Source organism: Triturus cristatus, chromosome 7 (assembly GCF_964204655.1).
Source record: "Triturus cristatus chromosome 7, aTriCri1.1, whole genome shotgun sequence".
Taxonomy (NCBI): domain Eukaryota; kingdom Metazoa; phylum Chordata; class Amphibia; order Caudata; family Salamandridae; genus Triturus; species Triturus cristatus.
This window is the reverse complement of record NC_140590.1, coordinates 320830316-320974494: the sequence shown is the minus strand read 5'-3', so window position 1 is coordinate 320974494 and position 144179 is coordinate 320830316. Positions and strand designations below refer to the sequence as shown.

General features: G+C 44.5%; 1 protein-coding gene and 1 long non-coding RNA gene across 2 annotated transcripts; both read right to left on the bottom strand.

Annotated features, from left to right (window-relative positions):
• Positions 1–46385: 46385 nt before the first annotated feature.
• TNNT1 (troponin T1, slow skeletal type) lies at positions 46386–95585 on the bottom strand. The gene is made up of 13 exons (XM_085614875.1): positions 95420–95585; positions 92261–92275; positions 91083–91115; positions 86051–86077; positions 74319–74340; positions 73182–73242; positions 71237–71353; positions 68608–68685; positions 68312–68425; positions 64771–64880; positions 52642–52732; positions 49731–49771; positions 46386–46944 (listed from the first exon to the last, which is right to left on the bottom strand). The coding sequence occupies exons 1-13, from the start codon at positions 95583–95585 to the stop codon at positions 46899–46901; spliced, it is 921 nt and encodes a 306-aa protein (XP_085471001.1). The 3' UTR covers positions 46386–46898.
• A 16530-nt stretch (positions 95586–112115) lies between these two features.
• On the bottom strand, positions 112116–136552 carry LOC146809566 (uncharacterized). The gene is made up of 3 exons (XR_014966458.1): positions 136452–136552; positions 122008–122054; positions 112116–115792 (listed from the first exon to the last, which is right to left on the bottom strand). It is a non-coding gene; the product is annotated as an uncharacterized LOC146809566 (long non-coding RNA).
• Positions 136553–144179: the final 7627 nt, after the last annotated feature.

Sequence of the window (144179 nt, the reverse complement as noted above, 5' to 3'; positions counted from 1 at the left end):
AATTGACTATGATCACACAATTTGGTTAAGGTGAAAAGCCGAGATTATTCCCAAGATTCTGGTATCACATTGTGCAGTTCAGACACTAGGGGCCTGTTTATGAGTTTCAGCGGTTCAGGAGCGGGTGGTATCCCACCGATGTGCCCTTGCACCGCCAAGACTCGCCGCTGCCCGCACGCCAGATTACAACTTTAAAATGGTCTGGTAGGCAGGCGGTGTGGCGATCCTGTGGGGGTGCCTCTTTCGAAGGCGGCGGTGCCTTTGAAAAACGCACTGCAATTGGACCGCACAACAAGGTTCCTGCATGGCATGGACTCAAAAGTCCATGCCGTGCAGGAACTGGTGTGCATGCACATAGGGTGGCACAGGTTATGCCCCCCTGTGTGCATCCACATGCGGAGGAGACATAGGGGGCCCTCTAGGGCCCCCTTTGTTTCCTCTCCGCTACAGTGCACATGGAGGAGGAACCTCAATGATACCGCTGACGGAGAGGAAATTTGTAATATGCCGCTCGCAGGCGCGGACCTTGCCGATTTGCTCTCTTCAACTCTTCCTGCACCGAGGAGCCTTGGGACATTCTATTGGGGGTGCTTGCATCTGGAGGCTGCCTGTTTGCTGGGACTGCGAGGTCCAGGGTGTGTAGCTGCCAGATTCATTCAGCGCACCTGGTCACTCTTCCCGGCCCCTCCTTCAGCTCCTCCGCCTACATAACGCCTCGCGGCCCCCGTTTCGCGGGAGCCGCTCGCAGGCGCGGACCTTGCCGATTTGCTCTCTTCAACTCTTCCTGCACCGAGGAGCCTTGGGACATTCTTTTGGGGGTGCTTGCATCTGGAGGCTGCCTGTTTGCTGGGACTGCGAGGTCCAGGGTGCGTAGCTGCAAGATTCATTCAGCGCACCTGGTCACTCTTCCCGGCCCCTCCTTCAGCTCCTCCGCCTACATACCGCCTCGCGGCCCCCGCTTCGCGGGGGCCGCTCGCAGGCGTGGACCTTGCCGATTTGCTCTCTTCAACTCTTCCTGCACCGAGGAGCCTTGGGACATTCTATTGGGGGTGCTTGCATCTGGAGGCTGCCTGTTTGCTGGGACTGCGAGGTCCAGGGTGCGTAGCTGCCAGATTCATTCAGCGCACCTGGTCACTCTTCCCGGCCCCTTCTTCAGCTCCTCCGCCTACATAACGCCTCGCGGCCCCCGCTTCGCTGGTGCCGCTCGCAGGTGCGGACCTTTCCGATTTGCTCTCTTCAACTCTTCCTGCACCGAGGAGCCTTGGGACATTCTATTGGGGGTGCTTGCATCTGGAGGCTGCCTGTTTGCTGGGACTGCGAGGTCCAGGGTGCGTAGCTGCCAGATTCATTCAGCGCACCTGGTCACTCTTCCCGGCCCCTCCTTTAGCTCCTCCCCCTCTTACTATATAATCCCTTGATCACCTACGCGTTAGCTGGGCGCAGCCCGGGGCGAAGCCCGGGCAAAGGGCGGGCCGTTTGAGGCCGTTAGAGGACAGGAGAGGTTGGGCCTGGGCCACCCCCCTTGGTCCATCCCGGGAATTCATTTGGATTTTGAGGGTTACTGTTGGTGTTTGCCAGTAGAGATGACGACAAGGGAAACAAGGAGTAAAAGTGCATCGGCTGTTGCAGCTGTAACAAAGGGAACATTGGATAATTACTTCGTGAAAGCTGGGTCCCTATTAATAGAGGACATTACGCTCCTTGAGAGGCGAATATCCCAGGAATTGGACTGGGTGAGGAGATCGTCTATGGGCACCCTGGCTCAGGCAAAGTCTCCTGAGGTAAGCCCAGAACTTATTGTGTTGGACACGGGGGTAGCCGGTACAAGTGATCCCTCCGGGACTTTGGATATATCAAATTGTACCTCCCAGTTAAGCATGAAGGACCCTAGTGATTCTGTAGACCTTAGCATGCTAACTCTTCCACCTGCCCAACCCCACCCCATACCTACTACAAACCCCATCCCAGACCCCGATAATGTTAACCCCGCAGGCCCAAAAGCGAACAAGCGAAAGGGGATTAGAGAAGGAGCAATCCCGAAAAAGAGAGGAGGGCCCAAGAACAAGGGCGCTCGAAAGCTGAATACCTCAAAACTCTCCCCGTATCCGCTATTAAACAGTTCTTGTTTAAACATTAGGGAAAAAACGCAAATAGATAGAGCTGAGGCCATGCGCTTCAATTCACCGGGGGAGACAAGCACCCACGCTGATTTGAATTTACTAGAGCCCACTGAGGAGGATGTTACCCTTGCGGATATAGGTGCCCTCATAAGAAACCTCTTAAGCCCCCTGGAAGAAAGGCTAATAACAATGGAAGCTAGGTTAGTGGCCATAGAAAAGTCGACAGTCCAACTAGCTGACAGTTTCAAAGTAATTAACAATGGTGGGACCAAGGTTCCCGACAGAGTGACAAAAAAGGGACCCTCTCAGGCTACAAATCAGGTTAAAAGTGTCACATATATAGCGCAGCAGGCAAAACCTACCCCGTCTATAAGTAACAACACACACTTGAAGGCAAATGCTCCAAAAAATCATGTAGAACAGTATAATCATCCATCTTCCCCTCCAACTAGTGCAAAGCAAGTTGGGGAAAGTGATCCTGCTCCTATCAACATACCGAATACTGGAGAACTAACGACCGAGGGTGTGAGCAAGAGGATAAAGCCTAGACCAGTACACCTTCCCCCAGAGGCAGCCCCATATACTGTTGTCCTAGTAGGGGTACCAGAATTGAACGCTACCTCTAAAGAATCCACCGCCTCCCTTAAGAATAAGGTGATAAATTGGCTATGCACATACAGACCGCTCCCGGAAGGTATATTGAGCGCAGTCCTTATGGTACGAAGGGTCCCTTGGTTGGGTAGTTCAATTAAATCCATAAATGGTGACTGTGTTATAGTCAGTTTTAAAGACCATAGGACCGTCCTGCATATATGCGGATGGATCCCAGAGGATGAGGGGACTACCATTCAATCCCTACCCCTCTTTTTTTTTTTTTTTTACCCTCCTCTAGTATATGATAGAGAGGATGAGACCTGGGGGGCTCGGATACAAAGACCGGCCGGGTGGGGAGATATCAAAAGAAGGGGAGTTTTTCATCGCCCCGGAAGCCAATACCAAGGGTACCCTGAAATTAATGTACAAGGCACACATCCGGAGAGATTGGGTGGGGGGTTGGCAAGAGGATGGAGAGAATTGCCCAACTCTAGAAGACAGGAGCTAGCCCACTACACCACCAATATGGTCGACGAGGGATGGGAAATTTGCCATAGGAGGGGCGGTAACTGGGGCGTTAGCGAGCAAGACTACCATCCCCGGAGATCCCTTCAGCAATTTTACCTTCCAACGCAGAATAGGTACAGTCAGCTTGACATGGTAGATTGACTGCCCATATACAGAAGCAGGAAGTGTAACTCTGTATTATGGGAGGCTGTGGACGGAATTAGTCTAGAGATAGAGTTGCCCAACGCCCTAGAACACCATGGGGATCTGAGTAATTCCATTGGCAAGCCACGTCACAATGTGGGGGAAGAAATAAGCCTCCCCCCAATATATCCAGAGATCATGGCCAGCGATAAAGGGAATGTTTCCACCCACACTATTATTTCGAACGATAGGCCCCTGCCATTAAAAATATTGTCATGGAATGTGGCAGGTTTGGGAAATAAGTCCGACTGTCAGGAATGGATTGAATATACTGATTCCAAAGATTTATGCATGTTCCAGGAAACTTGGGAGAGAGAGGATCATGCGAGGCAGGGTTTTGCAGTATTCTCCATTCCTGCGAAATGGGGGGGGAAGGGGGCGTCCATCGGGAGGCCTTGAAACCTGGGTCGCAGTTCACCTGGGATGCCAGGCCACGCATTTTCCAGTGGCATCAGAAGACATACTTGTGGTTCTACTGGAATGGTCCCATTGCTGCAGATTAGCGGTGGTAAATGTATACTCAAGGCCGGTTACCATCTCACAGGAGTCCCCCACCATTGACGAACTGTCGGATCTTCTCGCTGAACTCCCTAAGGGGTTCCCTTTTGTAGTGGGTGGGGATTTGAACTCACATTTTGAGCCCTTAGCAGGTCTCTTAGATGGGGCTTTCTTAGAGGAAGACGCAAGATGGCGAGTACCATTGACAGTATCTATATCGCCCAAAGATTGGAGCCCACTAGCACTCCAGATTACTGCCCTAACTTTGAGACATGGGGTGAGGGCCTGTAACGAGCGTGTTAAATCTGATATCCCGAGTAAACCCACATTCAATCGGAAAGGTAGGGAATCAAGATTAGACTATATCTTAGTGCAACTATCCTCGTGGTCGCATGCCATTGATTTTAGGGTTATTGATAGAGAAGACAGCGACCACAATGCCCTGGAATTGGACTTTCTCCTTCCTGGACGGGACCATGGGGAAGTAGAATCGCCTAAGACAAACCCTGACCTAGTCCTCGAAAGTAATAGGAGGAGAATTAAGTGGGAAAAAATAGTAGCAAGTACAGTCAAGCTCCCCCGGTTTTATAATAATCTCATTCCCATATTGGAGAACATGGCCACTTTAAGTGATGAACCTAGTTCAGGGGAAAAAAACAAACAAATTTGGCTGAACCATGAAGAAGTCGTAAAGACTCTGACTGCAGATCTATTCAATAATGGACCAAGGAGGGGGGGGTGGAAGGAACCAGTGCACATGGTATAATGCGGTGTGCCGCAGAGCAAGGAGGGACCTTTTGTCGAGCATTAAGAATCGCAAAAGTAGGCCTGAGATTCAAGCCAGGAGACGCGAATACAAGAAGCTGATTGCTAATGCTAAGATTGAGTGGGACCAGAATAAATGGGAAGAACTTGCCAGCTCTCTAGCCTCTATGGACTCACGGAAGTTTTGGCGAATTGTCAACACAGGCTCCGGGGAACTTGTTTCGGCAATAGAGCCAAATATTTCTTCCAAGATTTGGCAGGAGCATTACCAGTCTCTGTACACAGTGGAACCAGGGTATGGAGGCTGTATTATTCCATCTGTACATAATTGTCTGGAAGGGGACCCATTCACCGAAAAAGAGGTCCGGGTTGCCATATAAGGCTTGTCAACTGGCAAGGCACCTGGCCTGGATGGTCTCCCGGGTGATCTTTTTAAACAGGAGCCAGACATATGGGCCCCTTATTTCCTGGTACTATTCAATGCGATTCTGAAGGGTATGGAGGTGCCCTGTACTTGGCTGGGCGCAGAGGTGGTTCCGATTTTTAAGAAAGGCTCGCCCCTGCTCCCATCCAACTACAGGCCCATCAGCCTGATAGATGTGTCGCAAAAACTTTTCGGAAGGCTTATTTTAGATCGTTTACAGAACTGGATCGAGGAGACCGCCACCATGAGCCCTTACCAGGCCGGGTTCAGAAAGGGGGTATCCACCATGGACCAAATTTTTCGTCTTAATCTTATTTACTGGAGGATGGCACTTGTCGAGGGGGGCAGCTTGTACACGGTGTTCGTGGACTTGCGTGCCGCCTTCGACTTGGTGCCAAGATCCAAACTCTGGAGTGTCCTGGATGACTTGGGAGTCCCGCCAGATATCCTGGCCATTTTGATTAAATTACATCAGGACAACATTGCGCGGGTCAGGTGTGGCAGGATGGGGGGCTTAACAGAAAGATTCCCCGTTGACAGGGGGGTGAGGCAGGGATGTGTGCTTGCACCCACCCTGTTTTGCCTCTTTGTCAACGGGGTAATCGCCCACCTGTCCAGGATAGAAGACATTGACGCTCCTAAACTGAATGGCAGCAGGGTGCCCGCCATAATGTTTGCAGATGACACCCTGCTGCTGTCTAAATCCCCCATGGGAATCCAACGGATAGTGGACGGGTTCCTGAAATTTTATACTGAGAGGGGCCTCGAAATTAACGCCTCCAAGACAAAATTTATGATTCTGAACCCTACCCCCTCAACACGTCCTAACCCTTTGCTAGGTACAGTGTGATTGGAGAGGGTTTCCACATTCGAATATTTGGGGGTAACCCTGAATGAGAAAATGACATGGGGGACACATACGATTAAGGCAAATTTGAAACTATCACAGAAAGTGGGGGTAATACTAGAATGGCGGGTAAATCTATATATCGCCCTCTGGGCCCCATGATACAGATCTATAAATCCCAAGCTCGGGGCTCAGTTACATACGGGGCGGAACTCTGGGGCCATGCTCCTGCTAAAAACCTAACAATCACAGAGAACAAATTTCTCAGGCAGCTAGTGGCCCTCCCCTCGAGTACCTCATTGTTTCCCCTGAGATTGGACCTAGGTCTCAGGCCAATCGCTGTGGAACTTGGTTTAAAACCCCTAGCCTTTTGGCAATGAATATGAAGCAGCCAGGATCTTAGTGATTACAGAAGCGAGCTGCAGGAGTTCCTGGCTTTACCGAACACCAGTAACATCCCCTGGTTAAGATACATAAAGAGACTATGTGAAAGTTTAGGCCTACCGGAATTATGGACCGACCCTGTTAACTCAAGCAGGAGGACCTCTCGAAAGGCACTCTCACAACTTTACTATCAGTCAAAGCTGACTACCGCTTTAGACAGTACACGGGTGGGCTCATTGACTCATACATTTATACAATTGAAAGACTCTTACCTAATGGAAAGTGTATTAGATGGCATGGGTCCTGTGATGGCAAGAAAGCTATACCTACAGTGGAGATATGGTTCTCTACCCCTGAGGGCCTTCACCAGCTCTTGGTCCCAGCCTTCAACAATAGAGCAGTGCCCAGCCTGTGCATATCCCCAGGAAAGTGACTTACATGTGGTCCTTTTTTGCAAAGCCTACCAAAGAGTGAGGAAGTACTGGCTTCTACCCATTCTCAAAAATATGGGATTTAGGAAATATCTGCCTGCGTTCAGAATCCTAAAAACTGATTTGTCACCTCCGATTGTTTTTGCTGTGGCAAAGTATTTAATGGCCATGTGGTATGTTCGATCTCGTCTTTTAAAAGAGGGGGGGGTTGTATAATGTTATAAGATATTGGATTATCTCTTTTTATGTTTTTTAACGCTCGCATTATGAAATTTTCGAAAGTCATTGTTTACATGGAACTGTTTAAAATATCGAAAACTTCAAAATTTTAAAAACTGCTATGTATTTATATCTTTGATGATCTAAATGATCGAAAATAAAGATTATTTGATTGATTGGTAATATGCTTGGCGGGAATGCGGCAGTCCCGCCAAGCATATTGTGGCCTCTGACGCTGCAAAACCACCAGGGAACGGTGATTCCCTGGTGGAGGCGGCGTCCCAGGGCGGTCTGACTTCCCAACTCATAATAGGGTGGTTGGACAGCTGGTGCAGTGGTCGCTGGACAACCACCGTCGTGCCCTCGCTAGTCTTGTGGCCCTTTGATCACCAGACTCATAATCAGTCCATAGATGTCTATGCTTCACTTTCCCTACACCCACATTACTGCCAACCCCCTGCCTCGCCCCCACCCTCGACCGCCACCCTGCTGGCATCAATACAGTCCTCAGACACATCACAGACCAAACTGTGCGGCCCTCTGGGAAAAGGTTTGCAAGTACCCATGATATAGTTGAATGTCCACATTTAGTTTAGTTCTGTAATATTAAAATCTTCTTTCGGCATGCTGTTTGTCACAGAAACTACCATTAAGCCTGGTATACTAGTGACTGGGACATAATGATAAGCTTTCTGTGACTTTCAGCCATCTGGCTTGATACTTTATTTTGTCAAGTTTTCTGGATGCTGTCCTGATTCGCTTCATCCCCAGAGCAGAAGAGGAGCAATACCGACCTGCTGTCTTGTCATATTTACATGTGTTTTGGAAATTGTCTTTAGGCCACACAAATGGCACTGATGGCGTAATGCAGCACCCTCATCCTCGTGCAGGAATTAAAATCCATAGCATTATAACTTTATGCTATGCAGTTGCCTGGGCCAAGATAATTATTTGAAGCAGCAGGATAGTGTCACCCTGAAGTGGTCCTTAAATGAATTTTCCTTTATGTCCACTGTCTCAGTGTCAGCAGTGTGCGCTTTAGTTGACACTGACATGATGACATACAGTTTTCGTGGTATTTGCAGAAGTTTGAGAAGGAAGGAGGATTATTCACAGCCCACAATGACCTGAGAGTTGAGTGTCACATCGTGTGTGTGTGAAACTATCAGTCTTTCATGCACAATGTAAGGCAAGTGGTCAAAGCATTCTTGATTTTTCCTGGGTTTTACTATGTGGAATCAAAAATATATTCTTCATACTTTGTCTGAGGCATGGACCATTGGTTTGTATGGTCCTTAGATTTACAAGAGTCTCAGGTTCATGTTTGGCAAATTCAATGAATGATTATCCGAAATGGCCTTAGATTTGATTGTATTTATTGCTGTGTGTGTCAAATTCACATTCTTTCATGCACACCTTCAAACAAATGACAAAGGCTCACATGGTTCGTCCTGGACTTTACTGTGTGGAATTGAAACTATATTGTTCATAGTCCACATTTTTCCGAGGTATGGAATATTGATATAGACTGGTCTTCAGTTGTACATAAGTTTCACATCTTCGACAACTTCAAACATACCAGCGCTTGGTTCAGAACCCATATAGAGTATGATATGTCTTTTTTGTACTCCTCAATTTTTACACTTAAAAATGCAATAAAAATGTTGAATTCCTTGATCTATCTGAGCCCCATCTTTACTCTGATGGATAAAAAATTAGGGCCAGAATCTCACTGGATGTGCTGAATTCCATGTCATTGCTCCCTGGTGAGACCATTTCTAATTGTTGATGTCCTAGAATCTTGTAATCGTCTTGTTGTGTTGTTATGGCACTGTAGACTCTGCAATACCTAATACTTACACTTTTAGTAAACACACCAAGTCTAGTGACATCCTCTAAGCAATTCTCTGGAGGGGCGGCTTGCCTCATAGCCAATGTATAAAAGGAACCAAGGCTCAGAAACGCATAAGTGTAACTTAACGTTTTACTTTTCTTCACCTTTACACACTTCCAGCAATTAAATGAGATGATAAAATAGAAGAGGTCTCTGGAGCTCATTCTGCTCCATTCTAGTCTTTCCACAGGTCTCCAATCCATTTCTTCTTTCTTCTATTGTGTGGCACATGCATGCCTCCTGTTCCAGAGTTGAACCTGTGCACTTCAATGTACCCAAATACCTTCACTGTGTCGGTATTTGTCTGCCGAGCCATTTTAGCATCCACATCTTACCTAGGATTATCCACTCGTGAGATGGCTCCGTGGACCCCACCCCAAAGTTTCATGTGCAACCAGCAGTCCTAAGCATCAAGTACCAGAAAAATATTTGAACACGTTAATTTTTCATGTAAATTGCACTGTATCTACTCTGCATGTCACAGGTAATAAGGTGAATCAGAAGGTGCACCCGTGCCCAGATTTGTATTGTCCCATGGCGTGGACGCCCCTGGAGCGCTTCCAAACAGTCTCTTTTCTGCAGGGGCGGCGCCTCCGCTATAACGAAGCAGTGTCGCCCCACTGCTGAAACACAGCAGACATGAGAAAAATAAAATGACAATAAAAATGTTATTGTCATTTCATTTTTGACTTCTAATCTGCAAGACTAGAGCGGGGCGGGCCATATAGTGTCAGCGGCAGGGGGGGGAGTGGTGGTATGCACTGAAAGTGCGCATGCCCCACTTGGATATCTCCAGGCTGTTCCCTTGGAGATATCCCCAGTGCTCAGGGCACAGGCTCCCAAACCCTGCTGGAGCATAACACCGGCCCGCTCCACCCAATCCCAGCGCTGCTCTCATGCTGGGAGTAATAGCATGAGAGCAGCGTTGGGATTGCATGGGGAATCTGGGAGCCTGTGCTCCTTGGTATTGGGGCGCCAGGAGCAGAGGAGCAGCGCAGAAGCAGAAGATCGCGGTGGCCGGCCGCAAAAGGTAAGTGTATTAAAAACAAGCATTTACAATGCAATGGTCTCGGCAATATTATAGGTAGAGCTATTAGTATTGCTCATTATTTTTTTTGTATCCCTAAATAAATGCCATTGTCATTTCTATTGGCATTAGCTTTTTTTTGCATATGTGATACCTATTGCATTAGCAGAGAGAGAGTGAGGTAGTGAGATAGAGAGAGAGAGTGAGGTATTTAAATAGAGAGAGAGTGAGGTAGTGAGAGAGAGTGAGGTAGATAGAGAGTGAGGTAGTGAGATAGAGAGTGAGGTAGTGAGAGAGTGAGGTAGTGAGAGAGTGAGTTAGTGAGGGAGAGGGATGTTGTGAGGTAGTGATATATAAGCATAGAGTGATGTAGTGAGATAGAGAGAGGTAGTGAAAGAGAGTGAAAGTGAGTTAGTGAGATAGAAAGAGTGAGGTAGTGAGATAGAGAGTGATTGAGGTAGTGAGTGAGAGAGAGTGAAGTTGTGAGGTTGTGAGCTAGAGAGTGAGGTAGTGATGTTTTGAGAGAGAGAAATTGTGAGGTAGTGAGATAGAGTGGAGTAGTGAGTTAGAGAGAGTTATGTAGTGAGAAAGAGTGAGGTAGTGAAACAGTGATGTAGTGAGGGAGAGGGATGTTGTGAGGTAGTGAGATGTAAGCAGAGTGGTGTTGTGATGTAGTGAGATAGAGAGAGGTAGTGAAAGAGACAGTGAAAGTGAGTTAGTGAGATGTTGCAGAGTTCTGATCCCGTGATGAGGAGCACACACGCTGCTGAACTTGGCTCCGGTGGGAGTATAACTTTTGCTTGTTTTCGTGTGCAGTATTTGTGCAAGGTAAGTTTGCACATTCACGCTGGAGCAGTTTAAGGCAGCAGGCATGAACCTTGTATACTTTGTGTTTCTGACACTTTAAGCTTCACATTTCGAGCCAGGTGGAGAGGATTGTTCAAATTTAGAAGGACACCTAAAAATTCAAAAATGTACAGACCTGCAAGAGCTGGTATCCATTTGCAAGAGAGGAGAAAAGTCGAGCAATGGCCTACGATTGGATTTTCGCAAAAAACTGAAGTATCATAAACGAAAATAATAAAAAGTAAAAGCAATGTGGTCAGCAGAGAGGAGCTGGAATGGCATACGTCAGTATGATAGCTGAGCTCTTGAATACCATTGATTTAGGTTTTAGAGCAATATGAATCGAAAATACAAGCCTGATAAATGACACAACGATTCTGAAAGTTTAAATGTCCGCACTCCAATTAAACTGAAGGGCAATCTTGGAAAAGAAGATATCGGTGTAAGTTATTTTTAAAACTACATTGATTTACTCGCTCGAAACTGACACGCTGCCAACATAACGTGGATGGCACACTGGGTTAAGTTCGCTGCTAAAACACAAGTTTCTTTGGGTCACAAGTTCCAGCCACATCAAGGACCACCCATCCGTCTTAGTTTGGTAAATGGGAGAACAAAGCCCCGAACACTATGGGACCTGCAATCTCGTTCTGTGTTCAAACCCAAATTTGTGCCCAAAACGGGATTACAATCTGGGTGCAAACCCTGGAGGTTTGTGGCCACTATTTGCTGTAAATCGTAGAAGTAAATAGTACACACATTTGAAACTAATAGGACATAAGTTCTGTTTGCACATGTCAGAACGGGCGATAACTTGTGCAATTAGCATTTTATTATCCTTTCGAGGGTGTCAAACTCGGAATGGGGTAAAATGCACAGCTGCAAAACTGCACCAAGCGCTCATGCAGGTTAGGAAGTGAAAAAATGTTACCTACATTTTGCAGACACAGTATGACCCAGAACTAAACGGATCTGTAATCTGCTTCCATATTCCCCACCATGACCATACATATTTTTGTCGAAACGACTGAAGGGTTCTGTACAATGCAATTTGACTTGATAGGGCAACAGTAGCATTGAGTCAATGACCTCTCACACTTGTACTTAGCAGCAAATAACACAAGCATTTAGTAGCTAAAGTGGACCGCAAACATGCGGTATTTATTACAAGTGATAAACAGCACTTTTTTAAAACACATTATCATATATAAGTCAGTAAATTAATGCTCTATTTACCCTGACATGTAGTATATACCACTACATAATAACTCATTTCAGAGCTCTGACTACATCTAGATAAGTGCATCGGGAGAGACGTGAATGCTCTGCCAAGGGAGTGGGGGAGAGTGTAGATCAGTTAGACTCGCAGGGCTAAGGTTGTGGAATTTGAACATATAATAAGCGAGCGAACAGCACGAGTCAGCTGCCAGCTTTACAATTACTATATGGAAAGTTTGATACTGTGAGCTGCAAGCAAGGCACGTTGGCAACCCAAACCGATTTCATAAAGCAATGCACGCGGTATTAAAAGCAACAAGTAAGGAGTTTGCCACATTGCTTGTGGTGGAAAGCACCACGCATCAAGCCTGTGTTTTCTAAATGCACTCTATGCGTGCGTCTTAAGTAGTGATGCCTAAACTGTACAATTGAGTAGTTTTTTAAAGTCTGTTTGCAACTAACCTTAAAAGAAACTAGGCGAGGTACTTCTATCTAAGAATGTTTTTCTTAAATGTGACATCTAGCATTGTCACTACAAAAAGTAGCATAGTTACTGGGAAACTCTGTGTCCATGCTGCTGCATAAATAAACACATGGAGTGTATCTGGAGCTTTTCTATTCAAACTAAAGCAGGGGTAAGGACAAAAGCTAATACGTTATGCCAACACAACATTAAAGCAAACTCTAATCACATAACCACTGTCAGACGGGAATGTCCCAACTCGCCAATACTTTCCTCCAGGTGCCAACTTTCAGATCTGTTATTCTTTTTTCATCTGGGAAGATAGATTAGAGAATTTCTACAGGAGAACAAAAGATTAGCTTTTCATTGATTGCCTTAGTAGCAGGGGGTACCCGATGGGCACATTAAGATTTGTAAAATTGTAGTAATGCACTGCCCAACATTTTTACTGACTTTACTTTCTTTTTCTTCTAAATCCCTCTTCATTTTGCTATATAATATTTCCAAGTACTTGTAGCTCGTTATGCCACAAACGTATTCCCTCAATGCCTACGTACTTCTGTATCTTTTAGCATAACAACACTTTGAGTCTTCTCTAGATTGATGACTAGGCTGTTAGTTGCAGCAAGCTGGGACCAAAAATCCTTTTCCCAAGCACCTGAGGGAGAAACTGCATTAGCCAGACGGACAAGCTTTCCCAAAGTTTACTAATATCAGGGCCATAGGTTATGATACTGTGAATACCAGCATGCTGGTCAGGGACTCGGGACAATGTAAACTAACGATAGGATTTGAGTTGATAAGGACTCCCTTTACATTCCTCCGGTGCAAATTGATGTTTATTTATGTCGAGGTCGCAATAAAGATGCATGTGTAGGCCATGTGCAGCGAGCTCCTGTTGGCTTAGTCTTGGAAAGAAAGCTTAGTCTTTACTCCCCGGACATCAGCCCGGTGCAATCTGCTTTTGATACACTCGGTTTGAACTTGCAATAATCAGGGTTTAGTGATGTACTATGGCCTCTAGGCCCCGGTGACACTGCACCTGCTGTACCATCTGAAGTTACGCCCCTTCGCTTGCGAAGAGGTGTGGCGCAGCGACCAGGCGGCTGAATCCAGAGCACGGGGCTCACGGTTGGATCCCGACGGCAGCTCAGCCAGCACCAAGTGACTCTGGGTAGTAGCTCGTTTAGTCTTCTCGACGGCCCCCAGTGCCTTGGGGGAGATTAGTTCGCGCTTTAAAAATACAGGGTTTTAACTCGTGTTTTTTATTCTTCTTGGAACTGGGTGGGGTCAAAGCAGCGTCATGGTATGGCAGTCCATGTGCTCCCTGTCTCTGGGGCTGACAGAAACACAGAGCAGAATTATTTCACGATTCGCTGAGTCAAGCTGAGCAGTTGGGGTCCTCCCCTGCTTCAAAACCAGGGCTCATGACACCACTCTGCGGACTGCATCAGCCGTAGCATATAGGACAAATGCCGCTCGTTTTAAGACTGCTGTGCATCGCTTCGTCGCACAACGTGCACGCCAAGGGGCATAGTAGAGGGCGGAGTTAGGGAATTACAACACTGAGTTATGTCGTTCTGTAATAATAAGCATCGGGCGTATGTCTCATGGTCTCAAGTGGAGCTGTATGGGGACTACTGCGCTCACTTCAAGGTTTTTCCAATGTCGACTGTTTGCAGCCAAAGTTCTAACACCCTGCCTGCTGCAGCACTCCTCACTGCGCCACTCACATTTTCACCTCTCTTTGCAGGACACAAGTCCTAATGCAATTGCAGCCTGCTGGCAGCGTGTGCCAGGCTTAATGTAAATGCGCCTTCTCCCTGGCGTGGGAGCCGCGTGCAGGCTGCGCCGGGATCGGAGGGACGTGGAATGCTGACGGGCCGGGATTCGCGCGCTGCCTGAAGTTACATCACACAGCCCCATTAATGAGTAACCCGGAGAGGTGGAGGGCCAAAGGGCTGCGGCAGGTACACCGCATCCTGCTCCGGCGACGAGCACACGGGCCCTGTGCCGCACGGAAAGAACAGCGCTTCCCTCTCGCCAACTGTGTAATCTCGTGACCGCTGAAAGCAAACTGGGAACTCAGGAGCTCCCTCCCGGATTCACAAACCCGATCCGGTGGCAAAAGGGGGAAAGGCGTCCAAAACACAGTGCGGATCCCTGCTTGTGGAACTGGAGCCTGCCCCAGCAGCGCCGCCACCAGCACAACAACACGGCGCCGGAGGGATGGATCCTCACGGGCAGAGGACAGCAAAAAAATGGCGGATGGAAGAATCGTAACTTTTTCGGATTCGGGGGCGTGTTCCTGCTGTTCTAAAAGGGCGTGGCTAAAAAGTGGAAAGAACAGCAAGGAACACGCCCCCGAATCTGAAAAAGACGGAGCCTATTTGGAGGGACGGCTCTCTCCTCCAATGGCTGGCCTCCGTTTAGGAATCCAGCCAATGGAGGAGAAGCAAAAAGAGAGGCGGGCTAAATAGCCACTCTAGAAAACATTAAATCTTCCGACTTCCGGTTCTGCCTTCGGCAGACCGGTAGTCCTCGACCTAAAAACATTCTATGCGCTGCCCCCTCAGGTCGGATTGGCAGCAGCCGCCGCTGCTTTTCTCGGCGGTGATGTGTGCAGAGGCCTCTGTACTTGAACTGGCTCTGGTCTCTAATATGCCAAGATATGCAACCCAGTAGCATTGGACATGTGAGGGTATTAGATGCCCCACAGGGCCCTCATACAATCTACCTCAATTAGCGGATGTATGATTGAACAACTACTGCCTAAATCACGAATTCCTTAACCACGAAGGCTAAACAACGAGGAATGCAAAACAACTACATTGTTTACGAGTTCCTAAACCTCTAAATATATTTAAATTGCTCTTTACCCATTTTCACCACTATGTTCTTTTTATTCCGCATATTATTAACATTTTAAGGATAAAACGTCATTCACTGTCCTAGATGACGCCTTCATTTCCATACGATCCATTTACTGCCTTAGTGCCCACTCATGGGCGTAGGAAGTGTGGGGGATGAGGGGGATATATCCCCCCCAGATTTTGGAGTGGGGGGGACACGGGGGACAAGGGTGGGGGGGGGGGCGAGGGGACAAAGGAATTTCCCCTCTCCCTTCTGTTATCGCAGGGCCGTTAGCACGCGAAAGCGCTACCTAATGGCCCTGCACTTGACCTGCCTGGAGTCAGAGGCCACCCGCCCTCTGCCTTTTGTTATGCTGCAGGAAGGCTCAGCCGTTCTGGGAAGAGCAGAGAACGGAGAAAAAATAAACGCTGTCTCTTTTCCTTCATGGCAAGGACCGTGTCCACTACTCCTGATCTGCCTCTGGCGGCTGCCCTCCTCTCTTTATTCCTCCATCTCTTTCTGTCTCTGTCTCGCTCCTGCTTACGTGCTGATTTCAAGAGGCAGCTCAGGTACTCTCTCTTGCCTCTCCTTTTCTTTATTTGTTCCCCTGTGAAATTGATCCAAAAAAGGCTGAACACTTTGGCTGTAAATGTCATTTTCTGACCGTTTTCTATTGAAAAGAAAAACCTCGGAATGGAGAGAAAAAATTGTTAAATACCTAAATAAAGCAATACAGAGTGGACAGCAGACAGGCCAGACTGTTATTTACACCCACACACATTAGCGCCACTTTACAGAGTTTGCCAGTGAAAGCGCTACTTTCTTTTTATCTTCTTTCTTTGAACAACATCGTTTTCCCAGGGTGGGTAAGTGCGCCATTCCTAAAGGGACTGCAATACCTGGTTGATGGGTAGAGCGGAAACGTTTAATATGATCGTTTTCAACTTTTTAATTATTTTAGCTTATAAAATGCAGCTCTGTGTTTGGGGATGTGGTCTTTTTTAAGCGAAACTGCATACATTTTGAAAGGATATAAGCAATGGACATTGAAAGGGGTCCCTTCCTGGTCCTGTAGCCATGTCTTGAACTTTTCAGGCAAAATCACTTACTGATTTCTGAATAATGAGTTTAAAACCGTTAAGGTAACCATGTTTTTTTCTGATTACAGGTCACATGCTTTGCTTATTCTTGCATTTCCTATGAGTGTTTGCTTTTTACAGGGTGTTATTCATTTTTTTCAGGCAGCATTTTCCTGTGTGTCTAGTGCATAATTTGAATTTAGTCACAGCACAATTGAGTTGTGCTGAAGGCAGTGCGAGTTTCTCTCAGTGGGGCAGTATGGTGTTCAGTGTGGGAGAGAATGTGGCACTCTGGCCAGAGCTGCTGAATTTGGAAATGGAGAACCATGTTCAGACCTTCATGACAAGTTCACCATAACACACTCCTGACAGAGCTTATTCCGATGCTACATCTTAGAAGGCCCGATAGACCTTAGAAGCCCAGGTGTCTTGGCACCCGCAGGTGGACCTGTCCACCACAATCCATACTGCAGTTCACTTCCAGTCTTACGGGCAGGCATATGAAGAAGCACATCCTAGATCGACAGTGAATCTGTCACTGAGGTCACAAGACCCTTGAGGCCAGTCCACCTCACCCATTGGTACCTCCATTGGCCTTTTTCCAGCACTAGCAATGCAACTTGCCAGGGGTTGGCAATGTAGGATTTGAATGCACACCAAACTTAGGGGGTGATTATAATGGCAGTGGCACCGCCACGTCACCCCGTCGGTGGCGGTCCCACCGCCATTGGTGACTGCATCAGAGCCCGCCATATTACAATGGCGGGTGGTTACCTGGCGGTCGGAAAGACCAACCACCACGCACCCGACGGGCTTCTTGAGCCCGCCGGTGTGGTGGAGGGGCTCGTGGTTCCTACAATGCTGGTGGTGCCTACCATGCACCGCAGCAGGGATTACGAAGTCCCTTACCCGCCAGCTTATCAATGGCGGTTCACCTGCCATGGAAATGCTGGCGAAAGGGACATTGGGGGCCCGTAGCAGGCCCCTTTACCCCTGGCCCCCAGACATGGGTCCTGGGGGCCATCTATGATGCCCCACAACATATCACTGCACCATGTGGCAGGCACCGATATATTTAACATGTTCCTTTTTTTTTTACTTTCCGGCGGATGATGCAGCCAGCAGCACCTGCTGCAATGTAAAAGATGGGTACTGCGAACACCGTAGTGGCAGTCGCATTGTAATGCCTATCGTGGGGCCTCCACCTTGAAGGCCAGCGGTCCCATTCCCCGATTCGATGGCGGTGGTACTGAAGTCCGCCTGCCATCGCAGTCAGCCCCTAAGTTTGCATTTTATGAATATGATTCAACGGGAAATAAATTGATGTTTGCAATTTAATTGACTTTGGTTGGCCTCTTTTCTATGAGATTTCCCTGTTGAATGTGCCTTTACATTATACATTTTCGGTTGTATGAATTGATTGCATACTACACTCTCCTACAGGTATTAATTTGAGTGTCATTAGGAGTGTCTGGGACCAATTGTTTTCTTAGGAATTGTTTTCTTTACTAACCTTTGCAAAGGGCCCTAAACTTCACAGCAACACAAGTCACATTTCTTTTAGTAATTTGGGATCCGTTTGAGCTACAAAATTGTTTTGGAGGAAATCGTTAGATTATGCAGCAGATGATGTATTATGTGGCTAATATGATACAGCCATAGTTAAGTGGAAAACATTTTTCCACTTAATTTTGCCCCAACATTGTAGTTGATCAATTTGTAAGTTCCCCAAACCCAAAAGTCGAGTTTGGGCACAATTTGCATTTTAAAAGCAGCCCTATAACACAGGGCTACTTTTAAACTGACCTCAGGCTTCAGCAGTGCACACATGCAAGCGCAGAAAGGGCTGCTGGCCTCTAAACTGCCATGCCTTATTATATTCTAGGGACTTAAAAGTAGTTCTAATCCCCCTGCCCTATTATGTACTAGGGCCTTATAGGATAGGTCATGCCAATCATAGGGGTACCCTAACCCATAGTGCACCCTAGTGTATGTAGGTGTTTTCACTGTATTTGTAAGTGCCTCTTTCAGAATAGCACTAGCTGTTTAGGCAGAGGCCAGGGTCAGTCAGTCAGGTACCACCAGTACCAGTCAGCAAAAAGTTGGGGAGTGCCCAGGGCGGCTTTGCAACACTAGAGAAACACAAACTCAGAATGTAAAACAGAACACCATGGTTGGGGGGTTCTCTTCAATAATCAGAATTGATTTCTATCCTAATGAACCCATTTTCCAACATTAGGATGGGGAAAGCCTGGGGAAAAATCATAACGTTCTAATCTATACATTGAAGTTTTTATGCAGCTCTTTGATGACGGTTAATAGCTCACTGTTCAATGTTAGGATTTTAACTTATAAACTTCAAATACCAAAAGAATATCTCAGACAAAAGCAGTAACTCACTGACCTTTTGAATTAAAACTTTCACTAGACAAGCCTTCGATCTCTCTCAAAAAAAGAACATTAATCACCAAAGTTATCTTCACATTTTTATTTTTGCCTGAAAATTGCTGGAGACCAGGAATGCAGCAGCAAGTACTTTTCAAACTATAATGCACTTGCAAACACGACGCCCCCACCCTAAGTCAGCGGCCTTTGTTTGCTTTGTGCATTAAGATGCAAGATTCATATATATGTTTTTTTTAAACATTTGGTCTCATTACTATATGAATGTAAATAACAATAAAGCATACATGCAAACTGTGACTACATGCCTGCTTTTCTCAATATTTCACTTCGTAAGTATGCAATTGTATTTGTTTAACGGGCGGTGATTTGTATAGGGTCACTGGAAAGTGCACAAGGTTGTCCCTGTCCCCCCCAGAATTTTAGTGTCTCCTACGCCCCTGTGCCCACTTATTCACTGCCCCAAAAACCCTATCAAGAAACCCGTCTGTAACAGTCCAGAGAGACCACGTGTCCTGTCCGAAACACATAATTGTTCACTTTAGGACACCCAGTCGCTTCAATAACCCGATACCAACTATTCACAGCCGATATCCGGTGCCCCGATATCTGACCCCTCTTCATTGATGTCTTGAGCCATACATTACCTATCTGATGCATGTTCGGCCGCAAACGGCCTCATTCAGGGCAAGTCACACCCTCCCTGCCCCAGGTCCACTCCCACTCACATGAAGCGACTCCAAATGCTCTTCCCCCTTCTAACTGCATTCCCTGCCCCTTATTCCGCAGCCCTTTACTTCACTGCCAGTAACCTCTCGCTCACTGCCCCACTACTTTGTTTCTCACCTTCCTCAATTCCTAAGCAGTGGCTGGCGAGGGGGCAAAATCATGCAGACGAGGGAGGGCAGTGGTGAAATGTGGGGTAATGGTGGGGAACGGAAAAAAGTGTTGATCTGGCAAGGTAATAGGTGCAGCCTGTCTCCATATGACCCCCGGGTCCACACTACACACTAAGGGGGGGGTGGGGGGGACAATTGCATGCGGTCCAGTCCCTACCTGTCTCCGCCGCTCCTCCACCCTCTGAAGCCAGCCTCGTGCGTGGGGCTAGGAGGGCTGGGGAAGCGTCAAAAGATGGGGTGGAGGGTGCTCATTGGGGGGGGGGGGAGGAGTTGAGATAAAAGAAGCTCTGAGGAGTAGACATCTGAGGGACTTAGGGTGTCTCTGCATGTGTGGGGAGGGGCAGAGAGACCGGGGCTGGGGTGGCGTTGCCTTGTGTCCAAACAGAGCATGCTTAGGAGGGAAGGAGACATTTGTATACCCTGGTCGGGAGGGAGAGTCTTGTTGCATTAAGATTACTCCAGCCCCGCATGCTCCATTTACATAAATTACTGGAATTTTTTAACTGGCAGGATGTAATCAGAACATATTAGATATATATATTGTGGAGTCTGTGGTACCCATCGAGTACGAAGGACTGAGAGGAGACGTGAGCACGGTGATTGGCCAGTAGATGGCGTAGTCGCTAAATAAAGCATCTTTAGAATGACGAATGTAGACTCGTGGATGAAGATGCATGCCTATTGCCAAATGACTCATGTCAGAGGAGCTGCAGACGTGGTTTCGTGGTTTATGTAAGTCGTTGTAAAGGAAGTCATGATTAAATGGTTGGTCATTGTTCGGGATTCGTGATTCAGGCCATTCGTTGTTCAAACTTCGTTGTTTAGGAGGTTTTCCCATTTAGCAGTGCCCAAGAGCATAGCTTGCCTAGTACGACTGGGAAGGTGTGTGCTTCAGATTTTTCAACAATCACACTGGCATGTAATGTTAAAATGCATTATACGACACGTAACCAGTTCCCGGAGGGACTCTTCCAGAAGTAGAGTGCAGCTGGTAGGGAATAGCTATAAAACCGTGGTGTAGAACAGTAGGATCTGCTTCTTATGGTTACCCCCACTTTTTGCTTGATGTTACACTGTTTTGACTAGTCTGACTGGGTTGTTGCTAATCAGGACCCCAGTCTATCTGCTTTCTCCTTAAAAGGTTATGACATGTACTTAGGTACACTCCAGATTGGATACTGGGGTACCCTCGCCAGTCCCTAGTATATGGTACACATGTACCCAGGACATAGGTACCCCAGAGGCCTCCCCTGGGTCAAAGCATGTATTATGCCACCCAGGAAAGGCCATGCAAAATGGAACTACAGGCCTGCCATTGCAGCCTGTGTAAGATGGTGCATTCCCCACTTACTTTAGATATAGGTTTACTATATCAATAGGTCACTACACTTAAAACTTTTAAGTCACCCCTCTAGCAGGCCTTTACAATCCTGAAGGCAGGGTGCTGAGTTTTATGTGAGAGGGTGCCCCTGCATGAGCAGATCACCCCGCAGCCTTTGGAGACCATTCTCCCGGGTTGTTTCGGTGACACAGCCAGACCAATAGGTAGAGGTGCGTTATATGCTCGCATAAAATGCTATCTCGAAAACGGCTGCAACAAACCATGTTGTGTTTGGCATCAAACACCTTCATACCTGCCCACTGGTAACCGGTGTGGGAGGTATGATTCCACTCTTCTGAAGTAAGCTTAGGGGGTCCCTGGTCTTCCCGGTGCCAGCCTTCTCGACGCTGACAGCACAAATGGTTGCTACCGACCAGAGACATATTTCTGCCCTCCTGCTGCTGAGCCAAATTCGAGCAGAGGAGGGCAGCACAATAAGCATCCTGTCACAGGGAGGTGTGACCACCTCCTAGACAGGATTTAGTGTATTGGGGCTGGGTGGGTGCACTTCCAAAGTGCCTGAAAGTGTGCATCTGGGGCAAATTTGGGGTCGCCTGAATCTGTCCAACCCTCTCCTGTGGGTACAAAAGGGCTTACCTGGCTGTAGGACCCTAGATGTGACGTGGGCAAGATTCTGAACAAGAAACCACTGACCTTCTACCTTCTGGATACTCTAGACTTCGCTTAACTTCGACTGGGCCTGACTTTGTCTCCCTCTCCGTCCAAAGCATCGTCTGTGCCCGTGCACCATACAGGCTCCATGCAGGACCTGTGAAGCATCAAGGACAACTGAAGTATCTCCCTTGGGGTGAAGGAGTCACGCCCCTGCATTCGTAGGCACCGTAACGCACCTGACTGGTCTGCTGATCCTAAGCTCCTGCAGATTCCAAAGGCTCCAGCAACACAGGAGGTGGGTTCATACGTTCCTTGAAGTTGAGCTGCCCTCTCACCAAGTTTGAGGCCAGTATCCCTTGTGGGAACTGCATAACCCAAATCCCTGTCCACTGCATACTTTTGCAAGTGCATATGCTTGTTGGCGTTCTCCATCTAAATTAATTGGGCTATCAATAGCCCTAACCTTTGCGCACATTTCGTACCAAGGACTTTAGCCTCCTTGCACTCTGTGACCTGCAAGCTGTTACTTTGTGAAACTGCTAGAGGCCCCCTTGCGACTCCTGAACCTTTGGCCTGTGGGCCCATTTTAGGGACAACACTGCTTTCCTTGGGCTCCCCTAGTTTCTCCAGGACTGCTCTGACTCCCCTTGCTGTGGTGAGTCCCTTGGTCCTTGCGGGGCCATACCGTAACCTTCTTTGTCCTTCTTCATGGGTTGCCGGTGCCAAGGCTTGTTGGTGCTCCTGCCGTACACCTACCCCTCAGCACTCGACATCCTTCATGGGACAGCTTGTATCCGGCTCCTGGTTGTCCTCAATGTCTCCTGGTCCCTACAGCTGTAGAGTCAAGGTCTCCATCTTCACACCTGAAGCACCCAACATCGGTGGGCATTCGTCTACCGAGCCACTGGTCACTCCTGAGGGACCCAGACTCTGTACCCTCTGCTTTCGGGTTCCTTCCATCAAGAATCCACCTTTGGGTTCCATCTGCCACTTTTCTTCTTTCCAGCAGTGGCATTTCTTTGAAGACTCCCATTAAGAACGTCAGCGGTTTCCGACGCAACTTCAACCCTATGCCCCCGGCTTCCCTGGGATAGGTAACTCTGGTACTTTGGTATCCACAGGTGGGTTGGCTCTCCAACCTTCTATGTTCTAAATGGTTTCTTCGTAATCCACTGGGAAGGGTCCTTAAACTTTATAACTGCAACCGCAACTCTCCCATAGAATTGTACATAGCACGCGGTCGTGTTCTCACACTGCACTCGTCCTCCGTGGGGTCCCTACTTACTCACCTTGGATGGTTCCTTGGGGTCCCAGCGATTCTACATCCTCTAGACATTGTCTTGACTCGAGTCGTGGTTCTTATACCACTATTTTAGTATATGGTTTGGTCTCCCCCTGGAGCCCACTGTGTATTAGTGCTACTTACGATTGTTTCTGTGCTACAGTATTGTGTACTGTGTGTTTATCTGCGTCTAGCAGATACTGTGAGGTATTTCAGGTGTGTTATAATAATAAATACATCTTTTTATAACTACTGTGTGGTTCTCCTTTTTATTTGACCAATACAATAAGATTGCATTCTGGTAAAACAAGCTGCTTAACATTCCTTCAAGACTAAGCCTGAAGGCTGTTCTCCACAGCTACCACTTGGATAGCTTTCTAAGGTTATCTTTGACCTCTTAAATAACCAAATGGGTTGTTTGGACTGGTGCAAGGTGCCCACTGTAATTAGTGAACATCATATACCATGCCAACTTCTCACAAGTGGTGTACAAACTAGGTAAGTTTTAACTTCTTGTTGTGGAAGCCACTTGCCTTCCAAATTATTTGTGAACCTGTTCTTTGGGACTGATGTTATTATGAAGAAAATGTGCTACACCACCTGCTTTCTTTAGTGCACACACAATCTAAAACAGAAGTAGAAAGCTTGGTGCAGGGCTTTTACCAATTACCTACTAATTGTTGATGGAAGGAAAGTTGATGTAGAGACTAAAAACTATTGTTTTATTCATTGAGAGCAGATGGCCAGAAAACATTTGACAATTTTCCTGTTGTGGCAACCTCAAGCGCTTGTGATTGGAATAAATAGGAGAAAGCTGTAGAAAGACTAAGCCAGTTTGGGGACCTGACCAGCATAGTTGTGGAAAGGCACAAGAGGCAATCAAGGATTTTGTCGTTGTAATAATAATTTTAGTCACTTCTGATTTCGATGGCCAAACTGACAGACAACACGTGAGGCCAATAGACGTAGCATTGTTATAGCACACGGATTCAGGAAAGACCTTCATGTTGTAATGGCTCATAAAGGGCAAACTAGTCTATGTTACTGAGGTCCATAAGCAAGCACATCTAAGTTGATTGACACCCTTCACCTAAAATTAAGGAGTTTGGCATATTTGGTAGTATGAAGCATTTTCCTACCTTAGATTAATGGGCTCTCATTCTTTCAGGGCTATTGTAACCCTTGATCAAGAGTACAGGTATTCGAAGTTCTATTTAAGTTTAGTTTTGGCGGCCTCTGGTTCCCAGAAGGTAATGCACATGCTGTTCCTGGAGGATTTTCAGGTAGGTCAAGATGTTATGTTGAATAATGCATCTAAAAAATAGGAATCCAATTAAGTGTTAGGAAATGTATTCTGTATAGTTATGGATAGTCAAACAACCGCGAGAAAGTAGAAATGCCTATTATTTGCTACTAATATATATTATTTTGTTCATATGTTGAACTGACTAATCAAGGCTATTAGGGATGTTTCACAATTCCCATCAAAAGATCAGCGGAGGTAACGTTTAGGCCCCTCTGAGTATTATTCTATAGTTATGTCTGGATGATTTATTACCCATGAACTTTAGAAAATTCTTTTGAAGCAAGGGACTAAGTGTATGTGGGGACAAAGCTTGGAACTGACTTTTGAAGCTGTCAGAATTGAAACTGTATCATTTAATTGGTGGGCTGTTCTATCTCAGTTTGTATGACTCAAAGAGAATCAATTCAGTTGTACTTGCTTCTCAGAAATTATGACCAGCAGAGAAACATTATTCATAATTTCAGTTACATTTTAGGGAATTGCAAATTCCTACTATGCAGCGATAATAAACATCATGAACATCTGTTAAATAGAGAGACCACAGTAAAGCGGCTTCAATACTATTTAGATCCACCTCTAAATCACAGGAAATTGGTTTTTTTTACATTTATAATATTGCATGTGGTAGGAATTAGTGCTCTGGTTTCTTTTCCTGCATGTTTCTCCCAGAAAGTGATAGTTTACATAGATGTATATGGTGATCATGAGTATCCTTAGTGAGGAAGAAAATAGGCAGTTGGAAACCAAGACTAGACATGTGGGAACCCATGAAGTTTCTGAGGAAGCAGCCCTTTCGAATGGTGACTCTCCAGGAAGTGCTCTTTTTGCTGCAGGAAGGAGAACACCCCACCTCTCTCTGGACTTTCAGGATTCTTGTTTTTATATTCCTATTCACCAAAATCACAGGCAATGTGTGAGATTTTCAGTGGTAGCACTACAATGTAAATTATAGACACTTCCCTTTGACTTGAAAACTGCCACTCAGAGTTTCCCAAAATGTCTAGCATCAGTGGTGGCCTTCCTCCAACATCAAGGTCCCTGGGTATTTGTATCACCGGCGGACTGGCTGGTTAGGGCCTCTTCTGGCAAGGAATCGTAGGCAGCCTGAATAAACCTATTCTATCAGCTCTGTCCTGCCAAGGGCTCACCCGCAGGTCCTGGGGGAACGGTGTATACACGCTCTGGCCAGGTCTTTCCACCAGAAGACTATATTTCAAAGCCAAGGAAATGGCCGCAACCTTCTGCAAACGCAGCTCAGTTATGGTCTTGTGATACATTTCCCCTTTGTCCGATGAACCAGTGTACGTGAATAAACATCTGCCATCCCTCCAGAGAGTGTGTTTTACAGTTTCGCTCCCCGTGAAATATTAACAGGCCTTTTCTCGTCAAATCTAGCCTCCCTCAATCTCCGTTCTTACGCAAATGCCCATTGGGTCTTATCCTGTCACCATGCCGTGACCGTGGAAACGAACAAGATATTGTTAAACAATTCATGCAATGACTATTCCGATCCTTACCACCAATTCGAGCCCCCCCCCAGTTCAATGTGGGATCTGAAAACAGTGCTCAGCCAACTGATGTTGCCCCTTGTGGGCCCCATACATAGATCAGAACTCAAATGTCTTTCTTTGAAAGCAGTTCTCCTTGTGGCCCTGACATCAGCCAAGAGAAAGGGGGGACTGGCGTTCACAGTCACTGGGCCTTCACTTTGCCAGGAACAATCGTGCAATGCGAACCAATCCTAACATCCTGCCAAAAGCACAGTCGGGCTTCAGCCTGGACGACCCCGTTGAGCGTTGTTCTTTATTTGCCTCAAAATCTGCAGGAAAAGCACGAAACTCCTGGATGTGTGCAGATGTTTACATTGTATCTGGGTAAGACCTAACACTGAGGACTTCTGACCAGCTCATTTTCCTTAGCACAACCAGGATTAGACTGTCCCATATCAAAGCCAGGCACTGCACATTAGCTATCCGCCTGCACAACTTACTGTCGTATCAACATAAAGCACCCTATAGACAGTCTGATGACTGTGCACTCTGTACAGTAATGCCTCTCCCGGATGTTTGGTATGCAACTACATGGAAGAAGAGACACACATTCACTAAACACTCCTGCCTGGATTTGAATACAGCAGGAGACTCTCCAGTTATGGAAGCAGTCCTGCAGAATATTTTTCATTAAAGGTGAGCGAACTTATCTCTGATTTACAAATGTGTTTGACTGCTCGCTATTTTAATTCAGTCATGTGAATCTATGAAAGATCCAATGCTGGACAAGAAATTAGTTATTTACCTGCAAGGTTAGTTCTCCAGTGTTGGTTTTTCTCTGAGATTTACATGTGACCCACTCTACTCTGTTATCAGAGGCCTACTACCTTAATTATTATAAAATTTACACCTCTGTTATGAAATCTAAGCTATAATGACCTCTAGAGGGAGTAGAGTGCTGAGGGCATTCACCTCATTGGCTGGTGTTTCAACTGAGGTAAATGTGCAACCAAACAAATACGATTGTTTAGGGCTCTGACCATTTTAATAATGTTTGATAATATTTAAAATCACTGAAGAGACTCAGCCTGATAGTAGGGAATGATTCAAGCATGCACATCTAGGAAGCATACCAATGCTGGAGAACTGGATTTACGTATAAGTAACCAATTTTCTACAATATATAAAGTCACATAGCCAGTCTTCAAGAAACTGTGGAAAGCTCCAGAACAAATACATTGCTACCGTTCTGTTTGCAAGCAAGAAAGATATGGCCACAAATATCCTACAGGAAGAGCATCTGCCACATATCCCAGCAGAATGACAAGTGTGCAAAGCAGCAGTGTAGAAGAAGTCATTTTATGTACCGCAGCGAATACCTGTGATAAAAATCCTATAATGCTGGGCACTGCCAGGTCAAATGCAGGACGTTTGCAGGGGCGCCTCCTCCGTTGGACCAGAGGAGCGTTGCCCCCACTTAAGTTACCCCCCCAAAGACTGAAAAATAAAATATAACACATTACCATTCTATCTTTCATCCTCCTGTTCTGACGCTCATTTCAGGACGGGGGCGGGGCTGCTGCTGAATGACAGCAGCAAGGAGGAGGTTAGGCTGTTTTTAGCACATTTCAAAGGGCACACGTCTTTTTGGCCGGCCATCTTGCAATGGCCAGCATCAAATGCGCACTTTGAAACCTCTAACCCAGCTGTCTTCAGAGTAAGTGCAGCGCTCCAGTGTCCTTGGGAGTGGCGAGTGAGGCCACTCCCTCCAATCAGGGAATGCTCCCACAGCGTGAGAGCAGTGCAAGAATTAGTGCCTGCACTACAGCATCCAGCTGCAGTTGAGAAGAGGTCCGGAGCTGAAGAAGTCGGAGGACGTTGATTTAGGTAAGTTTATATTCCTATATATAGCAGTAGGTGCAGTACAACTTTGGTGCAGCTTCTTCTTTGACAGTTCCAGAGCAAGCAGGGCAGTCCTTTTTCAGTCCTCTTCTTCCAGCCAGGTGATATCTTAGTTTTGGGTGCCAGCGGCAGTTCATGGTTACTAGCCAATGGGATACTAGGTTCCCTCCTGCCTGATGACAATTTCCTGTGAAGTGTGGCATCTAGCTATCACAGAGTGCTCTATACTGCCCACACTCAAGATGTTGGGACCCCTCTCTTGGTGTGTGGAGCTCAGTAGCCCACCATAGATATGTGGCTACCTGTGACCTACACACCCAACTGGTTTGACCAGTGTTTTTCCTCTCTCTGGCTCTGATGCCAACCTATCTACTCGAACAAAAGAGCAGCCCCTCTATAGTGGATTCACCATTTGCCCTAGAAAGGCGGTTTCCCCTTTGAAGTTTTTTGTGCCAACACCCACGTGGCTTCCTGCCAAGATGAGGCAACACCTCCTCCAGTGGCAGGCCCCTATTATTACCTGTTCTGGGATATATTGACACGTCTCATCAGGTGGGCAAAAGGCTGTCTCGTGGCCAGCCTCAGCAAATGGCTACTGGAAAACTGGGCAACAGAGTTGAAACTTTCTGACATTGATTTCGACTTGGGCATCAAGTCGGGCTTAATGTAACAAATTGCTTGATATCTCAAAGTACCAATGTTGGTAGTCTCATTTAGAAGTTAGCACAGAGGTTCAGCATGTAACTCGGTACTCGCCATTGGGGCTATTAGTTTCTTTCCCAGTAAAAATGACAATGTTGGGTTTTTACTGCTAGAACATGTTAAACAAATGTTCTATTTTCCTAAAATGTTGTTCCCTGCCTTAGGACTCGATAGGCCTGCTGTAGTGGTGACTTACACATATTAAAAAGCGAATTTGGACTTTGCAATTGAGTAAAATAGCAACGATCAGCTAGCAGTTTGAACTTCTATTCCAGTGTGCAGTATCAGACTGGGAGCCAAGTTTTGCTTTGTCCCACTCAGGGTGGCACAATAAGTGCTGCAGTCCCTGAGCAGACCTTGGGCACCCCGGTATTATATACTAGGGACTTAGGAAGGTAGCGTGTGACAATTGGGTATAAGCAAATCAAACAGACATGTTTAAGTGTCTGGGCACTGGCACAGAGGTCTGGTTATCAGACCTCAGTGCACTCTCAGAGTAAAAAACCCTGCTGCATCTGTCTGAAACGTTGAGGGTGTCCATACAAAAAGAGGCATCTCCTTAAATGGCCCCCTCCAGCCAAAAGATGATAAGCCAATCACCTTATCCTGGTAGTTTTCATCATCTTAGTGGAAGAATCTGGAAAAGCATTACCATGGTCAGTCCCAGGCCCGAGCTTCACTGTAAAGTCCATGCCCTGTAGGGAAATGTACCACCTGAACAGTTTGGTTCTCTCCTCTCATCTGCATCAGCCCCCTGAGAGGTCTGTGGTTGGGTTGAACTCTGAAGTGAGTCTCAAACAGGTTGGGTCTTATCTTCTTCATGGACAAGACCACAGCAAAGCTTTTCCTCTCAATGGCACTCCAAAACTTCTCTCGGGGGAGGAGCCACCTGCTGATGAAAGCAACTCATTGAAAGCCCCAAATCATTCACTTGTGAAAACACTGCTCCAATCCTATGTTCAGAAGCATCTGTCCGGACAATGAACTCCTTACTAAAATCAGGTGCTTTCAGGACATGTGTTGAGCACAGAGCTTTCTTGAGTGTGTCCAAAGCTTTTTGACACTGATCCATCCAGGTAACTTTTCTGGGTTGCTTCTCGGAGGTGAGGTCTGTTAGTGGTGCGAGTATGGTACCATAACCCTTAACAAACCTGTAATACCAAGTTAGGCCAAGAAACGCTCAGACTTGGGTCTGAGACTTAGGAGCTTCCCAGGCCAGACTTGTCTGGAGTTTGGACTGGAAAAGATGTACATGGCCTCCACTCACATTATGGTCTAAGTACACAACAGAGCCTTGCCCTATATTGCACTTCATTGATAGTCAGGCCTGCCTACTGCAGGGCCTGAAGCCCTTCCTTGAAGTGGACCAGGTGATCCTCCCAGGTGGAACTGAATACAGCAATATTATCCAAATTTGCTGCAGTGAAACTTTTCGAGCCTGAATTACTCTGTTCACCAATCTCTGGAAGGTGAAAGGTGCATTTTTCAACCCAAAGGGCATCACTTGAATTGAAAGTGGCCTTCAGGTGTAGAAAAAGCAGACCTCTCCTTGTCTCCTGGTGTGAGGGTTATCTATCTGCCTATAACCTTATGTCAAGTCAAAGGTACTTAGATATTTTGCAGCCCCCAAGTTATCAATGTGCTTACCAGTTCTTTGTATGGAGTGTGCATTAGTCTTAGGGACTGCATTTCAGCCTCTGTAGTCCACAAAGAACTTAATTTCGGACTTCCCTCCTCTGGTATTCTGTTTGGGCACTAGTACTACTGGACTGGCCCAAGGACTACAGGAGGGCTCTATCATCCCCCAACTCTAGCATCTTAGAAACCTCAGTCTTAATGCTAGCCGTGACCTGGTCTGACAATCTGCCAGGTTGACTCTTCACAGCCAAGCTGTCACCTGTGCCCGCATCAAATTGTCGAACCTAGGGTCAGTGAGAACAACCCAGCAAACTACTTCAGTAACTGATAGCAGTATCTTTGTTGCTGCTCTGTGAGGCTTGCGAAACTTGACATAACCCCCTGCCCCTACAGTGTATCCTAATGGATCCAAGAAGGCTACTGAAGCCGAAGCTGCTCAGCGACAGCTCCTGAGCTTGGGATCCAATTTTTGGGAACATCTCTGCTTATGCTCGGCTACCCAGCCTCGCAAGTGGCATCATTTTGTTGAAGAGGATGCGGGGATTGTTAGATTGAAAACGGCATACTTACTGCGATCCGGTGGTGGTTCCCATTGATGTAGTGGTTCCTGGGAGACGCGTCCTGTTGCACCGTCATGGCACAGAGGTGGCTGCTAGGAGGAAATCGCTGGTTTCTGGCTGTACTGCCTCTGTGCTGCTTGCTGACCACAGCTGGCCTGATGGTGTAACCCATCAAGGTGGCTGATCGGTCCGCTGCTGCCCTGCTTCACCTCCTGGCGTGGAGCTGACTGTGGACCGAGGTCATTTTGGCTTTGATGGGTTGCTGATCTGTGCTGTCTGGATACCATTTCCTTTGCCCTTGGCTATCGTCATTGGTACCAGTGCCTCCATGGCCCCAAGGGAATGGCGCTGACCTATGTCAGACGTTTTGGCGACCTGAGAGAACTTGGGAACGGGTGTGCGGGCCTACAGCGGTCTCTTGCTTGCACTACACACAAGGCGCTGAAGGAAGACACCCGCTTCACTGCTTGCCACTGCTCACTCGAGCCCCATGTTGGCTGCTTGTTTGGCTCGTACAATTATTGGCATGAGGCCCTGAACTGGGAGCTCTCTGGAGTCTGGAGAGCGTTCTCGTTTCCAAGTGAGTTGGTACTGTTGATGGTGCTGGGAGGTGCCGTGTTAGAGATTGAATTGCTGGGGGCTTGGGAGAGCCATTCCCTCCCTTGCACTGAAGTTAGACTTTTGGGATAGGGCTTTTGGAGCTAACTGCCATCCATCTTGTAGATCCCTTCTCCCCTGTGCTACATTAGTACCCATCTTCAAAAAGGAGCCTCCTGTTCCAGCCTTAAAATTTACAAACAAACTGCTATGACCCTCCACATTAATAGAGCTAATAGGGCGGCCATCTTGTAACTGCTATTGAGTGCTCTTTGTCCCTGTCATTTCTACTCCTCTGGTGGTCAATAGAATCTCTTTATTTACATATTAAGTAGGGTCTTTGTGCTAATTTGTCTCCTCTCTTAAAATAGTCCCAACTGTGTGTCCCAATACCTCTTAACTTGAAAGAGGTTCTCACCTGGCCTTTTATGGAAGTGATTAGTACTGGGTGGCTTGGTTACCTCTAAGATCCTTATCTCTGCAGTAGGGGTCCAATACAGCAGCATAGGTGCTCCATGAGTATCTTGAACAGGAGGCTAACCTCTACCCTCATCTCCCCTCCCACATCTCTATTTTAGTTCCATTGTCACACACAGTCATGGATCCTAACACACAGGGATTACTTGACGACCATTGCATGTCCTATTAAAAACCCGCCGAACCTATCTAAAAATGCATTGAAACGCCTCAAACATAGAATTCTTAAATCTTATCCAGAAACCCTAATTTCAGGTCCTTATTGCTCCTCTAATAAAGCATCTACAATTTGTGATCTCATCTTCTACTCGAAAAGAAGAGCTAAATGGAGGAATGCACTTCACTCACTATACCTGATTACTTCCTCCCACAAATTTGCACATGGAACTGGGCTGTTGGTAGCCCCCTCAACCACTTTCAAAGCTGATGCTACCATCACCATATATAACAACGGGATAATACTCATTCAAGCTGCAGACTGTCATCTAGGTATCTTTTGAGGAAATTTCTCACATTATCAAGAACTCCATAACTAACAGTGATCCTGACACTTCGAAGAGTGGGCTTAGCTCCTCATCCTCCCCAGTGGTCCACCAAACGATCGCGTCTTGTAGTTCCACACACCCAGCCACTCTTCCCCACTCCCCCTTAACTCCTCAAGTTTCTACAATGAGATGAAGTGGTCTTTAGTCCCACTCTGTACCAAAATAGTAAATGCCTCTCTAAGACAAGGTATGATCCCGGATTGTCTAAAGTTGGGGCATGTCATGCCCATTCTTAAAAAAAACACTGCAGATCAAGGTGACCTTAATAACTTCTGACTTATCACTAGCATTCCAACTCTGTCGAAGCTCCTAGAGAAATGTGTTCATGTTCAAGTATGTAACCATATTAATCAATTTCAGTTTCTAGATTAATTCCAATCAGGTTTTCGTCAAGGCCATAGTACTGAAACATTCATTACTCACATTGTGGCTGACGCTCTTAGAATGCTGGATCGGAATGAAGCCTGTCTTCTAATCCTCCTTGACCTCTCGTCTGCTTTTGATATGGCCAAACATGACTACCTCCTGGACTTACTGGAACGCAGGATGGATCTATCAGGTTCAGTGTTAAACAGGTTTGCCTCCATTATTAACAACAGAACGCAAAAATGTCAATGAAACCCTCTCTACCTACGCTGTCCACACTTGGGGTCCCTCATGGGTCTGCACTCTCACCCATGCTCTTGAACTTGTTCATGGGGCACCTAATGGAAATGCTCAAATCATCCAACATTCACTTTCACATGTATGCGAACGACACCCAACTGTACCTGAAAATCTCCTCTGAAAGACACTCAACTCAACCCTACTCAAAACATAACACTGGCTAACTTCCCAACATCTCAAGCTAAACTCCTTCAAACGGAATTCCTCCTTATCTCCCCACCTAACAGGCTCCCGTCATTGTTGAATACATGAAACACCCAACTGTACACAACACATCATTGACTCCACAAGGTCTCTTGGAATAATACTTTATAAGACCTTGAGTATACAGGGGCACATCAGCTCAGCCACCAAAAGAGCACATTTCCAAATGAGTATTCTAAGAAAGATAAAACCCTTCCTACCACCCGGATGACTTCAAGTCTGCTGTTCAAGCGCTAATAATTTCCAGGTTGGACGTTGGTAGTGCAACGCTCTGTGGGCTACCCAGCTACAAGTTGCACTGCTCAGGGCCTCCCTGAATTCAGCTGCTAGGCTTATCACGGGATCTACTAGAAATAACCACATCACACCGGATCTGTTATCCCTAAACTGGCTGCCTTTTTTCGGTTATGACACATCTTAAAATTGCTTCCATGTCACATAAAGCCCTTCACCTTAACACCCCTTTGTACCTTGCTCAAAAACTTTAAACTCTCTGGTGGTAGCAGATCCTTTAGGAGTTCTAGTACCCTGCTGCTAAAACCTCAACAATTCAAAAGAAAGAAAACCTATAATCGAGCCACCTTGGGTATTGCCCCAAGAATCTGGAACTCCTTGCTTCCGGAAATCAGACTGAATCCCTCAACGGCATTTTAAAAAAAAGAAGTGAAAGTGATGATTACTCTCTGATCTGCAATGTACCTACTCCCACTCGGTACCATTTGATGTTGGTTCCTCAACCAGCTTGTTTTTCTCCTCCTGTTCATACTGCCTCACCCAGAGTGGCGCTACTACAATGTGTTTGGAACCTGATCCTATGACTGTTTTCAACATCCCTATTTGTTTTTTGCTTGTATATGCTCATTTATATCCTTTTTGCGGAGTCGCAATATATTGTTCCTCTTGTATACAGCAGTATCTTGCATACTACTGCTGCTGTTACTCACCCACTTGTCTCACTCTTTTTTTGTCCTTGATCATTTGTAAAGTGCCCTGACACCTGCCTGGATTATGTTAGCGCTATGTAGAACCGAGATATATATAGGTGAGCAGATCTAGAGTGTCGCTGGTGTTGAGAGTGCTCTATACAGGAGCTGCTTTCCACCTAAACTTGAGAACTACCCAGAGTTCTCTACTTCTTTTTTGCATAATTTATTCGTCACTCTATGCCTGAAACGGTATTTTTTTTACTTATACTGGGTGCTCCCTTGTGTCTGGACAAAGCTATACCTCTCTGAAGAGCACTAATTAGAGCGAAACACTGTGTCAGGGGTTGCTTTTACTCATTTCAGGTTGGCTTAGTTGGTATTTTACCAATTCAAAGCTATAATACTGTGCCTGGAGTGGTAAATGGCTTTTGTCATTTTACAGCTCGGCAAGGTCAGCACTGTGCTAGTCCTATGCTTTAAGACTTTGCTGTAGAAATGGCAAAAGACTTTGTCCATTTGTATCTCGGTGTGGATAGCACTGTGCTAATCCTATGCTTAAAGACTTTGATAGAAAAGCAGACATTTGAGGTGAGCAGATCTAGAGTGTCGCTGGTGTTGAGAGTGCTCTATACAGGAGCTGCTTTCCACCTAAACTTGAGAACTACCCAGAGTTCTCTACTTCTTTTTTGCATAATTTATTTGTCACTCTATGCCTGAAAGGGTATTTTTTTTACTTATACTGGGTGCTCCCTGTAGGAAGGTGGATATCTGACTATGGTTACCCCCAACTTTTTGCCTAGTGTCTAGCTGGTTTTTCGACTTAGTTGGCCTGAGATCCTGCCATTCAGGGTCTCAGGCTGTCTGCTCTCTCTTTAAAATGGACTCCATGTACCCTAGGTACATTCCCAATTGGTAAGGATCACCTTATTGGACCCTGTACAGTATACCCTAGGTACCCAGGGCATAGGTGTACCCTAGGCCTCCCAGGGGCTGCAGCATGTATTATGCCACCCCTGGTCTGGCCTTCCAATCAGACACAACTGGCTGATCACTCAGCTGGGGCAAGGTCGTGTAATCATCCCTTGCTTAGATATAGTATACCTATATCTACCCCTAAAATAGACACATGTGTACCTATCAGCCACTCCTATGGCAGGCCTTAACAATCCTGGAGGCAGAGTGCTTGGTAACATGTGAGATGGTGCTCTAGCATGAGCTGAGCCTGTCTGCAGCTTTCGGAACCATGTCCTTATAGCTGTTCTATGATATAGCCTACCATATACTCTTAAAGTGCCTTATAATCTTAAACGGTTATGGTATCTATGGTTTGGCTTTATCAAAACATGTCGTGTAAGGTGTCTAACACTTTGGAATAATACCCCCATACCATTTCTGGTGATGAGGATATTATTCCCCCCTTCTAAAGGGAGAGACATGTTAAAATCCTACTTTGCTGTTTAACTCTAACCAAAGCCTCAGCATCACAAAATGGATGCTGCTGCCACAGACACGAGTCTGACCTCCTGCTGCTGGGAGTGATCCCAGCCAGGGAGGCTTGGACAATAGGTTTCCTGCTTGGGGAGGTGCTAGCACCTCCCCAGACAGACTTTAGTGTATTGGGGCAGGGAGGGCTGAAAGGAATGAGACATGCCTGGGGCACACAAGGTGTCCCATGCATAGTCCAGTTCAAACCGGTGCTGGGGCACACCAGCCCCAGTCCTGGCGCGAAACTGGACAAAGGGAAGGGGGTGTAACCACCCCCCTCCCAGGTCCCACCCATAAGGCGTGACCTAGCAGGTAACCCAGCCCCCCAGATTTGGATAAGAGTGGTAGCTGGGCCCCAGGAGATTAGATTATCCTGAACCTGCAACTTGAACAGAAACTCTGGACCTTCGACATTCGACGAAAGAAGAAGACTGAAGAATCTCCCTTGTGGCCAAGGAGTGGCTACCCTGTGCAAACAGGCACCATCAAGAGACTACCCTTTGCTTTGCTAAAGTTCTACGAGGGACCGACTGCAGAGCCCGACCAGAGCCTTGACTTCCAGACTTCTCCGACCCTGATCCACATCCACAGCCGAGCTGAGATCCGTGGAGGCGACGAGAGACGTGGGACCGGCTACCTGGGAAAAGTGGCTAGTATCTTCAAGCGCAGCTTCTGAGGCACCCTCGAAGTTGTGCACCGGGGATTGAGAAGCCCCAACCCCAAGCACCATCTGCACCGAAGATCAGCCCCCCACACTCCACGAGTCCTGCGTGGGGCCCTTCTGCATTTTCCTGCTTGCCGCGTATGTCCGGTTGCTTGCCCGTTGGCTAGTGGCCTTTGTGACGACGCATCCAGAAATCTTCATCGCTGGTTTGGCTCCTCCAGACTGGCTCCTGCTTCTTTGCAAAAGAGAAGCACCCCAGACCTTCCTGGTCTGCACCAGAAGCAAGTCCTCCGTTCTTCGTGGGTTCCGCTTGCCAAGGCTTAGTGAGTCCTAGTCCAACTTCGACGCCGCCGACAGCAAGAGCCTTCGCGGGACAGCTTGCCTCCTGGTCCTGGTCGTCCTTGACGTTCCCTGGTCCTCGTGGCTGCAGCAACAAGCTTCACCTTCACCTGCAATCTTCACGACATCGCCTGGTTCCTTCCTGGTTCCACGTGGTCACTGGCTAGTGACCTTGACTCTGTCCCTTCTGCTTGCAGGTCTCCTCTCTTCTTGATCCCAGCCTTGGGATCCACCGGACACTCTTCACTGACTGCCTGTCAGCACCTTTCCTTCAGGCATCCGTAGAAGTCCACGACGAAACCCGACGCAAGTTCACACCTATGCACCCGCAGCCCGTGGGCTAGGTAACTTGGGTACTTCGGTGCTCACAAGGGTCTAGTTTCCGAGTCCCGACTCTCTAGCTGCTTCAGAAGTGTCCTTAAACTGTTTATTTCTAAACTGTACTATTTCTATCGACTATACGCATTACGCGTGAGTGTTTCCACTCTGCACCTGAATCCCGTGGCCCTCCCACTTCCTAACTGTTGCTAGTGTAGTGTAGCCCCAGCGATTCCCTAGGCCTAGGCCTATCCTATTTCCGTGACAGTGGTCCTTATACCACTTACTTAGTATATGGTTTGCGTGGCCCCTAGGGCCTAACTGTATTACTTACCTGTGTGACTTAATGTATGCTTAAATAAGACTGTGTTGTACTTACCTCTAATCTCATAAAGAGTGCTGAGGGTTTGACTAGAATAAATACACTTTATTTTATATATATATCTGTTGTGGCGTCCTTTCATTTGGTATTCAAGGGATTATATATGGTATCACAGCTGGCTTCACATGCCATTCAGAGTTTAGCCTAAGACTGCTCTTGTCCATGCTACCACTAGGATAGCTGGTCTATAAGGTTGACTTTACAACCAATCACCATAAGGGTATTTGGACTGATATAAGGTGTACACTAGAACTAGTGACATCATACATCAGGCCAACTTCTCACACTCCCTTGTGTCTGGACAAAGCTATACCTCTCTGAAGAGCTCTAATTAGAGCGAAACACTGTGTCAGGGGTTGCTTTTACTCATTTCAGGTTAGCTTGGTTGGTATTTTACCAATTCAAAGCTGTAATATTGTGCCTGGAGTGGTAAATGGATTTTGTCATTTTACAGCTCAGCAAGGTCAGCACTGTGCTAGTCCTATGCTTAAAGACTTTGCTGTAGAAATGGCAAAAGACTTTGTCCATTTCTATCTCGGCGTGGATAGCACTGTGCTAATCCTATGCTTAAAGACTTTGGTAGAAAAACAGACATTTGAGGTGAGCAGATCTAGAGTGTCGCTGGTGTTGAGAGTGCTCTATACAGGAGCTGCTTTCCACCTAAACTTGAGAACTACCCAGAGTTCTCTACTTCTTTTTTGCATAATTTATTCGTCACTCAATGCCAGAAAGGGTATTTTTTTGACTTATACTGGGTGCTCCCTTGTGTCTGGACAAAGCTATACCTCTCTGAAGAGCACTAATTAGACACTGTGTCAGGGGTTGCTTTTACTCATTTCAGGTTGGCTTGGTTGGTATTTTACCAATTCGAAGCTGTAATACTGTGCCAGGAGTGGTAAATGGCTTTTGTCATTTTACAGCTCAGCAAGGTCAGCACTATGCTAGTCCTATGCTAAAAGACTTTGCTGTAGAAATGGCAAAAGACTTTGTCCATTTCTATCTCGGCGTGGATAGCACTGTGCTAATCCTATGCTTAAAGACTTTGATAGAAAAGCAGACATTTGAGGTGAGCAGATCTAGAGTGTCGCTGGTGTTGAGAGTGCTCTATACAGTAGCTGCTTTCCACCTAAACTTGAGAACTACCCAGAGTTCTCTACTTCTTTTTTGCATAATTTATTCATCACTCTATGCCTGAAAGGGTATTTTTTTTACTTATGCTGGGTGCTCCCTTGTGTCTGGACAAAGCTATACCTCCCTGAAGAGCTCTAATTAGAGCGAAACACTGTGTCAGGGGTTGCTTTTACTCATTTCAGGTTGGCTTGGTTGGTATTTTACCAATTCAAAGCTGTATTACTGTGCCTGGAGTGGTAAATGGCTTTTGTCATTTTACAGCTCGGCAAGGTCAGCACTGTGCTAGTCCTATGCTTAAAGACTTTTCTGTAGAAATGGCAAAAGACTTTGTCCATTTCTATCGCGGTGTGGATAGCACTGTGCTAATCCTATGCTTAAAGACCTTGATAGAAAAGCAGACATTTGTGGTGAGCAGATCTAGAGTGTCGCTGGTGTTGAGAGTGCTCTATACAGGAACTGCTTTCCACCTAAACTTGAGAACTACCCAGAGTTCTCTACTTCTTTTTTGCACATCTATATATATATATATATATATATATATATATATATATATATATATATATATATATATGTATATATATAAAACCAATTGCCCAAAGCATTCCTGGAAGCACTCAGCTGCTGTTGCTGTTATATTTAAATCATGGCGGCCAGCAGATTCATCCCGGCATTGTAATCTCTGTGCCGACGCGTTTCGAGAAATGTATTTTCTTCTTCATGGGCAGTTGCATTGAAGTCATCTTGGATGGACCAGCATGCTTTTATTAGTGTCCCACCCTTAGTGGGTGTGGCTGGTGCCCAGGAGCATGCTCGAACGTGTAGTTTATACCTTAAGTGGGCTCCGTCGACTTCTTGGCAATATTACACTTTATGCCCTTGGTAGGGCTCCGGGTATGTTCTTGGCCATTTAATGCCGCAACAGTAGTGCCACATCGGTGCATTCCAGCGCGGCAGGGCTGCTGCGTGATAGATCAATAACCAATTGCCCAAAGCATTCCTGGAAGCACTCAGCTGCTGTTGCTGTTATATTTAAATCATGGCGACCAGCAGATTCATCCCGGCATTGTAATCTCTGTACCGACGCGTTTCGAGAAATGTATTCTCTTCTTCATGGGCAGTTGCATTGAAGTCATCTTGGAAGGACCAGCATGCTTTTATTAGTGTCCTGCCCTTAGTGGGTGTGGCTGGTGCCCAGGAGCATGCTGGAACGTGTAGTTTATACCCTCAATGGATTTACACGGCAGCCCTGCCGTGGAGGCCTGCACCATCTGCATAATTAGGTCAGAGGCTGGGAGCGTGGAACCATGCCAGTGCTTTACACAGCACTGCAGAAGGGGAGAAATGTAAATATGCTCGGCACCGTGGCCCACTGAGGGCAACAATGAGGTAAACTGTACATTTACAAAAGCGGAGCCTACTACTAGGTAATAATAAACTCTGAAGGACTACAAAGTCCAGCATGCCATTGTAATTGGAAACGCATTAGCGAGGCCCACTGAGGGTATTTAAATCAAGGCATGCTGAGAACAATCAGAGACATCTGCGGCAGTAAATGATAATTGGCCTATGACTAAGAGGCAGGAGCCTCGAAACGCGTCAGGCTGGAGGACTTTTACATGGAGTGCCGTTGCGTATTTTCCTTTGAATAAACCTGATGGTTCCTTCAGTGGTCGAGTGTGTCCTCAATGCTTCGGGCAAATTGTTGTATATATATATATATATATCCTCGCTCAATCTCCACTTCAACCTCCAACCGAAGCACTCTCGGGCGGGTGCGGTTTTGCGGTCGTGGACACTGCTTGCAATTATAGCTCAATTCCCTCGCTTCTGAAGAAATACCGCACTCATGGGGGGCATTGAAATAGTTCTTTATTCAACGACCAACAGCAAACAAACGCGTTTCGGCGAAAAGCCTTTTTCGGTGTACCGAAGAAGGCTTTTCGCCGAAACGCGTTTGTTTGCTGTTGGTCGTTGAATAAAGAACTATTTCAATGCCGCCCATGAGTGCGGTATTTCTTCAGAAGCGAGGGAATTGAGCTATAATTATGAACCTCAGCCTCGTTTTGGATAGAAAGCTATCCATGAAGAAACAAGTCAACACAGTCTCATCTGCCTGCTTCCACACCCTTTGCATGCTCCACAAGATCTTTAGGTGGCTCCCGATTCAGAAGAGATGTCAGTTCTAGGTGCTGATCCACGCTTAGAAGGCTTTGCACAACGAAGTACCTGCATGCATCAACAAACACCTGACCATTCACCAACCAACCAGACACCTTTGATCTACCTCCCACTTCCTCGCAGACACCCCACGGATCTGCTGAGCCAACAGTGGAGGATGCTCCTTCTCACACCTGGCCGCCAAGGCTTGGAACAACCTCCCCCTGCAGCTCAGGACCGCATCATCGTGCCAGCAATTTAGAAAAGAACCAAAGAAATGGATGTTTGGATGATCAAACCTTCACACAGCAGCCAACATCTCCAACGCCTCAAGACCCTCACAGGTGATGTGCTGCGCTATATAAATGATTGAATGATTGTAGACTGTAACCTATTGGGCATTTGTTGACAGTAGGGCAGGGAGAGACTCACTTCCCTCTTCTTCACCTCCATCCATCACCATGATCATTGTGATGTCTGCCTTGTCATGGTGCAGCTTGAGCCTGTTGACATGGATTACTCTATGAGGGTTCCTTGGGGTTCGTAAGTCCACCAGATAGGTGACCTCCCCTTTCTTCTCCAAGATAGGATATGGCCAGTCTACTTGTCCTGATGTGCTCTGGCTGCTACAGGCTCTAAGCCCCACACCAACTATCCTGGCTGGTATTTCATCATTGGTCATACCAGTGCTTTACAACCTCCTGGCTGGCCTCCAAGTTTTTGCTTGTCTTTTTCATGTACTCAGCTATTCTCTGTAACAAAGGCTGAGTACATAGTACACTATGGGGCATATTACCAAGCACAGCATTAAAATTATCGCCGCTAAAGTGGCGATAATGGGCTTGATAATATGCCGCAGAGAATTCCAATAGAAGCCCATGTTGACACCAGAACATGGGCTTCTATGGGAATTCTCACAGGCATATTATCAAGCCCATTATCGCCACTTTAGCGTCAGTTTTCTGCCGCTAAAGCGGCGATAATTTTAACGCTGTTTCTTGATAATATGCCCCTATGTCTTGTTTGGGCTCCTTGAGGGGTCTTCCCGAACCCTCTCTCACCAAACGTAGGGGACCTCATACAGGGTGTCCAAAGAGTAGCTCAAAGGGACTAAAGCTTCTCCCTTTTGTGGAACCTCCTGTAGGCCACAGCAGACATGGGAGGAAAGTGTCACATCTCATCCTGAGTTGCTCAGGTAAACCCATGACCATGCCTTTTATGGTCTTGTTGAATATTTTTACAAGACCATTTCCTTGAGATGGTAGAAGGTGGTGAACTTATAAGCGACACCACTTTCATTCCACATTGCTTTCACATAGGCTGACATAAAATTAGATGCTCATTCTGATCTGACCTTCTTAGGGAATCCAACCCTGGTGAAGATTCCAAGTAGAGCTCTAGCTACTGCAGGAGCAGTGACTGTCCTAAGGGGAATGGCTTCATGGTATCTGGTGACATTGTCCACTACCACCAAGATAAACCTATTCCCAGATGCATATCTGAGGGTCTGTGGCACCAACATGGTCAATCCCTTCTCCCTCACAGGGAGTCCACACCACAGGAAGTGGTACAGAGGGAGTCTTTGGCTTGCCTCATGCCTTGCCACTGGCTTTGCAGGTGACACAGCCATCCTGGGCCAATAGAAATGATTGACCACCAGCCTTTCCCAGGTCTTGGCCTGTCACAGTTTTCCAGCTAAGGCGATGTTGTGGGCCAGGCTAAGGAGGAACTCTCTGTATTGTTGAAGGACCACCAGTTTCCTGGTTGCCCCTGGTTCGGGGTCCTTTGCCTCAGTATACAGGTGCCCCTACTCCCAGTATACCTTATAGGTACCACCGGCATCCCCTTGTTCCTGCTTGACAGCTAACTGTTGCAGGCCTTGAAGAGTGGGACACGCCCTTTAACTCTGGTTCAATCCTCCCTTGAGGGGCCTCCTTCCCCTGGAGTTCTGCCAGCTCTGGCAAGTCTCCCAAGGAGATAGCCTACTCTTCAGGCACCGTGCCTGTTCTCCCATAAGGTCCTCTGTCTTACCCATATTCTTGGGGAGTTTGAGCACTGTTTTTGAAGTTAAAGGTGCAGGCCTCTTCAAAACATTGGGATGTTGCCCTTCTTTTTTTAAACTCAATTTGCAGTTCACGTTGGTACTCTGTAAAGTTACTAAAAGCACCCTCCTTATCAAACTGCTGTCCAGGTCCTACATTTTGCTTTTGTGACCAGGTGAGATAATAATCATCTCTGACCCTCTACTTCTCAGTACACAAACCTTCATACCCATTTCTTTAGAAATGTTCGATTCCTGGGCATAAGTAATAGGTTGATTGGTGGAGCAGCAACAGTAAATGCCATTGTTATTATTATCTTCCTCTTGCACAACGTCCAACTTGATAGTAGTAAACTCTTCATCTATAGTGTCTACCACACCCTGTGTATGTTTATTCCATTTTGAACGCGGTCCCCCAAACCCTTGAACATCTTTACTTCAATGTTGGCTTTTTGCTTCTCTGCTTTAACTGCTTGTATTAGAGGGGTATCCCCTTGCCCCCTATTATAAGAGCCTTTTATCACCTGATAAAGTTCTGTAGTAGAATCTTTTTTTCCTCCCTAGAGCTGACTGTGCTTTATTCAAATCAATTTTGGATTTTCACAAGTCTGCCAAAACAACATCACAATCTGTATAAGTTGTTTTCCACACTTTGAACTGGTGGGTGAGCTGGCCTGATTTAGAGTTTGGCAGATGGGTACTCTTTTTCAAATGTGACAGATATCCCGTCTGCCTTATTACAAGTGCATTGATTGTGAACATCCTCTGGTTCTTACACCAAAAGGATTTTCGTTTTAAAAAACAAAGTCAAAAGGCAAGGAAAAAGATTCTTTTGTGTGCAAAGTATATATTTTTTTGTTTACTGTGATGCACACAGTGCTCTGATGTCACAGTAAACAAAGATAGGTGGCAACTGCTTTCACTGTGAGTGGTGCTCTGTGGGCATAACTCTGACCCCTGAGTACCGCTGGAAAGGAGACAATTTTCCCTCTTCAAAAGATCCTGCAACTAGTGGATCCCTGCTTTGGGACCTCCACAGGACCGCAGGGAGAGGGAGAGTGGCAACGCCAGGCTTGGGTAAGTGCCATAACCCCCCACACCAATTCTTAAAAACGTAAAGAAGGATCTTGCTGGGATGCTGGTCTTGAGATCACAAAATCCATAACACCTTTCTGCTATTTTGCTGCCAGAGGAGGCAGGGCTCCAGTGACAGAGCACCATTTAGAGCGCTACAGCTTCCTGCTATGTGGGAAAAACACAAGAAAAGAAAGAATCAAACTGTCTTCTTGCCTCTCTGGGGAGCAGAGAGGGCAGGTATTTAACCTATCCTCCAGGGGAACAGAAAGCCCCTGGACGCCAGGAATCTGAATAAAAATTATTGCTTGGGGTAGCCCACCCTGGCATTGGGCCTCATCAGATCTAAAAATGATAACCACAGTATTTCTGTCCCCCTGAGGGGGGAGAACGCCCACTAGATGCCAGGGACTTTCTTAGCTCAAAAAGTTTGAAAAAAGGGATGGTGGACCAGTCAATGGGTCATGTACCCTCTTAAAAGGGGCTAAACCGTCTTTTTGCCCCCCCCCCCCCATATTGGGACTGCTTATCTCCAATCTGCCCCCCGCCCCCAGTTGGGCAGAAAGTCCACTGGATGCCAAAGATCTATTAAAAAAAGAGGGTTGGGCAACTCACTCTGGCATCAGGCCATAGCCCTATGGGGAACAAAACCCGCAAGCCACCAGGGATTTTCTTTGTAAACAATAACAAAATCAAGGGGTGGAGGCCCACCCAGGACCCACAAATCATAAACGGTACCAAACAGTATTTATACCCACCTGGAGCCAGACTGGGGTCTTTTGCCCCCATTCTGTCCCCCTCCTGGTGAGGGGGGAGGCAGAAAGTGCACTGGACACCTAAGAAAAATGGCCACAAAAAAAGAAGGGGTGGAAGCAGCTATCTGGATAAGAAAACATAGTTGGATACACACAGGTCACTCTCCTGGGTGTTTAGTTTAATCAATATCTGGGTTCAATATTTTTCACTGTGTAATGGCTGAGCCCAAGCCCAAATACTGCAGCTGCCCACATCGCCAAAAAGGGGTCAATTTTCATGGTGAAAATGTGATGTCAAAGTGGGGTACTTTTTTTGGAGACGTGTGGAAACGTTTGTGCGGATGCCACAAATTCCAGAACTTTCTCTTGCAGAAATGTGAGGAAGATGCATGTTTTTGGCCAAAGTTCAAGGTTTGCGCAGGGCATTTGGGTAAGAAAATGCAGTGGTATCCACACAAGTGACACCCCCTGTAGCCCCCTGGGCGTCTATTTTTCAGGAAAGGCCTGGTTGTTGAATATTAACCTGGGTAGCGGCTTCACCTGGGCCCAAATACTCCTAACAACATTGTCAAAATGGCCAAAATTTGATGTCTCCACGTTTTTTATGGTCTTTCCTATTGCGAGCGATTGGCCCTCCCAAACAAGTGGGGTACCATTTTTATGAGGAGAAGTGTGGGAACACTGAATAGTATAACATTCATTATTATCAATTAAATGTCTCCCCATTTTTGCCTCCCAAATAAGCCAGTGTGCAAGAAAGGACACGTTTTGCAAAACGGTCTCTGAATCACATAATAGCTTGGATAATACAATATTCAGAGTTGTATAAATAATCACTACTCCTCAAATCAATATTTGGCACATTTGAAAACGGCATGGGATTCCTTCATACCGTTTTTACATTCATTGGATGTTACCACATGAATCTTGCTACACAATAAAAAATAATTATATTGTGCAATGCAGTTGTTGGCTCTGGGTATTGCATGTTTTACAACAAACACCATATGTCCCTGTGCCCAAAAGAGTGTGACGGTCTTTATTGTATATTACGTTTATAAATCGGTAATTGGGTCGAAAGCTACAGGTGAAATGTCAGATATTTCAATTTTTTACATTATTTTTTATTTAGCTTCCTTGTATAAAGCATGAGCGAGCCACACAAACAATCCTTGATGAATTCAGATTTTTGACTAATATTCAGAAAAGTACAGCTCTCTGGGTTCACCCATTGGTTTTACACCTCTTTCCACCACAAGCAGCAATTAGCTTGAAACCATTAAAAAACATGAATAAATGAACTACCACTTAGAATAATGCGTAAAGTGTGGTTAAAAAAACGTTGTTTTTTTTACAGCTCTGTTCATTTCGGAAAACTGGAAGATGGTGATGTTAGTGCAGCAAACCTAGCGTTTACGCCATTTTTAGAAAAAAAATATGCTTTCTTGAACAGCACGGGAAAAAAAACGATTTTTTAAAATGTTTTCTAGATTCCTTCCAGGAAGCTGGCTATTGTTAGAATCTCCAGCATGTGGTAAAAAAGCATACAAATTTGGCGTGGATATCTTTTTGGAAAAAAAGTAATGAAGGCTTGAGGGGGAGGTGCCCCAAACATCAAAACAAAAAAAGGACTCAGCACTGGAGCAGGAAAACCCTCAGAAGTTTATGGTGAAACCTCAGAGTTGTCAAGTCTATTTGTGATGGTGCATTCCAATGTACTACTCACTACTAGTTATGTGCACTTTTAACCAGCATCCCGCCTTTAACAACATTGACACCTGGATGTCTATGTCTGTTATTGTTCTAGTTTGAAAAGTAAAGTTCCATTGAATCATTCTCAAGATTAACATTCGTGCTGATGTCCGTAAAAACTGTGAAATAAACAGTTCTCTAATAGACATAAAGGCATGACATTTCCTGCTGTCATGTCTAATGATATTGTTGGTAAATTGGTGAATTTCCATTCGTGACTTGTGCCCCAGTGAAATTTTCATGCAGGAATATGACAGAGACTTTATAACATATTGACTGGCTATATCTACTACATATTAAATAAATGCAATAAATGAGATCTTAGTTTTCAGCAATGTTTTAATTGTTAATGAACGGAGTACAGTTTGGAGATGAAAACAAAGACATTGATGTGAAAAGGGGAATGTCAAAGGGTGAGTGGTGGGAGGAGAACCAGGTGTCAATAGGCCTTTCTGGATAGCAGGGAGATTTTATGACAGTGCTTCTGAAAGGCTGCTAGCTCTGGGGCACTGGCAGCCACATGCCAGTTTACGTTTGACATGTGAGCAACTCTGCCACAGCTTCACTAGCCTTTTAGAGACACAGGCCATGTGGCACATCTCCTGTATTGGCCTATGTAGACAAGTGTCTCTCTGGAGGGATATTTTCATTACACTCTTGCAGCACAAACAGACCAGGGGACACAGAACAGCTCCTCTGAAAAAGGCTCTTAATGTGTGGATAGGGACCAGGAGATGGGTGTAGGTTCATCTTCCAGAGAAGATACTGTCAGCTTGATCTGAAAGACCTATCCTTTTGTACTGGAACATCTGCTGCATCCCTCTTTCCAAATTCTTACTTCCAGCGGCCTCCAACACGGCCCTTGCCTGCTCCTTTTTTGCTGTGGATGAAAAAACAGATCAGTGACTAATTTAGTACGCCTACTTTAACCAACCTTTGAAATGCATTGCTTTTAATAGATTCATTAAGGTGTGCAAGTGATATGTTGTCATACCATATTTTAACTGTTCCCAATAAGCGAGTAAGAGAATTGTAGCTGGTCACAGCCCCTATGCACAAAGCAGGACACACACTGGACCCCATGTTCACATCTAGCAACAGAATCAGATACAGCCACACCTCGGAACTCACCTGTTCGGACCACCCCATCATACGCTTCACCTTCACTGGACTGCCCCGCACTGCCCCCAACCGCCACAGCGCCCCCTTCTGCAGCTGGACCACAGTCACTCAGCAACAAAGGACCGACGTCCTCAGCACCACGCAGCCCAACGTCACCACCAACTTGGATCAGGCAGTACAGAACTTCAACGGCTGGATCACCAGTGCCGCCGACCGAGTCGCTCCAACCAAACCAGCCAAAATGCACAGACCCTCCAAAGAAGCCAGCTGGTACACCCCGGAACTCAGCACATCAAAATGCAGGTGTAAATAACTGGAAAGAAGATGGCGCACAAGCAGGAACCACATCGAACAAACCACCTTCAAATCAGCCCTCAACGACTACCGCCGCTAGATCAAAGCTGCAAAAAAGGAGGCCCTGACCCACCGGATCGAGACCAGTGCCAACCAAGCCAAGGAACTCTTCACCATTGTCAGAGAGTTCCCCTGCCCATCAGCCACCGCAAACTCAATCCCCTCCTTACAGGAACTCATCGACACCCTCGCCGACCACTTCAACATCAAGATAGCAACCATCCATAGAAACTGCGATCTCCAACCCTCCGAACTTCCCACCTTCCCATCAACCACCACCGCCAACCACCCGCCCACTGCAACTCAGCACACCTAACGCAACCACTCTTATGAACTCCATCCTCAACACCTTGATAACCACAGCCACCTTTCCCGATGCCTGGAAACACGCAGAGGTCAGACCCCTCCACAAGAAACCCTCTGCAGACTCTAGCGAGCTCCAGACCCACCATCCCATCTCATTGCTCCCCTTCTCTGCCAATGTCCTGGAGAAAGCTATCAACCTCCAACTCACCCAACACCTGGAAAGAAACAACCTACCGAACCCTTCTTAATCAGGCTGCAAGGCCAACCACAGCACTGAGACAGCTTTGATCGCCACAACAGACGACATACGCACCCTACTCGACAGAGGAGAATCATCTACCCTGATCCTACTTGACCTTTCCGCAGTCTTCAACACCGTCTCCCACCACACACTCATCTATTGACTACACCAGATTGGGATCACAGACGATGCGCTCAGATGGAAGGCATCCATTTTCACAGCATGCACTCAGAGAGTCCGCCTCCCTTCCTTCATCTTGGAAGCCAAGTACACCATCTTTGCATCCCCAAAGCTTCATCCTTCAGCCCAACCCTCTTCAACATCAACATGACACTGTTTGCAGACATTGTCAGATTGCACGCCATCAACATCATCTCATACGCTGACGACACAGCTTGTCCTCTCGCTCTCAGCAGACCCCACCTTGACAAACACCAACTTCCACAACCGAATGAAGAATTTTTTTGGCAGACACACCGCCCTCTGGAATGACTCCTGTTGGCTTTTCAACTTGAAAACGAGGCATACAGTGCATACATTTTATTTAATACACAAAATTCAGCATATCTCACCCTTTCCAGACCCTTTTCCTCTTCTACATTTCAGCAGATTTGACCTGCTGCAATTTATCAGGGGAAACTGTGACGGTGTGATAATTATCACTCAATGCAATTCCGATCCATGTGCAAACTCCTGTTTACTTGTTTACTTGGATACTTGTCTGAGCATCTGTAATCAGGACCATATAATTTATTCAGGAATTGAAGATCAGATTGTAGTCATTGCCGGGTAGGATGAGTTTAGAGGCTACCACGATGAAAGCGTTCGACTATAATGTACAGTGAACTATAATTAGAGGAGAAATGTCTGCTGAATCTAGCATTGATTAATTAGCTACTCATTAGGAGATATCAGGTCGAACCCTTGGGCCATGTTTAGGATTTTACTGGGGCTTGGAATAGCACCTGTATTACTCCTTAAAATTGTTACAAACTACTAAAGAGAATAAATGTGGAGTAAAACATGTCCTTTCAAATCATATTGTTACGTGCAGTAGTAGGAAAGTCCCTTTGTTTCTTCAAGGGGCGACACTGAATACCTCTGAATCCAGGAAAGAGTATCTTTGGCCCCACTGACCTTGTCCTATGAAGGACTGATTTTTCATAACATACACATTGTGGTCTTGCAATGCACTGGGATTGTGTCGCTCTGCAGATAGTTTCTCCTGTTGATTATCCTGTGGAAAGGTTGTATTCTATGCACTTGTAAGGAAAGCTCCAGTGACAGTGGTTTAATAGAGGAAGTGCTCATCACCCCTGAACTTCATGAGGGTCTACCCAAGAGGTTTGAAAGGTTCCACCCACAGTGGCAATGGTCTGTATTTTCCAACAGACTGAAATGAATTACAGTTCTGTAGGGCTCTGGCAGCATCAGTTGTTTGCCAGGTGGAGGATGGCATGTGACTGGCAGTGCCACAAATCTATTGGCCTTCAAGGAGTACTGATCTATTGTGAAATATCCCCATTTCTTCAAAAGCCAGTCTACCTGTCTTGTGATATGAAACAACACACATCGGACTAGAGTGGAAAATAATAGAGGCAATGTAGCAACAGGTATAAACAATCCATTCTCCTGCTACTTACAATTTCTGAGCGTGGCTGATTCTGTTGTACAGAACGTTGATCTGGAGAAACAAAACCATATATAATCACATTAAACGATTTTCTATATCTGGAAGTATACACGTCACTAACCCAGAGCAGTTCCCAGCAAGACTCAGTCCTATTCTCCATGCCCCTTTTTGACATCTTTCTATATAATGTCCATGTTTCCAAAGCATACAGCGCTGAAATTGTCTCAATTCTAATCTGAAAAATCAAAGCTGAGCTTGTTCATGAGCACTATCCCGATTTATCAACATCAGAGTCCTCTGTTTGCTATGTCTAGAAGTCAAAATCTCTTCCTTTTATGCAGGAAGCCCTTATATCTCAAAATAATTATTAGGAAAACCATGAACAGGTTTTTTGGGAAGTAGAAGGGATGCCAGCGATGGCCTACACAGGCATGTGCTTAGTGTGGTGAGCAGGGATTTAAAGGGGGTTCTGCCCATCATATAAAAGGAGCCAAGAATTTTAAAATACATGGGTTTGGCAAGTATGCAGTAAAAAAAATGTATCTTAATTCATTTATTTATTTGCAAATATAAATAATATGCAAAATAAATTTGGCAAAAGTATTAAAAAATATAAAAATAAAGAAGTGGCCCAGCAGCCTAGGTACACCAGCTCTGGAACTTCTTTTCAAGCTGACTGGCTATATCTACTAAATATTAAATAAATGCAAGAGATAAGACCTTAGTATTCTGCAATATTTCAATTGATAATGAAGAGAGTACAGTTTGGAGCCTAGGTACACCAGCTCATGAACAGACCAATGGGCAAGACAGCTGATCCCAAGCCCCTGTATGTATGTCATTGTATATTGTATTTATCTAGTGCTTGCTACCTACCGATCAGGCATTGAAGTACTTTGCAGTTAGTAGCATGGTAATCCAGAACCCAGGATTAGAGTAAATAATAGATCAGTAATATGTGCTTTTTTGTTTTTTCCTTCCTTGTGGATTAGTTGTGTGAAGTTTGTGCTCTTGTGTTCTTGTGTGTTTAGTAGTGTTTTGAATAGGTATAAAATGATGGGAATGGCTTACAAGGGGTATTTAGTAAGTGGTTATTGGGTGTAGTGCACATGTGCAGTCCAGTGGGTGTATTGGCTAAAAAAGAGGGGGACATTTGAAAAGGATGTTTGGGTGTTCACAGTAGTTAGAAGGTTTGGGATGAGACAGAGAGGAGGGATGGGACAAGGGTTGAAGGGAGTAGATTTTTATATTGACTTATACATACATTCATATATACACATGGCACTTAGTAAAGTTGTTGTGACTGGAGTAAACAACTCTAAATACATGCCCATATGTACATAGAAGCAGCAATAAACGGCCTGATATGCATACGTATTTGCAATGAAGAATGGGAAGATTTTTTTAAACAAATAACTGATATTAACTTATAAATACATATATACATATATTGTTTGGGGAAAAAACAAGGCAGACGAGGTGGTTAAATCTGGCTGTAGGCCTGAACTAAAAAGATTGTCATAATGGTTTATTGGTTAAAAAATACAGTCCTTGCTATCACTTGTGCACAAGAAGGCTAAGTTCAGAAGATAACCCAAAGATTGTATGCATTTTAATGTTTGCCTACTCACTAAGCCCATGTAGAAGTTATCCTCAAAAACAATGTTTTGTGGGGCACTTAGAGCACAAAAGATTCCTTCATCTGGGCCTTCTCTACTATAGCAAGTGTTTTCTGGGATTCTTATCAACAGGACGGTAGGCGAGGGCCCCTCCTGGACCCAGTCACGTAGATCCAGCTGTGAGCTACATCTTTGAATAGGGAGCATCAGGGGTGTTTTTATAGGTCTCCAGGATAATAAGGATGCACTATAAAATATGAAAATCCTGTAGCCGTGCAAGGGTTTATAGTGCATAGGGGTGACAGGAAAAAAAGGTTTTAAATTTACCTTATTTGTGATAGTAGGCAAGCTTTAATCAGGTCTTCGATAGGCAGGGTTGAAAACAATATTTAAATATATATTATGCCAGGTCAACATGTTTCGGCCTGAATATACCCCATGAAGAGATTTGTGGACACTCTTCAGGACCAGAAAGTCCCTCTCTGCCTGACGGTGTATTCTGTTAGTAATGAAGATGAATAATTACAACCCACCACTGTCTTTCTGGCTGTAGTTTCCCTCAAAATAGAAGGAGGTTGCCTAGGTTCCCTCCATTTTGGGGGGCTTTGCCTCAACTCACTGCTAAGGTGTAGGATTCAGGTTATTCAAATGCTGCTTGGTCCCCACTGAGTGCACGCCTCCAAATCCTGAGGAGGGTATTCCGGAACCTACACCTGATAAGGCAGTTTTAAAACCCTTTTTCTTTCCTGGCACGACTCTGTACTATGAGCCCACGCTCCACTAGAGGTTATTCACATTTTCTAGGGATCGTTATTTCTAACTGGCAGCCCAAAAATACTTCTGGAGCACCCTAGTCTAGGTTGTAGCTCGCACCTGGATCTACATGACCATTACTAGGAGATGCCCTATGATGAAGCATGCCACTACCATAGTGGGTGAGGGCCTTCCTTCCTATTGATAGGAATCCCAGAAAACACTTCATAAAGTAGAGAAGGCTTCCTGTGACGGTAGCTCCCCCTCCCCGCGTTCCTTAGTGTGTATACATTGTGAGGCATGTAGCATAAGGTAGCTGTTTATGAAGCAAAAGCTCTACTGGGTCCTGAAAACACTGAGCTGGGTCTAATATCACCTTACATGTGTGGTTCGAGTTTAGAGGACATGCTATAATTCACATTTACAGAGACTGTAGCCTTCCAGTTGAACAGCTGCCTGCCAAGCATTAGACTAAGATCACACAGGCGTACTAGTGAGTGTGAGTTGCATCAATGGGATGCTGTGGCACAAGCTCAGTAAACCACTTACTTCATATTTCTGTGTTTTTAGTTTCTCCATCAAATCAAACTTCTCCGACTCGAGTTGGTGTATCCAGTCTGAGAGCTCTTTTGCTGTTTCCCTGTTTGAAGACAAAGGCAATATGCTTTAATTCTTGTACCCATTAATCTGAATATTGACTACATGATGAGTTCCTTATGTACTATTCATCACAACTCTCCAGCAACATTTAGCCTGTAGAGCTGTTATAAAGGATCAACTTTGTAGTATCCTTACACCTTTCTGTTCCTTCTGCACAGTTTCACAGTTTTGTAGGGTGATGTCAGAGCATGCTACTGTTTCCCTGGGATGATGCTACAGTCAGACATGGGAGTGATGGCACATTCTGACGCGTGGGTCCAGGAGTGACGTCACAGTTTGACATCTTGTTTTTCTGTGCGCTCGCATTACAGTGTCAAGTTGTGATGTCATACTGGCTTGAGGTGATGGCACAGCATGATTCAGGTTTCACTCAGAAATCCTGACCTCAGACTGTCTCATCGCCGTAAAAATCTGAGTTCAGACTTGGCATCACTCTGAAAATCTGATATCTCATCACCCCGAGAATATAATATCTGACTGGGACATACAATACGTCAAAAGACTACGTTGTCTTCCGAATTGCATATTGAGCACTGAACACAAATCCGAACCTCCTTTTTCTTGTGTGATTGGTGTCATTAATTGACCTTAACACGATGAATGGTGAACATGTATTCCTGATTTTGTTCGATCTGCTGTCTCCGGACCTACCCGTGCGGCCTCGGCGCTCAGCCGATCTTAACCTGCCTGCGTGCCACGTGTTCAACGAGTAAGAGCGCGTGGCCGTTCTTTCCGCGCCAAAGCTCCTGCCCTTTGGAACACACTTCCTTCATCTCTTAGGCGTTTCCAGAACCACGGGTCCTTCAGGAAATCCCTGAAGACCCGGTTGTTTTCCATCGAGGTGTGCTCCTTTGGGGAACCTTTCCATTTGGTCATCATCTGTGCACCAGATTCAGTCAAGGAGCATAGATCAGGAAATGCTTATAAAGTAAGTTATTAGAGCTTACAGCTTCTATATTAGAATACTCCCCTTTGACATTCATATCACTTCATAACAATCTGCAGTCGGTCACTTTGAGACTAGCGCTGGGACGCCACGTTGCTGGGGCAGCCATGCGCTTTACAAACACTATAACATAGCATTACATAACATGAAAGCTTCCTTTTGGTGATCCACGCTTGTGGCACCATGCTTCAGAATCCAGGCGACATTTTATCATCTGTCCTGATGATGGCCTCGACCAGTTCCTGGCCTGTGAGGTCAAAACGTTACAATTTATTTCACCGAACTCACTCTGTTGCTAACATATGAACACACCTTATACCAGGGACTGATCATTGAGCAGTCAGTTATTTTGTATTCTGTGAGTAACAATTTGTTGCGCTGCCCCCATTTATATGTATTTTTCGCTGGCTTATTTACGACTGCCCACCATTCTAAATAATCATCTTTAAAAATACTTGAAAGATGTAGATTTAGATTAAACAGACCTTTTTTTTTTACCATTTGGTGATTCACTATCTAGAGGGTCTCTAACAATTGTACTCATCCTTCCCATATGGAGCAGTGTTTTCAATATAAATACATATACCCAGTTCCCTATGGGTTATCGGGTAACCCTATCCCCTCTAAATGACATTACACTATGACCATCACAGGAGGAACCTGTCATCAAACTGCAACCTTTTTAAAGAAAAAAACCCTTTATTTTTGCCTTTATTATGACAAATAAACAAGCATTCAGTGCATATCGTCAAGTGCAGTTTCCATTCTATGCATCTAGTATTCCTGCAAATGAAAGTCAATCCAGAGTAAGCTGCATTACATATACCAAGTCTGCGAGCTAACATGACTCTACATTCATCAAGTCCTTGGTACCCGCAACTCCTGTATTCAGTAGACACCAGCAGTGGCCTGCTCAGGTAAGCGCGGTGGGGAGGGGCGGGGCAGGGCATGGCAGGGCGGGAAGCCGACGGACGACGGAACAGGTATAATTAATTAATTAAATAATACCTATTCCGTCGTCTTCCCACCTCTGCTGTGCCATGCCCCATCTCACCATGCTTACTTGAGCCAGCCACCACTGGCAGACACTCCATATACGTTCATGTTTCTCGTTCTCCCTGGTGCGAATCAGTGTCCGAGTCTCTGGTCTGAATCAATGTCTGAGTCCCCATGTTCATTAAAATAGTCCAATATCAGCCTCCAGGCTGCCACAACCATGGCAGTTTTTCATCAGTGCAGGAGAGGTCTATATGTTGCTCTTCTGCGACTCCCCATTCTAGCACATACACATGTCTGTGCTCGGCACCCGGGATCTCATCCACCTATGGCCACTCTGTGCTTGTTCAAGAACAGCACTAGCTGTAGGAATTTGTACAATATCTTGCATCCCCTGGGCTCCTTTACTAATTCCAGCAGGCAGACCCCAGGTGTACAGGGGATGTCAATACCCGTGGCCTGTCAATTCTAGGCACCCCCTCACTCCAAAAGCCATGTACCTCTGCACATTGCCAAGCCAAATGCAAAAAGGTGGCATTCTCCTCTACGCAATGCATACATTTCGCTGCCTGATTACGGTCTATTGTATTTAGTCAGGAGGGAGTCACAAAAGTGCAGTGTAAATAGTTGAAGTGTAATAATTGAAACCTATTATTGCTGGAAACCACCCTTACCAGGTCACATGCATGATCCCAGACTGAATCCTCGAGGAATGCCCCTGAGTCCACCTCACATGCCGCTCTCATCCAATATGAGCTCTTATAGAAGAGTGTGGTGAGCTGTCTACCCTCTCCCCATCTAATCAATCCACCCAATGTCTGAGAGAATGATGAAACCGCTGAGTAGGTAATCCATGTCTCCTTTGACGAGTTCTCGAGATTTGCATAGTGGAGGAAGTGTCTCTGCCCCACATTAAATGTGGCCTGTGCTTCCTGGAAAGTGAGAAAAACTTCCCATGGGAATAAGTCACCCAATAGGAGTCATCAACCCTCCCTTCATCTGTCAATAGATATATCCTGCTCTATGGATCGAAAGGACTCAGGGTCCCATAGCCGTAACTCCCTGTTGCAGGGGGCTCTACACAGTACCTTCTTTACCACTGTCTCCCATATCTGTGCTGTGTTCTGTACCAAGTAAGGAACCTGCACTTCAGAGCGCCACCCCCAGCTGTAGGTGCACCAGTGTATACTCCCAAAGAATGCTCCCCCAGTTATCGGTTTCCGCCAGTCATCAGGCTGCATGCTGCAGATGTCCAGCAAAATAATAGAGTTGCATACATGGGACAGCCAAGCCCCCCTGCTCCATATCTCTTTTCTGGTCCGACAAGGTTACCCAGCTGTGCTTTCATACCCATACTAGAGAGATCAGCAAATTGTTATGTTTTTGAAAAAAGTTTGCTCTAAGGTGGAGCAGTGATTTCTGGAGCAGGTATTAACATTTAGAGAGGAAGACCATCTTAGCAATAGCTGCTCGTCCCATAACCGATAAGGGTAATGTCCTCCAGAATTCAAGCGACCTGGTCAGGCCCCTCAAAACTCTATCCACATTCAGGCACTGGTGCACAGTCATCGTGTGCATGACTATCAGCCCTAAATATCGAAAGCTCTCCCCCTACTGTCCCGGTGGCACCAATGCCATTCTCCCTCATGGGAACAAAAAGGTCTTTCTAACGTTGACTCGTAGGCTGGAAATCTGACCAAAGTCCGCCATATTTCACATCAGTAGGGGCACTGCTCCTGCAGGTGATTGGACATAAATCAACGCATCATCTGCATATCATAAGATGATGTGATTCTGCTCTCCTTCCCAGATTCCCCAGGGTTCCAGCTCCCTGTGCAGCAGTATCGCCATAGGCTCTACCGCCAGGGCGAACAGGAGTGGTGAAAATGGGCCAGCCCTGTCGGGTTGCCCTCTCTATAGATCAGGACTCCGAGACCCCCCCCACCCTTGTTGGTTCTTGAAAAGTAGTCGCTCCCAGTCCTGAAAGACTGGGAAAAAGATCATCCCTCATATCACTGCCATGAGATAACTCCACTTGATTTATCACAAGATGGCCGCCAGAGGAGAAGCCCCCCCCCCCCCGAGGAGCTCCTGGTTTGGGGATCACCATCTGGTGAATATCCCTGGAAAAACCACCTCACCAGTCCACCACTAGCCCGCCCCCTGGACCGGACTGCGGAGCCCTCCGAACCATCCCACAAAAACTGAGTTTGGCAGCCAATTTACCCAGATTGTCGACCACCGTAGCCCAGTTTGGCGCCCTCGCTGCCCGGACCCCAGCGCTGTTCGACTTGACTGGTGTCCAGCTCCCGGAGCAATCTGCGCGCTGCCTGGCTGATGCCCAGCTCCCTGGGAAGACGGATCATTGGCAGCGAGACCCGGGGCTGCGACTCGCTGATGTCCTCGTTTGATACCTGAGCCCGCGAGCTACACTAGGCCGATCTAAACGTAAGTTTGCAACGCAACGCGACGTCGCAAGGACATTGAGCAGCTTCTCCCCATTAATCAATAATAAATGCACCGACAGCTGCCTGGAACTAAAATGGCAGCGCCCCGATAAATACGGGGATCATTGTTCTTCCCCGATCTCCTTTAATTATCAATATTTGGGGGAACTGACGGCTGCCTGGACCTAAAATGGCAGTGCCGCGGTAAATACGAGGACCATTGTACTTCCCTGATTGGATCTTACAAACATCATCAAAGATGACCAGTTAGCATTATGGAAGTATATACTGCCTATCACCAACCATGATTTAATGTCGGTATCTCCACAGTTTCTTATATCTGGCAAACTGCTCATCGCCTGACCGTAAAATGGCGACAGTTTGAAGACAATACAATCACCTTTCATTGCCTGACCTCAAATTAGCGAAAATTCCTAAAGACAACCTGACTATCCTCACCCCCACTAGTTATTCCCTGAGAGCTGCCAACCAATCATCTTCATCCTCGCTAGATATTCTTCAAGAGCTACCAACCAGGCTCTTACTTTAATAGTGCGCTCTCCCATGGTACTGACACTTTTCAATTCCAGTTCCCGTACGGTGAGCAGCCCACTCCGCTGCATAACTGTCCCTAGTGGTCCTCGAGGAGCCTACCTGAGCCAGCACGGCAAGTCCTGGCCTATGCGCTACGGAGGCAAATTCTTACACTCTGGTCTACCCCCCCCAACCTCTCCAAAACCGCAGCTAAATCCTTCAAGCACTCCACCCTGAAAAGGCACTCTGAGTCACTGGTCTCTGACCTTCGTTACAGCGCGGACAACGGCACAGTCATTAATGACCTCATTTTCTACTCTAGAAGAACCTCTGCCTGGCACAAAACCTTTGCCCACCTCCTCAATGTACGTGCAACAAAGAACATTCCATACGGCACTAAGCTACCTATAACACCCTCTCCAACCCTGCGAGCTGACCTCACCATCACTCTTTACAAAAATGGCTTTGTCTTGATCCAAGCGTCAACCAAAAACTTGGCTACATTTGCAGACCTTTTCACCCTCCTTAGAAACTACGTGCATGACTCTGGTAGGGTAACCAACTACCGCCCGATGAGTCCTCATCCAGCCTACCCTGCATATCTAGACATTCACAAGCCCCTCTAAGGTCTTCCAACACAGAACCCCCTATCCACTCCAACACGGTGCCCGACCTTGCAATCAGAACCAACCCTAGACCTTTGGTCCCCTCCCTACTAGCCCCCCCAAGTAGACTATGCCACCGGTACACCCCCTAAGACCTATGATACAGGTGGTGCTTGCCCTCTCAGCCCTCAACCCAACCTGCAAATGGGCCCCATCATAGATTCAACGACCTACAACACAGGCTGTACTAGTCCTCCCCTCCTATCACCTATAGATGCCGACAGAACGGTTCCTGAACCACTGCCCCCCCGCCCTCTAAAGCCTCCACCTGACAGGGACATGGTTTCTCTGCTCTCCAGAGCTACCAAACTAACCCAGAACATTCATATCTCTATCTTGGAATTAATGAACCTCCTTCACCTCGCTGAACTCTCCCTCGCCAACCTCATGCCCCTGCCAAACTCCACCCCCCCGCATTTGACAGAGCGCCCTAAACAACCTCTTCTGCTAGCCTTGAGACAGCTTCGCCCCGTAAGCAACCATGTCACCTCTCTAGAAGAAACCCTCGCTCTGGTCCTCTGCTACACCTCTTCCCTGGCTGCTCCAAGTTCACAAGACCTCACTGAAATGGAAATCCTGGCCATCCTCTGAGACTATAACTCCAACTCAGCTACCCCTTATCCTTTCGATGGGAATGCCGAACATGCCATCCGCACGGTCACTATCAACCCCAACAGGCCAGCCACCCTCCGCAAATGAACTGTGGTCAAGAGTAATCTAGCACCTGTTCACCTGTCCGCCCAGACTCCCGAAACTCCGTCCAAATCTTCCCTGTCTGGTCTGTTAATCAATTGCCAATAAGCACGCCGCAGATATTGCTGATCTCATCCTTTGCAAAAGTTTCGACTTAGCAATCCTAACAGAATCATGGCTCAATGAATCCTCACCTCCATGCCTGGACCGCCTAGTGCCTCCTAACTACAACATCGCAAGGCTGGACAGACAATCGAACAAGAAAGGAGGAGGCATTGCCTGCATCTACCGTTTGAACCTTCTTGTCACTGAACTTTTGGCGGACACCACCGAATCCTGCAAATACCTCGCCCTCGCTATTAGCAGCAACTCCACCCAACTGTGAAACCTACACATCTTTTACCACCCCCCTGGCTGGAACGACTCCTTCACCGACCACCTCATGTAAATCATCACAGCCAAGATTCCCACCAATGGCAAAGATATTTTCCTAGGTGATTTTAACTTACACTGGAACGATCCCAAGGATCTGCATGTCAACGCCATCAATGACCTTCTGGCAGATCAAGCACTGACCCAAGCCTGCTTACTACCAACTCACTCAAAAGGGGCCACCCTTGACTGGATCATCTCCAAAGAATCAACTTTCAAGCTTATCTCTATTGACCCAAGCGACTGGTCTGACCATCATGCCAACACCTTCCATCTACCTGGCACCCACAAGACAAAAGCACCGCAACCGACGATTCCTAAACGCTGGATCAGAGACACCAAGAACTTGGACCGCAATGAACTTGAGTCCTGATGCAAACCCGACCCCCCCCCCTTCCCATATCACAACAGTCAGTGGCCTCCATAATCACTACTCTGCGACTATCTCAAACATCCTGGACGATCTAGCCCCACTTAAACTGAAAACAACCCAAATCAAAGACAGAAACCCCATATTCACGGGATCCCTTAATAATGAGAGGAGAGCCCTCCGGCAAGCTGAAAGAGCCTGGAGGCAGCACCCCTCTACCGCACATCTAAAACTCCTCCGCCAGGCCAGAAATGTCTACAACAGGAACATACTCATTCAGCTACCCCTTAGTGGAGGGTTGAAATCTGGGCAGATTTCTCCATATGTATGGCAGGATTATGCAGGATTGTACGGGGCCGGCAGGGAGCTACTTAAGAATGCATCCTGTCTGCCCTCTTGTCTGGCCACGCCCCCCAAACTGCAACCTTAGAGTGACATAACAAGAGGCCTATTGTGGGTCTGAAAAAAGTGATCTAAGCATAATGGATTATTAAGAGAGACGAGGGAAGGTGCATAAAAATCTCAAATTATAGATCTAAAAATTAGACTACGCGATCCTTTCCTTAGGAGGATCAGCCAACAGGGATGTGTGTATGTATTTATTATTTAATGGTAAAAACTAGAATGAAGCAGTGTTTGTGTTCTATAATAGTTGACCATGTTTCTTTTTTTCTGGTGCAGTTCTTCCGCCTCCAATCCTGTATAGCAAGGCTGCCCAACATAATTACAGGAAGATCAGAACCATGCTAGCTTTTAATGATACAATGAATGCTATGTAAATATAATTGCTACTTATGTAACTGATTCTACAGGTTGGAAATATGAACAGAAAAACACCCCTCCCCAGATAGAAGCAGGTGAATTTAGTATAGTGAGACGATTGAAAGAAACAGATCTTAGAACCCTGGTGGGAAGAAGAGGGTATCAGTACAGGCTTCGATGAATGGTACAAAGTTTTTATAAAGAGATTCACTCTTTCATAGGGGAGGGGGCAATGGTATCTATTGCCTGAGTAAGCCAGTAAACATAACTTAGCAATGATACTGACCAGAATTACAGCCATGTGGGGGTATTAGCTGACTAGGAATTGATAGCTTTTGGGGAAATTTAGGTCCACTTAAGGACAATTGATTTTTCCTTTCAGTCACTGTCTGACGAGCTGAATAAGGAATGGAAAAGATGACCAAATAATGGTCAGACCAGATAATACGGATAGTGGTTAAAGTCTCTAACACAGGATCGATAGTCCACACACGATCTAGAATATGGTCTTTAGAATAGGAGTGTCAACAATTATTCCAGTGAAATGGAGGTTAGCGAGAAGCTCTGTATATTAATTTTAAGGAGCATCCTCCGGTGGTGGTAATCACATATCAAAATGAACTCGGTGGAAGATACCAGTGGCAATGCCATTGTTTTACAAAAACACTTGAAGTTCTAGGATTCTATGTATGTATGTATATGATGCTTCTAGAATGCAAACCTAACCAAAAGGAAGTGGATCGTTCTACATAGTCAAAGACAAGGGTAAAGTGAATGAGTAGCTGTTGAGCAGGCTGGATTGCTGGATGTATTACAATGGAGTGTTCTGTAAAGAGGTGAGTCCTCAACTCTTCCCTAAATTGGAGTAGGGTTGTGACGGTCCTGATGGATACAGGGATGTTGTTCCAGATGCTGGGAACATAGATGGAAAAGACTTGCTATTCAGAGATGATGAGCTTTTCTTAAGATAATGCAGGGTCGCTGGTCGCGATAGCTTTGTAAATGATGCAGCTGGTTTTAAAGATGGGATCTTCCGGCAAAGGAAGACAATGGAATTTCATCAGGATGGGGGTGATGTGATCATATTTCTTCAGGGCCTGAATGAGAAGTACTGTGGCATGTAGGATGCCTCCAAGAAGTGCCAGTGTGGAGTCCTGGAGGCAATGAAGTAGGGCATTACTGCCATCCAGATGCGAGTGTCCGAAGGCTTGAACAGCAGTTCAGTGATGCTTTTGTGAAGAAATGGTTTCACTTTTTTTTAGAAGAGAAAGCTAGTACCAGTCTTTCTTTGCTTGTTTGCCAATGTGTCTCTTGAGAGTGAGGGTGGTGTCTGGGGTGAATCCAAGTGATTTGAAATTTGGTGAAAGTTGGGATTCGAAGCTGTCAAGATTCATATCATTGAGACAGTTTTGTACTGTATCTTGTTTGTTGTTCTTGGCAAATAACAAGAATTCTGTCTTGGTTGGGTTGAGTTTCAGGTAAATCCTCGATATTTAGGGGTGAATTATGCGCACGCAGTGTTTGAGGCATTGGATGTTTGAAGTAGAGGAGGTTTTTAAGTATAATTGTGTATCATCAGCATATCGATGAAACTTGATGCTGTTATCTATGAGTACAGCACCAAGTGGCTCCATGTGAGTGTTGAAAATGACAGGAGACAGTATAGAGCCCTGGGGGACTCCACGTGTGATAGGAATCTTTTGTGACCTGGAGGTTGCCATGTGAACAAACTGGTATCACTTGGAATGGTAGGAGAGAACCAGTGAAGGACGTTGCCAGTGAATCCCATTTAAGAGTCTAGATGGTTGACTGCATCAAGGACAGCTGAGAGGCACAGCAATATCAGGAGGTAGGGATCATCTTCATCTGTGGTCAAGAGGACATTGTTTACGATGTATTGCAGCTTGATCTGAAGCAAGACTGGTAGTTGTGCAATGAATGGTTAGCACTGATGTGGTCTTGGAGTTAAACAGAGACTGCATTTTCAATTCTCTTACTGATCAATGGTAGGTTAGTGAGGGGCTGGGAGTTGAATTGAATTGAATTGAATTGAAGAAAATTTATATTGCGCAAAACAATAACCCGCAGGTATCAAGGCGCCTATTAAAGAGGTAAAAATATCAGTATATCACCTTACACATAGGCTTGCAGGAAGAGGCAAGTTTTAAGGACACTTCGGAATCTCTGTAAGGAGGGCAACGACCTGAGATCCAAAGACAAATCATTCCACCATTTAGGAGCCAGAGTAGAAAAAGCCCTACCACCCCACTTGGCTTTTCGTATACGGGGGACTGTGAGGAGCAATTTCCTGGAGGAACGCAAGTCCCTACCAGGAGTATAATGAGAGATGATAGAACCAACTCCCATATCATTATTCCTTGCAATGGCTCTGTAAGTCATACATAAGACTTTAAACCGTATTCGGTATTCAACCGGTAGCCAGTGCAGTGTTCTCCTAGCCAGAGTGGCCGAGGAGCGTCTAGGGACATCCAGAACAAATCTGGCGGCGGCATTCTGGACTACCTGCAAGCGCTGCAGCAGGCCTCTATTCAGCCCTGCATACAGCGCATTACAGTTTAGGAGTGGGAGGATCTAGCCTCTTTTGAGAGCTTCTGGGAAGATGCCTTGAGTGATGATATGCAGGGATAAAAGCGTGTCCCTAAAGAAAGCCTTCATGAAGGGCAATGGTAAGACATCATCTTCATAAGAAGTGGCTTTGAGGAGCTGTAAATTTGTGAATGTTAACGAAATCTGGGAGAAATAGGGCTTTGACAGCTGACCATTGCGGGGCTCTATTGTGGGGCTCTATGGGAAAGGATGGATGTAATAATTGAACCAGGCTTGATGTTGTTGGTGTGCTGTCGGATCGTCTGTATTTTTTAACTGAAAAAGAGGTTAATGACATTGCACTTTTCTGTGGAGTAAGGAATAGATGGCCCGGCGGGGGGCGGGGCCTGCTTCTGTTGGTGGCATCACTGAAGTCACTGGCATATTACTTTGCTTTGGTTGATGTTGTGGGCTGTCTTTGAGTTGCTCAGATTGACCTCAGTATCAAGAGTTCCTCAGTAGATTTGTTTTACTTCTATTTTCTTTCCTCTCTGTGTGTGGATGGATTGTTTATGTTCAGCATGGTTTTTAGAGTACTAGGGTGCTGAAGGCTTTGACTTGAACTTGCATGTTGTAATTGAGGTGTGGATGTTCACATAGCTTTCCAAAATAAATGTTTTAGTTGTTAAGATGAGTACTGGCATCAGAAGTGGAGATGAAAGGGTAAGAGGTGAGTTCAGTCATTAGGTTGTCTAGAAGAAGTCTTTAAAGGATATGAAGGTTTGGTCTTCTTTGTTGTGTTGACCTTGGTTTGTTGGTAGGGCAAAAAGCTGAGAGATATGGATGGCAAAGTGGTCGATCTAGTCGAATGATATGGATGGCTAGCATTGTATTGTTGGCGACCTCTAGAAAACAAGGTCAAGGATGGGGCCTTTGTAGTTGTTGGTGTGTGACATTTTGTACCATGTTGAGTGTATTGATGAGGTAGAAGAGGATGTCGCTTTTTTTTTTTAACTAGTGTTGTTAGAAATGTTGAAGGAACCCAACAAGGTGATGTTGGTGTGCTGGATGGATGAGGTGCTGAGGAGATCTATAAATTAATCAAATAAGTCCTTATTCTGCCGGCGAGGCCTGTAGATGAGATGGAAGGTGGCAGTCTAAGTTGCAGAGAGTGGGAAATGACAGGTCAGCAGCTCCATGGAGTTGAGTGTTACTTGCTTGGCTAGGGTGCAGGACCTGAGAGATTTATGGATGGCAGTTTTTAAAAGAGTGATTTCCTACTTGGCCTGCTATTAAAGCATGGTGGTTCTCAGACAGTTGGGAAGAAGCAAGAGCAATATTGCAGGTTACATTGCTATACATCCCCCAATAGTACAATGCAAAGTAACAGTTGCTAAAATACCATCACAGAACACTATATCAACTTTTCAAATATCATTCCTGAACAGAATACTTCCTGCTACAATACCAACACTGAACAACATTACAACCTGTTGTGCCCACAGCCTGATGTTTAGCATCTAGAGATGCTTTGGTGTAGAAGGCCTTCTACATATGCCCTTCAATTCTGACCAGAGCCACCTGCGGAATAGTTTTGCCTTCCACCATCCTTCCAGGCCTGCTTACCTGAGGGTGTTCTCACTCTGATTTTCCACATTCAGTGGCTTGAGTCTTTCGGACAGGATTTTCCTCTTCATCTCTCTACCCGTTTGTCTCTTTCCTCTCTTCTGCTCAGCCTACAAGACAACATAGGATATTACTTGTCTAGCAATCACCTCACATTACAATTTTGGTGACAGGAAGGTATCGCTTTCTTATATTTCTGTTTTATAATTTTATTTGAGCCAACAAAAATTACACATCAGGGTCAGTCTTTACAAATGTCTGTGAGTCTCCAGTGACAAAGTTCTGGGAAACACAAGCATGGAGATCATGAGTTTTCCTTGCAGGCACCAGCTGGACATGAAAACACATGGGGACAATGGATGTAGGAGCACTGATCGGACAGGGATAGGGAAGGGCTGGACAGAACTCACTACATTTGCCCTTCCACCCTACGTTAAAGTACAGCAGTGACCGCAAGGGCAGGAAGCCTACTCAAAAGGATTAGGACAGGCTACACAACAGAACAGTTTCTATGACCTAAAGCCTCTGACAGATTATATAAGAGAGATGTGTCCAATGAAACAGAAAAGTCAGCTGGAAACAGCATGAGCTCCCCCAACCCCCAAGACCAAGCATTAGAAAAAGCCAATAGTGCTGTTGTTAATAATGAGGTCCGCCAAGACCCCAAAAATGACATAAAGCACACAGACTGAACAGTCACCAGTTTTTAAGAAATTTAAGGACACAGGCATCCCTGCTTAACTTACATCATGTCTACATTGGTTCAGTTGGAAGGTTGGCAGGTAGGGATAATCCTCACGACTCAATGACACAATCATACATGCAAGTGATGGATAGTACTCGTACCTGCAGTCTTTGTAATGCTAAATTGAGCAGTGTGCAAATGCATAAATGGAATGCAGTTACATGCCTTAAGCATGCATATGACCATTTCAAAGAAAAAATGGCTGCTTTCTCATCTTCCACTTAAGTGTACCTCCATTTAGCAAGAATGTCATAATCCTGAAATACACAGACGTTATTTGTAAATGAGTCAGCCTAGATCTGTGGAGACTTGGGAGATGACTCGGTGATGAGTAATTACTGCCTACAAAAGCACAAACTATGGTGCAGATTTACAAGGAAATGTCACAGCGCAGAGATGTGCCAGATTTGGCAGCGCCATGCTCCAACATTTCCAAAAAGCAGGAATGTGCCATATTTAGAAGAATACAACATACCCCTGTGCTTTCTGTAGCCCTGGCGCTAAAATTAGCTGCCTAACACCAATGCAGGCACCCTTGCACAATAGTGCAAGGATGATTGTTTGTGTGCAGAAAGGTGTCCCTTCCTGCACATAAATAATTAATAATGGCGATTTGTTACTTCTATGTGTGTTGCCAAATGCAGCGCACATAGAAGTAGCAAATCCCCATTATTTTATAATTGTTTATGTGCAGAAAGGGACACCTTCCTGCACATAAACAATCAATAATGGCAATGTGTTACTTCTATGTGAGCTGCAGAAGGCAGCACACAAATAAAAAGCAAACACTTGGAGAAATACAAATATTTCTCCTGGTTTCGCTATTCTTATGCCTTCTATTGCATGGCGTTAGTTTTTGGCACTGCCTCAGTTTTATACATCCTTGTAAATCTGGGGCAGCTTCAAAAAGCAATGGTTGTTGTGGTGGATTTTACCGCTCCAATAATACGTTTAAAACCCCGGCCACGCGTCTCACTAATGCACGAGCCGAGGACCGGAACCGCAACAGGTTAAAAATCCCGGGTGAGGACTTTAACTAAAGTAAGTGCGTTAGCAGCCCTGCAGCACACTCTGTGGCTGCGTACCAAACCATACGTTTTCCATGACACCCGGGGCATCCCCCCCCCTTTACTCCCTTCATTATTACCATCATCCTTTCTAATACCATTTCTAGGACCACCCACATTATCGCTCCGGTCCTATGTGTAACGCGCAGCCCTCCCGCAATTGGTAAGTTTTGATGACGGTATGAAGAAATGATGGGCGCAAGTGAAGGAATGTGTATATATGTGCATGGTGTTTATTAAGTCAGTACTATTTTACGAGGCGGTGCATTAATTGCTGCAATCTGAGACTGTTTTTCATTGGTGCTATTTTGTCATTGACAGCCAGACGAACACGCAGATAGTGTTAGAATGCAAGTAAAATCGCCACGTTACAAGGTCTGTCACATATAACTAGTATGTCACAGAGCTACATAGGATGAGTGGCACAATGAGGAGATTTCTCCTCCAACAGAGGCATGCACACAAATGTAAGCATGTAATCACCATACACCGATTGGGTATGACGCACTGATTGAACGTTCTTTAATGTGTTTTTTACGGTGTGTCTGTCCCCGATTTAATCTTTCAGATGGAGATTGGCAGTACACAGACACACATACATTTAACACACCGCGACGAGTAGCTACTCTGCCCTCGCTTTACAGTGAGTATAGGGATTTCCCATCCTGTAATAGCCCTCACATAGGGGGTTCTCTCTTTGCCCTGAAGAAAGTCCGGGACCTTAATGGCCGCACAGGACTGAAACATGTCGGCACTAGGGTCTTTTTTATTGACCCAGACAGACCCAAGAATAAAGGGAAACCAGGTGTCTGACTGAGGTATTTTATCTTTAACCCCCCTACCTTCACCTATCCAAAGAGCTCCCAAGACTGTGGTTGAGCCCACCCCGACTTATAGGGGTCGGGGTGACCCGATGATGAAGCATGACACCACTGGGGTGTGTGAGGGTAACTAAAACAAGAAGCATTCTCTCCCTGACACAGGATTGTGTTTAGCACAACATTCCACTAGAGAGGCCCCACTCATTTTCTCTTCCCTGTCTTGTGACACGGGTAATATAGTAATAACTCTGACCACTGACCGGTCAACTGGAGTATTTTTTGTGATAACTGTTTTGAAGGGAGGATGTACTCCGAGTAAGATTTCCTCTTTAACCCCCCAGATACTGTGATTTTCCCGGTATTTCCATGTGTTAATATGGAACACCCACACCAACACCGATTGCATGCTCCTTTCACACAAAGTGATGCCTGTAAAGGGGCCGTATTTACAAGGTTAAAAGTGACATTCTGGTGGTGCTATCGCCTATATCCCAATGTGTCTGTATGCCCTCACCACGCAGATTTCTATTCTTACTTTAAAGTAACTTTTTCTCTTGAAATTTGTCCATAATAAATGTATTGTATTGTTTCCGAAGTGCTAATGTAACATAACTATTCATATGTCTCACAACTGGTCCTATGTAAAGCACTCTGTCACTCACTTGGGTCTTGCTCATGCTGTAGAAAACTGCAAATAAATAAAAATGTATATGTTCTGCTATAGGGAATAGCAATCCTCTAGTCAATGCTTAAGTATAAAGATTACAACTGGTCTGGGGACCAGGTTGAGCTGCACATTGCCATTAAAGCCCAGAGATCCACATTCTTCCTATGGCTTTGGTACCAACACATCACCCAACTCCATTCTCCTTTCATGCGCTCACTGTAGTTAACCAAACGAATCTCACCTTAACAAGGTAGCCACCAAAGTGAGCCCCCATGTTGGAGAGAACTTTCTTTTTCTTGGCATCATCATCAGCCCGTTTCTTCGCCTCCTCTTCCTCTTTCCTCATTTTTTCCTCCTGGAAGTGAAGTAGAGAAGTATTTTATTGTCAGGAATTGAGTCATGTACTACATACTGTTGTGCAAACATATTCCCTACATCCACATTTGGATAGATTGAGTGCACCCTTCCACCCCAGAATTCAGTTTTTGGAATCACCTGGGAAAAAGGCTGAAAGCTCCCATAGCATTACGTACTCACCGCCAGCCGTGTCTGTCTCTCGCGTTCCTTCTCTGTTCGGAAGCGTTGCTGCTCCGCCCTCTCAGCCCGGCGGTGCTCCTGACAAGAGAAAGTGAAGAGCATCATTAACCACAGTCACCTACAACTCAAGCAGGGATACAAGGTGTGATTCACAAAGATAAACCTACACTTTTGTGTTAGTTTATGATTTTTTTTGTATTCACAAACTACAAGTTAATAGTACGTTTACGACTGCGGATAGTTCTCAGTGGGGGCAGGGAACTCCACACATATAAAAAATATTTTTTTTTCACAAAGGTAAACTTCCACTTGTGTGTAGGTTTATGGGTTTTTTGTTTTCAGTGCCTGGGATCTATATTATTTTATAGACTCCAAATTAATTTACTACCAAACACATCAAGTTGATTTCATATAGACGTTTTCGTCGGAAAAATACATAAAGGTTAGGCAATTCCTACTATATGGTCAATCTCATGGAGTCCTATTGCATCTATGTTTGAAAATAAATCATGGAAAATATTATATAGCATTTTATTAAATGTGAAGATCAATAGGGAATGTTTTCTCACCTTAAATTAGTCCTCCGTCAATAAAGCTAGCAGTGCAGTCTTTACTACTGGTGCTACTCTGACTCGTCCCACTGCTAATTTTAGATTTTTTTGTATAGAAAACAGACAAATTGTTGAAAGCTAATAAAATTGAATCCACTACTGCTACTAGTGCTACATCTAGTAACACAACAACTTCCGATACTGCATTTTTGAGTGCTACTATAATTGCTCCGACTACTACTTTTAGTACTACTTATCATATAACTACCGGCAAATCTAGAACTACAGTTCAGCAGGAGAACACCTCCTACTAACCCATTAGAGTTTACGTGGTCCTCTTTGATTACAAAGACGATGAAAAGATACCAGTGAGTCATGATTCAATACATAGGTTAGTCTATGAAATTGATTCGATGTATAAGGCAGCCAGTGAATTTGCACCCAATGAGTTGAACCAATAGTGTTTCTTTAAACACTGCCCTTCTGTTCATTCAAAAGTGAACACCTAGAGGAGTTGTCAAGTATGCACATTGTTAGATGATGCATATCTGTCACATGGTTAACAAGAGAGTGGTAAATCTGCAAAAGTGGTCTGTATGAAGACAATTACAGTTCAATGAAGCTAAATGAAAAGGGTGCTGAAACCTTGAACAACATAACAGGTTAGAATGTGAGGTCTTAAGTATACCAATCAAGAGGGGGAGGTCTCATCTGCAATGGTGTGTCAAGGTCTAAAGAACATGCAGTTTAAAATATACATATGGAGTGTTGAGTCAAGTACTGAAGGTTACCTGAGTTGTATTTTGCCCATTTTTGAAGGCCACACCAAGGGTATTCTGTCCAGTTTTAAAAAGTCACATCTGGTGTCCAGTTTTAGAGACAAATTCTAGGGTATAGTATATTATATGCCGGTCTAAAGGCCACATTTAGAATGTTGTGTTCCTTTGTAGACACCAAGGGACGTAGGAATTAGAAATTGATTCAGTGAAAGTGGTGGCAATTGCAAACCAACTTTTACAGAATCTACTCCGATTTTTCAGGCCAACCAATGTATTAATATGTTGCTGTGCAAAATCACCATTCGTAGTGGTTCGCAATCTGACTTACCTCCTTAAAATCAGTGAACTAGTTTGCTAATTGTGACCACTATGATTGGCTACAATCACAGGGATGGTGGCCTGCTGGGCTCATCAGACTGCCATGTCTGTGACTGCTCTTCAAAAAAGGAATCTTTTTGTAAATGCAGCACATGGGATACATTTAAAAAAAAGTAGAACCTTCACAACAATATTTTATGAGTAAGCAGTGGTCTCATGGACCACTTTCTATTCCCAAAAAATGTTTTTTTTTAAACATTCGCAAAGGGTAAGGGGTAACTTGAGGGCCCCTTTTCGTTTGCAAATGAGTTACCACCTCCTTTGAAGTGATAGTATAAAAAGATATTTGACATTAATACAAACCATAAGGAATCAGTATTTAGATGGGACGCTCTTAACATGCACCCTCCAAATACCAATTCTTCATGGTTTTCTAAACCAATGTAATGATTTGGAAAGCATTTTCCGAATTGTTAAATGGGTTTTAGCACTTGCAAACTCTCTGATGTACTGCATCAGAGGGTTTTCGAGTGTTAATAACCCTTAGTACGTGAGGCCGCAAATCTCTGGATAATATGGAAGAAATCCAGAATCACTTAAAATTGAACCCCTACAAGGAAAGGGACGAACATTTTAATATGTTGATGTTGGAAACAAAGAGGGAGAAGGTGATATACTACAAAAGATCTAGAACAGTTTGTTCATAGAGTGAATTAACACAACACCATGTTCACTTGAAGCATTCTCCTAGAATAGAGTTAAGGAAATATAAGGTGGGGTGAGGCTCAGGAGTGATATTATAGAAAAATAATACACGCACGTAAATAGCAGTGAATGCAGGGAGCAGTCCCCAGCAGAAATAGTGCTGAGAGAAAATAATTCAAAATGAACAGGGCATAGGTTGTCTGGAAAAGGTTGGAATACAGAAACCTGGGAGAAGGAGTTGACAAGTGTGGGTGGATCATGATCCTTCGGACTTACAATTCTCTCCATCAGTGCAATCAGCTCCTCCTCTTCTTTCTTGCGCTGCTCGAAGTGGACATCTATCAAGGTCTGCAGCTCCAGCAGGTCTTTTTCCATGCGCTTTCTGTGGATGTCCTGGTTTGAGGGAAAACCATCATTAATTGGGCATAAATACAGCATTACCTTATACGTGATAGGGATTACCTGCCGTCCCAACCCAATCTTCAAGCTCACCCACTATTCTGCACTTATCACTCAAAGGCCATGTATATAAACCAAGAAGACATTTCCATGATGTCGGGTCCTGCCCTCTGCCTCACCCATCCAGATTTCAACACATCAGCTCTGAAAGAGACACTCAACAGGGCTAAACCCTCATTAGGTACTTACCAAACATCTCCACAAATATAATGAGATTCAGACTCACGATGAAAATGTTAAAAACAGTTCGAAAACACCACCCCCCGGATGCCGCACATGAGAGTGTGTGCTGCAAATGCCATTTAACGATAACATGTTTCTGGTACAGGTAAGGTTCCAAGTAGCTCCATGTCAGTAGGACATCACTTTCCCATTCCTGTACTTCCCGTTACAAACTATCGTTTATTTAGTCTAATTTGTCCACTTGAAGTCAACTGAGACTACAACTACTAGAATGTATTGATTTCTTATATCGAAACCGGATTGGAAATGTGGTGTCCTGCCAAATAGACCCACATGGCCACTCTAGCATAGATCAGGACCTAAACTTTCTAGAGTCAGACTAGCTGAAGGAGAAAGAAGATTTTCCTAATTGACTAGTGACTTTTGAAAGGCCTGTAGGTAGAGGAGGAGGCATTTGCCTTTATTGTGACTGCTGGAGCCCCAGCCATCCAGTCTGTCAGAGGAACAGGCTTGTCAGGACATCTCCCAATATCCATACAAGCCAATTCACACCTAGAATTTCTGCATCACCGTTCATCAGAGCAGTGGTGGTCACTCTACACAAGATTAAAAAAGAGTGTCTGCAACTCTACTATACAATATTACACTACTTTACTGTACAGTGTGTTGTACTTTGGTGCATTCTAATACCCTATAATAGAGACAACATTCAGGTGTATGCCCAGTACCTGAAAGAATTTCAGACCGTCTTTATTTGGAGAGCAGTGGCTAATGAGGTGGGGTTGCTAATATCGAATTGCATAAATGTGCCATAGGTGTGATAGAGGTAAAAAAGTACTCATTCAAAGATATTGAATATTATATATATGTGTATTGTATAGATAACACTTGCCCATTTCTACATAGTTAGGGACAGAGTCTCTGGCCATGACTACATGTGAGGCACAAAATAACCTTGTTTACGCAAAGGGTGCAATTATGCAGGTTTTTCATGAAGGCTATCAGCGTTTGATATGAATGACAAGCATATCTCTTAATGTGACACACCTATTATTGGTACATTTTAGACAGCAGTGCTAGCTGTCAGGGTTTCATTGATTTTTGCCGCTTTGTACATGAGGGTGTTACATCTGTGCCGATAACAGTGCCAACATGTGTTTAGGAGAGGGAAGGGTGCTCCTCACACTGTCAGGTGGCATCTTGCTGGATGCCGTGCCCAGCAAGTAGTTGAGCATCCCCGCTTCTTGCACTGTTCTGACATCTCTGAGCTCTCACCCACTGAGAGTGGCATTCCTCAACCTGCCTGGTGTGTCACACATCATGACATACTTGTTGTACATTATGTCTCTGCGTGCACTAAGGCACGGGTCTATTTACTCTCTACTTAGCCCAAACTGAGATGGTTTCATCTGAAACAAGAAGGCACCAGGAATGAGAGAGCCCTATATTTTGGACTGCACTTTTGCTGTCATGCTTGTATGGGAAAAAAAACAATATATGATTAACAATGTTATTTTGATACTACAGATGAGGTGGCATAACGCCAGATGAGTGTACTTGTCATCTCCACACTACTCACATCAAAGTCCACCCTCTCCCCCTCTGGGATCTTCGGGGGCGCCAGCTGAGTAAGCAAAGGCCTGAGGAGAGAGCGAACATGGGCAGAGTCAGAGGTGGAAATCATTTCACAGCATCGTAAACCAAAGATGAATCTTACAGTGGGCACCTGAAGCATGTTGCGCCAGCCTAGAATGGGGCGTGGGTTAAACTGGTGCATAGCTGAGTTGTTAGTGCTCCTGCTGCAGAAACCCACGTGCAACTGTTCAGCGTTTCATCATTTAAATGTCGGTACCGTGAGGGCTAATTATGTCATAACACTAGTTAGCACAGCTTTCACACTCAGGAGCATATTTATAAGTCCCTTTTAATGACGCTCCGGCGGTGCAGAGTGCAGAGCCATATCTACGTGGCAACAAAAAGCCCCCCTGTGTGCCTTTTCATGGCCTCGTAGATATGGTATAAGGCAACGTAGCGTCTTGTGCTGCATTGCTGCCTCACACTGCGTCGGAGACGCGTGCCATGGGAGTTGTGTTGGGTATTCCCACTCAACACCCATGGTATTTGACACATTACCAGATTTACAACAAGGCGTAAATCTGGGAACCCAAGGGAGGCGTAACAATTGTTTTTATTCAGGAAGGCGCACATTCCTGAACATAAACAATTGCGCCAACAACGCAGACACCCTTGCACCATGGTGAAAGGGTGTCTGCGTTGGCGCACGGCTGCCGTTTGTGCACCAGTGCAGTGGAAGAGGATAGGAATGCGCTGTATCTCATAGATACGGCGCATTCCTGCTCCTTTTTAATGCAGGGCAGCGCAGCAAAGTGACGCGCAGCTCTTCCCTGCGTCAAATTGTTGTAAATGAACCCCTCAGTTTTTTAGAGCAGCATAACGGGTTTACTATCATATAGTATCAGTATTGCTCAGTGAAGCACAAATAGTAAAATATATTTTTTAATTGAAGGTGAAAGTATATTTTGAAATTATACCATTCTATTACTTTTTGTCTGTTGTACTCCATTCGATGTACGCGTTTGCTTGATATCGTAAGGATGTTGCATAGTTCTTCTCTTTAAACGTTTTTCTATGCTTGAATAAGTTTGTGATTAAATTGGTGCTAAGCCTGCTAACAAAACAGAGTTGAACCACTTACTTTGGCCGAGGGCGTTCCTCCTCTTGGAAGGGGCAAGGGAGAAAGAAAGAGACAATAGATTACCAGAGGCCCTCTGTTACCCCAGTGGTGCTGTCAGTCACAGGCAGCATGCAGGGAGCAACAATCAGGAGGAGACAATGACGTGTGTTCAAAAACTTCCTAAAAGACAATTCTGTCACACAGGTTACACAGACGTGATTGGCCAGAGGGTGAACCTATCAACTATAGCAATTTTAGGCAGCCTCTGAGGACACCACCAGTGTGTGGGAGTATTAAATCCCCTGCTAACATCAACGATGGCTCTGCTTTTACGAAAGAGGGAGCAATATACCTTCTTGATTAGCGAGGCAACAACCCAGCATTAGAAGACCTAATACATAACCATGCTTATAAACATTAACAACATGTACAATGTCAGGCAGATGCCCGAGCGGAATCACTGTGTCTCCCTTCAACGAGCCTGGATCCCGGATTCTGCCATTTTGTTTGCACCAAGCCCATCGGTATCTGCTTGAGGCAAGGGCGCAACCCAGTTCAGTTTGCGTTGGGACAGTGGAAATCTGCCCAGTGATGGTGTCGTGCAGGCGCACAGTGTGGACCAGTGGGCTACCCTATGAAGACTGTCTTTGACCAGAACTGCACGCTGCTAGCACGGGAAACCAGCGTCTTCTTTCAAATGATGTCAAACCATGTTGGCCAAGCTCCATTTCCTGTCACTTATGTTAGTGCCCTGCCCCTTACAGCTGTTCACTCCTCTTCCTCTGTCCAGTCTTTCAGCCATTAGCTTGTCCTGCTGGTCAAAGTGGGTTAGGGACTGCATGCCCTGGCCGAAGGTGCCCATTTAGGGACTCTGCACTGGAAAAATCCACGCCTGCCCCAAGGAGTTTTGAAGGAGTCCAAACCCATTCCCATCCAGACCATATTAAGGAAGCGCTTACCGTGGTCTGACAATGCATTTTACCGGGAATCCATACCCTCCTGAGAATTCCTCCATTATATTTAATGTGTGTTTGTACGACTGTGTTATTAAATGAAACATACACACAACCCTGACTTATGCAGATGGTGCGCTCCATTATAATTTCAACGATAGGGACCACCGTGTATGAATGTTCTGCTTTTCTGTAGACAATCCTGAATCGTATCTCAGGGCTTGCAGCGATGTCCAGTGCTCCGCTGCTCTCTAGCTAGGTTCATGATGCACAAATATACATATATTTGCTTGTCCTAGAACTTAAAAGGCTTGTTCCTCTTCATCCCTAATCCAGCTCTTCACCCCGCAAGCTAGAATGAGATCCAATGATCCCCGACTTCCACCACAATTGGAAGGTGTAGAAACAAGAGCTCCAAGAGCAATCCAGGGATCATGAGGCCTGTCAGACATTCTTCAAATTAGGGGTCGACAGGGGTCTCTTAATAAAGATGTATCTACCTTAGGTATCTCTTCATAAAGATCTTGACCAAGATTCATGAATTCTTAGGGGTTCCTTTGCAGAGAATACAGCTTTCAGAACACAGAGTTCGAAGGGGCTTTATTAACATGTGTATGCCCAGCCGCATTGAAATAGCAGACGACACAACCAAATCAAGGATATAGTTTGAAACACACCCTGTATAGTTCTAGTGCTGAGCCCACAAAAATTCTTACCAACTCAGAATTTTTAGTTAATGTTTAACCTGCTTGCTTTTTTATTGACCCAACCTCTGCAAATAGTTTAAAATGTTAAGTTGATCAAACATGTTGCTCGGTCAGGATATAACTATGAAGTCATGTTTCAGGGTTGTAAAACATATTGCCCATGTAGCATCCTATGCAAATAGTTTAAAATCCTGGGGAGAGCAAGCATGTTGCTCAGTCAGGATATAACTATGTAGCTATGTTTAAGGGTTGCAAAACATTTTTCCCATGCAGCATTTTATGCAGGTGAGATGGTGTGGGCTTGAAAAACTTGTTCTTTACTCAGCATCTAATGTAGGAGATATGGTATGGCTTCAAAAAGGAGAGCTAAACACCAACGTTCCTACCGAACTACTGTGCCTGCCACAGGCGGAATCATTTTAATAACATAAAATGTTCATAAGGTGTTATCTATTTAAATCCTGTAGACAGGATGCTGTTTGGTAGTAGGACCAGTGCTGTATAGAGAGTGTTAGAAATTGTGGCATCACCAAGCCATCAGTACAGATATTCTTGAAATGTAGGTCCGCTCTGATTCAGAGGCTAGGGCGACTCCATCAAGATGCCCAATGGCTAGTCTTTCAAACCCCATGGGTGCAGGCATTAGATCACCCCAAAGGGATTCTTAGAGACCCTACAGATATTTGAGTTTATGTTCTCCAGATCCATACCCAGGGTTCAGAAATTCATTAATGGCCATAGGTTGGGCCCACTCATAAAGCCCTGAACCCCGCAGATACTGAGCTGCTCGGCGCTAGTACTGGGTCTAGCTGGCATTCATAGCGTCACCTTTAAAATACTTACACCACACATCACTACGAGCCAATTTTAGACCATATGTAAGAGTGCTTAAAAACAATGGATGTGTTAATAAACCAATTTTTGCATTTTAGACATAGATTCGAAAGGCGAGGCAGTGCTGTGTCTCACTAGCATCCTGTGTACACTACCAGAGTGCTTGGTTAGAAAAACGACAGAAAAAGTCCATATGTTACATTGCGTGCTATATGACATGTTGCATCATTTTAAAGAAGTACTATATGTCTTGACAAACACTTCTTGACTGTATATTTGACAACTTTTCTTATGCTCCTGGGTTACTGTTGGCAACTGTCCGAATAGCAATGTATTATGTCTTTTGCAGTAATGGAGAATAAGAAAATGTCATCTATTTTCAACCGATAGGGAGTTCTAGAGAATATTTACTTGATTTAGAGTTGTGTGGTAATGGAAAACCATCTAAATTGTTGTGGAAGAGCTAAATCCTCCCATGGAGCACAATGCTTGGAGTATACTCCACTGACCTAATTACTTCTGCTATACTATTCCTACTGAAAATGTAATCCTCCCAGTAGACTGTCCACCTGAAAATCCTCCAATTTTGTAGGAGCACTTTCTTCGCAAATTGGAGGATTTTCTCTTAGCACACAACTTAAAATCAGATCCTGTCTGCTCGAAATTTGTCGGAAGGGTCCCAAAAATATCATCAGAGGAGGAAGGTATGAGTGGATGAGGAAGGCTATGTCACGTTATTATTTGAGCATCAAAGTGGATGGTTTATCAAGAATGGAGCACAGCATATGATGAGACATTATTAAAATAAGTTTGTGAAACAAAAATGGTAAAGTCAGTAAATAATGCATTGTTCATGGGAACTACACGTTGTCACTTGTTGCATTGCCAAAACCTTGCCGGACTATGTCAACTCTTTGAAGATGGAGAACTCTGTAGCCACAGAACAGAGTGCATACAACTGGCCTTGTATGGAATTTCTGATCCTCATTGTTCGCAAGATAACAACTGAGGATTTCTTTAAACCACAGTCTAGCCAGATATTTCTAAACACTGTTATCACTCTACTAATGCTTTTATGAGTATGATGTTCTCTTTGCAGACTTATATGGTGAGGAATATATATTTTTATGAGTGGGTAAGATATAATGTTCTATCCATTAATGGTTGATAGTACAAAGTGATAATTAAAGCAGTAAGCAGACATGTTTTACTCTTACATATCTTGCCATAGAATTTTATTGAGTCTTTAATTCTTTTTCAGTTCAGTTAACTGAATTAATCGAATGGGGTGTGCCATAGTCTAAGTTGGGATACTTGTATTATGTGTATTAACGTCCCAGGATCCCCATTTGAGTAAGTACCTAAGTCTCAGTAGGCTGCATTATTATGAGGCAACCATGTCCAATGTTCACAGTAGTTAATTTCTGATTGATTTGATTTTGATTTTAAGTTTTATATAGGCAAAAAAATATCCAGAGGTGTCTTGGTAATGAAGTAACAAGGTAGAGAGAGAAGACCATGGTAATTAATTCCTAAAAAAGCCTTGTTTTTAGAGACTTCCAAAAAATCAAAAGGGAGGGAGCCGTTCTTATTTCCAGGGGAAGCATGGTCCAGTTCCTTGTAGTACAGCCCACAAAGCTCCTGCCTCCTCCAGAAAAAAAGTTTATAAGGAGGCACCACCAGAGTTCTGGGTGAGCTGGAACGAAGACTCCTCTCAGGGGCATACCTTCTGAGTTTCTCTCTTAAAAAGGCAGGGTCAAATCGCTTAACACTTTGTAACTGATACAGAGTGCTTTAAACATTATTCTCTTATGAACAGGGGGCCAGTCTAAGCTCACCAGAGATTGAGAAGCAGATTGAAATCTGAGAATTCCCATTAGCAACCTACCCACTGCATTGTGAAGCATCTGAAGTTTTTCCAGGCCTCTTTTGTCAGATTCAGAAACAGACGGTAGCAACAGTCCACTCAAGACATTACAAGGGCTAGAGCAACTGTCTTCAACAAATTAGATGAGAGGAATTGAGCTATTTTCCTAATAACACAAAGCAGAAAGAAGGAAGTGGAAATAACCTTGTTTATCTGATCTTTGTAGGTTAGTCTATTGTGAATCAAATTTCCCATATTTTTCCCTTTTTCCACTGGCAATGGGAGCAGACCAAATTCATCTGGTCACCATGACGAGTTCCAGAAAGAAGTGTTGTTTCTGAACAGAATAACTTCAGTTTTTGAAGAGTTAAGCTTAAGGCAATTTTTGTACATCCATAGGCTCACAGCCTTCATGCAATTGTGGAAAGTGTCATTCAAATCTGGTCCTTTACTGGACAAAGCACCAACAATCTGGGTGTCGTCTGATACTAGCGACAACCCAAAAGAATTCACCAAAGCCGCTAGTGGTGTTACATAAATGTGAAGAGGGTTGGGCTTAACGATGACCCCTAGAAAACATCACAAGGAAGGGAAAAAGGTTGAGAAGCATTTTCTTCCAGGGTCACTGTTTGCACTCGCTCTGTCAAATAAGATTTAAATAGCGACAGTGCCACACCACCTATCCCCATGCAATCTAACTGGTTGAGCAGAAGATCATGGTTGACTGTGTTGAAGGCCCCCATTAAGTCAAGTAGGATGAGGACAGCATTACCCCGTCTATCTACTGAGGTCCTGATCATCTCAGTGGCTACAATAAGGGCTAATTCCATGGAATTCCCCTCGCAGAACCCACATTGGGAATCATCCAACAGATGATTATTGTCCAAGAATGAAGATAACTGAGAGTTCATTATCTTCTCAATCAGCTTGGCTAGATATGGGAGCCTAGAAATCGGCCTATAACTGTGAGCATCTAAGATATTCAAATTGGATTTCTTTAGCAATGGAAGAATCAATGCAGATTTCCATGCCTTGGGAAATATGCCGGTCCTAAAAACCGTGTTAAAGATGGACACGAGTTGAGAAGCCACCACGTCAGGAAAAAGCGGCAGGATTTTGGGGGACATGGATCCAACGGGTAACAAGACTTAATGGTGAGAACCATCTGTTTAACTTGTTCCTCTGAAAGCGATTTCAAGTCTGAAAAAAGAGTCTTACTTCCATCCCTAAGGTGAACATCATTGATGGTCTGAGGCATGGATATGTTGATGGAAAATATATTAAATATAGTCTCCACTTTGTTCTGCAATGCAGGAGAGGAAAGTTTAGTGACAGCTTGGAGAAGGGCTTTGGTAGAACAGCTGGCTGAATGGATCTAATAAAAATTCAGATTTTACCCTAGTAATGAGTTTTTTGTAATCTGTGAGCAAAGTTTTATATATTTTTTTCTGTTATATTATAATTTTTTTCCCCAGATGCGTTCTTGTCTGTGACATTCCTGCGTGGCTGCCCGAAGGTTTTCTTCTCCTAAATACTTTCTGTTTAACCTGAACTAATTTATCTGCTACTGCAGTCAGTCAGTCTGAGTAGTTGGACAACGTTACATTAATGTCTTCCATCTCTTCCAGCTGAGATTTAACCAGAACAGAGTTAAGTTCCATCACTTGCACACTGTGCCATGCCCAGGAAAGGATTTGGTCAACTTGATACTCTCATGGGAGCAGAGTTATTTACCAGTGTAATCTCCCAGCTGACTTCACTATGGTCTGGCCACGTTATTGGAAATATGAGTAAGTTAGTCTTTTCGGTTAATAATTAATGATGTACATACTTGTGAACTAGTTAGGAGGGTTACCCCAAAGCCAGATACTAGCACCTCTGCAAAGCTTTCATTTCAGCAATCATCAGTTACCTTTTGCATTTCCAACTAGGACTGATAAAGATCCTCATCCCTACACACAATTGTATTTGTAGACCAATGTGCACATACAGTAGCTTTTGGTGTTTAAAGTTTAAGTCTTTATGTTGTAATTCAAACAATCAAAAATGTATTTATTTCCAAGATATAGATCTTATAAAAATATAAAACAATACGTATTACAACACGTATACTGCATATCAAATCTCCATGAGGACAAACATTACAATAACCAAAAAGCCCAATGGCTTATCTCTGGCCTCTAATACAATAGTTCTTTACACCTTAAAGCTGATGCAAATACATACACACAACACCCAATACATATAGAATTTCAATAACTGCTTTACAGCCTCAAAAATTAATCAACAAAAGTTGTTTCTGAATTAGCTTAGTATATCAGGTCAGAGCAATTCTAACCTCTGAGTATTTCCTTTTGAATAAAGGAACTATTGCTTCTGATCAATTTGTAACTCGATATTTCCTACAGATGGAACTAAGAGTTTTTATCATCCCTTCCAAGAAAGGCTATCAATCTAAGAGGAGATTAATTATATTGTATTTAACGTTCAAATCACAAATATAGCACTCTTAACAATTATTTCTCTAAAACCATTTTATTCTCCAAAATCGAGTCAATCCAAATTCTAACTCATAAAATTGGATTCTGGATCTATTTTTCCGGGAATTGTTATAAATAGGGAAAGTGACGTCATCTCCAATCCTTTTAAAGAAATGCATCACAGACTTCTTAGGGGACAAATTATTTCTGCCTTTAATTTGACTACGGCTATAGCCCTTTCACTCAGAAGACTTTTTACTTTGGCCCGAGAAATTAAGCTTTCTGATTATAAAATGTTGAGTCTTAAAGCAGAGTTAGGAGTGAAGTTTAATATTACATATGAAGGGATGTTGGACTAAATAAGCATATCCCTCTAGGATATAACTGAAAGGTTTTCATTTACTGTCCTTACTCCTAATGAACAAAATTAGAAACCTTTGGGCACATGATTGTGCCAATAAATCTGAAGAAGAGAAGTCTGTTGTAATTAACTCTGTCATCAAGGGCCAATAGTTCTGCTAAATAAAGGGCTTGAGGTATTAATTTCCCTATGATGGCCTTTTTTAATGGTTGTACCAAGAGGCCACGAAACTTGATATCAAACCGATTAAGTGCATTAGTTGTAGAGAGTAAGAATATTTTTAATATAGCTAAATGTCTGTTAAATCGCAAATGGTCTGCATAGTGACGACCAAAATATTTATAGCCATTACTTTTCATTCTTACCAAAGATCAGTGCCTCACCAAAGATCACCCTACTAGATGCAACACATTTGAAGAAAGGTCTTCGTATTATGGCCCACCAAAGAGGATCTGCATCGATTATTACTGCTGGAAGACTATGTTGGCCACCTGCCCATGAGGGTTTCATAGTTCTAATTGTCTCAACAATAATACCTACTTCCTGCAACAATATTGAATGAAGATCTGAGTAATAGCATTATGATGAATTTTGGCTTTTAGGGAGGAGATTTTGAATAGATTGGCTATAAATCTGATCCACTGCTCTTCAGATACTTGGTCTCTAAACCTTCAGGAGATACCTTTAGCTCAATATTTACCAGAAGCCAGATTTTTTTTTAATTGCTTCATGCATTTTAGGCCAATTATACTCATAGAACTTTAGTTTCTTTTGTACAAGCACTGCACAATATTTTTATTTTTTCAAATACTCAACTGACGCCTATCAGCGTCCCTCTTATATTTTTTAATTTACAACACATCCTATTAAGTTATTTTCTCAGAATGAAACACTCCTGTTCATATCACCATAAACTGTTCTTATAAGCTTACAAATATGGTCAGATAATAGAAAGCTAATCATTAACCAGATCACTTATTTTATGTACACAACTACCACACACCTGCGTAAATGGTCTCAAGCCCAAAGGTGAACAAATGTGTTGCACGGTCAGCATATGTCAAAGTAGCCTACAGTTCATGGTAGATTAACAGTTTGATCGCATATCATCCTATCCATGAGGACGTTGTGAGTTTGAGAATCATGTTCTTTACTCAACATCTGAAGTAGAGTAGCGGTCGTGGCCTTGAAAATGTGTTGTTTACGCTGCCCCATATGTTTGGAAAATGCACTTACGTTGCAAAAACCATGCTTGAGCATTATACCTGTCGAATATTTCTTATTCGATAACCATCTACAAAAGTCAAGATTTAGTGTATGTTTAAGTAAACAAGTGCTTATCTTCAGGCTGGGTAAGGAATACCAGAAAAATGTCTTGTTGGCACAGGGTGTGAAATTCCTATAGTATGGTCTAGTTAGATAAGTGTGGATTACCCCCAAAATGATTGCTCCCGAGGGAAACATGGACTTCTCAAAATGGCGGAATTTGGGTGGAATGTGGATTCCCCAAATGCCACTGACCATATGGTTTGACATCCTCTCGAAGGAATGATGACATACAAATGGATGGGCATCTGCCAAAGGGGTGTGGCAACTGAGTGTGGCCACTCATTATTTATGATGTGACATCATTTTAAAATGTTGTTACCTCTGCTCATGCTCTAGCAGATGAGGATCTAGAATCCCAAATTCTTCCAGGTTTTCCACAGCACAGAGCATCTTCTCCTGCTTCACCACACTATAGAACGCCACTCCTCTAGTTAGTGCAAATTAAGAAATGCCACTGCATCTCAATTTAAGAAGCATAATGTTGTCTGAAGGGGCAATGATAACATGAAAAATGCATGGTAATGTGGCAAAGGTCCAGCAACTCTCAAACCACAGTACAGAGCAGGGGCGTAACAATGCCCCCCCCCCCCGCAGCCCTGTGAGTGGGGGCCTGCAGGCTTACCCATACTGGAGGGGGCCCCTTCAACCTCTACTGATATGAGTGTGAGAGGCCCCTTCAGCAGATCTGTTACGCCACTGGTACAGAGGTTTGTAAATCTGGTGTACATTGGTCAAACGGTTTGTATGATTAACTGGTACGCTGTATTGTTAGGTAAATATAAACTTTTAAGAATATATTAAGGCTAAGTAGATGTGTATGTGCATTGAGTTAGTCCCTAAGGGACTGAGCATCTTCCAGCATTTTCTTTAATCCCAATGCCACAATAAACTCACTCACCATGGTGCGCTGTTGTGCCGTCCAGTCAAGTAGTCGTAGCAGAAAGGAGGAGAGAGGGGCAATGATAAAGAGAGTCAAATTAGTACCATGCAAGTGCACCCCCACTATCCCTATCCCCCTAAAACCTTTGAGGTCTTCTCCTCACAGCCTCCAGCTCACACAGAGGCAGAGATGTTGCACCTAACTCTTAAGGGCCAAAAAATTAAACATGGACATAAACAATACTGACAGACATGCAAACACCAATGCGTAGGGTGAAATCTGACCGTGCGACCCAAATGTGCCTAAGTGAGAAAAAAAATGGAAAACCCCTGGAGGAAGAAAAGGTCCTCTGGTCATAGCAAGACCACCGTCAAGAAACAGAAGAAAACTGCAATGAGAAAACCTGCTTAAAGAAAGAAGGGAGGAACTAGAAATGAAAATGCTGCAAACAACAGGAAAAAATTAACAGTAACACCATAAAAAAAAAAGTATAAGATATGTTATTTTTGTTAGTGAAAGCCTTCTTTGTGACCTCAAAAACAAATGCAAGAATAATAGACTTCAAGGTCTCTGAAGATGTTCTAGGGGAAAGTAGAAAGTTTTGGGTGGACTATTTCCTAGAAAAGGAAAAGAGATTGGTCAAGTATTGTAAACAATTGGTGAACTATAGTACAACTAAAAACTCACTAGGAAACTAACCAAATAGAGGTATTAAATACATTTTTTCAAAAAGCAAAATCAAGAAATTATGGGGTGATAATTGGAGTCATGGCCTATTACTAGTAGTAGAAATATTTGTATAACACTGTACACATCTGAGTGTGTCCAAAAACAGTAGAAAGGTTATTAGAATATTAGGGCATGTACACATTGTGCAAGAGTGGTGTTAGTGTCATGTTATGCACAGTGAGCAGAGAAGGCATCTATGTCATGCACAAGAAAGTGTACAATAAGGGTTTAAGCACCATGAAAGCTATACACTGTATGCAAGAGCATTGTCAGTGACCCCCATATACACGGAGTACACGAAAACGGATTGTCTTGTCATAAACAGTGTAGAGGACATACGCCAAAGCAATGCATACACAAAAACACTCTGCAATTATCCGGTGAACATGTAGTTTGCCAAGGAAGTTTATATGGGCAGTTTGTATCCCTGAACATAGCCTCTTGGTCAGCATGGCCACCTACATGCTATAAACCTGGATTATATGACCCCAGTACAACACCATGGCAATGGAGCAATCTAATAGTCTAAGGTTGATCAGGCCATCTCTTTTTCTAATCAATTGATAGATACTCACAAATGCTGGTAATAATCTCTTTAACACCTTCATCCTCATCTAGTAATAGACATCCACAGATGATTGTGCTGTTCTTGTCACATAGCTCAGTTCTCATGTAGTCACAAGCACTACAAATGCTTGCACAATTGTAGTAATCTTCCTCGAATCGAGTCTAGTACTGGAGCACAACAAATATCCATTCATTCTTCTGACCTAACTCTATTTTGGTTTGGTAAAAGATGTCTTCAAATGCATGGGTAATTCTTTTATCCTATCACCCATCTGACCTATTGATGGATGATAATTTCACCTTTTACCATTCTTAAACTCAATTCTATTCTCAAAGCGATTGTAAATTACAAATACTTCTATGATTCTTGATACAAATCCCTGCATGACCTCAGTCAATCACAAACACGCCATGAAACCTATGACCATTCTCAATTAAATCCTATATATTCACTAATCTAACATTTTAGATCAATTGTCTATTTGTGCCAATAATGACCAACTTTTCTTATAGCACACCCCAATTCTGGTCAAATATTGGGCAACCCCTAATATTTCTATGGTACTCAAAACTTATCTTAACCTTGTCTAAATGATGGACAGTCACAAACACTTAAGTCAGTCTAATAGCAAAATAGCAAAAAAAGAAGGCCTATAATTTCTACAATCACCTAAACCCAAATGTTGATCTGTTTTTTCAGCAAAGGATATACTGGGAGTTCTACTAATATTCCCATGTTTAGTGCACTTTACAGCAAGTTGATGGCACATTCTACTAAATGTGTGGATAAATTGATTTTTTTCTCCATTATCCCATTCTAGCCAAGTGATTAGCAGCCAAATAAAAGCTTGTAACTCAGTGACCCATCTCCATTCTGTCGCATGCACCATATTCAGCCCATACGTCATCGTAGCAGCGTCTATTGCTCTGTCCTTGCTCATTCCTGATCCAGCCTAGTGCTGGCACAATAACTCGATGGGCTATCCAACCAGCCAGTTGCCTATCTCCTTCTGAGTCCATGCCCCCTTCTTGAGTGTTTTCTTTACCTTCTTCCACCGGCTCTTCTGGCTCCTCTTTGTTAGCAGCAGCATCAGCAGGACAAAGTTACAGCCAAACAAAAGAAAGAGAGAGCAAGAGTGTGTGAGTGCGGAGCAGGCAGATACAGAGCGAGGTAAGGGCTGTGTATGTACTGACTGCAGAGCCTGCCGACAGCTGACAGCAAAATAGGGAAGAGTGGAGGAGGTCTTTCTGCTATGTAATACAGATCTTGATAGCAATACATAGTGCACAATCAGAGTTCAAAGGACTTGGCACTCAAGCAATTCACTTTAGAAATCACTACACTAGATGTGATGAATAGCAGCAAATCCCTGCCCATGTACAAGCCAAAAGATACCTTGTTAAAGTGTATGGAAAAGAAGGAATAGGTGGGTCAGACTCAGAGCTGGATGGGTCTGTGGGGAAATTCGATGAATGCCCAACAGGCCTTTGTCTCGAATAGATAGCAGGGTTTGGGAAGAGTCTGTTTTTCAACTTTTCGTAGGGTACAGCCTATTGGAGCTTCTCATGATTTTGTCATAGGCCAGTGGTTCAGGGGTGGGCTCAGAAAGAGTGGCACGGTCCTGAAGTACACCGGGGAACCAGCTTCCATCAGTAACATTCTGCTCAGGCAGGAACCTTTGCTGACAGATTTCACATATTCTTTTCAAGAACTGTGTCAACATAATGGAAGGCTTCCTAAAGCAACGGCTATGCTTCTACCTGCATCCCACCCCCCCTGGTACCAGGCACCATCTGCTCAAATCTAACCTATCTCTGTAGCCTTACACAACCAGCACCATCCTAGGACATGAAGGTGTGGGTGCTCAGCATACTCTAAGGTGATTAGTGGATTATTATTGTGGTGGCCGAAGGCCATGTGCATGCGCCGAACCAACCGTGCGTGCCCAAACCCCCACTGAACGCAGTGTGCAGAGGTGGTTTGGCCATTCACCCAATCCACTGCAGGCGGCCAATCTGCACTATACATGGCCTACAGCCTGTACAATGGCCCTTGGCCACCAGGTCTATGACTAGGCCCTCATAATTTTGCTTTAAATGTTGTTTTTGGTACAGTTGTACTGTTATTATAGTGCCACAGTGTGGTCCTCCCACATGGCCCTTGGGGGCCAGCCTAATCCTTTATGATTTCATCAGTAATGTCATTTGAGATGTCATCAGTTATGTAACATAATATAACATAATATAACATCAGTAATGTCATTTAACATGCCATGAGTGATGTAATATGTGAGGTCATAAGCAGTGCACATTAGGGGTGCAAGTTATAGTTCGTTCACTAAGCGGGTGAATTTCGTGTTTGTGAGGTTTTAACCTTAGTTCTTATCTCAGTTCGATGCCTAATTGTCAGTTCAATTTAAGCTTTGTTTCTTTCAATTAATTTCTGTGTTTTTTTAACGTAAGCTAAGATCTTAATACCATACCTATTTATAAAATCACCTTAACCTTTGTAATCATAGTCCAAGATGAGAACATACACAATCCCCTCAGGTAACCTGACCCCAACCTACGCAGGGAGTGCCCTACTCCCACAGTTTATGGCCAAGTTTGTTCACAGTGGGGGTTGGTCACAGGGCCAAGACCTTGGGAGCGGCAGGGATCCCTATAGACCCCACCACCACATGGGCCCAGGTTTCAGAATCTGCTCAACCTTCCCCTTATGGGCCCTCTCTAAAAAATGTTAAGGACTCAGGCACTAAGTCCCTAAGTCCTGTCCTGTAATGGTGGCTGCAACATTTCCCTCCAATGTTACCACCAGCCAATCAGATTGGTTTGGCACTGCAGAACTGGTACCTTTAGCACAGTAATGAAATAGCAGATGGGCGAAAATCTCCCAGTTCTCAGGATTTATTTGAATTTTGGTACCACTGTACCATACCAAGGGTAGATATTTCTACCTCTTTCCGAGGGTTAGCCCCTTCATGTGCTACCTTAGCCCAGGGCCAGACTGGAAACAATGAACCAACCCTGGCAGATTGCTGCTCAACCAGCTCTGGGAGTGGTGGGGGGGGTGAGGGTATGCTAGCAAAAATCACCACTCACGCTTTTGTGACAGCGGGCCGATATTGCAGCATTGCTGCAAAACCGGCCCCCACTGACAAAATGGGTCCCAGTGGCCACAGAACCGGCCCCCACACCTCTGGTCCACTGGGGAAATACCCAGTACCCTCTACGGCCAGTCCGGCCCTGCCTGAACCCCTCTTTATTTGCTAATTTTTAAAACAACATCTGAACTGATTTGCACAAAATTACCAAAAGCACTCTTTCTGATTAAAGTTTGAAATATTTGCCAAATTTAGTGTAATTCCGTACAACTGTACTTTCTATATTGGAGAGCAAAGTTTCCTGTGGGAATTAAGATGGAAATCTCACTTTTGGACCCTCCTTTTTCTTGGTCACTGTGAGATCAGCACAAAACTTTCCATGAAAGATCCAAAGTTTATGAACTTTTCTTTGTGAAACGTTAGGAAAGCATAAAATGCCTTTCCTATGGAAACTCTAGCTTTAAAAGGACAGTGGCAAGCAACACTGACCTAACTATAACCACACAGTGGCATTTGCCACTATTTTTATATATGTTAATCTTTCAAATACAGTCAGAATGATTAGTGTAATGCTAATACCGCCACACCATTTACTATAGTGTTCCTTGCAGGTTTTTAATCGAAGCCTAAGTGATGCTGATAAACAATGTGAGAAGATAAAGAAGAGATGTAATATCCATATAGAAAATAAGTGATATAGAAAGTGCTAGGTTGGGAGACATATAGAAAGGGAATATAGAAGCAGCTACTGAAATCTGGTTATTTAACGAGAATAACTGCTTTCAAGATACCTTGTCATACTTAAAACTACAGACAATAGCACCAAGAGATTCTACAAGAGTGACTGTGACTGTCCCTTTTAACAAATAATTTCATATGTTAGGAAAGATAGATAGATAGATAGATAGATAGATAGATAGATAGATAGATAGATAGATAGATAGATAGATAGACAAATGTTGAGATAAAAAGATAAATAAATGTAGATTCAGATAGAAAAAAGATAAATCTACAGGCAAATACACTGACAGATGGAAACTGATGGAGACGGCTGGAATTACAAACATACAGGTGTCTACAGAGATTGAAAGAGGATGTTACTGACAAAGCAAGGGACAAGGAAAACAAAAGGCAAGATGCAGAGACAAATACACAGAATAATGCATACTCAGAAGCATAGTCAGATGCTCAGATAGAAAGATAAAGATACATTTAGGTACAGATACAGGTACAAGAGACAAGTGAAGACAGATATTTAAATGACAGATACATATATAGCCAAAGAAACAGATGCGGATGTAGGTTGTGACACATATATCAAATATAGGGAGATACAGATATATAAAAAGACAGATAGATACAGTTATATACCAAGACAGATACAGGGAGATCTGGATACAGATATATACAGAGACAAAGAGACATCTACATACACTACAAATGACCACTGGATGGATAAACAAACGGATGAGACCAGTACTTAATTTGTGCAGGGAGTTCAAGGGGTAGGCACCGATATTCATTAGTGTGCACCAGAACTTATTTTTTATTATCAGCCTTTGACCCAGAGCAAGAGACAGAAATAGGAGAAAGGAGTAGATAAAGAAAGACAGCAAAGCAGCAATAAAAGTAGAAAGCAAGGATACAAAAGAACTTGTTAGAGTGTATAGAGTGTGTCTGCTATAGAGATAGGAAGTATAGGGTGGTGTAAGAAAGTGGCATGAGCTGGAATCAAAAGAAGACATCCTTTGTTTTTTGCAAATTCAGCATTCGTCAGCACCAGTGGCGGTCTCTTAAGGAAAAGGGTAGGGCATGCACTAATTTTTCACCAATTAATCTTCTGGATGGGACAATAAATTAAATGCATACTGGTACAAATGTCACCAAATGGACAGACAAACAGGCATTTTTTTGCTAAATGGAAAATATCAATACAAAAGGTGCATTATTGAGATAAACATTTGGAATGAAAGAGTCCAGTAGGTCTGAAATAGGAATACAGAGGCTCCTACTAAGATAGAAAAAAACAATAGAAACATTGAAAGAGAAAAATATATATTATGATGAAGCAACACAATAAATATGTACGGAACATGAATATGAACTTGTAATTTTTCATAGTCTTCACATGTGAAAATGCAAACTACTCTCCATGGACCCTTTGAGTGTGAAGCTTGGAGTAAGCAGAACGGATCAGAAAGGGTCATGAATTCTCACCAACGATGCGCCTCAGTATAAAACACATAGGGTGTGGCGATTTTACACCAGGTGTGAAAGAGAGCTGTTTATATTTCTGGCCTAAACAACATCTGCTGAAATTGGATATAGTAAGTAACTTAGGGCCTGATTTAGATCTTGTCAGACGGGTTACTCTGTCACATCATATCCTATTGGATTTTATATTTCGGCAGACCAAGATCAAAATAATGCTCCTAAGTGTTTGATTTAGAGCCAGGTGGTGATGCAAAATCCTCTTGTTTCTGGAAGTAAAGCAAAATCCATGGGAGAATCTGCCCGGTGAATTTCTACACCGTCCCATCAATATAGAGGAGGAAATTCTAAGGATAAATTTGCCATTGGATCTAGCATTTCCTCCAGGAGTTGGAAGATTTTCCAGACTCTAAACTAGGGTGAAAATATTTATATCCTTCACTGGCAAAGACTTGCAATCTTGAAGAGCTAAATAACAGATATCATAAACCTGAAATCAGCAGTATAGATTGTGCCATTCGTTGTGAAGCTGCGCTAAAATAAGACGTCACTGTTAAAAACAAATCCTATAATCAAATTTGTGTAGGGTTATCCTTTCTCAGTTTCACATCCAGTGACTTGGTGAGTATTTCCTGCGTAAAAAGAGCTGCTTGACCCTTGACAGCTCCTCTCTGTGTCCTCACGGGTACCCGTAACTCACAAAAATACCAAACCCACAAATAATATATCAGAAGAAATTAAAAGAAAAGCACGCTATTAATACCTGGCACGTCCTCAGGCTCAGGCTCTTCGGTTACTGCACAACACAAAGGTAAGTAGGGGTGGAGGAGGTAAGGATTGTAAGGAGAACACGCCGAAGAGAGAAAGGAAGAATCATTAGAACACTTCCACGTCAAAGGGACAAGCACACAGTTAGGTAGGACTGTGCTGCGCCATTTTGGCCTAGAGTCAAAGATGGCCAAATCCCAAAGAATCAAAGATATAAGTGGGTGTGAAGAACTCCTCTGCAAAGGCATACATTGCATCTTTTTACCATTCCCATGCTAGGGAGAGTGAATTATTTTGCCGGGAAAATGTGCTTCCTGTTGGTGGATTTTAATTTTGAATTAAAACAATCCCAAGTTTATCAAAATTCTAAAAATATATTTATAACTTTTTACAAAGAATCCCAACTTTTTAAAACACCTACATACCTTTTACTGAAATGGGCTTATTTGCCATAAAGATAAAATATTTGTCTGAGTTTTTCTTAAATAATTGGTTGTTATAAAACTGATGTTTCTGCACAAAACATGTACACTCTATCAAAAGTTCTCCACTTTTTAAGTATTTCTAAATGCCAGTTGAGACAACTTCCTTGATCTTTAAAAAAGTTGGACTTGTTTCATACTGTTATGGAAGTTATTCATACATTTAAAAGTATAAGCACAACCTATCCAAAGTTTTAACAGCTCTTTAGGAGTTTTAAATAGTTAAAAATGTTATGAAAGGTATACTTTGTTTGGGAGATTCAGCTCCTTAATCCTGTTGGAGTTCCCTCACTCAGTAAGGAGGTCCATCTTCCAGTCAGAGTTTGCTCTAATGTTAGGGTTTCCTCTATTAGTCAAAATGTCCTTAGCTTATAAGCTATCCTAGTAAGGTTCTTCTATACCTATTTGCAGTTCCTTTCGTGTTTAGAGTTCCATCTCATAGTAGGAATCATCCCCTTTGCTAATGAAAGTCCTTTCCCTTAGTAAATATACTCTCTTAGCACAGGAGTTTCATCAGATATCATAGCCCACTCTTCTCTTCTATTTTAGGTGTTGTTGTCTAAAGTCTGTTTTTTAGCTCTGCTCTAAGGAGGCTAGAGCACCGGGGAAATAACTCTAAGCCAGGGCGCTGCATCAGTTGAAATCATCTGTTAGCGAGAGTCCCAGATCCACCGAATCGATTGAGCCTTACCTTCCTCTTCATGCTCTGCTCAACCAAACCAGAAGAATCCATGAGGAAAGAATAGAAAAAAGGAATTAGCATCACAGTGACATTTAACTGCAACTCCCACAGGTTGCAGATGCTCTGACTGCGTTAGTGTGGTAGAGTAAGGGTGTTGTTAGGTGGTATGAATGGGGTTGCATGAATATGGGTGGATAGATGGTTATATTGATGGATGGGTTGATTTAAAAAATGTCTTTTAATATGGCCAGTGGCAGGGATTCCTCGTTTTGAATGTTTCCCTTTCACTTGTTCCAAGACATCCCTCACCCTGACCACATTTCCAGCATCCCAGATTGATGCATACATTAGAATACTTTGTAACTGCATATAAACATGTGGAACACACATTATATGTCATTATAGTCCACTGTAAAATGCTACCAGATGCCCTTTTCCCTGCGGCTTGAGCCTGTACTTAAAAAAAAAGGAGCATTTAACAAGCAGCATAGCCCGAGGCTAATGGGATGTAATGTTGCTGATACAAACACAAGCATGCTTGACAAACACAAAAACACTAGCTACATGGCACACACACAAACAAACAAAAATAAATACCCACCCAGTACCTACATTAGAAATTGTAGTGCACAACAGACACAGAAAAACACTTGGGGTCTGCTTCGTTAAGATAGCTTACACGTTTGAGTAAGTTTACACTTCTGAGTAGGTTTACTACTTTTCAGTATTCACAAACTCCGAGTGTTAGTTACTACTTTAAAAAACATGAATACGTCGAGAACTTCACGTGGCTAACCACTGGTACTGCACCACCCTAACACAGAAGATAATGGAGGTAGGAACTTAAAATAAATCACCATATGAAATAATATCAAATTATGTTAAATTATTTTAAAAAACGAAAGATATAAATATTTATTAATTTATGTTAATATATATGTATGAAATAGAGCATATTAATTATTTAATTATATAATATCTTAATACCCTATTATGAATTTCATAAATAATGTAGCCAAAAAGATTATTAAAAACAATGTAATTGGAGTTATTTCTATACATTACTTTTGATTTTAAAAAATCTGATAACAAATTTTATTGATTTCCACGAAAAAACTAACAAAAAAGAAAACAGAAGACCAGCAGCAAGGAAAGACATCAATGCACAGCAGAAACATGGTGTCATTATGTCATCAAATACATCCTGGATAGTCATTGAACATGAGAGAGAACAAAGTATTGCCCACCACAGGGCCTCAGCCGCCCAAGAGGAGTGTCAGTCTTCTATCACCCCCACCCATTTGCCCCACATTTTGGGATACTTCTTTGGGCATCCCTTGGCTTCGTAGATGGGCTTTTTCTGCGCTGTGCACCAATCCACCCCCCTGCGCCATCGTGTCATGGTGGGCGCATTCGGGTTCAGCCAGTTCGCCGCAATGTCCCTCTTGGCCACCATCATGGCTGTGCTCAGGAAGAGTTTGTCCGCCCTGGATCCGTCCAACCCCTCGGTAATACCCAGGAGTACATTCAATGTTTTAAGAGGAACCCCCCAGCCCAGTACCTCAGTGAGTTCCCCCACCACAGACTCCCAAAAGCAGGTAACCATGGGGCAAAGCCATACCATGTGGTAAAAATCAGCTTGTGGTTGGCTACAACGGGGGCATGACGTGTCAGGTCGGAGCTCTGTGAGGTGGAGGCGCAGCGGTATAAGGTAGGCAGCGTAGAGGTAGTATATTTGGACTAAACGGAGCCTTGCAGAGTCTGTGATTGTTTTGGGTTTTATTAGTGCGTATCTCCAATCGTCATCCTCCAGGGTCCCGAGCCATCCCTCCCATCGGTCTCTAAGCCGGTGTAGTGTGGTGGGAGTGTTGTTCGTGAGGGAACGATAGATGCGGGAAATCCCCCCTTTTCCCAGGTTGCCGGTCATGATTTGAGCTTCGGGTGAGCTGTATTCAGGTAAGAACGTGCCCTCTGAGATGTCGGAGTGGAGGGCGTGACGCAATTGTAGATAAACAGTGAAACTGTGATGGGTGCAGGGAATACCGGGTTTGTAGGTCCTGAAAGGTACGTAGACGGTCACCTCCCCACATGTCCCCCAACTGCGAGACACCAATGAGATCCCACGCTCTAAAGCCAGATAAATTGGCGACCTCCTGGAGCGAGGTGTTCTGTCAGAGTGGGGTATATTGAGTCAGTTTACCCGACCAGTGGGTGTGGTGCAGAGAGGCCCTCCAGGCCAGAAGCACTTCTCGTGTGACTGCGGGCAGGGTTCTGGGAATGGCTTCCCCGTACAGCATCCCCTGGATGCTAGACAAGCCCAGGGCATGTAATTCCACTCTGTATGCTGGGTCTGACCAACCACCGTTGAACCAGTTGTGTATAGTGAGAAGCTGGGTTGCTAAATAATAGAGGTACAAGTTTGTCATTCCCAAACCTCCATCGAAGGGTGGGATCCAGCGCTGGGTGAGGGCCAAACGGGGCCTCCGACCCCCCCAAAGGAACTTGATGGCTAGACTACCCATATCCCTGAACCACATCTGCGAGAAGAGTAAGGGTATATTCTGAAGTACATATAAGAACCTGGGTGATAATTTTAAATAAGGCTATTCTGCCCATGGGGTTCAGCGGCAGTGCTTGCCATTGGAGGAGGTCAGCGCGGACCCTCTTCACTAGCGGGGTTACATTAAGCGACCAGGTAAGGTCTGGGAGGAGGGCAACCTAGATCCCAAGGCACTTGAAGGACTTTCTCCAGAGGGGTATGGTGGTCTGGCAGTCAAAGCAATCTCTCGAGAGATGAAGGGGGACCAGGACGGACGTAGCAGAGTTCAGTTGGAGGTCGGAGGCCAGAGGCCTGCTTAAAGAGAATCAACGCTCGAAGACACCAGGGTCCCGACTGCGCTGGTTCGGCCAGAAAAAGCAGTTCATCGTCAGCGAAGAGAGCAATTTTGTCCTCTCCCAGCCCAGGCCATTTCCACCCCATAATTTGCTCGTCCGACCGTATGAGGCAAGCTAAGGGATCCATTGCCAAAGTGAAGAGGAGAGGCGAGAGGGGGCATGCCTGTCTCATACCTCTCCTGATGGGGAAGGGTTGTGACAGTGCTCCATTGACCAGCACTCGGGCCCATGTCCTACTGTATAGAATCTTTACCAGCTTACAAAAGTGCTTACCAAATCCCAGTTCCACCAACACCTCCTCAAGGTAACGCCAGTGTACAGAATCAAAAGCTTTCTCAAAGTCAACGAGAAGGAGCGAAAAGTATGGGGTCAACAGGTGGCGGTTCGCTAGGGTTAGGTGGAAGCGCCTGAAGCAGAGTCTGGTGCCCCAGGAGGGCATGAAGCTGAACTGGTCAGGACCAGCTTGGTCAAATACGGTCACAGGCTGTTGGCTGAGATGGAGGCAAACACCTTGATCTCTGAGTTAATTAGAGAAATGGGGCTGTAGTCGGAGCAGTGCTTCGAGGGGGGCTGAGACTTAGGAATCACCATGATGGTGGCAATATCAGTTTCCGTGTGGAATGAGCCCCTGTCAGCAGCCTCAGAATATACCTCCAGAAGGTGGGGCACTAGTATGTCTCGGGAGGCTGCGTAAAACTCCTGTGGGAATCCGTCTGTCCCCGGGGTCTTGCCAGAGGCCATGGGAGATATAGGATCATTGACCTCCTCTAAAGTGATAGGGAGGTCCAGCGCCTTTGCCTCAGACTCACTGAGCTGCGGAAGAGAGATCTGCTCCCGATGAAGCAGCTCCGGGAGTGAAAGACTGGAAGGAGTAGAGTGCAGCGTAGTAAGTGGTGAAACATTGGGACACCGGAGAGTGCTGGACCGCGCAATCCAGAGCTATCACTTCCGGAATTATGTGGTTGGCCGTTGGGTACGTGGCCAATTGATGAAGGAGCTTTCCATTTTTGTCTCCCCATCCATAGACTCTGGCTACAGAGGACCTCCACAACAGTTTGGCAGCTTCCAAGGAAGTCTGTCTAATCCCGTCCCTCAGAAATGCCAGTCTTCTGTCTTGGGACTCGGATCTCTCCTCAGACGATTGGCTTTCAATGAGGGTGGCTTGAACTTTCAGGAGTGTAATCCGGGAGTCTTGCGCAAGTCGTTTGAGCTTGAGCTGGCTCTTAGCGAAGCCACGAATGGTGGCCTTACCAGCATCCCACAGGGTACCAGGGGAGGAGACAGAGCCTTGATTGGTGGTGAGGTAATGTTGGAGCTTGTCGCCTACCGATTTCCTAAAGTCCTGATCTTGGACAGACCAGGCGTTCAGTCTCCAAATCGGATGTAACAATTCTGAGAGGTCGCCCATTTCCATCGCTATAGGTGAGTGGTCGGATATACCTCTAGGGAGGATGGTGATGTCTTTAATTACCCGACAGTCCATGGCCGGCATAAAAACGTAGTCCAGTCGTGCGTGCATGTGGTGGTATGCCGAGGTGTGCGTGTATTGTCGGGCCAGTAGATGCCAGAGTCTCCAGGCATCGCAGACCCCCAGAGTGGCCGCCCAGTTCATCAAAAAATTAGCGTGGGCGATTCTGGTAGTTGAAGGGGCCCTGGCGGTGTCAAGGGCTGGGTTCATGACTGCATTAAAGTCCCTCCCAATGATGGTCATCCCAGAGGGTAAAGAGGCAACCAGTTCCGCAGTTCACTTAAGGGTGGAGGCCATCAGCGATAGCAGGGAGTAAATGGACAGTAAGTTAAGGGCCCGGTCCCCTATGGTCCCTTCCAAGGCCACAAAGCTACCCAGAGGATCATTAGTAACTTTACGTAGCACAAATGGGAGAGAGCGATGCACAAGAAAAGCCATGCCTCTCGACCCTCGATTAAAGCCGGAGTGCCAGACCCTGTCATAGCTGTACCTCCCCCTTCCCTATACTTTCGGAACGGAAGCATCTGTCGACCCTAACAGGTAAAAACTGGAACAGAAACCAAACTGAAATGCTTGGGAATGGGGATTTGTGGGGGACCCCTCCTTGTAGCAGGATGTTCTGTAGCAATGTCCATCGAGAGAGATAAGTGGCGGCAAGCATGATTACTGTATCGTGGGCCACGGAGCTGATTGTGGATAGCAGTCTATTGTGGACTCAGGGTAGCACCTTGAGGAGGGCCGGACTCCGGGAGAGAACTGTGTCTAATAGATCAAGTAGGGATGGACAGGGCGGAGTTCCTCCCTGATCCGAGTGGTTCAAGGAATTAGTGTGACATAAAGTTATGAGGTCACTCGGGGGTTCTCCTGGAGCTGGACGCTGACAGGGTCACGACGGTGATTCTAATCTGGCTCACCTCGGGCCTCGTCTCCTGCCTGAGCGGGTGCGTTTAGGGCGTGGTCCAGGTAGATCCCCTTGGTCACCCTCAGTGCGGCCTTTGGGGGACTGGCTCCGGGTGTCGAGTCTTAAAGGGCGTTCCTCCGTTAGCCACATCCAGGCTTCTTCATGGGAGTCAAAGAAGAGGGTTCTGTTTTGGAACAGCACACAGAGGTGGGCCAGAAAGAGAAGCCTATACTGGATGTTTAAGGTACGAAGTTTCTGCTTGACTTCTCCGAAGGAGCGTCTTTGGCCCTGAACCTCCCGTGTATAGTCGGGAAAAATCATGGTCGTCTGGCCTTGATGTTTGAGATGTTGTTGCTTGCGCGCTTCTGCCAGGATGGAGTCCCGGTCCTGGAAGTTAAGGATCCGCACGATTATTGGCTGGTGAGGCACTCCCGGTGGCAGCTTGGGGGCGAGAGATCGGTCGGCCCGCTCGATTGCAAGCCATGGGGAGAGAGAGCCCTTTGGCATCCAGGAGCGCAGCCAGCTTTCAATGAAGTCAGATGTTTGGCCCTGTTCCGAGCCCTCTGGAAACCCCACCAGGTGGAGGTTGTTTCGTCTCGACCCGTTCTCGGTGTCCTCAGCACGCCTGTGCAATTCTTGGGTTTGAGTCTGAAGGAGGGCGACCTGGTTTTTGAGCTGTTGGACATTGTCCTCCACCGTGCAGATGCGGGACTCTGTTTCTTTGATCTGGGCCGTGGCATTGCGAAGGTCTTGAAGGATGAGAGTCATGTCGACCCAGACTTCCTCGATCTTGCCCTCCACCGATGATTGGGAGGTGCGAATGGCTGGGAGGGTAGTGGTGAGGTCCGTAGTGGTGGGGGCATCTTTCTCCGCGGGACCTCCCGTTGCCCTGGACTCTGTGGTTGTGTATTGATCCATCTTGGTCTGTGTGGCGGGAGGTTACGGTCCACGGTCTCTCCCCATGATCACCGGTCAACAGGTGGAGCTGGGACTCCAAGTACGTCCAGCGCGGAGAAGGAGGAAACGGGGAGTGAACGGATCAGCAGCCATAAGGCCTACCCCATGTGGCTCCAGGTGGTGGGGGGATACACAAGCCACAGTTAGATGCTCCAGCCCACAGCTCAGGGACACCTCCAATAGGCCCCACCAAGCCAGGTCACCGTGTGGTTCCGCGGTCGAACCCCCAGGTGCTTGGAGCAGATCCCTTTGAGAGGGCGCGAGTTGGGCTGGAGGGACCAGTCAGCCAGCACCCAGGCTCGTGCTATAACTCACCACCGCTGAACCAGGAGTGGACCAAGGATCAAGGATGTTTCCAGGGCAGACACAGTATCAGGGGGCGCTCTGCAGGCACCAGCTCTCCGGAGCGGGTGAGGGAGAAGGATCGCTGTCGATCAGATGGGCAGGTGACCCTTTCGGTGCGGCCGCCACCGGCCCCAGCAGGCAACAATGAGACCAGGTGGGCAGTCCAGGAGGTCCAGTGGGAGTGCCCCTCTCGTCAGGCGCTTAGTCCCAAGTGGCAGGGTGGGAGGAGGGGGGGCCAATGAGGATCCCCTACTGTCCGAGAAGACAGTCTATCCGCTCTGATGCGACCAAGCCCTCTCAGAGGGCACTCACCAGATCAGACACACTGCTTCGGCGCTGGTATAGTATGTGCCTCGTGTTCGCAGGAGGCCCATCAAGGAGGCCAAGCGAGCCTACCGGCAACCCCTTAGGAGTGAGTATGGTCTGGTGCCTGGATAGTTATGCATAAGAGATGGCAGAGAAAGCTGCCCTCCCGCTGCCCAGAGCGGCAGCCGGCCCCCTGCGTTCCTACTCCACAGCCTCGGGGCTCCAGGTTAAGCGTGCATCAGCCAGGCAGAGGAAGGGGAAGGAAGGAAAGGCCCCTGAGATCTAGGAGCGTCTCGGTGCCCACAGCAGTGTGGAAGGGCAAGAGGGAGAGGGGGAAAAAGGAAAGCGGATCAGCAAACCCCCGCTGAGGCAGAATGTCAATACCCCCTGAACCCCCTCACCACATCTTCAGCCGGACCAAGGCCAAAATGTGCAAGTCGAGCTCCGCCATGGGCACAGACGTAGGGCCCAGAGTACAAGGCCCAGTTCCCAGTGATCCGGACGACCCAGGCAGCTCCGCAGGGCCCTATCACTCTACGCAGCAGACAGGGCGGCAGAAGATCACAGCACCGCTGTAGGGAGTCGGATGCCTTTACCAGCGGGGGCCCCGAGTACAAGGCCCAGTTCCCAGTGAAGCTGGAGCATGCCACACCGGCGTGCAACAGCAAGGTCCAGGTCCGCTGAGGCCAAGTGCGGCCGGCAGGTTTACGGCAAAGTGGAGGGGGGGAGGAGGGAGGAGAAGAAGCACAGTTCAGCAGGTCCCCGCTGCCCAAACTGACAGCCGAAACCCCCCTGATGCCTCGCCGCCACACGCCCACCAGGTCCGGGAAGGAGGTGGATAGGACTCATAGTGGCCACTGGGGCAGTCTCAAATCATAGGCCCCACTCCTCAATCAGGATGGAGGGTGCAGTACTCATGGGCAATGTCAAGGCCCAGACCACCAGAGAGAGGGGGGGAGGGAGGGAGACCCCAGTCTCCCCACCGTCCGAAATGGCAGCCGGACTCCTCCGTGGCTTGCATGCCCGCCCCGCAGCCGAGTGTGACCGATGGGCCCCGCCACGGGCCCTATTGGTGCCCCTCACCTCTGTGCTGAGAGCAGCCGCAGATGTATAGGCAGTCCTCCGCTCCGCGCACCGGACGACCCAGGCAGCTCCGCAGTGCCCTATCGCTCCACGCAGCAGACAGGGTGGCATGAGATCACAGCACCGCTGTAGGGAGTCGGATGCCTTTACCAGCGGGGGCCGCCTTCTTGGGCCCAGGTCGGCTCGAAGTATCGCGGCAGGGCTAGATTGGGGGCCCAAAGTCCGTACCCCAGCGCAGGTCCTGAGTTCTTCGGCAGTAGGATAACGTGCCGAGCACTCTCCGATGGTGGCGGATTAAAGAGCGGATGACGGAGGGGTCCGGAGCACTTTTAAAGTGCGACCGCCATCTTGACGTTCCGGCCACGCCTTTTGATAATTTTTAATTCACATTACAATATTTTTCCCTCTAGGTGGCATTTTTTTTAAACTTCAGAAAAATAGTTTTAATTTCATTTAATATATTTCCATTGATTAAAGTTTTCATTCACAATTTATTTAATAGTGCTCTGTTTCTTTTAAATATATAAAATTAATTTACATTAATATTTAACATTAAAATATGTTTAAGATTTATTTTCAGGTTAAAATAGTCGTTTTCATTTTTCACTTTCCTTTACTATTTGGAGATCTCCGCACGGTAACAGCATAGGGAAAAATAAAAGAAGGAGAGTTTTGGCACTGCAAAGTTAGCCTTCCATCCTTCTGAAGGTCAGTAAATTAAGTGCCATTAAATTGGGTAATACGCAGAAGTTAGAGAACTTCGAAAAGGAGAACAAAAGCAAATGAGTTACTTTAGCCTCAGGTCAGTCATGGGGGCTCAAGGTAGCATTTTCAAGCTTAACCAAGCTGAGAGAAACATTTTTAAGTTGAATCGACCAAGCAGGGAGCAGCTCTGTAATAGAATCTGTATGAAAGCTACAAGAGAAGACATAAGTGAAAAATTCCAGCCCCATGAAGGGGTTACAGAGAGCACACACATTGAAAATATTATGCTTTTAAGGGGACAAAATGAGTCAGAAAACTAACGAGACATCTTCTGGCTGAAACGTGAAAAATAAAGTGTCATTGGAAAGAGAAACTAAAGCCCACTGCTAGAAAAGAAGCACTAAAAGGCAAAAAAAATGTATTCCATAGCCACTTAGCAGAAATAGTACAGAAAGTGGGTTTCTGAAAGAAGCTGGGTAGCAATAGATTTGATGAAAAGCTTGCTCTTGGTTGGTGCACACTTCTAGGTTGTGTTATTGTTTAGTAGTTCGGACAGTGGGTCAGTTATTGTTGCTAAGGGGAGGAAGTGAAATTAGTTTTTAGTGGCTGGGCCGCAGGCAAATCAGGTCGGCAGAAGTTGACCTCCCAGCGAGAATGATCTTTAATCAACCGGCAGGCTCCTCCTCGCTTCCGTTGCTCAGAGAACTACACTGGCTATCTGTGAAAAAGAGATCCTTTTTCAAGATATGTTGTTTCACCTAGAATGCTCTGAACAACAGAGGCCCCCTCTATTTACAAAAAAAACTCTTTAAATATTGTCCATCCTGGAGACTTAGATCTAGCCTGCGGGGTCTTCTTCAGGTTCCTCGTTTCCGTCTTACCCGGACGGGTGGCAGAGCCTTCTCATATCTTGCTCCAAAATATTGGAATCAGCTTCCCCAGACTTTACAATCAATCCCTAAGTATGAACTCTTCAGAAAACAGCTGAAAGCCTTCTTGTTCTGAACTCTTACTTTAGTCTACTCCATTATCTTTTCCGTCCAGGATTTCAAGCCTACTAGTCAGCGCCGAGATGCCCCAGGGTGAGTTGAGCGCTATATAAAACCAATTAACATAACATATGCCAAAAAGGTTGGCTGGGATCTTATTGCAGAAACTGCATCTGCTCAAACGACAGAAGCATTTTCTACAAAATAGAATGCCACGGGGACAGCCGTGTTGCTGTAGCCCACTCAGCGTTCAAGTTTGTTTTCTAGACACTGTTTCCGAAAAACAAAATGGCAATGGCCCTGATGTGCAGCCAGCTTTCTCACTGCATGTCGGGACTTTTGGTTGTTTTTCCATGCCTCTCATGGTGGGCTTGGGCAGGGAAAATGTCTGTTGAGCACTGCCCGTAATAGGGTTGACCTCCCAATGTATGAAAGGTGGTGGCCCTGTGGTGGGCAGGCTGTTGTCTTTCTGGCCATGGCTCCACTGACAGTCAATCAATAGGGTTCTACATCAATATTGCAGTCTAAATATCAGCCTGCAATCATATTGACCCAAAAGTATTCTACACTTACATTGGCAATATTTTGGAGTTGATATTATAGTCACAATATATCTGCAGGTCAATAGTTTCACTGAAATATTGTTCACCCAACCTCTAAATGAGACGAGGGAGCAGTGAGCATGGCAGGGTGAGTGAAAGAGCCATTAATTTCCAACGGTCCCCCTTCCAGTCAAACTCTAAATGAACTTCTAAATCTTTAATGAAATGACCACAATACTGGACATGCATAGGAAGATTCTGAAGGAACTCTGATTCCGTTTGTGTGGGGGAGAGGAGGGTGTATTTTGACGTCTCCCAATGTTAATGGATTTCAAGCGACTCCTGCGACTGGGAAATGATAGCCAAAATGTTTTATATCTTATCTTACGGATTCACATTTTTAGTTGTGTAGCATCAGGGCTCACTTTTTGAGCCTCCGCAACACAGCTCTGAAATTAACAGTGTTCATTGATAATGTGGCACCGTCACAGCCAGTTATAATACCTTTAGTCTTGAACGTATTTCATGAAGACAGTTCGTATATAAAGAGCTGCTATGCTTTTTGGATCTTCTTAATGCCTCATGTCTTGAGAGTGTGATGTTACATTGTGATTACGGAGCTTGCAGCAATTGGTGGTATCCTGAATTCAGATATATTATTTTGGAGAACTGTTTCAGGCCATTGACTTCATCTACTACATCATCAACTATTGGTGTGTTATAGCATGCTCTCTTGATGCCTTATTTGGTAGATGCATGTCAGTGCAGATACGTACAACATCTGGTTGCTTTTGTTCTCTTACAAAAGCTATTGAGAAAATCATGAATTTGGTCCACTTACTTTTTCGATTACGTCTGCCTTTTGAAGTCAATCTCCTCTTCCAACTTATGTCTTATAGGGAATCCAACTCTGCAACTGGATGCATGGTGCTCTCAGTGTGTAGGAAGATCTTCCTGTTATTTAGAAATATTTTGCCATGCAAAAGGATTTCATATTCTAAGATGAGTCCATCTTGCTTACTTTGCTGGATGCTCATTGCAAACTGAGTAAATTACAATTGCTCTGTGTTGTTGTACCTAATGAAGGTACCTGATTCTTTTGCCGTCATGTAGATGTTTGCTATTACTTGATATTGATCATGGTGAATAGGAAACTGGGAATATAGAATCTTTAAAGCCACACTCAAGAAGACAAAATGAGCACACAGAAAAGAACACTCAGCATATGCTCACAAGAACTGCTCGGTTTACACACCAGAACACACAATATGCACAGTGCAGAATACAGTGGAACCCACAGAACCCACATGAAAGCATTCTGCACGATTGTGAAACCACTTAGGGCCCGATTACGAGTTTGGTGGTGTGGGAGCGCGCCGCCACTGCCCGGCCCCCACACTGCCAGACAGGGTCGCTACCCGCCCACTAGATTACGTTTCAAGTCGTGGTCTTGCGGGCGGCATTGCGGTCCCGCAGCAGTGCAGTAAAAAGGCTCAAATGCAGGCCTTAATGCTGCATCGCCTTGGGACCGCCATAGAGCATTCCAGCACGGAATGGACTGTGAAGTCCATGGCATGCTGGAACAGGGGGTGCATGCACACAGGGGGGCTAACATGTGCCCCCCTGCTTGCACCAACAACCCTTTAGGGCCTCCTTTGTTTCCTGGCCGCCAGCAGTTTCATGGAGTAAGAATCTCCATGAGACCGCTGGTAGTCAGAAAACTCGTAATATGCATGGCAGCATATTGTGAACCCTGACCGCCGCACCACAGCGAGGTTTTGCTGTCCAGGGACAGACAAATTCATAATCAAGCCTTAAATACTCAAACAGGGATGCTCAGCACGTACAAACATACACTACTATGTTGTTACATTATAAAACATTCTCCTAATCATTGTAAAGCCATGTGCATCCTCATGTTATGTGTAGTAGTGTTAGAACAAGTCACTTCTCCAGGGGACTATCATGCTATCCCATGCCATGCAAATGAGTCAGATGGTAGCCGCTAACACACCTTCTTCTTCTGCCTCCTCTTCTTCTTCTGCCACAGAAAACAAAGCCAAGGTTAGAGAAGTAAACAGGAGAAGCTGCAGAGGCTGGCACTTGCCGGTAGAGCCATGAAATCTGGTGGTTTCTCAAAACATTAGTAACACTGCAAGGGCGTTTGGAGTCTGGCAAAGCGAGTCTGATGTCAGGCATTTCAAACACACATATGTCGGTGTATCTCCTTGTTTCCCTATAGGCCTGCTGGCCTGTTCACACTGCTGAGGTATCCTGAACAGTCAAAGACCTATTTTCAGCCAATGTGCTTTGTCCCAGTCAGTGCACACCCTCCTACTTTACTATATTTATTACAAATATTTCTCCAATATTATCATCTCCAATATTATCTATCTGAGTAGGTAAATTTGCTTTGTTTATAATCTATTATTTCTTGATATTAATAATGAAGATGATGATTTATGATGTCCCTAGCTCTGTATTCATAACAAGCAAACAACATATGATTATGCCCATTATAAGCCACATATATTCAATCATTCCTTTATTTGCCCTAGACTAACATCTTTGGTATTTTCCTTTGTTCATTTTCAGATGACGCATAATAAGAAATGGATATATGGATATGAAAAGGTGATTCTCAACCTTTAGTCAAATATAAGCAGGTATAATATCTAAATATTTAAATAATTACATTTTACATGAAAAATGCAAAAATTCATAAAACACTGACAGACAAAGCAGACTGAATTTGTTGTGAATCATTGTATAGCGGCTTCATGGTAATCACCTTTGAACACCAATACGAAGTACATATACCTCACATTTACAAGATCATAAAAAATTATATTGAGTAGGGAAGAATAAGGAAATAATGATTTTCTTAGTATTGTGAGAACACTAAATCGTAGAGATGTCGGATTCTATCTTGGCGAATGTAAATATTTTTGTAACAGCAGTATTACTCAACTAATTTATCAGCCACCTCTGCTTTGCTACAGATTAATTTTCAAATGAAATATAAGATTCACTTTATGGAATTCAATGTATTTTAGAAGCAAAACAACCCCAGATAATTCTGTACAATAACTAATTATTTCAACTCTATTTGGAACACATATACTCTATTTCCCTAGCAAATATCTTGTAAATATTGATACAATGTTCTTTTATCCATCATGCGTTGTCTACCATTAGACAACGTCACTCTGGGCGCTACGTTGGTTTGTCGCGTTAGCGGATTTGGAATGTTGATAAAGTTAAATCAATAAAGTTGATACTGGTCTCGTTCCAAAGTTGGTAACAAAACTTTATTGGTATTCCATGAATTGAACGAAGAGAAACATCATCCTGATGCGGTTAAATTCCTTTTAACCTAGATCCCAATGCATTTCGGGCACACTGGGCCCTTCATCAGGGGAATCTAAACAGTAAAATGAAACTGATGTCACAATGGCAAACAAAAACATTGTATTTGAGTACCTGATAGGTTAGTGCGAATAGTGCCAGGTGAACAAAAGAAGAGAAGAGATCAACCAAACTATCACAAGGTGTGTCAATAAAGTTGATCGAAAGCCATTGAAAACAATGGCCTTAATGTGCAGCAACCCTACTGAGAAATCCCATTGATGGTTGTTCTGTTCTTTATTTAAAATTCAAAAAAGTCACGAGTAAAAATAAAAAGTGAAAATCAAAGGTGAAACCGCAACATGCCGTTAGAGAAACACAATAGGTGTGCAGTGCCAATAGTGCAAAAGAACATATGATATGCTGTAGAGCGTATGTAATAAAGACACTCTTAGTGAATGACGTCACCAGCAAAACCGTTAATATCATATGTAAAGCCAATTGTGTCAGAAGAGTGCTGGTTGTGCCAAAAAGTGAGTTACGGCGTAAACAAAAATGATGGAAGCGTGCTCTGCATAAATATCAAAAGGCGGCGTATATGCCGACAGTCAAGCCGAGTGTGAATCGCTAAATTGTTACTGCCGGTGGATAGCCGTGCGCATAAAAATCCTCACCGTGGTAGAAACCTCTTACCTTCCGGGTTTGCATGCAGCTAGTATCGGGTCTGCATCAGGTTTGCTAACGCCGCTGAATCGCGCTTGGTTAAAAACATCGTCAGGGATGACGGACTAGGGAAATTTTTGAGAGACTAGAATGTGAACGGGTGTGGGTGCAGCGAAGATAATAGGGTGCCATATTGTGGATGGTGCAAAACGTGAAAACGTTAATACTGAGGGTGATTCCGGACGGTGAAAAAAACTAAAAGCATGTAAAATGAAATTATGGAATTATGAAATTATGAAATTATAAGGAAACAAATATTCAGTGAAGTAAAGACCCTTGTGATGTTCGAGCTGTAATTATGTCATAAGAACAACTGCAAAGGAGTTATGAAATCTGTATGATGACAGCACAATAACCAAAAATATACACGTTATAGATAGCACGCGAATTTGAAGCTGTCATTGAGGCCCTTGGGTTTTAAAGATTCCAACTTGTATATCCAAAAATTCTCTCTTTGCAAAAGAAAGTAGTTATTGTCTCTGCCCTCGATTTTTTCAACAGTCTCCAATACAGTAAATTTCAGTTGTGCAATGTTGTGATGATTATCAAAAAAATGTGCAGCAACGGTTGATTTCATTTTGGTGGTACGTATATTGCTTTTATGTTTGATTCTCCTTTCAGTTTTGCCCACGTATACAAGGCCACATGGGCATTTCAATAGGTAAATCACATTGGTGGTATCACAGGTGGCGTTGACGTGTAGCTTGACGGGAGTGCCCCTCATGGGATGCATGATCTTGTTGCCCTTAATGATGTTGTGACAATTACTACAGTTGTGACAGGGGATGGTCCTCCGATATTCGGTAACTTGTAATTTGATGGTCGGTCTGATCAGCTCTTGGATGTTTTTGCTTATTGTATGCGCAAACATTGGCGGCTCACTGAAAATGCCATTAAAGTCTGTTTCAAGGGCCAATAGAGGCTAATGTTTTTTAACGGATTGTTTAAATCGATGGCTCATGGTGGAATATTGAGAGACCACCACCATGCGTTGTTGTTCCCTCCGCGTAGATGGTTGTAGTAATGCGCATCGTGTTGTGTTGGCCACCTTAGTGATGGCTTTTTGTAGGGTTTCATGCGGGTATCTGCGGGCTTGGAACCGACGGACCATTCCCTTGGTTTGCGTTTGTAATTCAGAGTCGTCTGATACTATCCTTTTGACCCTGAGTAGCTGTGAGAACGGCAAGTGGTTTTTCAGTGATGGTTGGTGAAAACTCTTGTAATGTAAAAGATTATTACGGTCGGTTGGTTTTCTAAACATGGTGGTGGTGAGTTGATTGCCTTGCTTTGTCAAAAGTACATCCAAGTAAGTGATGGAAGTGTCATGGATATTGAATGTGAATTGTATGCGGTCATTGATTTCATTCAGGTTGTCCAAAGCTGATTTGAGGGTGGCGGATGTACCTCGCCATAACACAAAGATGTCATCTATGTAGCTTAAAAATAGCCATGCGTGTTTCTTCCAAGTGTCCAGACTTAAGATGAATTTGCTTTCAAAGGCGTGCATGAAAAGATTTGCATAGGTCGGTGCGGCACAATTGTCCATTGAAGTGCCGGTTAATTGCAGATAATATTTGTCCTTCCACTTGAAATAACTTTGATACAGTGTGAAAGTGAGTAATTCCATAATGAATACTTGAAAATCATGATCCAATTCCGATTGGAGGAGTGTTTCTTCTATAGCTTCAATCCCGAGGTTGTGGGGGATTGAGGTGTAGAGAGATTTGACGTTGATGGTACAAAGAGATACTTTTTCATCTGTGGGTAATTTGATCTGGTTAATCTTGGTCAAAAAGTCAGCGGCATTAGCAAACCTGATGCAGACCCGGTACTAGCTGCATGCAAACCCGGAAGGTAAGAGGTTTCTACCACGGTGAGGATTTTTATGCGCATGGCTATCCACCGGCAGTAACAATTTAGCAATTCACACTCGGCTTGACTCTCTGCATATACGCCGCCTTTTGATGTTTATGCAGAGCACGCTTCCATCATTTTTGTTTACGCCGTAACTCACTTTTCGGCACAACCGGCTCTCTTCTGACACAATTGGCTTTACATATGATATTAACGGTTTTGCTGGTGACGTCATGTCACGTGTGTTTCTCTAACGGCATGTTGCGGTTTCACCTTTGATTTTCACGTTTTATTTTTACTCGTGCCTTTTTTTAATTTAAAAAAAAGAACAGAACAACCATCAATGGGATTTCTCAGTAGGGTTGCAGCACATTAAGACCATCGTTTTCAATGGCTTTCGGTCAACTTTATTGACACACCTTGTGTTAGTTTGGTTGATCTCTTCTCTTCTTTTGTTCACCTGGCACTATTCGCACTAACCTATCAGGTTCTCACATACAATGTTTTTGTTTAGCATGGTCCCTCATTGTGACATCAGTTTTATTTTACTGTTTAGATTCCCCTGATGAAGGGCCCAGCGTACCCGAAATGCATTGGGATCTCGGTTAAAAGGAATTTAACCGCATCAGGATGATGTTTCTCTTCGTTCAATTCATGGAATACCAATAAAGTTTTGTTACCAACTTTGGAAAGAGACCAGTATCAACTTTATTGATTTAACTTTATCAACATTCCAAATCCGCTAACGCGACAAACCAACGTAGCGCCCAGAGGGACGATGTCTAATGGTAGACAACACATGATGGATTCTTGATAAACACTCTCCTCGGGTTCAGAGAGTGATACCTCTGTGGCACACGACAACTTGTTCAACCCTCGTGTACACCTGGCTAGTGCACGTCCAAGTTTCTACAATATTCTTTTATCCTGATGAAGGATATGGTTAATAATTTTCCAATTGAAACGTCAGTTTTAAAAGATTGTTATATGTAAGTTACATTTACCAAAGGTAGGGGTTTAACAGAGGTGATTCTGATCACATGTACGCCTGGTGCTCCTCCTTGAGCCGCCACCCACACTACATAGAGTTTATATGAGCGAAGGGAGATGATGGCTCAGTCATGTGCCAGTGCCAACTTGTCAGCTGATAGCACCAATGGATAGGTTAGAATAGCAGAAGCAGCGTAGCGCTCCTAGGAGTACTCCTAACCTGTACCAAGGTGGAGCAGCAGCTGAAACCATAAGTGTGCAGCCGATATAGCTTTTGCTGGGTGGAGAATAATAGCTACTTTAATAAACATTATAATAATCTTCCACTACTCCTTCCACTTTGTGGGGGTGAATTATCAGGTAGCCCCACCTCACCGTAAGTGGCAGTAATATTGGAATGGTTTATCAAGAGTTGCACTGATGTAGTCATTGTTTTGATTAAACATTGGTGTCAGTGCACCATTTGGATTGATACCTACAAAGTGTTAAAGTTGTGGCCTTCTAGCCCCACATAAGTGGGACACATTTCTTTGAATTCTACTTGCAGTGGACATTCATGTTTCTGTTGGGCTGTCTTTTTCCACAGTTGGTTATACTTTACGGTGTTGTTCACAAGTTATGTTGCAAACTGGCAATATGGCTCAGGAAGTTAATATTCGCCCATGCCTCATTCTGTCATCTGTAGCTCACAAGTTCAAATTACAGCAAAGTCAACTCAGTTATTCTACCTTCTGAGATTGTGACACCTGGTATCTACAGTGGTTAAAGGCAGCAGAAGCAGAGGTTTGGTATATGGAACATTGTATGTTAAACAAGTTACTAATACGTTAATGAAGGGTGATGAGAGGATACAACAGTCAATTGATCCTACACTGCAGCTTGAACTGCAAAGAACTCAGTATATCCACCCGCAGTGAGGAGAGGGGTAATGTAAAACTTGGCAAGTGTACATTTTAGTGAGCTGCATATATATATTCAATTAAAAAACCATAGGTTTCACACATGTTATAGTTAGGTGGACATTTCACTCGTAAAAAAACAATGAAATTCCACCGTTATAGTTAGTTCAGATAACTATAACTCGCGCGCCCGTAATCCAGTGCTCATGACGTCACATATTTCATCACTCATGACATGGTCAGTGGCACCACTCATGACATCACTGATGACATCATCCTTGTGATAGAGTGGCGGTCGCGCGAGTTATAGTTATCTGAACTAACTATAACGGTGGAATTTCATTGGTTTTTTACGAGTGAAATGTCCACCTAACTATAACATGTGTGAAACCTATGGTTTTGTAAGTGAATTTGCAAGGTTTTTTAAATGCTAATTCCTAACTATAACGTGTGTGAAACCTATGGTTTTTTAAGTGAATTTGTAAGTTTTTTTAAATGCAAATTATTATTTTTTTTTTTTAATGGTTTTTCACCGTGCGCGCACCCCGCAATTTAAACAAAGGCTAGGGGGTCAGGAACTCTCTACCCTGCCCCCTTTTCACGTTTGCCACCTCTCTTTTTCACTCTCGCACCCACAACAAACAAAATGGCGGCCGACACTTCCTGATTTTGACCGATTCGAACGTTGACTGACATGTAACCACCAATCAGAATTACGCTCGCGCACGTTAGGGTGCGCACCGTGCGTGGCTATAGATATTTATGTGCTTTAACTGCAATTTTCTCAGGAACTACTGAACAGATTGACTCCATATATGCAAAAGGCACTTCCCTGACCTGAGGACTACCTCTCTGCCAAATTTCAAGTAATTCTGTTCAGCCGTTCGGGCTGTACCTTCGACTAAAGGTCCAATGGGAAAATGCATGGAGACCCCCCTTTTTTCTCGGCCCCCGCTTGACGAATCACCCCGAGACTTTCAGGGTAGGAGCTGAACGGAGCGCCCCATTAGTTTTGAAAATTTCGCGAGGATTCGTCAACCGGCGCCGAAGTTATTCAAAATAGAATTTTCAGATTTCCTATGGAAACACGATCCTAACTATAACTATCTACTGGCAACCGCCAGTAGATAATATATATATATATATATATATATACACATTCACTGAAAACACCAAAGGTTACTGGGGTGTTATGGTTAGGTTCAGATTTTACACATACAAGACCATAGATATTGAGCAGGTATATTTATCTCAAGTAAATAGAACTTGCACCATGCACAGTTTTCTCATCAATAATTTCACTACAAATGCTGCAGTGATATTATCAATGATGTCATAGAAAATGTCATGAGTGTTGTAATATGTGGGGTAATTGGCAGTGCATGGCAAGAGCACGAGTTGTAGTTACTTGAATAACTATATTTGCTGAATTTCTATGGTTTTGTGTGTGTAAAATCCGAACCTAACCATAACGTCCCTGTAACCTTTGTTTTTACCAGTGAATGTCTATGTTTTTTTAAATTCTATTGCTTAAATATAACATCCCTGTAATCTTGTTTTTTCTAAGTGGATTGCTACAGTTTTTATAATGCTATTTCCTAACAATAACGTCCCTGTAAACTTATATTTTTCTGAGAAATTAGCCTTTTTTTTAAAAATATATAAATTGTAATATGATTAGTCCCATATGCTCAAATTACCAAAAGACATGTTGACCAGTTTATAAGTACATTCTATTCACACATTTATTCTTATAATTATTTTAAAACTAACATTTTTAAAATTAAGGCAGGGTAACTTAAATAGTCTTTCTATAAATGCAATGCGTCACGTTTTTCTTTTTTTTAAATTCATTTTATGGATGAGAGGCTGTGTGGGTGCTTAAGTGGGTGTGGAAGTGGCTGTGTGAGTGGTTTTGTGGGTCTGTGAGTGGCTGTGTGAGCGGTTGTGTGGGTGTGTGTGTGACTGTGTGAGTAGGTGTGTGGGTCTTTGACTGGGTATATGTGTGGGCCTGTAAGTGGGTATCTGTGATAGTTGAGGTCTAGATATGATGATCAGCTGAATCCATGAGGATCTGCAGATCCTTGTGTACTTAAAAAAAATGTTTTTGGACAATTTCCTGCTCATAAGGGGTTTCTACCAGACCCCTCCTTCAGTCCTATCGAGTCAGGGTACCTCTACCCTGACTCCTTTTATCACTTTCACATTTTATTTTCCACCGTGGAAACAGTGTCCTGATGCACAAAATGGCATCCGCAACTTTCCTCTCAGGTAGCGGTCAGCCAATCACGGCATTGCTGTTTGCGTGTGGATCTGCGAATCTGCCGGAATAAGCAGCGGATCCGTGTTTCTAGATATACATAAATATTTTTACCTTAGTAACTTCAAAGCTATTGAACAGATTTATACCAAATTACACAGAGTACTCTTTTCTGGAGCAAGATCTAGCTTCTGCCAAATTTGGTGTAATGCCGTTCAGCGGTTCGTGCTGTAGTTGTGTCTAAAATCCCTAAGGGAATTTAAATGGGGAAAACACATTTTGGGACCCCGCTTTTTCTTGGCACCCACTTGATGGATCCCCCAAAACCTTTCAGACAGCAGCTAAAGTGACTGGCAAACTAATTTTTAAAATGTCATGAAGATTCGTCAAACAGCACCAACATTATTTGGGTGAGGTCCTGTGAATGACGCACGATATTCCACTTGGAGTGGGGCATGTGGCCTTCCTCCCCGAGCCTCTGTGAGACTGCGGGGACCCCATGCCCCGGAGACGCTGTGTATAATGAGGGAAGCAGAGCGACCCCCCTCCCCTAGCCTTGATAGGCCCCAGGGACCCCAGCCCCCAGAGCCGAATGTTCAAAATAATGGGAGGGGGCCATGTAGCCTCCCCTAACTCAGATTCCTTAAGCCCCAGGGACTCCAAATTCCAGGCCCTGCCCCCAGGACACCCTTGTGTCCAAGCCCAGGTTAGCATGGACAGGGACACATATATATCCTAAAACTCCGCCAGGTGGGAGCAGACATGCATTCCCTGCCTGGGGCTAATTGATATTTTAAACTGCAAGTTATGTTGTATGAACTGTCATTTATGAAGTCTCAATGGCTTTTACATGAGACATTAAACTCGGGGGCGGATCCATGACAGATTTTCAGGATCTTCACCTACAATATATTTACATGCAAGGTTCTAAATGCAAACCATGACATGGTAGCTGGTTATCCTCAAACTAAAGGCATGGCTCCGGCCCTCCTTTGGATAACCCTGGCATAGAAGGTATAGTGCCTCAAGGAGCTATGCAATGAGACAAGGAGTTACATACGGGTTAAATAACTTCTGTTTTAAAACAAAAACGAAGCAGAACTTGACAGTGAGCGACACACAAACGAACCAACGACCTGTTTTGGGAGCATTGATGATTTCATCACTGTAGTAATTATTTTTGCAATCTGTGATTTAATCAGTACATACCAGGCTTCTGAGTGAGGGCTGTGAGTGATGATGGGCTTGCTTCATAGACGTCTTTGCACATGTGACATTCAGGGCTGGATTCAGAAACACTGTGTGCTCATGTACTCTAGTAGTCCTCCTGGTTTACTCTTGAATTTCAGGAGTAAGCCAAGAGTACCTTAAGAGTAAGTCACATCTGCTCTTCGCAAACTCTTTGTGGACGAGTACTTAGAGTTAATAGTGAACGGTGAGTATGGCTGGCATTCTATGGCATTCTGTGAGTCCACCCAAATTGCACAAATGTGTGTAAAGTGGAGATGTGAATTGGTAGTGTGCATATTTGCTGATTTTTTGTGCATCAGACTTTTTTTTAATAGAGTCAGACAACTACAGGCTGGCCAGGGGACATAGGGCCGCACGATAGGATACTTAGTACAATCTATTTTGGAACCAAAATAACGAGAACCAAAACATTGTGAAGGTAAGCGCATATAGGTAGGTATAGATTTACTATTCTTAATTCCAAATAAATGTACCCTGAAGACATATATACGGTCAAGGTATATATATATATATATGTGAATGTAATGATATTTTGGTTCTCGATCTTTAGACCTCAATATTTTGGCTCCACAATATTCTGTACTTGATACACTGGTGGAATGTCCTATACCACGACCCTGTTCTGTACCTGCAGAGAGGCACCAAATACAACTTTGCACTTATTTTCACTAAATTACACATATCACAGTGTTAGAATATGAGCTAAAGACAAACCAGATCTGCAACTCATGCTTCTGAGCTTCCAGCCTGCAGCTCATGTCCTACTAAGCTAGAGCATACGCTATACACAGGATGAAGTCATGGAAAAGGCCTCTTAGATCACAGACATTTTAAGGCAAGGGCCCCTTTCAAAGTGAACTTTCTCTCTAGCTCACTTCTGTGTATTTCTGTATCTCAACCTTTAACAAATAATACCATATTGTTAGGCTTGAATTAGCAGAAAAAACATAAAATTCAAGGTTGCGCCAAACAAGGGCCTCCATAATATATTTTGCCTGGGGCCCCCAAAATCCTTATAACACTGGTTTAGATTAATTTGGAGGCGCTGTACACGTTCATGATAAGGCCTCATGTGCTGCAGGAAATGGCAGCGCCCTGTGCCCACGCAATTGTACACGGTCATTTCCATCCACGAACCAGTGGATTAACAAGATGTGCACTGACCAACGAGTATGAAAGCGTCAATTTCTTTCACTACAAGCATGGATGTCATTTAGGGTTCGCCAGGGGTTGCAGCTGCGACCCCTGGCTTGCCCTTTGCTATGCCTAGCACTGCCTTTGCGACCCCTGGCCTCAGAGGTGGAAGATTCAGTGCCAGGAACACAGAGGCAGCTCGGGCTCCATACCTTATTTTCTGATATTTTTTTTATTACACTAACAGTGAATAAATAAAATATATTATTTACAAGGAGTGTAATAAAAATGGAGTACAATTAGCTGGAATATGACCTTCCAAGGCAGCTGAGGTAAGTAAAAAATGCTTTTAAATGTATGTTGTGTGCGTGCTTGAGGGTGAGAGTGTGTTTATGTGTGAGAGAGTGTATATGTGTGAATTTATGTGTAAGTAGGGTGAGTGAAAATGGAGGTCAAAGGGCATGTAATGTCACTTCCGCTACCCCTGTCATTTAGGAGAATTGACGTCCATGACTACAAGTATAATTGATGGGTGCAAATGTTGCACAACTGCACCAGCATCAGCGACACAGGACTGACAGACCCATCTAGTTGCTTTGATTCTTGTCACCATGAAGTCACAGCTCTGTCCCCATTACACAGATACACACCTTACCTTTCTTCAACAGCTTCCCACAGTAGTAATACACATCCAGACAACACAAATACAGAAACAATGCAGTTTATGCTTCACTCTAAACACTTCCACTAAAATGACTAAATGCCAAATTATTGCAAAACCCTTTTAGGGAAGAAAAAATACTATGCCCCAAGTGTATTTTTACGCAAATGCTAAATAATGGATTATCAATAAAATGGAAGCACACAAGAGACTTACCCTCCTGCTGCTCTCTGCTTGTGATGACGTCACATTGAAGCCAGAATAGGAGGAGAGATTTACCGACAAACGGATATAGAGGAAAGTCGTGAAAGGAGGAAAAAGCAATAAAGTATAAAACGGCAAGGACAGGAAACGAGAGGAGGATATTGTAGTTGACATGAAGAAGGAAAAAAAGAGGGAAAGACACAGATTATAAGTAAGAAATGTAAATTGAATGAGAAATAGGCAATAAAGAAAGTGAGAGAAGAGAAAGATGGAGAAAAGTGAAGAAACCAAGGAGCAAAAAGAAGGAAGAATGAAAGAACAGCCAGAGAGAGAAAACAAAAAGTGAAAGAAATAATAAAGAAATACATGGATGAAAGATTTAAAAGAAGAACAGTAAATAAGAAAGGTAGGACAGAAAGGCAAACAAAGTAGGAAGGATGATGTGATAGGGAAGTATGGAGAACATAAAACAATGAAGGGTTAAAGAACAAGAATCAAATAGAAAGCAGAAAGATAAAAAGTAATAATGAAAGAGGAAACAACAAAAAAGAGAGATAAAAAACAGCAAAAAGAATGCGAATGATATGAAAAAGAAAGGGTACATTAATTAATAAAACAATGAACAGTAAGACCAGAAAGTAAGAGGTAAAGAAAAGAACAATAGCAAGGAATATGATGATGACGTGAAAGGAGACAGTGAATAAAGGTGTGGGGAGGGGTGATGAGTCAAACACAAGGCGAGAGAGACAAACGAAGAGAAATACAAGGAAAACAGTTAATAAGAATATTAAAAGATTTAGAATGCAAACATGTATTTACTTATTATTTATTTATTTTGCGGTTTTATAAAATGCTCCTTAACTTGTGAAGCATTTTGATGCTTTGCAATACAACAGACACAAAACACAGAGATGCATCATGGCCAGTTGGGCCAACTAGGACGCCATTTTGGTGGGAGTCTAGTTGTGGCACCTACATGACGGGGCACCCACTTGATGGGGCACCTTCTGCTGCCCCAGCTACACTGAGAGGCCCTTCTCCATGGCTAAGACTTAGCATTATTAGGAAGACTCAGACCTCTAGCAGCTTCGTCAAGACCCGCGGGGCGCTGCTTTCAGCCTCCTCCTTACATATAGGGTCAAAGCCAACGGCCCCTCCCTGAACCATGCCTATGAAGATAGATTAGTGTACTTTGTGGTAGTACTGGGCCCAACCCCCTTATATTTACATTCATAAGTGTACTAAGGATTTTTTAATAAATACATCTAAAATATTCGAAGCATCCGCCCTGTAGAAAATGCATCAAATAATGACCACTTCTGTGTAAAATCACAACCAATAATGACAATGAGAAGCCCTTTCACAGCGGGTAAGGACTGGGCATCTTGGTGGCTGCAGAAGGCCGTTGAGTTGAACTGGGGCCAAAGAATATCTATAGCGTAATCCCAATAATTACATGTTACACTTGTAGACAGCGGCGTAGTGTGGGCCAGGCCGCAGGAGCCGCTGCCCTGGATGCAAAATTCTTAGGGGGTGCAAAATAAAAAAATAAAAAATTGTAGTACTACTTTTTTTTTCTATTGAAATTTTACGCAAGGAAGTGCTAACGGTCCATGGGTTAGGGGGCGCAATACTTGCCGTGCCCCGGGTGCTGGCAACCCACGCTACGCCACTGCTTGTAGATGAAGTACAAATGTGGGTGACAAAAACACCTCGACGTCTCTGTGATTTCATTCCAACGGTAAACCAATAAACACGTCTCTGTATAAATGAACAAACAGCACGTGCACACACCTTGCATCAGATACAGACATAACCACTACTGTATGCAATGCATTCCAACCGATGATCAACTACAAATCCAAAAACACAATGTACAAGGATGTAGAGGAAACCTGCAGTGAACTCACTCGCCACTGCCCCAGTAGAAGAAACAACTACTGTGTGAATGCACACACAAACCCACACGCTTTCCTATGATCACGTGCACATGTACGCAGTTCAAGATTCTGCTAATGAATATATGGGATATGAATATTGTAATACAAGAATATCATGAACAAAAACTCAAAGACCATTTTATTGAAAGGTAAGTGTATATAGAGTGAGTATAGATTTACTATACCTAACTTCACATGTGCATAGCTTGAAGATATATATATGTATCATCATGGTAGACATATGTGGAGTTCGGTATTTTGTCCTCGATATTCTTATGCCACAATATTCCGCCTTCAAAGTTCAGGGGGCACACCGTAATTGAACCCACTGCTTTACTCCAACACATGGTTAAGCAATGAAAGCGATTATCAAATGGACTGAGCACAGCAAACATATTTTACATATCTCCTGCTGTTTTACTTTGGTTTGGAATTTTATTTAGTGTCTCTTTATGTTATTGGTCTGAATTGTGGCATTTGTATTTTATAGTTTGCATAGGGTGGGATTTTAAACTTGTGGGGTAAGAGCTGGTGGCTAGCATTCAGTGTGTGCGTGCACAGTGTTACAGGGAGATTGAGCAGCAAAAGAACACTCCTTTCCCTGGAGTCTGGCGAATCGCTGTTTCGCTGCGGATTGGATGGCTCGTGTCTCTAAATGTGTTATTTCAATTACAGGCAGCATCAGCATAATTACAATGAAATGATGCGGAGTGGGCGCCAGCCCGACTCCACCATTTTTCTCCTACACTATTGGGCCAACTAGGACACCATTTTGGTTGAGAGTCTAGCTGTTACCTGCTTGCTCATGTGCAGGCAGGAAGGTACCTACTTCAGTAAGCCTGCTGCATTGATACGCCATTGGCCTGCCAAAGGCAAGCCGAGCTTGTCCGCACTCCGGCATCGCTCAGTGCCAGCCACGCTGCTTGTCCGCTTCAAACATGGACATATTAACAGATGTTGCTGCTTGAGTGTTGAGTTAATTAATATAGGCATTGCCTGGCCTGGCCCGTTTCAGTTTTCTGTTTTTATGGTGATTGCTCAAGCTCATTGGGAGATGAGGGAGGCATTGTTGGCCTGGATGTGGTTGCACTATTTCAGACCCAGATCCTCCTCTTGTTGGTAAGGGCACTTTAGTATGTGCTTTAGTTAATGCTCGATCTACAGTGAAGCATGCAATTAAAATTCTTGATATTTTAATCCTAGGTGTACTTTATGTTCTGTTTTTAAAAGAAACTTGGGTTACCGATGTGTCTGCCCCTGATATAGTGGGACTATGTCTGTCAGGATACAAAGCTTCACATCGCCTTTTGGTAGAGTTGTGGCTATTACTTTTAGAGTAGATCTTATTGTCTAAGAGTTGAGTTTGGATGTATTCTCCATGGCGGAGCTGTTGGATTTTTTAATCTCCTCCTCTGATTCAGCCCTAATTAGTTTTCTGATATTCTGTTGTCCGCTGGGTCCTTTAGGGGAATTCATGGAGGCTCCAGTAGATCTCTTGCCTCACTTGGCATTTTTAGTAGTGGGGAACTTTAACCGGGGTGCGGAGCTGGCCACTCACCTCATCTATTCCTTGGCTGCCCGTGAACTGTTTCAGCTCTTACAGGGCCTGCTCATCGATGTGGCCACTTGCTGGATTTGGTTTTTGCCCCTACTGACAGAATGAGTTGTCAGGATATTGATCCTCAAGCCTGCACTGATCATTTTGTGATCAATGTTAAGATCATTGAGGGCAGGAGGTTGGCCCTAGTCCACTTTGGCCAAATGCTACCTGCTTCATTCGTCACTGGGTGAAACTTTCTATGATTAAATTAAGAGATTCACTTAGTTCAATCACTGGGGCACTGGCTCAGTGACGGATGAGTATAGGGAGTATGTTCAGTGGGTCAATTCAGTCCAGGACACTGCCCTCTCTTTGAAAAAAGTTCTGCATAAGTGCTCGGGCCCCTTGGTATAGAGCATCTCTAAATTAGGCTAAGTGAAGCTGTAAGAAACTTGAAAGGGTCTGGCACTTGGACTGCTATCCGGCAACTAAATTTGAGTTGAAGGCTGCTCTTAAGCGACTGGTGCTCTCAGATGATTTCTGCACCAATAAAATTTTGGCTGCTAAGAATATTACCAAAGATTTTTTTTCTATAGTGTGTTCCTTATCCAGACCAGCCTGCTCCTCAGTCAATTGAGCATTCCCAAACACCCTGCGACAAGATATCACATTTTTTGAGGATAAAATTGTCACTATTTGTAACAACCTGGCTCAGTCTGCAATTCCTGTTACACCTGAGGCAGGGAGTGAAATTGATATTCCTTAATATTAGTCATTTAGTGATGGATGGGGCTTAAAGGGCTAATGTCAGAAGGTAAATACTTTCAACAGAATGAACCATCTGATTCAATTGCGCCTAGGTCCCGTCTACCGTGATCGTTGACTATCATTGGCAATTTGTGCTCCTTGGCGTTATCCCTACTTAAACCTTTAACAATTCATATCTTCAGTTCCCCTGTTGAATTTTTGTTATTTTTCTGTCATTTTGTTTATTAAATTGTACTTTATTTTTCAAGTTTGGTTCTGGATTTTGTTTGTGTTGCATTTAAACTTAATTGCTGTTTTGGTAGTGCAAGCATACTTTGCACATTGCCTTAATTTAAGCCCATCTGCTCTGAGCCATAAGTACCGGGGGTTTCAGCACAGGTTAAGTTAGTGTCTTTGAAGGTTCACCCTGGTTAGGGTTGTGAATGTTCCTTGACATGGGTAGTCAGCTAACCCATATAACATTCCGAAGTCTTACAGCGTGAACCTAGCCTTAACGATATTACTATTCCTGCCACCAAGTGGTCTCAGGTCCTTTTAAATGAAGAGGGAATGTTTTAGGAGCCTGTACACCACAGTTTTTCTCGATGCTATGAACATTGTTTGGAGGAAAAAACGGTGCAATATTTAATTCAAAAGTTATGAAAGTTACTTACAGATTTTAAAACAGTTATGTTTGTAATTAAAATGGTGAGGCATTATCTAGGATTCACTGTTACTTCCTGGTGAAGGAACATCTTCAACTTTCTCCAGAACGTAAATATTTTTTTTGAAAATAAGCTGCAAATTCTGATTGAAAAATCAATTTCACAAAAATGTGCAGATGCAACAAATATGCAACATCGACAAATTTATGAATTTTCTCCTTCAACTTCAGGAAATAGGAGGAAATAAAGTTTCGTTATTTTGCACACGTACAAAATATTTTATGAAGTCTATGAAAATGAAGTGGTGCAGACTATCTCAGTTAATTTCTACTTATTCTCTCTCTTTATTTAGGAATTCTTAGCGGCTTCGCTGATTCTGTACTAACTTTTGAATTTCTGATATTTGCAGCACGTAGCAATGGAAAAACTGTACTAGTAAGATCAACTGAACACAAGCATTTGTAAATGCAATAGGTCTCGCATTTATGAGAGTTTAAGCTATTGGCATTGTAAATGACAATGCCTTTTATTTATGTGTTGTTTTTAAAACAGATAAATAAAAGGTATTGTTATTTACAATACCAATAGCTTAAACTCTCGCAAATGCGAGACCTATTGCATTGCAAATGCATGCTCTAAAAATATTTTAAAGCGTTAGAAGAAAGGGTGTCCTGCCTGCAACAACAGACAGGACAAAGCTATTTGAGAAAATAGTGCTTGGAGGCTGTAATTAAAGCAACAACACACGTAACAGGGGGTGTCGCCATGGGAGGTTACAAAATGAGACAAGGCAGTATTAAGGAGGGACTACTAAACCTTTTGACCAGTGAACAGCCACAGTTTACATTGAACAATAACACAGCCAATGAAAAATGTGGGCGGAGAGTGGTCGGAGCTTCAAGTCCCTACCTCAAGACAGCATGCCTCGCAGAGTAGTGCATGCGCTGCCCAGGCTCGACCTAAAAACACGTTTTTTACCATTATTTGTATATGGGTCAAGACAGATTATTGCTTCAGTTTCTTGTCCAGAATGCATACTAGCATGTGGCTGACTGTTTTAGTCTCATATAACGTTTTCAAGAATCATGGGAAAAATCTTGTAAAAGCAGATGACAAGGAAGTACTAATGCTTAACAAAAATGACATTATTGCTATAATTGACAAAACAACTATAATGATTTTACTCCATGGAGCATAGGCCTGGTATGTGCATAGGCCTGCTCTATGAAAAGGTTGCTTTTTCACATTACACCTGCATCGGCAAAGCAGCATAGGGCTGGTCTGTAAACTTCACCCTTTCCCACACGCTACTATAAGAGAATTACCATACAAAGGGGTACGTCACTTACTCGTAATCCACTTCCTCGTCAGACATGATGCGGCTGCTGGAGGTTACCTGCAAGGATAGACCCAGACAAAGAATGGTGAGACAGAAAGAAAAAAAATAGACCAGATAAAACATTGACAGAATGTAGGATGAAGGTAGGCTTTTATACTGCTATATGAATTCCTAAATTCACTTGATCAGCCTAAAATCCGATGTCAGCTATTTAGTGCAATGCCCTATGGGGCTTTGCATACAAGCAATGGAAAAATAGAACTATACAAAAGTTTTTTTAATGGATGATTGTTGGGGGAAGAAGGCAAAGAGAAGGGATGGCGGAGATGACTATTGGGATAGATGTAAGTAAGAGAGATGGGTTTATTTTGGATGCTCTTTCTTTCTAGCCCTATGGTCTAGATAAAAACAAGATCCCACTGATCTAATTTTGCCTTTCTTTCCTTTCTTCATTTTTGGAGTTTTCTTAGTACCAAGATTAGGTGAATTGTTTTGGGTTTCCATTTGGCTCAGTGACCAGGCCCACTGATGTCAGCGTGGGCTTCACAATCTTGGATCGTTAGTCCTAGCAGCTAAACTCTCCTATAATACATTTTGAATGGCACATACATACTTTATAGCTCTCAACAAATATTCCTCTGAAATGAATCCCACGAGGTTTGCTCATCAGGAAAATCATGAAACATCAGCTTTGCGTATTTAATTCAATTCTTTGTGATTATGTACTACATTTTCAAAAGAAGAAGGGCACATGGCTCGAAATGCATTGGGCTTCAACGAAAGATTGGAATTAATCATGAAGTGTTTGTTTTTCAAATGAGTTTGTACGTAATCAGAAAGAATTAAATGAAATATGCAAATGCTGATGTTAAGCATTTGAGATTGATCTGGTTTATATTGTTTGAATCTGCTAGCGCAAGAAATGACTGAGTTCACTAAAAGTGGTAGTATGTTTATATATTTAGTTAAAATTAGGTAGTAACTACTTTCAGCAATTGTGCACAGTGGTCAAGTCCCTGTGACTTGTGTAATGTTGGTCTGATTTAGGGCACGGTTTAGATAAAAGTGCTACTGCTGTAGCACGCTATCCAAAAAGTTTGCAGCGTTCTAAGGATTTATTAAAAAATAGGAGTGCTTCTCTCATTTATATATATATTTCTAATGTATTTGTCTTCAGAGGTAAAGCACCCAAATATGTAATTTGATGCCATTACGAGTATGACAGAGACTAGGGCAAGTACGCTAGCCTATACCACCGAACAAGCTTCTGAGATTTATTCTTTGATTCAAGATGTGAAAACATCCAATGTTCAAGAGAGTACAGTAACGCAACAGCTTAAACAATTAGAATTCCTGTTTAGGTGAGAACTTAATCAACGGCTACATGCGTCAACACTGGTGCAGTACCAAAGGGCTAAACACATTCCGCGAGGACTAAGGTTATCCATAAAACCAATGTTGTTTAGATTTTATTTGAACAAGGAGTTCATGGACGGATGGTATTCCATTCTAAACAAATGTTCATTAGATCTTATTTTATTATTGGTGGAAGAGTCATCAAAAGCTATCAGTGATATTTCGATTGAGATTGAAGAAATTAAACAAAATTTACAAACAAGAATGGAAGGTGACGATTGGAGCAAATCCTTGGAGGAAATAAATACAAGATTTGACAAATACACAAAAGAACTACAGGAAGGGAATCTTTGAAAATATAAAAGGGATACTTTGGACTACAAACTGAATGAGGTTTATACGTGGGCAGAAGTTTATGCCCAACGACAAGTCTATTGTAAAAAGAATGTGACTACTTCATCGGAGGAAAGTCTAGTGACAGAAACGGATATTAGTACGAATCGACCTCCAGCTCACACTCAAATAAGTGGCGGACAGGTTCCCACAGAACAAAGTGAAAAAAATTGAGCTCATACATTTGGGAAATCTTTTTATCCAAAGGAGGGGATACGACTCAACCACTGGGGACATCAAGATCAGGAGGAAAACGAGGAGAAGTTAACGAAAAGGCTTGCACACGGAGCCAGAAAACAACCTTATCATAAATATATCATCAACAGAGCTCACTACACACCAAGTAAGCATATTGAACAAAGGGCTGGGCGTTGTCCCAATGTACAGCACTAACCTTTTGGAATGTGAGGTGGCTCTGTTTACATTTATGAAAGTACTAAGATTGAGACATTTTCCCACCAATATTCTTCCACCAAGATCTGAGGAGACAGAAGCAGAATTTTTGGAATTTCGACCCAAATCAAAATTTCAAGCCTCTGTGTCCCATAAAGTTTTGGACTCTTTTGAAAATTTAGTGAAGAAAGATCTGCTAAAAATCAACATGAAAAATCCCAAGAGAAGAAACCTTACAATGCAAGATAGAAACATTCTTCAATCAATTCAAAATAACCCTAACATCTTGATTCAAAACGCTGATAAAGGAGGAGCTACAGTCATTATGGATAAATCATTCTATGTTATTAAAGTGAATGAACATTTTGCAGATGCAATGACATATCTTCCTTTGAGCAATGACCCGACAATTGAATTGAGTAAAACACTACAAACTATTCTCAGTCATGCTCTTGAAATGGGATGGATTTCAGCTTCTACCAAGCAGTATTTGACAGTTGAGTATCCCAGAAGACCTCGACTTTATATGCTCCCGAAAATACACAAAGACCTTTACAATCCTCCTATGCGGCCGATAGAGACAGGATGCGGGACCATGTTTAAACCCTTGGGTCAGTATTTTGATCAATTTCTTCAACGGTTTGTCGAACAATGGACTTCATATGTCAAGGACACAAAGGATTTTTTATTGAAACTGGGAGCTGTGAAACTAGAAAGGAACTGGAAAGGAAATCCTTACTCTGTACAGTAGATGTTAAATCTCTGTATACATCTATCCCTCATTTAGCAGGTATGGAAGCCGTGGAATGGGCGCTGTTACGTCAACCTACCATCAGAGCTGATAAAGTATTTCTGCCTGTATCACAGCTATTTTCAATGGGATGAGCATTTGTTTCTTTAGCAGACTGGCACGTCCATGGGTTTTGCGGGGGCGCCCGCATATGCAAATACTTTTATGGCTAAATTTGAGTCAGATTACATCTATAGTGATCAAGAATGGAAAGACCATTTACTGTTGTACTGTAGGTACATAGATGAAATCTTCATTTTGTGGACAAGCAGTCAAGAAATACTTGAGCAGAAAATCCAGCAATTGAACACGTATGATGATAAAATTCAGTTCACACATAGCATCAGTGATACCACTATATAATTTCTGGATGATGCAATCACTGTAGAGGGAATGGAAATTCACACTGAAGTATTCAGGAAGGAAACAGACATGAACAACGCGCTGTCGTATCAAAGTTTTCATCCTCAAAATCTCAGAAATAACTTACCATTCTCACAGTTTTTACGTATCAAATGGATCTGTTCAAATTAAATTACTTTGGAAAATAACCTATGCATTTTACAACAGAAATACATAGCTATAGGCTATCCACAAGAAATTTTGGAGAATGCAACAAAGCGCCTTGCCAAGTATGATCGGAACGATTTGTTGACACAGAAACCAAAGGAAGTGACAGAGAGAAAAGTGTTTGTCTCTAAATTTTCAACGAGCTCCCAGAAGATTAAGAGTATCATCAATCATCGATGGAAATTGTTGCAAAATGAAACAAATTTCAAAGCTATCTTTAGACACAAACCTTTGTTCGCATATACCAGTTCAAGGAACTTAAAAGAGATACTGATGGCTCCTCCAAAAACCATAACGCAAGACCACAAGGGAATGAAAAAGTGTCAAAATTGTGTACATTGTAACAACATTATATGTGGAGCCAAATTACATCATCCCCAAACAGGAGAGACCATCAAACTGTTCCATAATTCAGACTGCAATTCATGCAACCTAGTCTATTGTATTAAATGTCCTTGTTGCAAGTTATACGTCTGAAAAACTGAACGTAAAATAAAAACACGTATATCAGAACATAAAAGCAAAATTAGGACTCTGAATAAAAACAGTTGTTTGGGCGCTCATTGGGTAGAGGCTCGACACAGTGTAGCCCAATTACAATTTTCAGTGATAGAAAGAGTAGCACAGATCCCAGGAAAGGATCTAACTAGATCCTTGCTTCAAAGGGAAATCTATTGTAGCAGAAGGTTGGATACTCAAGATACAAAAGGAATGAATGAAAAAATTGATTACACTTGCTTTTTATAATGGCAACCATTTTTCATGTAAGCAAGCTGTTGTACTGCATTTCAATGTTGGAATATATAATTATCTTCCCTGATTTATTTTTGGTTTTTAGTTGATTTTTTGTGCACACCTACTTTTCTTCATCTTCGTTTTACTGACACTGAGTATTGAAGAGATGTACTTTTGTTTCAGTAAAGTGGATGGTTGGCAACTTTTTTGGGAGTGAAGACCAGTTAGGTTAATTGGGGAGGTTGTTTTAACACATAATGCAAATGAGGTCGATCTATTGAGTTTGCCGCGTGATTTATCAGTAAGAATTTAGGTGAATGATAATTTACGCACAGCATTGGTGACTGTGAAAGTTCTCTTAAGATGGCGCCCGTTTAGTACAGCACGGTGTAGTCCGTCGTTAGTTCCATTGGCAGGAGCTATTGTATACTTCCGGCCATTTACGTGGTTAAAATGCGCCGATTACCGCATTTGGTACGGCATCTGCCACAAAGGATTTACAATACGAACGCGAGAGCACGCAGCAGGTGAGACCAGTGAGTGTATTAGTTCCTGCAGAGGTTTTCTGAAAGAACGCTGAGGTCGAGTGGTTTAACCCCTTCCCCGCTCATGACGGAACCGTTCCGTCATGAGCCACGGTTGCCGTGTGCTCATGACGGAACGGTTCCGTCATGACAATCCTGTTGGCGGCCGCTCCGCCTGCGCGGCGCTGTTTCCCCGCCTGTGCGGGGGGACAACGCAAATGGGCGGAGTCATGACGGAACCGTTCCGTCATGAGCACAGCTCAACTGTGGCTCATGACGGAGCGGCTCCGTCATGAGCACAGGCCCACCGCGCTGCCCCCCTGCCCCCCCCAGCGCTGCAGCGGAATGTCCGCAGCAGCGAAGGGGTTAAAAGTGCATTTTATTATTGTTTTGCAGAACGTAGCTACACGGCATCTGCCTTGAACGATTTATTATGCGAATGTGAGAGCAAGCAACAGGTGAGATCAGCGCGTGTATTAGTTGAGGTAGAGGTTTTCAGAAAGATCACTGTAGTTGAGTTGCTGAAAAGTGTTTTTTTGTTTTGCAGAACGCTGATACTCAAACTCTGTCTTAAGTGAGCAACATTTGCAGGGTATTGAGAAAGGTGGGTAGTACCACGGTCCTTTGGTGGTGTAGGAAGGTCGAATCTGACTGCATGGTTGCCCCCATTTTTTTCCTGGTGTTTTGCTGGTTTTCGACTTAGTTTGGCTGGCATCCTGCTATTCAGGACCCCAGCCTATCTGCTTTCCCCTTTAAATTGATTACAAAGATTGGATTCTGGGGCACCCTTATAAGTCCCTAGTATATGGTATACTATGTACCCAGGGCATAGGTCCTCCAGAGGCCTACCAGGGGCTACAGCATGCATTATGCCAACCCTGGGAAGCCTTCCAAAATGACACAACAGGTCTGCTACAGCAGCCTGTGTAAGGTGGTGTATGCACCCCTTACTGCGATATAGGTTACCTATATCTCTCCATATCACTGCACATGTAGACCTATCATTCACCCCTTTGGCAGGGTGCTGGGTTTCATGTGAGAGGGTGCCCTTGCATGAGCAGAGCCCCTCTGCAGCTTTCGGAACATTTATTCCGGGGTTGTTTGTGATGCAGCCAAACCATATACTCTTAAGTGCATTATAACCTTGCGGTAAATGCTAACTTTGGGATGGCTGCATGGAAACATGTCATGTTTGGTGTCAAACACCTTGGAATCATACCCCCCAAATCAGTAACTAGTGTGATCTCACACTTCTAGAGGGAGAACCATGACAGCACCGGTATACCCAGTACCAGTTTAACAGACCCTGGCATCACAAAATAGATGCTGCCAGCCACAGACACGAGTCTGCCCTCCTGCTGCTGGACCAAACTCCGGCAGGGAAGGCCTGGACAATAGGTTTCCTGTCACAGGGAGGTGTCACCAACTTCCAGACAGGCTTTAGTGTATTGGGGCTGGGTGGGTGCACTCCAAGAGTGCTTTGAAGTCTGCACTGGGGGCACATTTGGTGTCCATGTGCATAGTCCAGCTCAAACCGGTTGCAGGGCTATCTGGTATGAAACTGGACAAAGGAAATGGGTGTAGCCACCCCTCTTTCCTGACCCTCCCATAGTTGGGTCCCTAGAGTTTGTCCCACCCATTCCTTAGGTATAAGATAGGAACCCCTGGCTACAGGACTTTAGATTTACCTGGATGAAACTCTGATACATAATCCTGGAACTTCGACAATCTACAAGGCGCTAGATGACTGAAGAATCTCCCTTGTAGTAAAGGAGTTACTCCTCTGCAAGGCAGACATCTGACCGGTTTGCATCTCTGAAGCTCCCGCCGGACTCTGAAGAATTTGCAACACAGGAGGTGGGTTCCCAGACTTTCCAGAGGCCGACCCGAGCTCCCGTAGCCCTCGTGGGGACCGTGGAACCGGAACCTCTGGACACCGTGCACATTTGCAAGTGCATATTCTTCCCGTCAATCCTTGAGGCTCTGCTTTGGACTACTTGTAGTCCACACCCCAAGTAGTATCTCCACTGAAGATTACTGGCCTACACTCACCGAATGTCCCGTGGGCTGGTATTGTGTGATTCCTCTCGAGGTCCCTTCACGATCCCTGGTCCGTCGACTGGTGAGTCCCTGTGAAGGCAACTCTAACTTTAATTGGGCTTCCCTGGTTGCTCCAGATGTGCCCTGACTCTCCATTGCTTGGGGAGTCCCCAGGACCTTGCTGGTCCGCACCGAAGCATCTCGTCTCTTCCTGTGTGGGTTGCTGTTGCTAAGGCTTGTTGGGTTCAATCCGAGCACCGACACCGCAGCACTCAACATCCTTTGTGGGACAGCTTGAATCCAGCTCCTGGTTGTCGTGAACGCCTCCTGGTCCTCGTGGCTGCAGAGTCAAGCTTCACCTCTTCGCACCTGAAACACCTGACATCGGTGGGCATTCGTCTATCGTGCCCCTGGTCACTGGTAAGTGACCCAGACTCTGTCCCCTCTGCTTTCAGGTTTTTCTGATCTTCGATGCAGACTTGGATCACACCGGACACTTTTCTTCTTCCCGGCAGCAGCACTTTGTAGCAGATCACCATTGAAATCAACGACGATTCCTGACACCATTTGACACCTATGCACCCGGCTTCCCTGGGTGAGGTAACTTGAGTACTCTGGTGCTCCAGTGGGTGCTGGCCCTAGAACCCTCTAAGTCTAAAGGGGTTTGCTCAAAGCCCTCTCCTAAGGGTCCTTAACTTCTAAAATTCCAACCGCAACTTTCCCATAGAATAGTATGGGGCTCGCGCCTGTGTTCTCACATTGCATGCGCACCCTCACCCCCAGCCCCCCCGTGGGTCCCCTGTGTCACTACCCCTTGGGGTCCCAGCGATTCTACGTACTCTAGGCACTGTGTCTAGTCAAGTCGTGGTTCTTATACAAATTTCTTAGTATATGGTGTGGTCCCCCCCCGGGGCCCAGTGTATATTGTGCTATTTACTGTTATTTCAGAACTGTATTATTGTGTATCTGGGACTCTAATCTCATAAAGAGATTAGTAGTGAGTGTTTAGAAATAAATACATATATTTTATATATACCTTGTGTGGTTCTCCTTTCATTTAGTAATTCAAGAGGTTATAATCTGGTAAACCAAGCTGCTTTACACTCCTTCAAGACTTAGCCTGAAGGCTGCTCTCCATAGCTACCACTAGGATAGCTTTCAATAAAGGTTGTCTTTAAACCTATTGATCAATAAGGGTTGTTTGGACTGGTACAAGGTGCCCACTGTAACTAGTGGACAGCATATACCAGGCCAACTTCTCACAGGTGGTAGCTAATGAGGGAGGAACGATGATGGTTGACGTTGATAATAAAGTGTCACCCCTTTTTCTCAGTTGTAGAGCCGGTATGCACAGTGTGAGAACTGTTCCAATTGTAAGTATAGATTGCTTGGTTTGTTGAACAGAATGTTGGTTGGAGTCAAAATCACTGGTGGAATTAGCAGGGTTAAGATGGGTTTTGGGTTGTTTCCGTGGTACCTAATCCTAACACCATTTCTTTCTCCTTTTTTCGATTTATCACTTCATTTAATTTATTATATTATTTTCTGGAGATCCAGGGAAGTATTATGATGAATGTGTTGTTGTAAGTCAAATTTGTACACACTAAGAATTAAGACCTTCTTGCACAGAAGGATTGTTTTCTGCATTTAAATGTCTCAAAATCTGTTTATGTTTATATTTATGTATTATGTAGATTGAAGGCCCCCGAAGAAGGGCACATGGCCCGAAATGCATTGGGCTTCAACGAAAGATTGGAATTAATCATGAAGTGTTTGTTTTTCAAATGAGTTTGTACGTAATCACAAAGAATTGGATTAAATACGCAAAGCTGATGTTAAGCATTTGAGATTGCTCTGGTTTATATTGTTTGAATCTGCTAGCACAAGAAATGACTGAGTTCACTAAAAGTGGTTGTATGCTTATATATTTAGTTCAAATTAGGTAGTAACTACTTTCTACTTTCAGCAATTGTGCACAGTGGTCAAGTCCCTGTGACTTGTGTAATGTTGGTCTGATTTAGGGCACGGTTTAGACAAACGTGCTACCGCTGTAGCACGCTATCCAAAAAGTTTGCAGAGTTCTAAGGATTTATTAAAAAATAGGAGTGCCTCTCTCATTTATATATTTAGGGACTGTACTTTGTCAAAGTTGCCATCCTCCTATATGTTATGGTTTTCCTCTTTAATGCCAAGAATTTCTTTCAATGAACTGATACTGCCATTTTGCTATAGGTGCCTGGTATGCAAAGAGTTCTTCAAGAATGCCAGTCCCAGCCTTTTCCCATTGGTGCCCATATTCCAAGAATGACCTCTGGCATGCCAGAACCAGTATTTCACCACGGCTGCTCATTAGTTACCGCCGTGTCATTATTTTGTCACAGGTGCCTGTCATGCTAACAATTGCCTCCAGTATGCCAGTGGCAGTATTTTGTCACAGGTGCCTGTCATGCTAACAATTGCCTCCAGTATGCCAGTGGCAGTATTTTGTCACAGGTGCCTGTCATGCTAACAATTGCCTCCAGTATACCAGTGGCAGTATTTTGTCACAGGTGCCTGTCATGCTAACAATTGCCTCCAGTATACCAGTGGCAGTATTTTGTCACAGGTGCCTGTCATGCTAACAATTGCCTCCAGTATACCAGTGGCAGTATTTTGTCACAGGTGCCTGTCATGCTAACAATTGCCTCCAGTATGCCAGTGGCAGTATTTTGTCACAGGTGCCTGTCATGCTAACAATTGCCTCCAGTATGCCAGTGGCAGTATTTTGTCACAGGTGCCTGTCATGCTAACAATTTTCCAGTATGCCAGTGGCAGTATTTTGCCAACTATTGCCTTTCCTATGCCACGGACAATGGCAGAGTTACAAGCATAACACCGGATTCTCACTCACTCTCATTTACAGTCACTCACACTCATTCTCAATAACGCACATTCTATCATTCATTCGAACACCTACTCATTCACACTCTCTCACTCATACTTATTCTGAATCATACTTACTCACACTTATTTGCACTCACTTTTAATCTCCCTCATTGTCACTCAATCTCACAGGCTCTGATTCACTCATTTGCAGCGATTCATTCGCTCTCGCTATCATTTACTCTTACTTTCTTGCTCACTCACTTGCACTCACTCACTGTTACACTCACTCACTGTCAAGGAGTCCCAATGTTTATAAGGGTGAGCCACACCTGTGTTCTTGGCACTGATTTTGCTACCTCACGTGCAGTGGTCGCAAAGGCAGTGCAGAGGTCGCAGCTGCAGTGTCTTGCACCTGCTAAATGACGTCCAGACCTCCCGCCCCCCTTGCAACGACAAAGCAAAGAGGTCTGTCTTTAACATAATAGACAAAAGCATTTGTGAATACCTGAATTTGCATATATTGTCACTTTAAAAGTAGACCTATTAGCTTTATCCGTGATTGTTTCGTGTTACAGACAAAACCCCCCTCATTGTATCAACTGGGGGGTATTAATACAATGTGTGCAACATCTTCACCCTTTAGAGCTTGGTTAACTCCTGAATACAGCAGCTGAAATGTGCTCAGCTAACGTTTGCAAAGTGTTGGTTTTATTGTCTCTTTTCCTCACGTTTGATCTGTTTGAGTTGTAAACATGTCTATTCAATCTGCAATTTATGCTACAGATGTTGCATTACATCACAAATGCGACAATCATTTCCAGACGCCAGTGACAAGGCGTATTTAGCCTCTACGTACATGTACGAAGCCTGTGGTTTGAGACACCAGAGACAATTCGAGGCTTGCAGCCGGGGATTCTTGAAGTCCTGCTCGCCTGTTCTTTAGGATTCACATTCCTGGCGCGTGGCGCCCCCTCTGCTGCCACAAATGCCGTACATAATCTCCAAGCTTTGTTACTGCTATGTGGGGGAGGCGCGCGTGCAAACAATGCCTGGGAGCGACAACTGCAACAGGTGCACGCAAGTGGCGTAATGAAACTTGAGAGCCCCCCCCCCTGCAAGTTCCGTGGAGGGGCCCCCTCCGGACTCAAACAGGAGCTCTCCAGCCAAAGCACTGTGCTGATGGGGCCCCGTAGAGCATGGGGCTCCCCCCGCACCGCGGGGGCTGCGGGGCCTTTTGGTGCCCGCAGGACAGGCGCTTATCTCTGGGCGCGCGCGCGTCCGCTGTTGATATTGTGTTTCTCATTAGGAATCCCAGTGCCACTGAGAGAGCTCGGTGGGTTCAGCCAGTTGCAGCGGAGATGGTCTGTGTATAATTTGTGAATCGTGCAAAGGCAGTGTCACCATTTCATCCTTCCGGAGTGTGTCAAGTGAGTCTCGCCAGGTGCCAGTAACTAGTAACATCCCTATTTCCAGCGCCAGAACGCGACAAGAGGAACAATGTAAGCACGCCCTGGTTATACTGCCTGCGTTTTTTCACAGGCTGCCCCCCATCCTGGCCAGAGACGCGCCCGCATGTGGCGCAGTGTGCAGACAACAGGCCGGTGTCCGGGATTTCTTCCGGGTCCCTTCCGTGCCAGTGCCTGTCTCTGATAGGAAGGGTTGGGGTCTCCAGCGGACAGGGGCCCTCCTTGGGTAATCAACATTTACCCAGCCTGAACCCCCGGAAGAGAACAGCTGCTTGTGAAAGTCAGGCCTATTTCTAGGCGCTCCAAAGCCCTAGGTCCAGCTGAGAGCATTGTACATCATCCCCCCCCCCCCTCCCCCTCCCCGCAGACCCCATTGTCTCCGCGTGGCTTTTATTAGCACGGGCGTGGGCGGTGGGAGTTAGTGCCATGAATGGACTGAACTTCCACTCCTTACTCCCACCCCCTTCCATCGCCACCCTTCCCCCTGGCTTAAGGTTGGGTTCACTGGTGGGCAGAAACTGCAATAGCAGATGGTAGTGGTGGGGGTGGTTGTGTCTGGGCCTTAGGACTGCGGATGGGGTTCACTAACCCATGTCAGACGAATGATTCCTTAGCTCTGCACCATTATCGTACAGGCTTCACCTCTCACTACATCTCTATGTATGCAACCTCCCCAAATGCGCACAATTACTATCGAGGTGCTTCAGTCAGTCTGTACTATTACTTTCCAGGTGTGGCCTCCCCCAGTCTGTACTGTTACTATCCAGGTGTGGCCTCCCTCAGTCTGTACTATCACTATGCAGGTGTGGCTTCCCTCAGTCCATAGTATTACTATCCAGGGGTGGCCGCTCTCAGTCTATAGTATTACTATCCAGGTGTGGCCGCCCTCTGTCTGCACTATCACTAGCCAGGTGTGGCCGCCCCTAGTCTATAGTAAAACTATTCAGGTGTGGCCGCCCTCAGACTCTACTAGCAGTATCCATGTGTGACCTCCCTCAGTCTATAGTATTACTATCCAGGTGTGGCCTCCCTCAGTCTCTACTAACAGTATCCAGGTGTGGCCTCCCTCAGTCTATACTATTACTATCCAGGTGTGGCCGCCCTCAGTCTATAGTATTACTATCCAGGTGTGGCCGCCCTCAGTCTGCACTATCACTAGCCATGTGCGGCTGCCCTTACTCTATAGTATTACTATCCAGGTGTGCCCACCCTCGGTCTCTACTAACAGTATCCAGGTGTGGCCTCCCTCAGTCTATAGTATTACTATCCAGGTGTGGTCGCCCTCAGTCTGTACTATCACTATCCAGATGTGGCTTCCCTCAGTCTATAGTATTACTATCCATGTGTGGCCGCCCTCAGTCTATAGTATTACTATCCAGGTGTGGCCGCCCTAGTCTCTACTAACAGTATCCAGGTGTGGCCTCCCTCAGTCTGTAGTATTACTATCCAGGTGTGGCCTCCCTCAGTCTGTAGTATTACTATCCAGGTGAGGCCTCCCTCAGTCTGTAGTATTACTATCCAGGTGTGGCCTCCCTCAGTCTGTAATATTCCTATCCTAGTACGGCCTCCTTCAGTCTGTACTGTTACTATCCAGGTGTGGCCGCCCTCAGTCTGTACTATCACTATCCAGGTGTGGCTTCCCTCAGTCTATAGTATTACTATCCAGGGGTGGCCGCCCTCAGTCTATAGTATTACTATCCAGGTGTGGCCTCCCTCAGTCTCTACTAACAGTATCCAGGTGTGGCCTCCCTCAGTCTATACTATTACTATCCAGGTGTGGCCGCCCTCAGTCTGCACTATCACTAGCCATGTGCGGCTGCCCTCAGTCTATAGTATTACTATCCAGGTGTGGCCGCCCTCGGTCTCTACTAACAGTATCCAGGTGTGGCCTCCCTCAGTCTATAGTATTACCATCCAGGTGTGGCCGCCCTCAGTCTGCACTATCACTAGCCAGGTGTGGCCGCCCTCAGTCTATAGTATTACTATGCAGGTGTGGCCGCCCTCAGTCTCTACTAACAGTATCCAGGTGTGGCCGCCCACAGTCTAAAGTATTACTATCCAGGTGTGGCCGCCCTCAGTCTGTACTAACAGTATCCAGGTGTGGCCTCCCTCAGTCTATAGTATTACTATCCAGGTGTGGCCGCCCTCAGTCTGCACTATCACTAGCCAGGTGTGGCCGCCCTCAGTCTATAGTATTACTATCCAGGTGTGGCCGCCGTCAGTCTCTACTAACAGTATCCAGGTGTGGCCGCCCTCAGTCTCTACTAACAGTATCCAGGTGTGGCCACCCTCAGTCTCTACTATTACTCATTACGGAACATTACTGTACCTATGTAACCCAAGTCTACACTATTATACGTGGGCGCTCCCTCATTCTGTACTGCTATTAGGAGTTTGTACTCCCTCATCCTGTACTCCTGCTATGCAAGTGTTAATGTCGACCCGCACTATCAAGGTGTGCCCTTGGTATTATTACCTAGGTGCGGCCCCCCCCCCCCCGTCTGTACTTTTAGAAGGGTGTGACCCCTTCAGCCCGTACCGTACCGCGCTGTTTTTACTTTCCTCGGTACATATCAAACGCCATGTGCGTTTCCACCCTTCAGCCTCCAGTGCTTCCACGGAGGTGCGCCCACCGCAGACCGCGCACTTATTGCACAGCCGTGAGCTCCAGTGACGTCATGACTTATCAGCCACTGCCAACTCCAGGTAGCATCTCCAGCGAGGGTCGCACGGGTCACTAAAACATTATTGTTCCTTTCTGGTCCTCCTCTGGCTGCAGCCAACAGATAACACGGCCACGAGGTCAGGTGTGCACGTGGCTCCGTGCTGTGAGAGAGAGACGAACGGGGGGCATGATGAGAGGGGGAAAGGGGGCAGAGCAAGAGAGGCAAACGGCAGAGCGCCTCGAAAGGTCTGGTTCAAAGTGAGGGCAGTTCAATGTCCGAGGGACTCCTTCGGTACTACTGTTATCCAGGTGAGAGAGACCCTATGCTTACCGGTTTGGGATACCCCAGCCTGTGCTATTAATATACAGGTGGAGCCTCCCCATGGCCGTGTGATCGCTTTGGGGGGTCTGAGATCTGCGGCAGGAACGCGGGTACCAGAGAACGGACTAGTAATGAGGTAGGTGAAAAACAATCAAAGGTATTCGAAGGACGATCTCGGGTACCCCGACCCCCTCGCTGTCTCTTCTCTATTTCTGAGGTTTTCCGACTACTCGGACACAATGAAGTACACACGTCGGGGACCCCACACATACCATGAGCCCGTGACTCTCTCTACCTCCCTCCCTCCCTAGCCCCCAGTGAAAGCAGGCTCTTACCTAGGCGCTGGGTCTGGTGAAGCAGTGATGGAATGACGGGCCCGGGGAGGGTCTGGCCATGCTTTGTACCCGTGACCACCCCCTCAGCTGAGGGTGGATCCGAACCCAGGGACACCGCGCCCCGCCCTCACACCTCCTGCTCCGTCCTCCATTGGCTGAGGTGGTGTCCGGTCCAGCTTATAGGGTGCTTCGAGGTCCCGAGGCCAGGAGCTGCGAGAGAGTTTATTCTGGCCATCAGGAGGGTACATATTGATGCATGAAAAGAAGGGCGGGGGTGGAGGGGGGGGGGGGGGTGCGACGGGGGAACGGTAGAAAGATGGGACGGATGGGGGCGGTGAAAGGGGCGGGAAACTGTCCGGTGGATCAGATGAATGGGCAGAGGAAACAGAGGAGGAGAAGAGAAGAATAGATTGATATCTAGAACAAGAGAGTAAGAGAAGGCTCAGAGTTTCAAGACATCGAAATAAACTGCACAGAGAGTAAAATGAAGAGGGGCAGAGTGAAATAAACCAATATTTAAACTAGATAAATAAAGTGAACCAGAGAGGGATTAAGAAGCATTCATTTCAATTACTTTATTCGGAAAAATAAACATATCCACAAAAGGACAAGCTGCGCGGGAAGCCTGGAAGCATTGATACATCGAAAAGGAAACATTGGGTGACAGAGAACAAAAAAAAATGCAGAGAGAAAGTAAGAATAGAAGGAGAGATACGAAGAGCTTGCAAAACAGAATGTAAGAGAGAGAAACAGATACAATGACATGAAAATAAAATTAATAAAAAAATAAATTGCGGGAAAGCAAGCTAGGAAACGCGAGATAAAGAAGCAGATATGTAATTGAATCAGGGATGGAGAGAAAGATAAAAACAAAAATAAATCAATAAACTGCAGTTACAATGAAGCAGGAGTAAGCCTGATTTACACATAGCTGGTTTCTGTCTAGAGTGGCATAATGGACAAAAAATGATTGTCTGGAATGTGGCTGAGGTAATTACCAGTGGCTGCGATTAATTAAGCATTCCACCAATCATTTTTGTACTTTCTTCGGGAATATTCCAAAGACACACATGAGCTCTAGTGAATAAAATTGTGATTATGCTAAAAGAGGGCTTAGGTAAATCTGAGATGCTCTGGGCATCTCCTTTGCTCTGGAGCTATGTTTCCCCACTAATTAACGTGACCTACTCGGCCAGTTATCTTTCTATCTTTGATACACTAACAGAGGGTCAGATGCATGAATGTTTTTGGTTGGTTAGGTGCATTGCTAATGCTAATCATCAGCTCCTTTCTATCACTTCCATAGCAGACGAGAATTCTTGATCAGGCACTCATTTGGGTTGGGTTATTTTTCAATAACCAATTTCAGTCCTTGGCCATTGACCCTTTGAATCCATCAAGACAGCCTTCGCCTGCAGGGCCCCCCTGAGTTTCATACACTTTCCCTTCTTCTGAATATACACGTGCTTCCCTGGCCCACCCCACATGGCTGGACAGATCTTTTGGAGATTCATTATGTAGGGATGCCAACAATATCCCCATCCTCCTGCGAGCGACCTGATGCAAGCGTAGCCATTTTTCAAGCCTGTCTCCTAATCAATTTAGCAAAGTTTTTTCAAATAGATTAAACATCAATGGTATTAAATTACGCATTATGGCTCACTGCCTAATGTTGTTAAATGACCCTAACTCCAGTTGTAGGTTTGATCTGCAGGTGTGGGCCTGTAACAAGGGTGAGGAACTTTAGCAACATTTAAACCCTGAGGCACAAAGTCTATAAGGCAATTAGAACTTTCCACCGAGGGGGTATATTCTGATAAAATGAAAAGGGATAAATAGAGAGACAAACATTGTAATGTTGGAGCCAAGGGCCTATAACAGACAGTTCCAAGTAATCACTGTAAATGCCTTCATCTAAGTTTGTGCTATTTCAAGGCAATTTATCTTGGGTTACATATTCAGAATGCAACTGCAAGAGTTCTCCTTAAGTTAAAGCACAGGCCATGGTTTTAAGGGAATTGACCGCTTGCATTGACTCCGAGTTAGGAATCAATTTAAACATAAGCTGATTCACGAGGCACTTAAATCCAAACAGCCCATTCCTTTCCGAAAGTGCTCATTTTCCTCCTATTTTTATCGAGCAGCACTTGACCCTTACAGAAATACATTACATAAAGTATCATACAAACCTAGCTAGGTCTTCCCTAGATCAGAGCAGATTTTATCCCCTTACTCTGTGCTCAGATAACATTTATTACAGTTCGATGCAGCCCTTTCGAAAAGGCCTCTCTAGCAATTCCATTATCTTGGTTAGTAATTAAGTATGAATACATTCCTCTTTGCAATACCCTCCACACCAAATTAAGTGGACACATTTGACAGGCTTGGGAAGTAGTCTCTTCAAAATAGAAAATGCCCCCCACCTCATGAAGCCATTGATTGATGTCACACCAGTGGTGCACAATGAGTAGAACATCTAACAAAATGGCAAGAAATATAAAATTATCATGAAGCTCAGAAGTGATCCATGGCATAATTAGTTGGATGTAAAAACCTAAAACGATACCCAATGCGACTGATATTCTCATAAATACTACCCCAAAAAGGCCCAGGAACAGAGTCGGACGTAAACAAATGAACATGGTCATCCACCAGTAACTGACAATGTGGACCATGACCCGCAGCCCAGAGTTGAGATTACATTTTAGAACCTTCATAAAAGTCCCATAGGATTTGAAAAAACTCCAATAGTGATGTTAATAGACTTTGCTATAATCCAATGCAACCACTTAAGTGAATATATTAACAAATCTTGGCCGATATCAATAGCAAACCAATCAGAGCTCTTTCTAACCCACTTTAATAATCTCTTATCCACATGAGAAGAGAACGTGTGATACAGCCACACATTTTTTAATTGAGGGGATTTGGGGATTTACGTAAAATTGAAGAACGCTTGGCATAACCTGCTGGTTCAATTCTGATTTCTTGAAGTTGAAGTAGTCCCTCAGTCGCAGACATCTAAAAAATTCCAACAAGGTAAGAAGAATTATTTTTGAAATTGCCAAAAGAGTTACAGAACCTCTAGTTATGTATCTGAAATAGAAATTGAAGATTTAAGTTAAACCAGGGAAAATCCGTTTCTACCTTAAAGATGTTAGGCTATTTCAAGTTATTCCAGAACAGGATAAATAAGTGACATTGTGAATCATCTACAGATGTCCCGCCATAGATGACATACATTTAAGGGGCCTTTAAACTTAACATGTCTAGATGGTGATAGGGGTTAGAATTATGGAATTAAAAAACAGATATTGTGCAGTTAGGTAAACATTTTACAGTTGAAGGCATTTCTGGGATGTCTTGTATAAGCATGGTAAATCTCCTCGCCAATGATAAATAAAATGTGAAGTTTGAAACAAACCGTTAGAGCCCAAAAGAGATAATAGATTTTAGGCAATAGCACCAACTCAGTGTTAGCATTAGGTGCTGCCATTTATTTAACAAGCATTGACAAAGCCAAAAGGCCTCGCCTATGCAAGAGCTATTACCTCTGTCAATTCGTTTTAGTTATGCTATACACCAGTGTGGTTGCTGTTCATCATGGCTAAAAGTTAGTGGCAGAGAGGAGAGTGGCTTGGAGTGGCATGGAGTGGAGTGTCAAATGGTGTAGTGGCGTAGAGTGGAGTAGAGTTTCATAGAGTGGAGTGGCATAGCCTGAATTAGAGTGGCATTAAGTGGCATAGAGTGGAGTGGCGTAGAGAAGAGTAGAGTCTTGTCGATTGGAGTGTCATAGTGTGGAGTAGTGTTGTAGAGCGAAGTGGTGTAGAGTTGGGAAGAGTGTCGGAGAGTGGGGTTTTGGAGAGTGGAGTGGCATAGAGTGAAGTGTTGTAGAGTGGAGTACCATAGCGTCGAGTGACATAAGGTGGAGTGTTTTAGAGTGTCGTACACTGTAATGAAGAAGAATGTTGTAGAGTGGAGTAGAATAGAGTGCTGTAGAGTGCAGTAGAGTGGTGTAGAGTGTCCTCCAGTGTAGTGTAATAGAGTGGAGTAGAGTAGAGTGGCGTAACATGGAGTAGGGTCAAATTATGTTGAGTGAAGTGGCAAATAGAGATGTAGAGTGTTGTAGAGTAGTGTAGAGTGGAGTGTTGTAGTGCGGCGTAAAGTGGAGTGGCGGAGAGTGGAATAGAGTTCCATAGAGTGGTGTGGCATAGAGTGGTGTAGATTGGAGTGGTATAGAGTGGAGTGTCCTAGAACTAGAGTGGAGTGGAGTGTCATAGAGTGGAGTGGCATAGAGTGGAGTAGGGTGTCGTAGAGTGAAGTGGTATAAAGTGGAGGGGCATAGAGTGGAGTTTCATAGAGTGGAGTTGCGTAAAGTGCAGTATGCATGGTGTAATCGCACACTGCCATTACAGCTTACATATTTTCAAATGAAATGACACATTACATTTGGCCATCCATACAGTTTTACTGATAAAACTATACAGATCAGAAACGATAGCATGTGGAAATTGGCATCAATTAGTGTATTGATTTATTTTGATCCTAATAAAATATTTGTTTCCACAACACTTCAGAATTACAAAAAAATATGCTTCATTTGTGCTTTCCTAATTTTGAGATCTTTTGAAATATTTGTATGTTTCATTTACAGGCATTTACATGTTGATGTGTGCTAGAAAAACAGCAACATTCTTCAGCCATTCCCACCCCCAGTACCCAGCAAGATTTTCACATAAGTCCTCTGCAGTCAGAAAAAAAAGTACAAGCCAGGCTCTCTGGACAACAGAGCCTAACCTCTGAACGTTGTCTTTGACTGCACAGCAAATGTGGCAAGGTAAAATGTTGAGGCCTTTTTATTGCTGTCTATTGCTTATTCACTTCTGAACTCCAGCATGGTCATTTGGGAGTGCTTCAGCACCCCTCCCCCTTCCCTACTTGCCGTGCCTTTGGCATGGGCGCTAATTTGAGAGGAGTGTTGTTTCCGCTATATTATTAGTAAACAGCACTGACAAGAATAAAGACATTTTTAGGCAGAATATTGTTCTTCATAGGCATATGAGATTAATAAACCGGCAGAGATAGGGCAGGAAATCTTTTCAAATAAATACAGAAATATAGCACATTTATAGCCTCCTGAACTAGCATACAAGAGAGACAACTGAAAACACATACATTCTTGTGGAGCGCTTCACGAAAAAGAAAGCGAGCACGCATTAAAGAATACAAGGAGCCAGTGAGAGAGGTTAGGCTTCACGGTAGAAGATATGCTGAGGGCCTAAAATAAATAAAACCAGCAAATAGAAAGCAAGCAAATGTGAGCTACAAACCACAGGGCCAATGGTAAGCAATGGGGGAAATGCATCCGCACAGAAGCTTTCAGAATGTCCCTTAGAAGTTTTTGCGACCAGACATCAGCCTAAAAAGGCAGATGTAATCTCTCAAAACTGATTCACACTTACCAATTTATTAAACTATCATATTTCTTTGGGAGCCACATTCGGAAGTACTTTAATCGATGAGCTGACAGACTGTATGTGCCCTTATGGCGCGATGTTAAGGCTTTGACTTTTATTGGTCTTCAGTTAATAGCAGGAAAAGGTCCAGTTCGGAAGCCAAAACTTCTGTAGAAGGCACAGCTTTTCTGGCTGTGCTTCTCAGTGCCTCTCTCTGATCCTCGTCATCCCATCTTATGAATAAAGCCTGTCTTATGCCTACCACTTCCAGGAGCCCGCTGCTCATTTGAGGAATTCACTCCAAGGGTCCATATCTTATGCAGTTTATGAAAGTTTTAATAACTTTGCATTGATTGCCTTGCAATTACATTTATATTGCGCTTTCATACCCCTCATAGATGTTCCATGTTAAGCGCCAAGATACCCTTCCGTGAGCACCATGCATAACACATCAACATAACATACAATTCTCTTGGTTTCATGCACTTACTTGGTGCATTGTATCCACCTTATGTTTGATTCTGTGAAAAATGAAGATGTAACCAAACCAGCATTTTCACATTCGTCTAGCCCAAAAATGCCCACTTGCACGTTGATGCCTGCACGGCTTCAGTGCTGTAAGCATCCATACACAGACAACGCCCTCAACATTAGCATTGCGGGACAACCATTGGTGGATCAATTCAGATTCACTAGGAATGTTTCCCTTTTTTAATCTATAGCCCTATATGCAGTCAATCTACACCTATAAAAAAATACAAACTTTCCATATTCCCGTTTTTAGAAATCAAGACCGGATATAACTAGCGTGACGTGGAAACGCTTCCCACGAAAGAGAGTTCACAGAGACGTCATAGACTCTTTTGAAGTGATGCCTGGCCACCCCCTGCCTGTGCGGTGACTGCAGCGCGTTGGAATTCCACTCATTGTAATGCAGCTCCGTGCAGCACTGGCCATATCACATATACCCATTCCATACACCCCTGCGGCCTTAGAGGCACAGGATGGGTCTGCCAGAAATGATTCCTGACACACGCAGCACTGACCCCAGAACGGCCAGTCCTCCTTGACCACGAATATCGTCCAAGTATGACCGAGGCCCTGGCCATCTCTCGGGGTTCTGCAGTGCACCCCATAAAAACTGACGCAGCTAGAAAGTGGAACCCGAACAACGCGCACGTGCAGGCGACTTGTCGAGCACACAGCGCAAAACAGAATAGATTGTAGGTGCCGGAGTACAGCGGCACGGCGGGGGGCGGTGATTCCATGAAGCGGCCCCCTGCATGGTCGGGCTACAGTGCCCAGTGGAAGGCAGGAGGGAATGATAAAACTACAGAGGGCAAATAACACATTTATAACATGGGCGGAATCCTCCTACGCCTTATGGGAGCTGGCGATGCGGTCCCTTCTGGTCCCTGGCTGCTTGAATCTGAGGAGGTCGTTGGAGTTCTCTGGGGAGTTTGTAGTGCGGTGGATAGGCTGTCACTTAGCAGAATGGGTCCAAAAGGCAAGGGTTTGCTCGGTGTCGATTGCGGGATTATTGCGCCATTGCAGAGTTCCCAGGGCCAGTTATTCCAGAGTGCAGAAATGAAGGGCCCCTCGGGAAGGGGGGAGCGGGTCCGTTTAATTGTTGTGGGTAGAGTGCTGGGTTTGCAGCCTAGAAGTGTCCGTATTTTGGTTCTCGTGTTTGATTCTAGGATTGACTGTGGTGAGAAGGGCCGGCTTTAGCGCTGGCAGCACCTGGTGCGACAATTGTTTCCGGCGCCCTCGCACCCCCTGACCGCCTCCTCAGATTCTCTCACTACCACCGGGCAAAGGTGCCCCTCATCTCTCCAATCTTAAGTTATTGCTAAACACAGCACTCCCCCCCACCCCCCCTGAGGTCAGTGCCCCCTCCACAGATCAGCGCCCAGTGCCCTGACTGTGAGTTTGGACAAAGAGCGCATGTAGTGATGGCCCCGGGACTGCGTCGGGTATCACTGATTGTGACTTTGGCCCGGATCACAGGCATGCCTACATAGTAAAAGAGAGACCGCACAGAGAGGTTCGCTTTACTGGGCATACTCTGGGACTGCCGTTCCAGCCCCGCCCTCTTTATTTATACAGCCCCCCTGCTCGGCAGGACTCTTCCATTGCGCATAGGCACACAGGTGTAATCTATTCAACCACCCCAACAACGTGTGGAGATGGTACATTGTTAATGTTAATGTTAATGTTAGGAGGAATTTGTAGAGCGCAGGTACGCCGATTGGCTTCATGGCACTAAGGCTCA

What these genes read in the sequence shown, in the direction of transcription:
- TNNT1 (XM_085614875.1), bottom strand. Translation starts at nt 95,585, where the DNA reads ATGCCCTCCTGGGGCACCAGACTCTGCTTCAGGCGCTTCCACCTAACC. An exon ending in GAGGAACGCCCTCGGCCAAA is followed by an intron (nt 73,243 to 74,318) that starts GTAAGTGGTTCA and finishes CTCTCTCCTCAG; the next exon opens with GCCTTTGCTTACTCAGCTGG. An exon ending in TTGGTGGCTACCTTGTTAAG is followed by an intron (nt 64,881 to 68,311) that starts GTGAGATTCGTT and finishes GTTGTCTTGTAG; the next exon opens with GCTGAGCAGAAGAGAGGAAA.